Source organism: Poecilia mexicana, unplaced genomic scaffold (genome assembly GCF_051168715.1).
Source record: "Poecilia mexicana isolate PSO_F unplaced genomic scaffold, ASM5116871v1 scaffold_14, whole genome shotgun sequence".
Lineage (NCBI taxonomy): Eukaryota > Metazoa > Chordata > Actinopteri > Cyprinodontiformes > Poeciliidae > Poecilia > Poecilia mexicana.
The window spans coordinates 9,988,683-10,132,861 of NW_028263383.1; the positions used below are offsets into that span (position 1 = coordinate 9,988,683).

The 144,179-nt window shown below is 37.4% G+C and overlaps 3 protein-coding genes and 1 long non-coding RNA gene across 5 annotated transcripts; 3 read left to right on the forward strand and 1 right to left on the reverse strand.

Moving 5' to 3' along the window:
- Positions 1-6,126: 6,126 nt before the first annotated feature.
- On the reverse strand, positions 6,127-93,744 carry kctd16b (potassium channel tetramerization domain containing 16b). The gene is made up of 2 exons (XM_014989501.2): positions 92,919-93,744; positions 6,127-6,590 (listed from the first exon to the last, which is right to left on the reverse strand). Exons 1-2 carry the CDS (start codon positions 93,742-93,744, stop codon positions 6,127-6,129), a joined length of 1,290 nt encoding a protein of 429 aa, XP_014844987.1.
- On the forward strand, positions 25,102-31,525 carry LOC106919268 (uncharacterized). Its single transcript, XM_088012573.1, has 5 exons — positions 25,102-25,179; positions 25,863-25,910; positions 25,978-26,064; positions 26,190-26,365; positions 31,394-31,525. The coding sequence occupies exons 1-5, from the start codon at positions 25,125-25,127 to the stop codon at positions 31,523-31,525; spliced, it is 498 nt and encodes a 165-aa protein (XP_087868699.1). The 5' UTR covers positions 25,102-25,124.
- On the forward strand, positions 37,500-95,306 carry LOC106919269 (uncharacterized). Its single transcript, XR_015765336.1, has 3 exons — positions 37,500-38,374; positions 39,600-39,785; positions 94,372-95,306. It is a non-coding gene; the product is annotated as an uncharacterized LOC106919269 (long non-coding RNA).
- A 14,662-nt stretch (positions 95,307-109,968) lies between these two features.
- On the forward strand, positions 109,969-114,206 carry yipf5 (Yip1 domain family, member 5). Of its 2 annotated transcripts, none has more exons than XM_014989504.2 (6): positions 109,969-110,074; positions 110,734-110,850; positions 111,069-111,241; positions 112,347-112,492; positions 112,608-112,789; positions 112,969-114,206. In XM_014989504.2, exons 2-6 carry the CDS (start codon positions 110,741-110,743, stop codon positions 113,129-113,131), a joined length of 774 nt encoding a protein of 257 aa, XP_014844990.1. In that variant the 5' UTR covers positions 109,969-110,074; positions 110,734-110,740; the 3' UTR covers positions 113,132-114,206. The 2 variants fall into 2 exon arrangements, with proteins under 2 accessions (XP_014844990.1, XP_014844989.1); XM_014989503.2 differs by having other exon boundaries at positions 109,980-110,074; positions 110,731-110,850.
- Positions 114,207-144,179: the final 29,973 nt, after the last annotated feature.

A 144,179-nucleotide genomic window follows, 5' to 3' on the forward strand; every position in this document is an offset into this window, starting at 1 on the left:
AGACAGGGTTATGAAATGCTACAGTTAGCAAATAATGTTTAGAAGTTCTATGATGATTTGCAGTGTATCAAGTTTCTATTAACATCAAGCTTGCCATGAGAGTTGCTTTGTTTTGCAGGAGTTCAATCATGTTGCAGAGTTGTTTTATTAAGAACTTTATACACCAGTGGAGGAACAGCAACAATCGACACATTTGTGCTTATCTTTTTTTAAAATGTTCTCTTTTCTGTCAAATATTCGTTTGTCACATACTCATTTCACAAGAACAGACTAATTTAAATCTGTCATAAGTTTATACCAACATGCTCACAATGTTTTGTTGCTTTTTTTTTTCTTTTTGTAATGTGTGTCACATCAACATACATCAAAACACGCCCTTTTGCTTCAAACACACGACTCCAGGTCTGCCATTGTGATGTTGGAATATTATGACTTGTTTTTGTGGCTGGCAGGGTCGTCAAAGGCAGCATAAAAAAAGCAAGAGGTTCAGTCATGTGCTTGGGTTTCATTTAAAGGCCATGGCCATAACTTTAGGGGAGGAAATCAGTTTGAGACATAAAAAAGTACTGCAAAATAACACAAACTGGCAAACTTTACATTGGTCCAGGTTCTCCTCATTTTCAAACATCACATTTGTCCTAAGACATAAATTGCACACATGATTTACTAATTACATTAATCAGCATAATTTGAAGCAGAAAGAACCTCATATCATATCAACTCATGCGCTCAAAATGTTAGAAGATAAATATGAGTTGGGTCTGTGCTGATGTGCTGGACATGGATGCAACTCTTTGCTTTCAAATACTTCCCTGTTTGTGTGTTGTAGATTATTCTATACATTGTGCAAAAACAGCCGTAGACAACTCTAGAAGGCCACCAGGTGTCAAACGTTTGTCTAAATTTTTAATCATTCGTATGTTTACAAATGACTTTTACTTTCAGCTGCATGGATGACCTTGTTTCTAGAATGTATCAAAGCAAAACAAAAGAAAAGAAGAAGCAGCAGACAGAGTCAAGCAAACAGATTCTGGTAGCAGCTTATATTTTCTGTTAAACATGGACTGAAAATGAACTGTGCAAGAAAACCAAATGCTACTTTACAGTTTTATGGAGCCTTGCAAAACTATCAAAACACCTTGATGTTTTTCCACATTCCATCAGGAGACAACTGCAAAAATTAATACATTTGTATGTAGAAAAGTAGTGTTTAACTTTGACTGAGAAGGAACATAGTACATGACTTTCAAAACTTAAACATTTTTTAACTCTGAACAGTGTGGCATGCACCTGAATTCTGCTAACGCCTTCCTTATTAAACATTTGTTACAATCAGCTTTAAACATTTAGAAACTGAAATAATTATCCATTTTCTTGACAGCTGAAGCTTAGTCACACTGAATGGAAAGTGTTTGTGAGCATTACTTTTAAAGTTTTACCAAACAATTCTCATTTACATTTAGATTTATCCCAAAATTACGCCACCAATTATATGTTAAACATGGTGTGTTCAGAGAATTTTTCTTCCACCACACATAGTGTTTCCCAAAGACCTGGGTTGTGGGTGCCTGCTCCTCCTCCAGAGTTACTACGAGCCTCTTTGCTGCTTCTGTGATCCATACTCTCTTTGCAAGGCGTCTGAGTTGAAATGGATGCCTTGATAGGTTTGCAGATTTGTCATGCTCTCCATTTTTTGATGTTAATTTCAACTTGGCTTCATGTTGAAAGGTTGGGTTATAATTTTATAACCTAACCGTGCTTTAAAATTCTCTATAGCTTATCCCTGACCTATCTGATGTGTCAATTGGTCGTCATAATGTTGTTTGTGCACTAACGACCTACAAAAAACCTTTGAGGCTTTCAAAAAAAAAAAAAAAAAGCTCCATTTATACTGAGACGAAATAACATATCAGACTCTAATCACTAATTAAATAATTTGTGAAGGAGTTTTATCCAGGGATATTGGAGTAGGGTACCGAATACATATTCACACAACACTTTTCAGATTTTTATTTGTCATAGTGTATTATTTTACAACGATACACTATTCTGTGCAAGTAAACATAAATAAATAAGTACATGTAAGTACTTATTTGCAAAAAATCTGAAAAAAATGTATAAGGGGTATTAATATTTTCCAAAACTCCATATGAGCTAAAAGCTGTGCAACCAGACAGTCAGGAGTCTCTCCCTATAATGTAATGTGTGTTTGAACCTTTATGCTTATCAGAAATGTGAATTCAAGCATTAAACAATATTGATTGAAGCTCAGGTAACAGAAGATTGAACTAAAATTAAGTTGTTTTTAATCCCATTATCAAATAATTGATCCTGAATAATTTTTCAGTTGTGCTTCAGAACAAACTAACTAAAATATATGTTCACCCTTTGAATTATTGAAACCACATGTTTAATGTCAGCTGGCATGTGACATAAAATGAGTCATATTGAGCACATGTTTTATTTTATAGTTCTATGAGCTTACAGAGAGTTCCAAAGGTATTCAGAGGAACAATGTCAAAAAAAGTGTTCCTTGACACTGACAATGACAACTCTGGGCCTTAGGAGAAGAAATTTGATCCTTTTTCCTTCCCTTCTGTCTTGTACAAGTACATACTGATCAAAAAAATTAAGCTGTTTTTTCAAAAGGCCCTACATAATATGTACTCTGCTGTGGAAAAAACATGTGGATGCTAACAACATGAAATAGGGTCAACGTATTGAATTTTAGCTTTACATTACTGTTTCATTTCATGCAGAAAGTAGAAACATGATTATTGAGTGTATTGAGTAGTCACAAGAACTCAACAAAATTACTCCTTTTATCCTTGTTGGTTTTGAGCAGACTTGGTTGTTGTTATTCTTTTGTGCAGTCGGTTTTTCATTATTATTTTTCCCTGAAAATGCACTTTTATTGCATTCCAACTTTACTGAAAAGGTTTTTTCATGCAGTTATGGCTGCATAATCCATGGCTGATGCTTTGGACTAAAATATAGAAGACCTACTGATAAATCATTGTAAAACGCGTTCAGCACCATACACTTTCTTGATCTATTCCTGTTCAGCTTGCATTTACAAGTTTCAATTTTAAACAACCTTTTAGCCAATTATCCTTTTTGAACAACTCAACTTACAGAAAATTTGATTGTTGAAATATTTTAGTGATATTTGACTTTTTCTGCAGCATTCGAAGGCAAAAATGCTGACTGCTCCCTTTAATACTGTTGTCCTAAATGAAATTACAAAAAAATTTGTTGAAATTTACATATATGTAATTTATTTTCTTTCACCTGTGATGGCCAAGCATTACATGCCAAAACAAAGAGCGGCATACACATTTTAAGCGGATCACTGAGATAACAGAGCAGCAGCGCGTCACAGATCTACATGTTTTATATACAGAGTATATTACATTGTTCTACTTGAATATGATTTATTGTGCTTATTTACATATGATATGTAGCCCAGATGAAAAGAATTGGTCTTAGAACAAAAAAGATAAAATACATGAAAGTAAAACTGAAATATTCTGGAAACATAGAAAAATAAGCCCTATTATACCTCGCATTTAACATGAGGAGAATGGCTGTTTCTCATTTGGAACCTACTGCAACACGTTTCCTGAGCCCTACTATAAATTACTATAAATCTGAGCTGATAAATGGGCATCTGTGAATAATAGCTCTCTGTAAACTCTCACATTAAATTCATTTTGTGGCCAGTATGAGAACATGTCAGTAATTATATTGAAATAAAAGTTCTTCGGATATAAAAATAACTATAGTAATAAAGCATTTGTAGGGACATTTTTTAAATAAACTTATATATAAACTGATATAGAAGTATTTAGTAAGTTTGTTATATTTGTTTTAATAATGTGTGCTTTGAAATAATAAAAGAATAACTAAAATTTTTAATCATTTCAAAACCCAAATCATTTCAACTTTAAGAATATTCAAGTTCAAATAAAATCCTTTATGTCAGATTTCTATTAGTTCTTTTCCAAATATATTGCTGTTCTTTGAAGATTTTTTCTTTTTACTTACACACAAGGCAGATACCTTAAGGACACCCTGGATATCCTCCAACAGACACAACATTTAGTCCATTTTTATGTCATTATAGGAGCCTTTCTCTGAGTGCTTCATTCTTTTTTCATGCACAGTTAGCTGGGGACCAACAGTATTTCGTTTCATTGTTGTTCTCACTGTTTAATATGAAGTGTATTGCTTTTGTCTAGGGATTTCTTGATTGACATTTTTCGGTCACAGATTTCGATTCTATTTATTTAACATTAAGCATTTGCGGATGTCTGCATTTTCTATAAAGCACAAATTTCCACACTTTCTCTCAGTGTAATAATGCTTAATGATCATGTCATCTGATTGACCAATTCCTCTGGAGTCCTACAGCTGTCTGACGTCTTTTAAAGGACAAACTATCCTCCTCTCAGTAGCTTCTGTTACTATGTTATCCTGTGCAAGATGTTTCTAAATATCATTAAGTTCATGTGTGTGAAAGGGAACGACAAAATACTTCTGAGAAAATAACATATCAAGAGTTAACTGCAGCCAATTACTTTAATGCAATCATTCAAAAATCTGAATATTGAGGCATACCCTCTATGTTCTTTAGATGAAACGTCTCTTCAGATGACCCACCAAGTGAAATGTACTCTGGCAAAAAGAAAATAATTAGTTTGACAAAGACTTTTTTGTTTTTTAAATAAATGCAAAAACTTTTACCAACTGATTGTCATCCATTCTAAAATTCAAATTGGACTTTAGTGTTTTCCATTATAATTCCAATAAAAAGGTGAAGTAACTTTATTTATCTAGTATGGTAGCAGTTTTTTTTAAAGATCACTGCTGTCCTAATTTCTGTAGCTGCTTTGCAATACATTCCCTTGCTTCTACTAACTTAAATACAAGAGTAATGGCTAACCTTTAATGAATCACGAGTTGTATCTTTTTGTTAGAAACCCAAAGACTTCATTAGTAACTGTAAACAAGAACTACATATATCAGCTCTTTCATCAGACCGATCATCAATAACTATTGATTAGCTTGTCAACAGTAAGTGTGGAAAGCCTTGAACCATGTTGGCAGAGTTAGAAAACACCACTAGTACAGCCTTTTCTGTCTGTACAGTACTGTCAAACCAAGTGAGGCTTTAATTATACCATGATTTATTGTTCAGTATGAGTAAGGCGGAAAAAAATTAGATTTTTTTTTTGTTTATGTGAATATACTGTGATGACTGTGATCAAAGTGTTGGAGTTTTACTCAGTTCCAACAAACCTTTGCTTTTTCTCTTTCCCTCACAACTTACTGTTGATCTACATCCAGGCAGCTTTGTAAAAATTAGAGCAATGTGCTGCTGCTTGGTGCTCTTGGGGCACATTTGCAACATAACCTGCCTCTAAGAAGGGGAATTAATTTATATGCTGATGAAATTGTGCGTCCTTCTGGCTCAAGAGTCTCCAAATGTTACCTAAAAGTAAAGTAATCAGCCCAGCTGTTTGTGCCACTGTGGCAGCAGAGATCTCAGGGAGTATTTATGGTGAGAGCTCTGTTGGAACTGCATGAATTATTGATGAGTCCCGATGCAGATTTATCTTTGACCTCCAGGCCACCTGGGTACAAACACACACGTACACACCACCGCACTCATACAATCACGCAGTAAATCAGTGTTTGTCTTTGTTGGATCAGAAATGTTGCTTTGTAATTTTTTCAGTCAAAAGGACGGCTGATTACAGTCCGTGCAATCCATTAGCCATCAGTAACACCAGGTGCAACCAGTAATGATTTCAGCTGTTTGATCAGTTAGCTCTGCTGTTTTGGTCCAACGCTGATGCAGTCTGCAAGTTACTGCACATACATACAGTATATACTTGGTCTAAACTACATATAAACACATACTGTACATACTACATTTACCAAGAGCCTTTGCAACTGCCTTTTTAGATGATTTTTTCTTTCTCTTGACTTTCAACATCCTGTCAGGAAGTGTCCTCCTCAATGTTGATTTTGTTTGAAAAAATCCATGATGGAAAAACACGTAAACTGATCCGTGGCCGTGTGCTTGCTTGCTCCCTCCGTGCTTCCCTCCAAAATTCAGGCTCAAAGGCGGTACTTTCTCAGCAGGTCGGTCTGCCACACGTACTGCCTTCCAGGAAACCTCTCTGGGATCTTGATCTTGTGGAAGTCTTGAATGCATTTTTGCAGCTCCTCCTGAACCGTTGGCTTTTCTTTTACGGGCCGTTTCTTGCAGCCACTGGTGTCTCGCGAGCTGGCTGTCAGAGTGCGCAGCAAGTCACTCTTTCGTCGCTGGTCAGACTGCTGAATCATGCTAACTGGGCCTTTCTTAGGTGGCCTGTCGAGGGTCTGGACCTTGGCATGAGGATGCGACTGACGGCTGACTGGACCTCGAATGACTGTTCCCTGGGGAGAGCTGGTCTCCGACTGGCTCTCCGAGCTGGAGGTTGAAAGCTCGTTGAAAGAAGTGCCACTCTCCCCTTCGCCATCACCCTTGTGGTTCTTGCAGCAGCAGTCACATGGAGGAGAAGACCAGCGTGATGGACCACCTGTGGAGACAAGACAAGCAGAACAGGAGCTAATATTAGATTCCATGGAGAGCTTCTTTCCCCCCCACTTTTTCCTTTCTTTGTAGATCAATCTGCATGAAGAAAAAAACTTAACAATAGGACAAAGGAAGACACAAATTATTCAGAAAGGAATAGAAAGACAAAGTAAGAAGCCATAGGGGAGACAAAGATGAGCAGTCAGCCGGTGCCAAATAGTTATCACCTAGAACAAAGTGACATGGCATCAGGAACCACCGGCTTTCCACCGCTCTAATCCTAAAAGTGAAGAGGGCAAACATGTGACATTCCTGCATTGTTAATCCTGCATTGCACGACCCATCTACACCCACAAAGAGCTAAAAACCTTTTTAAAATTGAAAACAGAAGTTCAAAACTGATACATGTACTTGTGGAAAAGAATATGGTCCCTTAAATATGTCTTCTGTTTTTGCTTGCTTGTTTTACCTAGATGTTTAAGATAATCTCATCAATTTAATATGAGGCACATATAACCAGAATAAATGCAAAAATTTGTTTTCAAATAGAAAATGTTAGTTTGACCGGCAGTGGCTCAGCAAAATGCAGTCAAGGTGGATTCATTCATTCATGCACCGGCACCCATTACACAGTGAGACAGAGAAGCTGGCTTTTATAGCTTGGACATTTCACCACTCATACCAAGTAAAAGGGTTTTCAAAAACAAAACAAGAAAACATTATTTAGACAAACCTAACACAAAACAATAAACGGTACCGTAAATATTTACACGCATGCAAATCATTCGAACTAAACTAATCTACGGTCAACCAAAGAATAAATGTAACTTAGTATAACTCCTCAGAGCATTACTCCTCTTAATTGACATGGCCATGCTCTGGGAGCTTTTCAGTAGCACCTGAAGCATTTGTCTCCCTTTGCTGCTCCTCCCTGCTGAGGAGACACACCAGCAAAGCTAAACACTCAATTAGCAAACTCAAATTAAACCCAAAGAAGTCAGGAACAAACTGACACTTTCCCCCACAAAGTGAATATTTAATTTGTATCAATATGCCTAAAAAGGGTTACAAAGTCATTTCCACAAACACGGAAACATGGAATAGTGGTGAACCGTTTCAGAAGCGGTTTAGATTACTGCCTTCCATCTGTGAGGTCCCAAAAGAGTCCAGGACTCCTGTGAAACAAACCAGGCCTCACCTGCCTCGGTTAAAGACCGCTTCATGAATTATCAGCAAGAAAAAACAAAAACACCTTTATCAGTCTCAAGACTTTTTAAAAGATATTTTGTGGATTAATGTTGTGCATCCCATTACATCTTCCAAAAACATAACTCAGCAGTTCAGAGACAGACAGACTAGAAGCTACTGTAAATAGTCCTTGTGTTGATCTTTGTGGCTGGTAAAGCATTTCATTTGATACTTTTGTGATTTCAGTCACAGTCTTCAACATGGGAGCAGTTTATTTGTCCTCGTTGCTTTCCTAGCAAATGTTTTACGTTTTGAACAAATGCAGCCTGATTTCACTTGTGGTGTAAGGAATTCACTGATGTTCATTTACACATCTCATTTCACGGGATTTGTACACAGATTAGGATCTTGTGACCAGCACAGGTCTCTAGTAAATGTATAAGATCATATGAGGGAGGCAACAGCGAAGCCCACAGTGTTAATCAGAAATAAGCTGGGGTCTCCACAGCCCTGGCTGGGTCATCCAAACATTTCTGATCTTTTTAGAGACCTAAAGCACCCAGTGACCCCAGAAAACATCCTAACAGCAAGTCAGAGTGCCAAGCAAGAAAACATTTGAGTTCCTCTGTTTTGATGAGATTGAGGCATCTGTCCAGCAGCTCTGGTCTCAGTCAGTAATGAAACAAAAGCACCCATCCACATATCACCAAGAGGAAACCGTCGCCTTCACTAAGATCTGCTGTAAAAGCTCTGGTCTGCCTGAAACATTCAGGCACCAGTGCAGCACCACACCTCTCACTACAGGAAGCAGCCATTCATTTTTCATGCTAACCTCCTGAATAATTGAGAATGTATCTGTTGCTGATGGACTCTTTGCTGTTTAGTGAGGGTAGATCAAAACCCTGGAGGCAAACACCCTCCATGCCCCACCCTAACCGATGATTGTAGGAGCTGCTTCACTTCATCTTTATTTCCACACATTTATGGTCTGACAGATTCTGGTTGCCATGCATCTTCTACTCATTGGGTACAATATTGGCTCATTTTTGTTTTCCCTTTATGCTAAGCATTTAAATAACTATGCAAAATAAAACTCTGCCTGCTTTTAATTTTCTTTATTCTCTGAAGCATATTTGGATTGTTAATAGCTGTGGCGCCTGCATAAAAGACAAATATTTGCTCCTCAGAGTCTTACTCAGCCACTATATCTACATTTATGAGTATAAATAGGTGGATTTTGTGGACAGCTTGACACTGGGTCCAGATCCCATATGCACACACACATTCTTACACACTGTGCCTTCTGTGTTCAAAGTAAACCTCACCCATCAAAGCTACTGACAGAAATAGAACACAACCCCCTTTTTCAACCATACCAGCTCTGGATCTCCTTAATTACCATTGGCATTTACACATCTCAGCTCCTGCAGACACAAACACACATTAGTGTGCACCCATTCACACAGAGAGAGTGGTGCTTCCCAGTCTGGGGTCCGTGCCCTCCCCTTAGGGGGCGTCGATGATCACAGGGGGCGCATGAAGCTTTGATAGTTCCGAGGTTAAAACGTCACAGTGAAATTTCAATATTATAATTAAAACCTCTTATAAAATATTTGGTGATTAAATATTAGTTTTTATAAGGATAAAAAGCATTAAAAAGCTAATTTTAGCAAAGTAGAGACTGATAATGACTCCCAAATAAACGTACAAGTATTACAATTTTAAAGCTAAAATTCTAAACATATTTTGAAACCACACCAATAAAAACACAAGTTTCAAACACTTTGTCACAGACTCTTACCAGCAAATACAAGTGGGATTGAGAGAAAATGAAGTTAGCAAAAAACCACACAGTGTTAAATGTAGTTTGGAAAGACTTTAGAAATCTGTGTAACTGCTAAGTTCAAGTCATGGTTAACAACTTTCACCCTTCTTGTGTGATTTACAAACTTTTTTCTCACCACCTCAATTAGCTAAGATAAATGTTGCTCCAAATAAAAAATTTTTCCAGAGATATTTAGCTTATGTTTGACCCATTTCAATTTTAATATAAGCAAAAGCAGAAGTTATCCAATTCAAGTATTCCTGTAATTATTCATAAAATGCCTAAAAACTTTAAAGACGACAGAACCAGCCATCACCGTCTGATTACACTCTTTAAACAGTCTGAACAGAAGCTGATATATAAAACCAACTTCACTAGTAAACTGTGCAAAACATAACAAATAAAGACGGTGAGCTGCTCATGAACTACTTGTCAGTTTTGAGCAGCTACTTAATCAAATATTGATTTTGTGCATATTTTTGATCAATGTGAATCTCTTATCATTTGGTATCTTGTCTTTTGTGTGGCTTCACCAGTAACCAGTTTGGTTATTTTTTACACAACTGCCATTGTTTGAGTCTTTCTAAATTAGTCAATACAGAACTAATGAACTGTGAAAAAACTGCTTGAATGAGCATTTTCTGTCTTCTGTTCTTCAAACAGCAAACTATAAAGCAAATAAAAACCTGAGGTTCTGCTGGTAAAATACAACAGTGTGAATAGTTGCCTGCAACTATGTGTTAGAACTACAGCATGTAAGGAGAGTTATAATGACTGTTAGAAACTCTAAAAACAACTTAAACCTTTGTAATGACATGAGGGATTTTTGACAAACAGCAATTACACAGTTACATAAAATTATATGTACAGCAGTTGTCAAATTGACAATACTTTAACCTGTAGAAATCTTTGCACAAACTAGTTTTGCAATGGTCCCACTCTCACTTTCCTGGGATTACTTTTCCATATGTTTGTATGTTAAATATTATTTTAACGTATGTTTAATTATGTATTACTTTTACCACTATTAAAGATACAATCTCACTTTGGCAATAGTTCATTTATCAAGACCAAACATTTCTCAACAACATATAGAGCACAACAATTTCAATACCTTAATATTGGTCAAAGAAAAACTATCACATGTATTTCATGGAATTGGAAGTAAACAACTAGCATAACTAATCAAAGTAGCACAATATAGAACAGCTAAATAGCATGGTGGGAACAAAAACTGCCTCCCCAGCAAACACTCACCCTCTATCATGAGACCAACAAGTGGATACAAGGGGATTTAGAGTGCTGGAAGCCACTGAGATCAATAATGCAATCGGTTAGTGTAAAATTTGCAGCCCGCGCTCTTCTAAAAATGCATGACCTGTATGAAACAACGCAATCATCCAGGCCCAAGAAACAGAATTATGGCAATGAGAATCTCCTTCAAGGCCGTGTTTAGGAACACGAGTTAATTCATGTTGCTCCGAGGGGACAGTGAGTCCGCTGATCGATGAGATGCAGGCACATAACCAGTGGTTTGAAAAATGGGCCCAGTCTCTGGAGAGTCAGCTTCAAGACAATCAGCTTGTCCACATAAAATGAACCTTGTGGCAAACACTGTTATAACAAATGTCTCAAAGAGCCTTGTTCTGAGCATGAGTCTGTGTCTGTACAGTTGATATATGATTTTGTGATTACACTCTGGCACTTGGTAATTATATCTACCTCCTTCTAGTTCTTCATTTGCAATTCCATTTTAATTCACAGGTTTCCAGTGTTAAAGACTGCTAGGAAGGAGTTAGATTTGTAATTTTGACCACTTTTTATTCCCATAAAATCCTAAAGTCCATAACTAACTTATATGTAAAAAAAAAGGAGGGAAAAAAACATTTTACAGCAAATGGAGAAGCTAAGCACTGATAAATAAGATGTGTGAAATAAGTGAGTGGTGTCTCCGTAATTTCACAGTAATACCCTAATTACGTTCACAAAAAAGGAGAGTTAAGTATGCGGTGTTGATGAGTCAGTCAAAGCACACCGAGTAATGGCAGTGGTGATTTTTTTTTCTTTGCTAAATGAAGTGAAGAATGAAACTGTAAATGTGCAGATGAGCATTTTCTCAATGGGATTAACACCGAATGGTTTTGTGGTCATGCTAATGGAAAGGGAGGATGAGAAACTATAAAGTTTGTTCCTGTTGCTTTCTTTAATGCTCATATTACTTCAAAGACATTATCATTATCTTGCAGAACTAAGTTAAATGGCTGTCTTTGTAAATTAGGTACAAAGGAAACTTACTCACATGTGAAATGATACTGGAATCATATATGAAGTAAAAATATAACATAGATAGCACTAATATGACTTTAAAGTAAACATTTTCAGAAGGTATTATTTTCACCATCACCTTAAGATTTGAAAGCTCACACATCCCCAGTCTAGAATTGTGAAATACAGACACCTTTAGAAAGTGTCAACATTTACCTTGTTAGATGTTCCTTCTGCAAAGGTCAACGTTTCATATTTTATAGCGCAACATAAACTGTTCAAATTTAATTATCCCAGAGAAAACTAGTGCATTTCACATCCAAGTTGGAGGTATTTGTATAAATTGTCACTTGTTTTGCTAAACTTAGTCATTTAAATTGTAGCAAGTCCATACCTCGTTATTCACGCTATTTATACAGTTTGCAATGACCATATGCAGTGCCTCCCTGTTGTTTATTTGGTCATACTGAAGAACTGGAAAAAAAAAAAAAAAAAAAAAAAAAGGGTTATGCAGGTCAGAAACCTGAGGAAATATAATGTACTTTATAGAACATGAAGTCTTTGAAGTGTGCATATGGCTTTTGATGTGCTCCTGTTTTGAATAGTGAGCATCTGGTTCCGGAGTGGGAAACCTACTTTGTCCTGCTGCATCAGAACAAAGTGCTTTACATTTCCACAGTCCAAGTTTTAGTGGCTTTACTGGCTCAGGTTTCAACTGCTCCTTGAAAACCGGAGCAGTAATTTGTGATGAGATTTTACATTCATCTGTTCTCAGCATTAAACTGTGCTAAAAGACAAAATGTATGTTCATAGTAATTTTACAAGTAAACCACGTAAAAATGAATTATTAGTAACCGTGTAATGCCAATAGGTGTATAGAATTCTTTACATTGTGTTTTAGTTAAATTATCAAACACAGAGGCATCTGAACAAAATTACTCCGATATGGGCAATTCAGAGAGATCAATCTAACAGTGATGTTTCTGGACTGTGGAAGGAACCCAGAGTCCCTGTAAATAACCCACAAATGCTCTGGGGGAACATGCAAACCATATATAAAAAGGCCCTGGGCTGTGGACCTTTTATTGTAAAGCAACTGTTCTAACAACTGCACCTATGTGCAGCGTTAAACTAGATGTTTCTACTTTTTTCTGTCAATAAGGGCAAAAACAGGACCTAAAAGGAGAATCTTTAGTTGTTATTCAGTTTAAAGTAGAACCCTCTGGATAAAAGTTAGAATGGAAGTGAATCAAAGACATTTGTTATGAGTCTTTAACAGAGTGCTTAATCATCCAATGTGCAGAAGGAACCCATAAAAATAATAGGAAAGTAAACCTTTTATTGTACAAAAGGGGCTTGCTTTGGGATTGTTTGAACAATACTGAAAGTGGAGAAAATGTCCCTTTTGTCCCTCAAACTGAATGGTGGCTTGGATAAAAATGGGTCATTTCTAAACAACTGCTGCTACACATTTGGTAACAGAATATTTTTCTAAAACAAGAAGGTGAATTATGCAGCTTACATCATTAGAGCCTTTGGGTTTGTGGATTTCTACTTATAGATCTGCCACAGGTCATGTCAATGTGTTGTTGGCATGCTCTAATGTGAGAACATGATCAAGCTTGACTTCAGGGTTGAATACATGCATGTGTGAGTGTTTGTTTAATCATGGATGATAATATTTGTATGTGCACGCAGACACATGCCAAATGGTAGAGTGTTATGGGTCGGTTTGTGCTTTTCTGTAAGTCTGCCTTTTTCCACATATTTTGTGCATTACCAGTGTGTCTGTGTGCAGATGTGTTTGAAAGCAGATTCTGCACCCCTTTTGTTCTGCATCCCAGAGCAAGTGACAACGAGGTTTGGAACTATTATCTGTTATGTTGTGCAGAAAGAGGAATTCTGGTGTCAGGTGGCGTCTCCATTCGTGTCATCAGAGGTGCCAGACTGTCGGCCATGCCTCTGGTATGCATCATTCAGCGTGCACTTTCTTCCTCTGAGCGTGTCTATCCGAGACGCGTGACATGTGCAGAAGTGGAGTTGTGTGGTCTCTGACTTGTCTTTTTCAGGCAGGTGGGCAGAAGGTCTGATTGAAGTCTAATGAGTGTCACATGCTATTAGACACACACATAAACCCACCACAGCTCCCGACAGCAGCTACAGGCACTGATGTATTGATCTCAGCAGGAACCTCTACAACTCTTGTCAGCTCTGGACAGCAAAGCTAATTCACACCACACTCTCAAGATAATGAAATAAATAAACTCAACAACACACAAAGTCAAAGCTAATCGTATGTACTGTAATGAATTTATCATGCTCTCTCATTAGGAATTAGTTGGTCTGCTTGTTTTCTAAAAGGAGCAGCTGCACAGCATAAAACATATCCTTTGAACAGCTTATTTATTTTGGGGATCAAGCTGAATGAAAGCAGTGGAGCAATTATACAAACACTGCATAATCAAAACTAAAGTTTGCAGTACAATAAAAAAAGAATCCACATCTTTCTTGCATTTTGTCACTTTCTCCTCCTGTATGACTTGGGACAAACAGGTTGTACCACTTTGTCTCTGACCTGACTAATGTATCCTTTGGTCTGTCAGGCTGTTTCTTCAATAAAGTTCACAGCAAAACCTCTGATACATAATTTACCAAAAACAATCCCGTCTTTGTCCTTTTCTCTTCTTACTTTGTGTTTGACAGAATGGTTTGTCTGAATATTTGTTTATTTATTCTACACTCCATTGTGCTTTAGCTGGATTTCCTAAACCTGTTAAATTGTTAGCTGTAAAAATAAAACCATGATAAATATTTTAAAAGTATTGAGCAACATCATTCCACATTGTTTCATCATTTTGTAAGACACAGTAAACATCTGGATTAGATTTTCTCATTTCCATTCGTAAAGGGCAGACAGTTTGACAAATTAATGCAACAGATCCAGACGCTGACAGGAACTAAAGGATTTGACAAGCTTCCCCCTGTCTGAGCGCAGCCTCTGTTTAGATGTCAGCAACAAGAACTACAAGAATTTATCCTATTTTTGAGTCAGCCACTTTTCTTACACAATTTGTGGCTTGACTCACAAACCTGTTTATCTGATTTGTGCTTGCCACTGCTTTTATTATCAGCCCTGCATTGATCGGCCTATAGACACCAAGGCAAAATCAAATAATAAATCTTGGCTGCTTACATTCTACAAACGGTTCTGAAGGACCCTCAAGCGCAGTTGAATGGAGAGTTGACCAGACTGGGAACTATGAAGTTACTCATTGAAGCTGTGGGAAACATGAACATTTAAATGTCAGATATCAACAATGTATGAGCTGATGGAGCACATAATTGAGGATAAAGGCTACTTTAAAATGCCTTCACTAACTCAAGTGGAATCATTCAACTTTGCTTGACCCAGAATACTGAACGGTAAATCAAACCAACTCTATCATGTTGGTTTGTTCTAGGAATTTGTTTTTTCCTTTTTACATTGAGTTGCAGGGGAAATAAGGGTTCCACTGGAAATGTTTTCTTACTTAAGGAAAAGCTCAGAAAACCTCGTCTGCTTTTTTCAACCTTTCTCTTCCTCCTGCAGTGCTTCTCCTCTCTGCTCTGCCTGTATTGATAGGTTGGAACATTAGTGCCTCTGTATGGACGATTGCCCTCTGATTGATTGGGGCATGCCATTAGCAATGCATAAGGAGAGCAGTGACTGACCTGCGAAGCAGGTCAGTCACTGCCTCCATGCATTGCATGGCAGGCACCTATTGTTCTACACCCAATAGAACGCCTGGATATTATTATTATTATAACAACTTCTTCCATTACCGTTAATGCGGCTCGTACCGCTGCGTGCCCACCCACAAAAGTGGTATCAAAACGTGTGTCTCGATCCCGGCATTGGAGCTATTACTTTTATTGGGGATCGGAGTTACGACGGCGACGTAAAAAGCGAAAAACGAGCGAAATTTCCAACTGCCAAAACCTTAGAGTGTAACTGAAACCAACTGCCGCTTTTTAGAGTGAGAAAAAGAGTGGAATTTTGACCCCAAAATAATTTTGAAATCGCTCTCATGGGTGCAAAAATTGCTCTATTGGTATGAAAGTCGGTCATGACATTGATACGAATGCCTGCTCCGGTAAAATGTTTTCAAAATTTCCCTAGGGCTTATGGTTTTCGGTCCAGGTGCTTCAGAGCAAAGTTTTGGGACAGGATAACTGACGCTCCTCTCCAGTGTTTTACATACATTTCTGAAAAATCTCTGAGCTCAGCGCACACCATTTTTCTCTCATCACTGCAATTACTGTGATTGAGCTACAGATATGAATCGCGGTAATAGATGAGATGAGAAATAGCCCTCTCATATGCTTCAAACGGTTTTTGGATCGGACTTACGGAACCCGAACGGGAAGCAGTCGTTCGGACTGCTTTTTCCATTAAAACTGACTGGGTGTCTCATAAAGATAGATAAGTCTGACACACACAGGGCACTTTCATCACTATAGCAACAGAATGCAGAGAGGGAGAACTGCTGGGGTTTGGACTACAAAGACTCTGTAGTTCTAAATATGGCGGAACACTTTAATGCAGAGGGCAGAGCAGAAGGTCAGAACTACAACATGGCGGAACACTCAATTATTACAGAGGAGGCCTGAGCTGGCAGTTAGAACTACTTCCTGTTTTGGGCATTATACAGGTGGATTAACCAAACCACTGTTACACATTGGATTAGTGTGGTTATGAAAATTAAGTTTACTGAAAGTTTCAAAATAAAACTCTGAAAATTGCACTGACAAAAGTGCATCGCCGTAGGCGATGCAAAAATGAAAATCTTTTTTTTATGTTTTTTTTCTCAGGATAGTGAACTGCCTTGCGCAGCAAGGCAGTTCATTAACATTAGCATTTCATGGTTGTCTTAAAGATTGCAACAGAATCCAGAGAAAGGCTGCTGGTTTGGACTACAAACCAGCAGCCATAACTGCCATAACTGTAGTTCTATCTATGGCCAAGACTCAGTTAAAATAGAGGCCTGACCAGCATGTCAGAACTACAACATGGCGGAACACTCAATTATTACAGAGGAGGAGTTGGCTGGTATTATAAACAACTTGTGCTTTGAGCATTATATAACTGATTTAACCTGATCACTATTACACATGAAATTAGTGTGGCAATTTCAAATGAAGCTTATTGAAATTTTTCAAAATAAAAGCCTTGACAATTTTTACATCATGTAATTGCTCTTTTTACATACATTTCTGCAAAAAGTTCTGAGCTCAGCGCACACCATTTTTCTCTCATCACTGCAATTACTGTGAATGAGCTACAGATATGAATCGCGGTACTAAATGAGACGACAAATAGCCCTCTCATACGCTTCAAACGGTTTTCGAATACGTATCACGGTTCCCGAATGGAAAGGAGTTGTTCGAACAGCTTTTTGGAGTGAAACTGGCTGGCTCAAACAGATAGAATTGTTTCTCCCCCTGTCTGGAGAAACACAGGGGGAGGCTTGGTCACTATAGCAACAGAACACAGACAAAAGCCAAACTGCTCCTTAGGACTACAAAAACACCATCTTTGTAGTTCTAAACACGATGGAACACTTTACTACAGAGGCCTGAGCAGAAGGTCGGAAGGTCAACATGGTGGAACCCTCAATCATTACAAAGGAGGGCTGAGCTGGCAGTTAAGAAGTAAATAATGGTGGAACTCTGACTTATTACAGAAAGAAGGTGAGCAGAATGTTATAACTACAGACAGGGCAGAATGTTCTGGGCATTATATATAAACTGGTTTAACCCAACCACTGTTAGATATTGGATTAGTGTGGCCATTTAAAATGAAGCTTACTGAAAATTTCAAAATAAAAGCCTGAATATTCCTCTTGGGCCTTTATTATGTTTTTCTCTCAGGTTAGTGCAGAGACAACTACAGATTTAAATCGTGTTTCCATCGGAGACAAGAAATTGCCCTCTTATATGCTTCAAAAAGTTTTCGGATTGCTCTTATGGATGCTGAACAGTAAGCCGCTTTGATCAGAAAAACTAACTGCTTCAAACAGTTAGAATTCTCTCTCCCTGTGTGTCTCACTAACATGATAGTTGAGCTGCTCTTTAGAACTACAATGACTGAAGGTCAGAACTACAACATGGCGGAACTTTCAGATACCACAGATTAGGGCTGAACTGGCATTTAGAACTACTTGCTGTTTTGGGCATTATATAGTTGGATTAACCCAACCACTGTTACACATTTTATTGCTGTGGTCAATTAAAATGAAGCTTAATGAAAATTTCAAAATAAAAGCCTTGATATTTTTCACATCAGCTTTGGGCTTTATGTGAAATGTTTAAACAAACTACTTTTACACATTGAATTGGTGTGGTGGTTAAAATGAAGCCTACTGAAAGTTTCAAAATAAAAGTCTGCATATTCCTCTCATGCTAGTGCAACGCCGTAGGCGTTGCAATAATATTAAGCTTTTTTCGCATTTTTTTTCCTCAGGATAGTGAACTGCCTTGCGCAGCAAGGCAGTTCATTAACATTAGCACAAGTTTAGCATTTTACTGCCCCCACTAGTGCACTGCCTTGCTGCGCAAGGCAGTGCACATCCTAACATCCTACATGAATATTAGTCTTCACGCTAATATTAGCATTTTGGCTTATGCATTAATTTCAACATACTGAATGGTACAGGTGCAGTTTAGTCAACATGTTTCTGACTCACCACAGGTTATTGACTACATTGAAGCTTTCTTTAGCATTAATGCTAATTTTTTGCATTAGAACGCTTGATTAAAAACCGACGGGCACACTTTGGCATGCCCCTTAAAATTTCTGCGGAATTTTCTAGTTTCTGTCATACAGCCTTTCTGCACTCGGAGGCTGTTCAGTGGAGATAAATGATCTTGGCACAACAAAATCTCAACTCTGCCGTCTGGGTCTGTGTCCCTTCTCAGTTTCCTACATCTTTTTTTTCTGTATTTTTTTTCTTCCAAGATATTTCTATTTTAAATGTTTCTGTAGCCTCAGAGAACCTTTTCTGCTTTCAATGGCTATCCAAAGTCACAATGTAATGTCTACTGAGGATTTTAAAAGCAGGTTGGTTATAAAAAATAAAACCTCAGGCAAATTACCAGCAATCACTATGAATGGGTAAATATCATGACTGTCAGATGTCTAAGAATCCCTCCCACACCAACACCCCATACAGACTATTGTTCATAAAATGTATAAATGCATAAGAATCCCATAAAGATGCACATACAAGTTTCAATGAGTAATTTTTGAAAACCTTTAGTTTGTGAGAACAGCAAAAGCTGGAACTTGATGTTTTTTTAATTATTTCATATAAACAATTCAAAGAAAGACAACATTAAATGTGTATTTCAAATTCTAAGACAGCCCTAAGCCACTGCTGTTGAATTATTTTTGAATGTTAATTATCTAAATCACCTGGAGTTATTCCACCAAAGCACCAAGCATTTACAAAGCGCTCCACAATTCAAATTCATCTACACTTTTGACATCAGATGAAGGATTCAGTTAACTGCTAATCAGTCTTTTCAATCTGTTCTGTTCTTATGCAAATATGTTTGACCCCATATGTATTCTACAATACTTAATCAGACTGTGTGGATTTTTAATTTGACGATAAATCTATTTAACAATTATGTGACAAAGTGGAATGAATTAAAAATAAATCTAATTGGACTACGACTGCACATAACTATAAATAAATAAAACAATTTTTCCAATTTTATATAAACACCAGAAATTAATTTAGATATGAACTGGTGCTGCCTGAACAGAATAGCCACATATTGATAATTTATAAACAGCTTTCTGTATTATGTATCAGTGTCTAACGATTCACAACAAATTTACTTGTGCTGAATAAGTTTCATCAAAATAATATTGGGGAATTTTTCAACACAGATTTTATGAACGTGCTCGTGTCAATTCAGCTCCACTGTATGCCAGGCATCTTTGCTTTTGCAATAACGGCTGCACATTTTGAAAGCACACCTATGCCTGTGAGCTTTCTGAATTAAAATCTATGATATTTAAGAAAAAATTGGATCCATAAAACTTGGTTTATGGTTTATGGTAGCTAAAATGTGAGAGCAGCTAAACATTTTGGGTTTGATCAGCATGCTCAATCTTTAGTTACTTTGGACAGCTGTACAGTGTTAAATTAACTATTTTTTAAATTTGAAATGGATATGTGGTAATCTTTAAGATGACAGTGACAGTATGGTCCTCCCAGTGTCACATTGTTCTGTCGCAAAATCATTGGTAAAATAGGAAAATGACACTTTTCCTGTACTCTGATTTCCTAATAGGAAAAAATCTACTTTCTGGGTCAGGATCTGTATGAGCATAACAAAATGGATTCTATTTTAGCTCAGAAACTCAAAAACAGACCGAGGGCACAGGGAAGATCTAAGGTATGTGTCAGCTCTAGTTTTTCACAGAGAAACAAAAAGAGGAATCTCATCTATGTTTGATTTCCTCTCACATTTCCCTGCTACTAAGTCACATAATTTGTACAAAGTTTTTGACAAAATTTTACTCTCAAATGACGTGCCTATGCTTGAAAACTAGTTGAATCACATCAATGAAGTGATTTCTGTCTAGATTTATTTGCTTCCAGAAGAGGTCAAGAGAGCATTAATTAAATCTGGCAGTGATTCAGTATCTTGTCCAAGGACACTTCACCATGACAGATACTGGTCAAATCATGTGTCTGCTTTACATCTCTCCTGTCTACTATTTAGCTTTGAGAAGATTAGCTTGGTTGGTCAGCTATTGATTAAACTGTCTGTGTTCCTGAAATGGAGTTCTGGGCAAAGATGTCAGTTTCCAAATAGAAATGCTCCTTTTTCAGAATGCAACGGGGTGTTTCCTCCTATCGGCATCTTTTTGGTTGGAACAATATTTGCAAGCTTGGCATAATAGATAACAAGAATGAAGAATTACTCCGCCTCCTTCACACTCATTTTTCTTCTCGCCTGTCTTTCTTGCATTGCTAAATTATTAGTCTCTTGCACAGCAGTGTAAAATGATGCATTTGTGTGTTGAGCTTCATAAAACAATCTGTTCTTATCTGCCAGCATTTTCTCTCTTCTGCATGTTTTTGTAGTGTTTTTCATGGCTGTATCACATTGTGTTGTATTGTTATCTGGTTGAATGACATTTTTTTCATCCTCAAATACAGGTGTTGCACATTGTTTCAGAGCAACGCTACATTATAGAAAAGTACCTTACATAGATATTTTTTCCTTCTTTCATTTCTATCCTTCCCTCTGAATATCACTTCCTCCTGTCAATTCGTGCTTTAGAACATCAGCAAACTCCTTCATCAATTAAAGCTTTATGTTTCTGCATATGCACAATCAGTGGCGCAAAAAGGGGGTATGCAGCGCATGCAACACATAGGGGCGCAGCACCGGAGGGGGCGTTAAAACCCCGTCTGGAGGGGGCGGCGCGCCGATTACGTTTTCCCATACACTTCAGGGTGCCTTACGCTCCTTCACCTCGAGCACGTTACGAGGTAAATGTAGAGAGTTTTACCCTTCACGTAACGAGCGTATGATTTCCTCACTCCTTCAACCTTCCTTCTGGGGAGAGGAGGAAGGGGGGGGCACCGACTTATGTTTTCGCATCCACCTGAATAATGTGTAGTTGCGCCACTGCTCACACACATCGTTCAACCAGACAGCTATTTGGGGGAGGGGGGGCGTGGCAGAAATAGTTTGGGAACCACTGGTCTAAGTAATCGTGCAGTGTCTATATTTCAGTGGAATGATTTTTTGTAATAAAATGTTAATTTTTGGGTATTGGAAATATAAATCAGATTAGAGTGTTAGGTTAAAATAAAAGAGGCTTTTTGGGTGAGACATGCTGACCGTTGAGAAGCAGAGTAAAAACATTAAAAAGAAGAAGTGTGCCAAGAGACTAATCTTAAGAGACTGGAGGTCCTCTGTTCCTCCTTCCTTCCACCTGATGATGACGGACATGATGTCCATGATACAGATGGAGAGACTTTGGAAAGGCTCTAAAGACACTTTCTCATGTGACTTGACTGGAATCCCTTTTCGGAACACTTTTCAAAGACTGGTCTCTCCCCTCGATCACCCTCTAGTGCAGTGGTTCTCAAACTTTTTCTCCTGGGCCCCCCAGTGGTTTCCAAACTATTTCTGCCCCCCTCCTATGGATTACAAATAGCTGTCTGGTTGAATGACGTTTGTGTGTGTGTGGGGGGCGGGGGGAAGGTTCGGGGGGGTTCTTAGAGATTCCCTGTCTCTAAGAATGAGCGGGGTGGGGGGAAATCAACTTCTTTTGGGGGCAAAATGAATGACATAGACACCAACATCGGTAGCCTACAAGGTACTTGTTGAGCTTAAGGTTCTGTATTGATATTAGCTAGTCATCTTTTAGCTAACATTAGCTGCATCCAACAGCTTTACTCAACTCAGTCGGTTAGTTTGGGGGGGAAACTGTGAAAAGTTCTTTGCGTTTTGCTGGTTTGCTGCCGTGATTCTAACACACCTGTAGCTCTGCACAGCAGCAGCAGGTCTCCTGCACAGGTGTAAACCCAGCGCGAGCGTCATAGCGCTCAGGTTGCGCTCAAAGGCGGCTCGGAAAAACAGGTTACCACATGTTAACAACGGATTAAACAGTTTTAACTGCTGATAAAAGTGACAGAGGACACAGATATGGGAAGTGTGGAAGTCTCTACTGTATCAAATTGACATAGGAATAATAGAGAGTTGGCCATTCTAAGTAAAACACAGCGCATACAGCGTTCATGTTTTTTTTGTTTTTTTTTCATCCATCCAGACGGCTTCCCGCGCTCCCCCCCTCCGCATTGGCACGGCGCCCCTCCATAGGGTGCACGCCCCACAGTTTGGGAACCTCTGCTCTAGTGTGTGTATGTATACCCTTGTATGTGACTATGTATATGTGCTGTGTGTGTACACCATATGTCAACCGCAATGTTTTATGCTTTTGACCTGTGCATCTGGGCCTTGTTGTTTGTTTAACTGTATGTTCCAAACTTTGAAAACGTAAAATAAAATTTATATATAAAAAAAAAGAACTGTAAACAGAAGTTTGCGGATGAGCGAACAAAGACAAGAGAAGAGAAAGTGGGTAAAGTATCAGGTGGTCTCCAAAGGCGAAGAGGTCACGTAGGAACCACCCATGTGGACGTTTGAGTTGTCACGTAAACCATCCACACACACATGTAAATAAAAGATATATAAACTCTAAGAAGGGGAAGCAAAGCGTTCTTTGTTCCTGGTGTTGGAGTAGAGCTAACATGATGCAGAAGGACCAACAGCAGAGGACGACACCCTGGAATCCACGGACAGGCTAAAGGCTCAGCACCACCTGGAAGGGACAAGACCCGTGTACCCACAGTTTCCAGGATTCCTGATTCGACTACTGCCCTGCTCTGCCCCAAAGACCCCAACTCTGCTGCAACGGACTTGGTGAATGGACAAAGTCTGAAAGATAAAAAAAAGACTAGATCTGCTTTGTTCCATTTCAAGGGGATTTTCGTCTCATTAAGACAAGATTCTGACCAAGAACGTCAAAATTTCTGTTACCAAGGGACAACAGAAATCTACTGGGTATGAGTCTGACTGCTCCCCAAAGCCTCTTAGAAAATCCAGTGATAGGATAAGGAAGGGACAAATAATGTGGTGGTAATTTGATATCTAAAAATTGTTAATTTTATAATTGATAAATCTTTTGAAGTAAGCTGCAGTCACTTAACCCTGCTAAAACTACTAATAAATTTTGTTGATGATTGTGGACATGGAAATTAATTCTGAGTCCGGAATTACTAATGTTGCTTCTGATTATGGTAAAGTCTATGTGAATGGTTCTAGAAAAACAATGGCTCCATAGGTTTCTTTGGCGATGAGTAAATAATCACCCTGGGGTTCAAGCTGAGCCACTAAAATTTATCTAGTCTGCAACAAGTCCTCGTTATTAAAAGGGAGAGAGCTGCCGTTAACAAAAGTCATTATTGAGGTTATATAACTGCGAGAGCTACTCAGTTAGTTGCCTTAATAGTTGAAAAGGGGGATAACTTTTGGACCGTAGGTAGTCAGAGGCTCGACGAGTCCTCCTGCCACCAGCTTAAACAGAACGTCTCCTAGACTATGGAGTAAAAGCCCAAGGATCTAGAGACTTTCCTGACCCATTAACTGGAGAGCTGGTCAATAGTCAGTCTATGAGAGCTGAGAGGGTTTAGGTGGGGCTGGCTATTGTGCAATAACAGACAAAACATATTCCAGAATTTATCAACATAAGCTCATCCAGTGATGAGGATCTTTTAACAAAAGAATATTAAGAATATAAAGTAAACAGAATTACTAAAATTACTAAAATTTAAACCCTGAAAACACAGTTAAGATTTCAGAAGAGAAAATAACTTTTTTTTTTTTATTATTATTTGAGAATAGTTAGACAGTAAAGTGGGTAATGAAAGAGGGGGAAGACATGCAGCAAAGGTCACCAGGCTGGTAATCGAACCTGCAATTAGGTTCCTTGTGCGCCACCACAGCACCTCAGGAGAAAATATCTTATTGGTCAGCAAGGTTTTCACAAACACTGCAACCTTTTTCACTTTGGTGCCTCAAGCTTGATAATGTGAAAAGTTAGCAAAATCTGGTGATATGAATCACAACAGAAAAGGTGATTACTTACACTTAAGGTTTGGAAAACAATATTATAAATTTGCTGTTTGACAAATTATTCAAAATGACGACTCTCAGTTTGTCTCATTGAAGTGAAAATGTCAAAAATACAGGATGAAATAAGAAACTTACAAAAATGATTTTAAGACAAAGTTTCTGTCCATGGTGTAAAAAACATTCAGAGAGATCTAATTTCAAGGCTTTCAATAAGGCCCTTGAAAGAAAAATAGGAATTTTTAAAAAAAGAAATCATAAATAAAGATTGTTCTAGATTTAGTTTATCATTAATCTTCATCTTAGTTTATTATATGTAGACAATGACTAGCTTCAGACCCTAAACCCATTTTTTTAAAATGTAGCTGAATTTGTGCTTGTTTATGCAAGTGTTCTCATGTGAACTCAAGTTACATAACATGACTGTCACACAACGCAAAGACTTTTCAGGAGAGAAACCCAATTACAGTTGATCAACTTCAGCTGTGCCACCTACACATGAAAAGGTTTTTAAGCATCAAATGGTGATTGCATTCTCAGGTAGCAGCAGGAGCCATGGGGTGTGTTGGAATCCTGTTCACTTGTGTGATGGCTGTGTGCCTTTACAAAGGTTTGTCTGCCCTCTGTTTCTTTTCAAATTTTGTATGCAATTGTTAGTGCAATGTGGCTTACTGGTGCTTTAAAAAAACTCAAACCATTTTTTAGAAATGCATCATGCTAAATCCACTTTTTAGTTTTAGTTCTAGTTCATTTTTAAAGTTTTTTTCCTGGCATCGTGTAGCTCTTATATTGGCTTGGATTTTTCAGTCGGTATATCTCTGACGTGTCTCCTGCCACTACATTTGCTGTGCAACTGCTAAAAAGTTGAACAGTAAATGGTTCAGATTTACTGAACCATTTGGTGTCCCCTCCACATTCTACTTTAGGAGAGTGAGGCCACATGGGTTGAGTTTGTTTTGGAACACTTGCTAGCCACTGCTTCACTTTCTGTATCGAGGGATTTTCAAAAATGCTTTCTATGAGGTCGGTTCCTCTTTGCGACTGAGACGGGGGGGACCAGCAAAGCAGTTGGCTATAAATGAAGCTAAACTGACGGCAAAGCTGTGAGACATGAATGATGTCAACCATGGCCTTTGGTTTTTGCTCAGAACGGGTAAATGAAGAGTTGAGGAAGTGAGACCAAAGTATCTCGGTTCTACATTTTACAGTAAAGTGATTTGTGTATAAAGAATTGAAAGCATGATATGTCCAACTTAAGAAGATGTGAACAACATAACTAAGTCTTGTCCATAGGATCCAGTTGGCCGCTTGCTCAAAATGGTGTGCAAAAGATTCAAGATGGTAAGTTGGCAAGTGAAGCCATCTTTGAACTGTCAATCAAGAAAATGACAATGTGGTCTGATTGCAGAATTGTCAGAAAATGATATTTCTCTGAGGAGGAGCATTGCCATTCTACAAACGATGGATTTTATGTTGAAGCAACAAGTTAAAGAAGGTAAGGGCTGCTAACTCTTAAACTGTCAAAGAATATGGCAGGGAGTGGCAACCTATGCTATACAAGTAAGCTGGTGTGTACTACATGCACATTTTTGACAATTTTATGTAAATTTACTCAATCAGTGCAAATGGAAATCAATAAAGTGGATTTGATGAGCGACGCCTCCCACCACAACAACGTGTCAAGCGACGCCTCCCACCACAACAACGTGTCAAGCGACGCCTCCCACCACAACAACGTGTCAAGCGACGCCTCCCACCACAACAACGTGTCAAGCGACGCCTCCCACCACAACAACGTGTCAAGCGACGCCTCCCACCACAACAACGTGTCAAGCGACGCCTCCCACCACAACAACGTGTCAAGCGACGCCTCCCACCACAACAACGTGTCAAGCGACGCCTCCCACCACAACAACGTGTCAAGCGACGCCTCCCACCACAACAACGTGTCAAGCGACGCCTCCCACCACAACAACGTGTCAAGCGACGCCTCCCACCACAACAACGTGTCAAGCGACGCCTCCCACCACAACAACGTGTCAAGCGACGCCTCCCACCACAACAACGTGTCAAGCGACGCCTCCCACCACAACAACGTGTCAAGCGACGCCTCCCACCACAACAACGTGTCAAGCGACGCCTCCCACCACAACAACGTGTCAAGCGACGCCTCCCACCACAACAACGTGTCAAGCGACGCCTCCCACCACAACAACGTGTCAAGCGACGCCTCCCACCACAACAACGTGTCAAGCGACGCCTCCCACCACAACAACGTGTCAAGCGACGCCTCCCACCACAACAACGTGTCAAGCGACGCCTCCCACCACAACAACGTGTCAAGCGACGCCTCCCACCACAACAACGTGTCAAGCGACGCCTCCCACCACAACAACGTGTCAAGCGACGCCTCCCACCACAACAACGTGTCAAGCGACGCCTCCCACCACAACAACGTGTCAAGCGACGCCTCCCACCACAACAACGTGTCAAGCGACGCCTCCCACCACAACAACGTGTCAAGCGACGCCTCCCACCACAACAACGTGTCAAGCGACGCCTCCCACCACAACAACGTGTCAAGCGACGCCTCCCACCACAACAACGTGTCAAGCGACGCCTCCCACCACAACAACGTGTCAAGCGACGCCTCCCACCACAACAACGTGTCAAGCGACGCCTCCCACCACAACAACGTGTCAAGCGACGCCTCCCACCACAACAACGTGTCAAGCGACGCCTCCCACCACAACAACGTGTCAAGCGACGCCTCCCACCACAACAACGTGTCAAGCGACGCCTCCCACCACAACAACGTGTCAAGCGACGCCTCCCACCACAACAACGTGTCAAGCGACGCCTCCCACCACAACAACGTGTCAAGCGACGCCTCCCACCACAACAACGTGTCAAGCGACGCCTCCCACCACAACAACGTGTCAAGCGACGCCTCCCACCACAACAACGTGTCAAGCGACGCCTCCCACCACAACAACGTGTCAAGCGACGCCTCCCACCACAACAACGTGTCAAGCGACGCCTCCCACCACAACAACGTGTCAAGCGACGCCTCCCACCACAACAACGTGTCAAGCGACGCCTCCCACCACAACAACGTGTCAAGCGACGCCTCCCACCACAACAACGTGTCAAGCGACGCCTCCCACCACAACAACGTGTCAAGCGACGCCTCCCACCACAACAACGTGTCAAGCGACGCCTCCCACCACAACAACGTGTCAAGCGACGCCTCCCACCACAACAACGTGTCAAGCGACGCCTCCCACCACAACAACGTGTCAAGCGACGCCTCCCACCACAACAACGTGTCAAGCGACGCCTCCCACCACAACAACGTGTCAAGCGACGCCTCCCACCACAACAACGTGTCAAGCGACGCCTCCCACCACAACAACGTGTCAAGCGACGCCTCCCACCACAACAACGTGTCAAGCGACGCCTCCCACCACAACAACGTGTCAAGCGACGCCTCCCACCACAACAACGTGTCAAGCGACGCCTCCCACCACAACAACGTGTCAAGCGACGCCTCCCACCACAACAACGTGTCAAGCGACGCCTCCCACCACAACAACGTGTCAAGCGACGCCTCCCACCACAACAACGTGTCAAGCGACGCCTCCCACCACAACAACGTGTCAAGCGACGCCTCCCACCACAACAACGTGTCAAGCGACGCCTCCCACCACAACAACGTGTCAAGCGACGCCTCCCACCACAACAACGTGTCAAGCGACGCCTCCCACCACAACAACGTGTCAAGCGACGCCTCCCACCACAACAACGTGTCAAGCGACGCCTCCCACCACAACAACGTGTCAAGCGACGCCTCCCACCACAACAACGTGTCAAGCGACGCCTCCCACCACAACAACGTGTCAAGCGACGCCTCCCACCACAACAACGTGTCAAGCGACGCCTCCCACCACAACAACGTGTCAAGCGACGCCTCCCACCACAACAACGTGTCAAGCGACGCCTCCCACCACAACAACGTGTCAAGCGACGCCTCCCACCACAACAACGTGTCAAGCGACGCCTCCCACCACAACAACGTGTCAAGCGACGCCTCCCACCACAACAACGTGTCAAGCGACGCCTCCCACCACAACAACGTGTCAAGCGACGCCTCCCACCACAACAACGTGTCAAGCGACGCCTCCCACCACAACAACGTGTCAAGCGACGCCTCCCACCACAACAACGTGTCAAGCGACGCCTCCCACCACAACAACGTGTCAAGCGACGCCTCCCACCACAACAACGTGTCAAGCGACGCCTCCCACCACAACAACGTGTCAAGCGACGCCTCCCACCACAACAACGTGTCAAGCGACGCCTCCCACCACAACAACGTGTCAAGCGACGCCTCCCACCACAACAACGTGTCAAGCGACGCCTCCCACCACAACAACGTGTCAAGCGACGCCTCCCACCACAACAACGTGTCAAGCGACGCCTCCCACCACAACAACGTGTCAAGCGACGCCTCCCACCACAACAACGTGTCAAGCGACGCCTCCCACCACAACAACGTGTCAAGCGACGCCTCCCACCACAACAACGTGTCAAGCGACGCCTCCCACCACAACAACGTGTCAAGCGACGCCTCCCACCACAACAACGTGTCAAGCGACGCCTCCCACCACAACAACGTGTCAAGCGACGCCTCCCACCACAACAACGTGTCAAGCGACGCCTCCCACCACAACAACGTGTCAAGCGACGCCTCCCACCACAACAACGTGTCAAGCGACGCCTCCCACCACAACAACGTGTCAAGCGACGCCTCCCACCACAACAACGTGTCAAGCGACGCCTCCCACCACAACAACGTGTCAAGCGACGCCTCCCACCACAACAACGTGTCAAGCGACGCCTCCCACCACAACAACGTGTCAAGCGACGCCTCCCACCACAACAACGTGTCAAGCGACGCCTCCCACCACAACAACGTGTCAAGCGACGCCTCCCACCACAACAACGTGTCAAGCGACGCCTCCCACCACAACAACGTGTCAAGCGACGCCTCCCACCACAACAACGTGTCAAGCGACGCCTCCCACCACAACAACGTGTCAAGCGACGCCTCCCACCACAACAACGTGTCAAGCGACGCCTCCCACCACAACAACGTGTCAAGCGACGCCTCCCACCACAACAACGTGTCAAGCGACGCCTCCCACCACAACAACGTGTCAAGCGACGCCTCCCACCACAACAACGTGTCAAGCGACGCCTCCCACCACAACAACGTGTCAAGCGACGCCTCCCACCACAACAACGTGTCAAGCGACGCCTCCCACCACAACAACGTGTCAAAATGTGGTCAGTAATTGAATCTGGACAGAAGTGATGTCAAATAAAATGGTCAATTGTAAACAAGGTTTCATTAGTTTTTAAAGGCCTATTCCAAAGATATGTGGAAATTTGTACATTACAATCTAAACCTCACATTGAAAACCAACATTGCAAAAGTTGAATGGATTTTAAGTTTTTGAAATATTTCACTGGGGCCTCACCCCCCCAAAAAAGAGAAACAAGTTTAAAAATTTGGCTGCTCAGGACTCGGCACGCTTGCAAACATAATGAAACATGCTGATGGTACCAGACTGTGCAAGCGTGCCACTGACTGCAGCTGTCTCTGTTTACTATGAATCCCAGGAGGTTAGGCACTCTGCTAGAGGAACATCCCAGAACACTGGCTGTTATCAGCAATGACACCAGTGTTGAGTCAATTAAATTGCACAACTTGCATGCCAAGGTGCTACAGAAAATCTTAATGAACCTTGTGGAAATATTTAAAATAAATTTAAACTTGTCCTTTCATCTGAAATATATTTTTTGGAGTAAGAAAATGGTCAATCTTTCATGCAAGAACAATTTAAATCAGTCTGTGCAGTGATTTCCTGACGAGTGTGCAAGCAAAGTTCTCAAATGCTTGTGCAGCAGTTGTGTTCATCTTGTGGCTGGTATGTATGTGGATGAAGTGACTGGAGAGCTGAACTATCAAAAACAATCACTACTGGCACATTCCAGATACAATACATAATTGATTCAGTTGGCAGATTTTGATGAGTTGCACACATCCATAAATGACCAAAGTTCAATGATGAAGCACGTGTAACAAATATGAACTCTTCTGCATTACAGATTATTAGAGGACTTAAAGGTTGGATAGGTATGAGAGAAGTGCTCAGTGTCATGAAGAATAATTGTGAGCAGGAGCACATGCTTCAAGTTTTGGAATGATTGTAATTGTGACAAGCAACACGTCTCTCCAAAGAATGGAGAAGTGAGAAAAGATGTTTTGGTCAATGTTCTGTTGGAGTTTCAGATTTTTGTCCAGCCAGAAGGAAACACCAGAGTTACATAACATCAGTTTGACATGATGTGCATTTTATTCTGTTTTGATTTTTCTTTTCAATAAATTCATGTGTGGCTAATGGTTTACATCATTTCACTGATTTACCCAAATCCAAAGGTTGAACATGTTTAAAAAATAAAGCGTCACAATATAAATTGATTTTTACGTATAAATTTTACAAACAAATCAGCTAATCTAAATTGTTTTCATTATATTTGGGCCAGCAACAACTTTTCATATGACAAAATTAAATAATTGGGTTTATTTGCCTTAACACCCAAATGGAGGATGAGATGTAACATCATTTTAGCCTTTAAACTGAACTATGTGACATTTCTAGCAGTTTGTCATTAAGGCAGAAACACATTTCTGAGTTTATATGAGTCCATCAAAACCACAGTCGAGGTTCTCCATTACTGAGTGTTGCTGCAAACAGCATCATCAGATTGTTGACCACAGCTCATGGCTGCCCATATTTCTGCCCATGTTCACCCCCATAACGGTAAAGAACAGACTGCAAGTTGATGTTCCCAACTTGGATGGTACCAAACCAGACATCATTGCTTAGAGTAAGACTGGAGAATGAAAATGGGCTGTAAGGCTATAATTTACAACAAGAAGCATTGTCATGATACTATAAAGATGGGGAAAAAAAAAAACAAAAAAAAACAGAATGACAAAGGTAGTAAATTTCTTTGCCGTTATTCTGCAAATAAAATCACAATTTACCATCTCATTTCCATGAGCTTTTTCTGGAAACAAAAGAAGCTGAGAGTTGTTTTTCCTCTTACAGTTCACTCGAAGTATCTCCTCTATGTTAAGAGCAAGAGTCTGAATATTACCGGTGAAGAATGTTTCATTGCTGTTGTCCCATTTCTCCTGAAGTATTCTCAGTAGGGAGGATTTCAGGAAAACAGCTCAAAGTGGGATATGGAAGACAAGCAAGGTCAGTGAACTGGAAGGAATCCGACTTTTCCTTCAGGGAAGGAGGCATTCTTCATTGCTGTAAATCTCTGCATGTTTGTGCTTTCTCCATCAAGGCGATCATTGTATTGCTGAATTGCATGTATTTGTTGAATGTGAAGCAATATCTTCACTCTTTATGGGACCTCTTTGTTTTAAGTAATCACTAAATCTCCCTGAGAGCACTTGTGATGAGACAGAGAAACTGGTGAGAGGAGAGACTAAATTAAATCAGCTCACATAAAGCAATGGCTTGTAACCAGATGGGTGTGTGTCAGCTTGTTTGTCAGGGAAGTTTGTCAGTTTGTGCAAACACGTGTGAACAAATGGATGTAGAGCGTTATTTCAAATATCCTGGCATCCATGCCAAATCTGCTGTTGTTAGCATTTGTAAGAATGGTGACAAAATCGGACGGCTGGTTACCAAACCTGGCAGTTCATAGGCTGTGCAGCCTTAAAGGCAAAAGCTTTGAAATCGACTTGGAAGCAGAGCTGTTTGGGAGAAGCACAAGCTCTTGACAGCTTCCCAGGGGCCTCATTAGGGACTCTGTATGACGGGTAGGTGGAGGAAGTAGGACACAGCAACCAAACACAGAGAGACAGCAATATCGCATGTTTATCTCTCTCCATGCACATTCATACATAAAGACAGGAGTAGCAAGAGAACCCATTCACAGAGTACAAATGTCTAAGTGGCAGTAAAGTGATGTGTCATTGCTAATGTGTCCACTAAGGACCATCCATTTGGCAAAAGAAACCTTGGGCAGATTGTAAGTAAAAAAAAAATAAGAGAATGTCACTTTAAATTTCTGTGCAGTAAAAACTAGAGGAGTGAACCTCAGCCAAAGTGTTCAAAGAGTTTTGCTGCTGTTTTTGAAGTTAGTTGATTCATGGGCTTGCATCATGTGAATGAATTTCAAGGTTTGCTGGGTCATTAACTTTTAACAGCTTTTGGCATAGTCAGACTTTCACTTGGTCTGAAGAGTCAGTGTAAGGCTAAGTGTCATTAAGACACTTGTCTTTTTTTTTCAAAGTTCTAGAGTGCATGTAGGTCTCTATTTGAGCGTGCTTTTAGTTTTTCATGCATGAACGCACTTATGTATCTACTTGAATATACTGGAGGCAGGCTGTCTTCTGACACCCTACATTTAACTCTTCCACAGCCTTCTGACGCAGCCTCAAGTGCATATTCATATCCAAATGCTTGTTTATTTTCCACATAAATAACCATGACAATGTGCGGTTTATGCTTTTGGACTTGCAGACACATGAACCCACAGACAGGAAACCTGCATCCTGCTGTAAAATTAAAAGAAATGTCTTCCTGGGAACAATTTGAAACCATTTTAAAAAGATTTAGAAATGACTCACTGCAAGTTGTCATACGTTCTGATAAAGCAATCCAATGAATGTAATGTAGGGACAGTCATGTAGGGGAAGGTGCCCTGGTCAAATGAGAGTGTATGTTAAAGTTAAAAAATAACCAAAAATTAAATATACTTAAAACTAAAATATACAGATCTAAATTTAGATTGGAAATGCACAAATATTCATCCTCTAATTTTTTCTTGATTATGTTTCTGTAGCATTTCTAGTAAATCTACCACTTTATCTCAGTGTTGCTGCTCCTCCAGTCATCTACTCATTGTCCCTTTTCCTTATGACTTCAGGCATCATATTAAGCCTGTTCAACAAAAATGTAAGACTTTGTTCAACTCAAATAGGTTTTATGTGTCCTTGAGCCGCCTACTCATCCCATGATTTCCTGGTTTTCTTTAGCAGACTGACTCATCAGGTCTATCTTAAAACAGGAGTTGTTCTCTTTTAGGTTCTTTGCATTGTTAAGCTTATGACTGAGGCTCCTGCTGGCAAATTATTCAATTTCCATAATAAATACCATAAATATTTGCTATAAAAATATGGCAAAAATAAAACTTACTCTTATTCATTGTGATGTTGGTAGTTTTATGGGCCCTTATGGGACATTAAATTGTGAAGGTATAATTGAAGGAGGAAGAGGAGAGAACAATATATAAAATAGATAGCATACAGTACATTAAAACTTAGTATCTATTTTTATGATCTATTTATAGACTAAACAGGACTTCAGGTTTTAAACGATAAAAAAAGACTAACATACTACTGATTTTTTAGAAGAAAATTGTGTGTTAGCTCAAGGAACAAAGAAAAAAAAAGTGAACTTTTAAACATTAAAAATGACTGTTAGATAAATGTCAGTTTCTTCTTCAGTTGTTTCCTCTTTCACAGTGTGTACCATTCATTCTGGTGTATCACATAGCAAAAGGTTTGAGGCTGTAATGTGACAATGGATGAAACAAATAATAGTGTATGAAGACTTTTGCAAGGCTCGGCAAGTGTATGGACAGAAGGATCGTAAATAAGGAAACAGGATTCCCACTGCAATAAAAAAAAACATCTCTTCCACAGTTTTTTCAGTTTTTACAAACATTTTGTGAGAAAAAGAAAATATAGTATGAATGTTGAAGTTATTAGTGAACTTATTTGCATGTCCTTAAAGAATTATGTTGTGTGAGATTTACATCCCTGCAGCAAGAAAACATATCTCTGTTTTGCTGCTCTTTTTGTTGTATGAATTTGTAATATATCGCTACATTTTGAAGGCTCTCCATGAACTACTTCATCATCATCAACTTGGCTGTCCTTGTGAGATATAGGCCTACTACAAGCCTAATCTTCTAATGGCTAAGTGGTCTCCTCAATGATGACAGGGTGGAATCGATAAGAGGCACAAAGCTAAACGTTACGTCCTGCTGTTTCTGTCTATCTCTCTTTGACTCCTTCTCATTCTCAGCCTATTTTGCTTCTCCCCCTCCCTCCTCTGTGTTTAAATTCACAGTATCCTAGGCAACAGTTATTCAATCTCAAGCAGTAGTGAAATGAACGCCGCTTTAATTTGTCTTTATTACTGCTTCGTTGGTCTTTTTTTTCTCCCTCTCTTTCACAATATTTTGCACAAGCTCAATATGAAATAGCAGTCAAGGTTTACAAAATGTCTTTCCACGCTCCAACGGCTTAGAGGTAATCAATGTAAACCGGGGTTCTCAATCAGTGCCACTAATTTACCCCCACCAGCTCCCATCAAGCCGAAATGATGCATTATTCGCCTAATGTCATAGAGTGGCCTCTCAGATGAACGGCTCTTTAATGGACCTTGATGACTGATGGAAATGGGGGGAACATTATGCTTGAGAATGGAATAGATGAGAAAATGTATGAGAGGCGCATCAGACACATCTTGCCTATTTGGCAAAATGAGGCCAGTTGGATTAATTGTTTTCCTCACTTGAAATAAAGAAATGAAAGATAATCTAAATGTCTCCAGTAGTGCTTATTTCTTCTTCCTCCCCTTTGCTCTTGTTTTAGTATAAACAAATGAGCATTGTCATGAGCACCAGTTGTCATAATCACATGCTTTAGTGGCATGCATTTGGAAGCATATGAAAAACCCTCTCACAGTAGACCTTCACTGTTGGTGAGCAGTTCTCTGACAACCCACACAGCACTTTGATAAATGCATGTTCATTCGAAGTGTTTAAATGAAATGCACCTTTTACTTCTGAGCTCCAAGAATATATGCATACACTCATGCAAAACAGCAAATGAGTACATTCCCCTGGGAGAATTATGCAGAGTTGAAAACCTAATGTGAAGCTTGCAGCTAGTGGTTGCACCAGATTATCCCCCAAAACAGGGCTAGAAAATTGTAGCAATCACTGATTTCTAGCACAGAGCAGAGTTTTGTAACGCTCTGTCACAACTGACCAAATGCCAGTAAACCCACCCCCCAAAAAAAAACAGGAAACAGGAGAGTGGGGAGAGGAGGTGATGGATGTTCTTTCCCATGACACAAACAGTAAACAGTAAAAGAAGTTCAAGAAAAGAAAAAAAAATACAGAATGAGAATTTGAGTTCTCGAGAAACTTTTATCACATGAACTATATCAGTCGATGCCAAGAAAACACTGTGGGATCTAAAGCTTCTGATGCGTAATACATAAAATCCTTTGATTTGCTGTTTGATGGGTGATGCTTCACATTTAGTCTGGAAAACAAGCCAATAACATGTCAGGAGTAGCATTAAAATAATGGTGGACAAACCTCTGAGTACATATAACAGAAATCAATAAAGCTCAATGAAGTAGTCTATTTGTGATCATGTGTAAAAATAAAGCATTTTTACTAAATGTTTAAACATTTGTATATTTAATTTATTTTCTGCACATTGCCAGTTAATGCTTATACTATTATTTTCTTGATTTGCTGTAGATTTATTATTTATTTATAGTATTAGTCAGCCAGTTAACCAACACCAGTACATTAGTGTCACTTTTAAACATAATGCACTGTTTCCCGTCACTCAGCCACCGCACATTGTCCACACTGACACCATAAGAGCAGAGGGTTGCTTGATTGATGACAACCCTCATTTGAACACGGATGGGTTTTTGCTAAGTGGTTCTTTTTGGTCTCAAGTCTATGCTCAGCAGTGAAGGAGAAAAGAATGCGCTGATTAAACATAAGTCAGTGAAGCGTTTTCCTTCGCTGCATACAAAAATGATAACTTTAGTGCCCAAAGCTCTTTAGGATCATGTAATACATTAGGAATACAATTGTTTTTACAAAGAAATGACTTTTACAGAAACTAAACTTTAAAACAGTAGGAAGTAAGCTAATGATGAAATGATAGTAAATAACTCAAATGTGAATATTACACAGTAAATGTACTATAGTTTTCTGTAAGCCAGTGTGTTTTGAAATGATATTACATCCATTTGTTGCTGATGTTTTACCACGTGGTCCAGGTTGTAAAATTGTGTACATGCATTTTTACATCAATATTCAGGTTTGATTCAACAGAGGTCTATTCTGAAAGCAGATATAGCACACACACTTTTTGCTGCTATGATGTAGAATAAGTAAACAGGCCATCCAGACACAATCTGAGCTTCCAGGCTGATGAATGAAATGACTTACAGAGGACACAAGCTCTGTGACACTGATGGACAGTCTGATATCGCCTCCCTAATCTTGCCCCCACTCAGCCTCTCTCTCTCTTTCTCTCACACACACACTGATTTCTCTTTCACTTCCATTCTTCACTCTTTCCTTACAGTTTTTTACTCTCACTATGTGACACACTTTTTGTCTGAGCTTCTTTTTTTTCATTTCTCTTTTCTTCCCTTGGTACTCTTTCTCTCAATTGTTTATCTCTTATTTTCTCCTGTCCCTTTGGCCTTTTCTGTCATCTCACTGGAGTTTTTTTCTGACTGCATCTCCATCACCCTCTCCTGCTCTGTCTGTCCCTGTCACACTGTTGTTCCACTCCCTGTCCTTTCTGTCGACACGAATGCACAAAAACTGCAACCACTACTACTTTGTGTGGAGAGCACAAGGTAAAAACAGGCATTCAGCAACAGTCAGATGAACATGAATAAAACATAGTTGTCTCAATCTCCTTCAGTGACTCCAGGAACACACAATCTGAAGACAGGTGCTTTCATTTTCTGCAGAATCTTATGTCTCATTTCACTGTATTTCATTTAAGCCTTTCCTTTGTCAAGTACATTTTGCCACTGAACATCTAAGGAAATTTAAGAGCTTCCCTAAAGCTATGATGACAGCCCATCATATTCTGCTTAATAATTCTGGCAGAACGTTTCACCTGTCTTCTTGGCATAATTAGTAGAGTTAATTTAAACTGTTTGGTTTTAAGCGTAGTCCTCATATTTTCCATGTCTGGATAATTTCAGTGTTAGCCTGCTTTATCCATTTAATAAGTAAATAAATAAAAAATAGGTGTGATTTGGGGATCATTGTCCTGGAAGCCACCACATCAAGTGATCAAGTTGATTATAATCTGGGAACTGTTGAAACACCACCATTTCTGTCAAACAAGGTCAACATCAAATTGAACTGTGACTGTGCCAACCTAGAAAGACAAACCTGTAATCTGGAGCTACCCTCATAGATAAGCCGGATGCAATTTGGATACATATTTGCTAAATATACCAAAGACTGAGCAAAAAAAAATGTTTGAAGGCATCAAAATACAAAACCTGAAAACACTTTAAAAACAACCAAGTATCAAACAGCATCATTGTGAAGTCAAATCAGAAGAGGACGAGAAGGAAAAAGAGAAGGAAAGAGAAACGAAATAAAGTGAAAAGAAAAAAGGAACAAAAAGTAAAGAAAAGACTTGCCCTACCTGAAGAATTGACAGTCAGAAGGAAACATGGCGGACCAGTGGTTGTAGTACACGGACCATAAAGAGGGACGGACAATAATGGAAACATTAGAAGCGGCAGACAAAGCAATGCAAAGCAGAAAAAAAAACAAAAAACGGGAGTTTGGTGTCACCTTTGAAGATTTATTTGCTCGTGTGATACATCTACAAACAAGCAGAGAGACAGTCGGTAAGGCAGAAACTGTATTATAATTATTGTCAGATCACCAAGCTTGTCTGTTTACATTCTGGATTAGCATTAGCCTAGCCACCGGCTCGTTAACACCTGTGTTGTCAAATCAGATCTTGATTATATTGTAGTTGTGAAATCTAGCGTATTATTAATGGTTGATGTAGATGGTTGGAAAGATTGTTGGGTTTTGTTTTTTAACTCTTCTTATTTAGTTGTCGGTCACCTAGTACAATACAGAATAAAAAGTCTTTACAATGTGGCTTTGACTGCAGACCAGCGCTCCTCAGAATTCTTTATTATTATTATTATTATTATTATTATTATTATTATTATTATTATTATTTTATTATTTTTTATTTTAGATTTGATCGTATAGTTTAAACAATAAATATAACAGTTAACAAATTTCCAAAAACAAAATAAAAACTCTTCACAATGTGGCTTTGACTGCAGGCAAGTGGTCCGACAGGCTGAAAAATAAAAGACACGGTTAGCGTCGTGACTGAGTGGTCAGCCACGAACACCAACCGGCGCAGCTCCCACTCATAGGGTCACATATTTTCAGCCCAACCACGAGAAAAACTTTACAAATTATATTTGTAGATGTTAAATATTCTTACAGTACTTCGTTAATTGTTGAACTAGAAAAATATGACCCTAAGTAAAAAAAAGAAGTGAAGCGCTGCCTCTCTCGCACCTGCCTCCACCAGCACTCAGGATTCTGGTGGGGGAAGCCGCGAGAGTGCCCGACGGACCCGTTTCATGCAGTCACTCTTCACACCACTAGGTGGCTCCAAACAAACGCATTGATCAAAAATCTCATAAACACATACAACCCTACAATCATTCTGATCAAAACTCACACAGACACACAAGCCTTTCTCTGTTACACTGGATTTTGATTTGACTACTAATTTATTAAACATATGGGTAATTTAAGTAGGTAAAATAACTTGACAATATTTATACATAAACATTCATAATTAATATCAAATAGTAAACATTTGAAGTGTAAATATTAATTTGAAATGTCCAAAGTTAAAGAACTTAAGTTAGTTAATTTGTTCACTTCACTTAGCACTTTGTGGGTTGATGCACAGTGGTTTATTTTTGTAGTTTGCTTAGTATTTTCTTTGCAGACTGTTTAAAATTAATTTATGTACACCCAAAAAATACAAGTTAATAATGTTTCTTTTTTCTTTTTTTTTGGAATTGCTTAAAGGCTTTTATCTGCTTCTGGACCATTTGTAAGAGCAGTGTCCTGACACTGATAAATAGATGGAGGATAAACAAAGACAAATACTTGGTCCTTTGAGTGGAATCCAGTTGATAAAAAAATCTGCATTGAATCCGTGCCTTTTCAAGTGGAGAAACTGCACAAAGTAAAGGAGAACTTGACCATCATGCGGTAAGATTTGTATGTGTCGATTGCACAATATGAACTGAATGACTAAGAATGAGTACTTCCAAATTTTTGTCTTTACATCAACACTTAGATTTGATATTTATTTACAGTTGCGTGTCCCAGTGATAAAGCATCCCAAACTCACATTGTAGCTGCTTTTGGGAAGAATTGGGAAGCTTAATATTAAGCTATCTGAACTCCATTAAAAATGTATGAATATTGCTTAGAAGCAGGGTTCATGCCAGCACACAAAACAATGTTAAATAAGCTCTGTCATTTTTGCTAAACAGAATGATCAGATATGTTTGGTGACAGCTACAAAAACAGTTAGGGTGAAATGTTTTCGACAGGAAAATAATATATATTAGTAAAATTGTCTGCCCCATGACTTTCATACTTAGTGATAGTAGACCTCTGCAAGGAACTGTTGGACACAATTTTTGCATTGTATGCACATTTCGTAGTTTTTTTTATTCCTTTGCTGGCACACCAGTAAGGTCACATTTTGAGTCTTGATTATGTTCCAACTTCATCAGGCGTAAGCCTAAATTTGAACTGGTTTCTGGTGTACTTGGAGCATTTGTCTATGCCGGCTGTAAAGCAGCTTGTTCACCCTGACTTCTTACCTGCCAGCTTTTCTCTCTGCCAGCAGATTAACCTGTTTGCTCTTTAGCAGAACTCCTCTTATGCAAGAAAATAAGAAGATTTACATCCTTTCTGAAAATATGTAACACTCAATTGAATCTACTGAGATGAAATAATTGTCAATTTTGTCTGCCTCCCACATAAACTCAAATTATGCATCTCACTGTTTCTTTAAAGAAAAGTCTTTTTTTCCATGAAGATGCTTCCTATTTTCTCTTTCTTTTTTTTTTTTTTTTACCTGTGACTTGTTTTCCATCTGACCTGGTTGAGCTGAAATTGGGAGTATTCCTCCCCTTCATGGGTTAGTAAAGTGGAAAATAACGTGGCACTCTCACAGAGCTTGACTGCATCCCACTGATTAGAGCAATCAATCGAGAGATAAAGAGAGGAGGAGGGAGTGCGTGCATCCACGTGTTGACAGGAGGCTATTGTGACTAAGCAAAATAGACAACCTCAGAAGACTCTTCAACACTCTCCACCTTTCTCTTGTACTTGTGAAGTAAAGAAAACAACATTGCATCAGATTCCAGCAAAAGCCCCAATCTGTTCCCCAGACTTTTTGTAGTGTATGCTTTTCACAGGTCAGTCAATAGGAAGATTTGATTTGACATCCATAGGTCTCTGCTCTCTGTTGACATACCTGTGATTACCTGTAATGCATTACTGTTCTACTACACTAAGATGTGTGGCGCACGGGTCAGGGCTATAGACCAGTATAGCACATTATTTGATGGATGGAGCAATGAAATGTTAGTTGTTGTTTTTTTTTAACAGTCATACTTTGTATGGTCTCAGAATAAAATATCAGACAACATTATAACATTATATAACACTAGGAGTTGCAAAGTCCAGCTAACGGGTCACATTTCATCTTGAATATTACACAAAACTATTTAGAAACTCATCCTCTGATGTCTGTTGAATCATATGGAAGTAAGTCTACTGATCCCGTTTTAAATGCTCTCATTCAACCGAATGACTTTGGGGAGTGCAATGATGCAATCCGAGTTTTTAAAGAGAGATGCGTTGCAAGTCAATTTGAAAAAAGCCATAGAAACCCAAAGACCCAGAGACAGACAGATGCCTCTTCACTTTCATTACTGTAGCTTGAGTTTATCAGACAGACTCAATTTTTTGACTGGTCTCCCTAAAGCACTGGGAGGCAAAACAGAAACATTCAGAGTTTTGAAGCTCTGGTGCGTGTTGTGACTTGACAGTCAAGCGCTGGCATGAATTCTGTGCGTCTTCTGAGAGTGATACAGTTGCTGGCAAGGGAAGAGATTAGGTTTTGAAGTCAAACACTTGGACTGACAACAACATATTCAGTCTGTAATAAATCACTAAGGTGACCTTTAAAAGACAACTCAACAACTCCTAATACTATAAGTTCAGACTTAATGCAAATACTAATATGATAAGGAGCAGATAATTTAAAAAAGAAGCTGTCAGTTTCCTCGCTGATATCTAGTGCTTTTAAGAAAATTGTAATAGAGTCAAAAGTTGGCTTGTAACAAAACATTTTCTACCATAAAGAAGTTTCAAGCACCAAGGCCAGAAGTTTATAACTCAGCAGTCATATTACAGTCGTTTTTTGAGTAAATCATTCTACAGAAGCAGTGTTCAGAAAGATGTTGAATTATTTATTCTTGGTAGTAGACTCTGCGTTAGCTACTGTTTTATTGCTGCTGATTCTGAGCAAAGTTTTTGACACTGAAGACCAGACTGGATAGACCTCTGAATAGTTTAGCTACTCAGGTCAGGTTTAAGGCTTTTTGTTCTTTAAATGGGGAGGGACACCTGAACCAAATGGATGAATTGCCTAATCAGCATGACAAAGTGACCTTCAAGGACTGGAGGTGAACAACCATTTTTTTAAAGTGATCATTAACTGTAAAAAATATTAAACCCGCCACTGTATTTTTCCAAGCTGGTGATGCCCCATACATGTGCACTGAGTTCCCATAGGTTTCATTCTTTCTTTCTTTTCCATTGACCCTCAATCTACCACTATACAGAACAGTTCAGCCGAAATTGTTTAATAACCTCGTCAGATGTTTAAATCTAAAGTAGTATTTAAATATTTCGAACATATTTCTAACATGTTTTTTTTTTTTTTTTCCCAACTGGAGCTAATATTAACAATTTGAAGTGTCCCAACTATTGAGTCCTGACTTGAATTTAAGAAAAAACTTGTAAAGAGAACCAAGACATTTGTTTTAAGTAAAATGTTGATACACAGATAAGTTTTTCATTTTTAAAAATTAATACTCCTTTTCAATGCTGAATTATCTTTTGAAGGACTCTTACTTCCGATCTGAAATAAGCTTCTTATTGAATAATTTTACATTAACATGATAAGGGGTCTGAATACTTTTGGAATTAAATCTATACAAGACAAGAAAATGGTCAGATAATAAGCTAAGTCAAAATTAAAGATGGGAGATGGGCATGTCAGTATTTATTTGTAGTGTTTCATAATTATGTTGTATTTCAAAACATTGTTTTTAGCCTTATTTTAACCCTTTTTTGTTAGAATTGTTATTTTTTTTATATATTGCATTTTGAACAAAGTTATTATTGTTGTTTAATTTGCACAACCATTTAACACCACACTGCAATATTCTGTTCAATCTTGGACTCATTACAATATAAAATGCTTTCTTCTTTTTTTTCATAATGTTGCATTTATTTGCAATGCAGATTACTTCAAAGTTCAAGAGCTAAATCTGACATCAAAGGGAAGAGCGAGATGAATGAGCAGTACGCCACTCTGTAATATCTATTAACTAAACAGCATCAGGAATAACAAACATCCTTATTTTCTTGTAGCTTATATTCCCTATTGTTCCATCACATATTATTACCTTTGTTTTAGTCTGGCCAAAAAATATGGAAGGCTATCTGGGTTAGGTTTTACATCAGCTTTTGATGATAATCCAAGCACTAACCAGCACAGCACAGTAAAAATAATCAACATTCTCCCATTCATGTGGAAGATTATTTTAATACATGTTTTATTGTATTGTGATTATTTTTTTTTTCCAATTTTTGGCCCAGATCAGGCACATAATGATTTGTACCACTATTATTAAACCACTATATTTATTTGTCCCTGTGTTTGGTCAGTCATTAGCTGAAAAATGAGAAAAAAAATAGCAAATCAAAATGTTATGATTCAGATAAGTTTCTGTGCTTCTAATTAATAGTGCCTCATCTGTTCAGCAATTATAAACACAAAGTTAAAGCTTAATCATCTGAAACTTGGATTTTTTTTCTGCATGCTCTGCAGTTGTTCAGACTTTCCATTTTAGCTATGATTAGTGCCCTAAATATGCCCTCATTGCTCAGAATTTAATTTGAGCGTATAAACATGAACTAATTTTGTGCATATTTAAAGAGACACTTTAAAGCTCTTTCACAATTCTTTAATTCATTACTCTGTCCATCTAATGATTTTGTTCACTGATCTCTGCTTGAAATGCTGAATCTTCCCTTCTTTCCTCTTGATCTCTCCTCTGAGTTAAAAATGGATCACTCTGGAGGCATCCTGAAGACGTTTCAGGCATAACCCTAAACCATCTGAGCTTAAGGATTAAGAGCATTAGTTCTACTAATTTTAACTGTGTAGGACAGGATGAAAAAAAATAAATCCATAGAGAAGCACGATAGTACCTTTTTTTTAAGATTGCTGCTTGCTGCTGCCAGTCTAAATACCAATGCTTTTCTCTAGAACCTGGACATTAATGACAAAGTTTCAAAAATACATTTTAAATTGCATTATGATGTTTTTGGTACATAGCTTTTTTTCTTGGGCCGTTCTTTAGTTTTTTACAACCGTTTCTGTTTTTGTTTCATTGGTTGAAGAACTTGATAAACACCAGAAGATTAAGACCGTGAAAGATCGTGAAACCTGATAATTGTTAAAAAAAAAAAAGTTGTCTTTTCATGACCGTTTTCTGTTTCTAAATTATTTCTATCTTGCCCATTGTCCTATTAATCAAATTATTAGTTACTCAGTTGAAATTTTGTAAATAACTTCAAGTCAAGCACCTCTGTGCCTCCAAATGACATACATAATATAGTGGTACAAGCCATGTGAAAATCCACCTCCCTACAACACTCTGACACATCAGATATTAACTTAGTTTTACGGTGTTGAAATGCTGAATAAAACGAGAAGACCAACATTAAAGATCTATTGTCTGCAGAGTACCTGCAAATGAAATTAGTCTGAAATGTGGCACATTAATACTCTTATGAACAGTAATGAGTGTAGATGGTTAATATATGTGTAAAGATGTGATATCTCTGCTGTAATAAATAGAACAATTGAAAAGGGAGAACGAGAAGATGAGAAAAATTTACATTTTTACTCCGGTTGAGTTAGGGAGAAATGTTTTGGTATGAATTGGAGTTCACTGATGCAAGCATCTTATAATAAAAAGATTTCGAGTAAAAGCAGAGCAACAACAGTTCACTGGATAAAATGTTCTCTAACATTCATATCTAAATAAAAAAAATCTAATCAATTTATTCAGTGAACACACAAGATTTCAACTTAGATTGTTTTTACAGTCTATTTTTAATATATTGTGTACTGTAGTCTTTAAAATAATCAGACTTTTCTAGACTTTTCTAGTGTTCTTATTTCAAAACATGAACATCTGGAGCATTTGCACGATGCATCTTTTATGTTTGGGACTGGTAGATAAAATCTATCAGTCAGTGAGGAGGTGAGCTGCGTCAAAGTAACTCCAGCTGTCACGAGATGATCATAACTGAGATGACAGAGTCCAAAGTGGATATACATCATTTAGCAGAGATGATATAACAAAGAACCTGTAATGACAGATGTGCTAAAGGCCAAGCAGACTTATCAGAGGAATATAGAAAAAGAAAAGAAAATGGAAAAAGGGAGTTGAGGTGGAGATAATAAGACAACATCACAGGCGCTCCTTCTTAATAGTTGCTTAAGTTCAGCAAACAAGGCAGCTTTTTGAGTTATTACTATGGTTTAAGCAGTGGATTCTCAGACACCAGAGAGGCCTTGGGTGATCCCCTCCTTTTGCACCTCAAAGGGCCAGAATGGGGTGAAAAACGGGATGCAGCTTTAATTAGAAGTAGCTAATCAAATACCACTTTCATTTATTACACTAACATTTTCTTCCCACATTTGCTTATAAATTCCTAAACACAGTGGGGCACCCAGTCATCATTGACTGGAAATGCAAACAAATATACTCAGTTGGATCTTGTCCTTCCAACTGTAAAACTGCCTCTGATGTGTGACTTCTGTGTGTGCTGCCCTGGGCTGTGAGGCATATGGTCAGTGCCAAAAAACTGGACCTCAAAAGCCTTTATAGTTTTTTCTAATCAAAAATGTCCATTCGGAACATTAGCCTGCACGAAACCTCTATTATTCATATTAAGATCTCATATAGGCTCTGTTCATCAACCTTGCTGTTGGCAAGTTCAAGCATAGGTGACTATTTAAGCTGCCTTTTTCCGATAGTACAAGTAGATACTCAAATTTTCATTTATATCAGATTGAATTTGCATGAAATGACCTGGGAAGTGTTTTTGCTCGTGCATTTTGCTGCTGTACATAAAGTATTATTTCATTCCATATGTCTAGTTGGCTTCAGCAAATTGGAGAGCTATAACAGACTGGATCAATGGTCTATTTTAATATAAATCACATCACAAGTGCAGCTGCTAAGCTTCCATTTTACGTGCAACTACTGAAGTGATCAGATAATGACATGATAATACATCCATAAACTATATCTACACATGCTGATGCATTAAAAACTGGCACTAAATACATTGACCTGGACTTAAAGGAGATGCCAAGGGGTGTTTGTTTATTTCGGATCCTTTAGCCTCAGCAGATCCATTACAGTTGAGCATTAAATTAATATAATGATGTTATGACCATTTTGTTTTCTAATATTTCTATATATATGATGAACATAAAAATGTACATTAAAGACTTTATTCATATTCATTTATATTTTTAAGATGAGCTAAACTGACATTTCAGAGTGTTGTTTACCACTCAGTGGTTGCGTATGACTCATACAGTTGTCTTTGCGGGGGGTTTTCCTCAGGACAGTGAATATTTTTGAAATTGTATCTTATAACTTCTTTTTTAATAGCTCCAAAAGAAAGATTTTGTTTTTATGTGAGACATTTGCTGCAATTCTGACAGGTTATGCAAAAAGAAAAAAAAAAATCTTAAATTAAATGCAAATTTTCAAAAAGTATTTGAATTATTAATTGAAAATAAACATCTTAAAGGCGCTCTTCTATCCAACAACTCAGTAAGCTATTCCATATTTATTCTTTAAAAAGAACAGACCAAGAATGATTTTGTTTACATTATATTTCTATGAACTGAAACTGCACTAGCTACAGAGTGCCTTTTAAGGAGGACTTATAAGGAATGCAAATGCTGTAAGATTCATTTTAGCAGGATTCAAGTCCTAAAACCAGAGTGAGGAAGAAGTTCTGTTATTGACGTCAAACAGAACATATGGTGCTTCAAGAGACTGAACCACAGAGTTGAAGTGAAAATCTTCAGAGTTGGATATTGCAAATAGACTTTACTGTTTACTTAAAAGACAATTAGCCTGAAGGTAAAAGTTCAGTTGTTTTATTGCACTGCTGTCATATTTTCTACAGTAATTTTGAATAATTTAGAATACTGGTTCTGCTGATGCTTGTTGTTCAGATTAAAGTACTTTTTAGTGTCAATCCGTAAGCAGGTATTAAATATATGTTTAGCCCATATTTCTGCATGGAAATGTTTTTTAATGGTCTTCTCTCATCTTGTTATCTTAGATGCAATGTTTTTGTGTGGAAATTCATAATAAGAAAATAAAGTCTTGAAAACATAAACTACTGTAGTTAATCTACACAATACTTTGCCTAGTTACTAAAATAAGTTAACTTTTCAATATTTGAATTTATAGACTGACTGTATATAGATTGTATTTTCATTACTTTGTAATGCAGTTGTCCACTCTGAAATGTTTATGTAAGATTCATTTCTGTAGTTATATCGCTAATTTATTCTCTTCAAATGGATTACCTATTGCTAGTCATTCTGTCTTATAATGCGATGAATAAACAGTTGCATAGCTCAAAAGCACAGCAATTCACAAAGAGCAGAATAATTTCAGTAGTTCATGCAGGGTCAGTTAGAAGAACACATGCACTCATTGATATATTCATTTTGGGGTTTTAGGATGAATTTCAATGGGATTTTTTAGGGTGGTATTTGCTAAAAAAGAATCAAATATGTGTTGAATCCACCATTTCCAAAGGCAGTGAAACACACTCTGAGCATGATGCTGCTCACCTCATGCTTGAAACATTTTAATTAGTTTCAAGAAAACTTCAGATTCCAAGTTTGTGCTACAAAATGCCCTCGTTCTGCATTTTTATTAGCTTTTCAGCAAGCTAATATCTTTCTTTTTGTTATTTCTTTTTATCTCTTCACTTCAACTATTTATTGTTCAAAGTACAGCATTTACCTGTTTCTATTGAAAGAGTGTGCTGCGACTATGATGTAGTTCAACACATCTCTAAATATGCAGCCATCTGCAAAGCTTTCTACCTCTTCCATTCTCACATGTTATGTTTCATCTTTCACTCATTTATCACTACTAGGAACCTAAATGCCGACAAACAGATGATTAAAGAGTAGTTCAAATGATTTAAGAGTAATTATCTGGGCATCATCAAATGAAGTCATGTTGACAGTATAAACTGTTGCACCTGCTTTAATTCATAGTGTGTACTCATGAGTCTGAGAGCATTATTACCAGATTTACCACATGCATTCTAAAAGACATTGTCATTTAGTGACAATAAGGAATTATTATTGCTTTCTTTTTTGTCTTGTCTCGACTTCTGAGTGCTGCATTCAACTTCACAGTTATATTGTTGCTTTCTTTGCTTTAAATAAGGTCTATCAATCTCTGAGATGCGTTTGATGGATTTACATGTAGATATATTTGAACTGCTGACTCAAGAGTGGAAAGAAAAGATGAAAGCTATTTTTCAAACAGATTCTTGGATAAGTAGGTATGGCATTTTTGCTGACCTTGCAGTTCATCTGCTGTTTAGTAAATCATCTGAATTGGCTGCTCGTGATGTTTAACTGTACATGGTAGTTTCATTCAACAAAGTGGCATACACATTTTAAATATTTTAAGTAAGATTTTAATTCAAAATTGACCAATGAGGGAATTGTATTTTAATCTTTGTTGCGGGTGAAGGTAAAGATCTAAGTTCAAATTAATAATTTCAACTGCTTTAAGTTTCAATTCAACGCTGAACACACTGCTGTGCTCTTGGTGCCCTACAGAATTTTATTATATGGTTGTATACTTCACATTTCTCAGTCCTTGTAATTTATTTCCAAAGTAGAATGAGTGAGACTGGTCTGCAGCCTCGCTATAATGGAATAGTGTGGTGGTTAATGGAGATGCATTGTAGGCCAAGATTTTATGCTGAAAGCACTTTATGACAACATAGAGAGATGTAGTGCTGGGCGATAGTCATTAAGCTCTCATTCAGTCCTCTTTATGCTCAGGGGCCGACTGACGTGACAGGGGAAATATTAAAGATCTTTGATGACACATGGCAAGTAGAGAGGAAAGTATAGGATTCTTAAAAGGTCCATGGATTTGCCTTGTGTTTACGTTTTAAAAATGTCATACTTCTTTTATATTTAAGTGCATGAAAGAGCAGCTGTCTTTAAGGAACTCTGATTTAGTGTACGTGAGGCATTTTTGTCTCTTGCATAAATAGCATTCATCTTTTTAGTTTTTTTTTATTATTATTTTGAGTGGTGCTCTACAGTTATTAGAAATCCCTTTCAGACCAGTCGTAGGTTACAGTTTGAATAATCTGTTCAGAGAAATTTGGAAAAAGTTTCCATGAACAACTTGAGATGTTTTTAGAAATGCACGAGTGGACCATGTGATCCACTGATCCTCCCTGACCATGGGAGGATCAGTAAGTGGTAGCTTTGTGCTTGTGCCATTTATTTGGAGAAGGGATGAGGGGGAATTGATCTGGTTCCAGCCAGGATGGGCAAAGGGCCCATGGCAACAGCTGCTATTCACAGAACATGAGTAAGAACAATACCTGCTTCCAAGTATCTCCAGTAACACCAGAAAAAGCTGCTGGAATTGTCTCTAATTAGTTTTTTTTGTTTTGTTTTGTTTTTTTACACCGAGTTGCTAAAGGGATCTTAAGAGTCACTTAATAAATCAGAATATGCCAAAAATACTGCTGTTAAAAGAAATAATCTCATGTTGTTTTATGATTATGTTGTGTTCATTAGCTTTTGGGGCCAAACTACAAATTAAATATTTAGTAACAAGCAAGTTGTCCATAAACTGTATCTAGTATATCTATAGCTAGTTTTTTTCAGTTTAGAAGTAGAATAACTTGAATGTGACATCATTCTCAGATCAAAGCTCCACATTTATTTAAAAAAATGCAGTGCAACTGCCATGGATTTGCTTCAGGCCTTTTATAGCTTTGTGCCAGGCCTGACCAGTGTCTCTGTAATCACACCGCTCTGCTTAGTTGGGAGACACTGCCTGGACATTGAATGCAGTGTACAGTGTTCCAGTGTTTCATGCGTTCTCTTCCTGGAAACTCCAAGCGGTATTCCGTGGAGTACTGACCTTAACTGTATCTAGACACAGTGTCTAGATAGTCATTAAGCTCTCATTCAGTCCTCTTTATGCTCAGACACCTGAAGTGTCTGTGTCTGGGTACAGACACCTCAGGTCTTAAGTTTACCTATGATGATGTTTGAGTGTTTGGTTGGTGAACTTAGCAAGTCATCAAATCTTTTCTATTTAGCTTCTAGTTTCAGCAGGATAGTTCAGATCCAATTTGCTGAGAGTTGGTTGAGGATGAAATTTGCTCGTTAGGATTCAGGACAAAAATACGACTTAAGATTTTATGGCATTGTACACAGCATTGCTATTTTATGATTATATTTCTTCTTAATAAATTGTCCTGCAAAATAATTCAAACATGGACCATTTATCAAAAAGTAAAGATTACATGATTTAAATGTTTAGAACACTGATATTTATTCTAACTCCTCGTTATAGAAATGCTTTCTCTTGAGGCAGCTCTGCTGTTTAAAGTGCTTTACCCAAAGAAACTCAGCATCTCTCTCTTTGTTTGTTTGCATTTAGGTGTATGTGTGTGTGAGATAGAGCAAGGCCACTGTTTAAGACTGCCACTGTGAGTTTGTCTTTCTTCCTTACCACTCCTCTCTCTATGCCAGGCGTTGGGCCCTGAGCTCATCTGTAATTCGGAGGATCTGGAGTGTGGCCAGAAATGCAGCCTCCACTGCCAGCACAACACTCGCCTTGACCTCAATATGCTAGCCGCAAGAAGATATCAGCAGGGCTTAGGGAAGCAAGTTGCAGTGATAATAGCGAGTCTTTAGATGTCTCACCTGCAGGTGTTCTTCTGGCTATTCAATGAGGCAGTCAGCCTCATTGAATAGCCTCATTGTGATTCCCTCTGTTTTCTCTTTATTCTCAATTTTTCCATTCCATGGCTTTACTGTTGTTTTCTTCATTCTTTATGTTTACCTCAGTTATTTCTTTAATTGGTAGTGACTTTTTTATTTTTATTTTCCTCTTAGTCTTGAATGAACATAGTTCCCTGCGAATAAATTACCAGTGTGGAAGACTGAACCGTAAGATTCATTTTAGGAGGCACTTGACCCCCTTAATTTTAAGCTTTCTTTAGATGCAATTAGTGGGAAAACAAATTAGGCCATGTCTAAGCACAGCAAGGGTCCTATTCAGCTAGTTGACACTGCCAAGCTAGATACCAGGGTTTATGTAATTGGAGCTGCACTTCTTTGTAATTGGCTTACTTTTTTCTAAAATTTTCATGTGTAATAGGAAAAATGTGACATAAAATAATTAGAAAGTGATCAGATTATTTATATTTTTTTTTTCAATTTTTATGGTCTAAGGAACAAATTGATTTTTTTCTATGTGTCATATTAATGGAAAATATGGATAAATTGCAGTTTAGGGATTGAAAAGAGAGATCTACCAATTTTTCCGTCTTGGTTTGGTATCTGAACATATTCAGCTAGTTTATTGTCTTCATGACTGTAGTTCTATGTACCACTTTCACACATTAGTGGTCACTGCAGTGAAAAACTGTTTTCCTGTATAGGTGTGAGTGTTAATAGTATATCTTGGATATGAGGTTTTCCATGCCTACTGGAGAGAAAATCTGAGTTTACAAGACTGTTACAAATTTAATGACTCAATGCAACTGAATGGTCGCTCTGGCAACATGCTTGTTCAGGAGGAGGGATTGATGCAAAGTCTGTGACTTCATGCAGTCAGTTGTGATTCTTATATATATACTTATATATATATAGGCAAGTTCTCCACAATGTGTCCTGCTATGGTCATTCCCTCACATCTCACAGAAAAAGACTTTGCCCTATGGGAAGTAAAAAAAAAAAAAAAAATTCTGGAAGCAATATGCACTTCTTCATAGATGGCACCTTCAAGCACATTGAAGTTACCCATTTCATGAATACTGATGCACCCCCTTACTACGAATGCTGTACTTTTACAGCCTTCATAAAATATTAAACAGAGCTTTATCGTTGTCTTTTCTAGGTAGAATTGTATTCCTGCTTTTCTTAAAGTCTTACAAAAATACATACTCATTCATCCATCAAACAAATCCAACTGTTTTCTTGTCTGGTTAGGATGAGATTATGAAAACTTGGCTCAGATATTGGTCCTTGTCGTGTAACACAGCCTAAGGTTGCATTTCCATATGAAGTGACACTCTTGAGTGACAACGTTTCTCTGAGGCTCTATTGACATCCTCTTCCTGCTGCCAGTCCACTTCATCAGCAGCTGACTTTTTGACCTTTAAGGAGTAAAATGCCCCCCACATTCTGGAGTGTTTTCACTGTATTTTTCACTATGCAACTATGCCTACGAATTCACAATCAAAGAACTGTTGTTAGGGGAGATTTTTCATATAACACAAAACAAAACAATGCAAACAAAGTCAAAATGATTCAGATTTAAACAAAGGTTCAAACAACTGAAAAAGTTAGAAAAGCTAACCTCTGACAAACACCAACACTGAAACCCAAAGCCTTACCTGACACATTTGGTGATGCATTTTTGCCTTATCAGCCAAGAATCAAGGCGATGATAATCTTCATATTCCTTTGCCATCATCAGGAAGTGCATTCCAAGTGGCAAAATATATTATTGACAAGCAATTTAAAATATTGCATAAAAGCAGTTAGTGTAACTGTAATATGGCACAAACTGACACTGTGGTGGCATGTATAGTTTGATAAACTGTGAACCTGTAGTTGTTACACTATTGACCCAAGCTGCAAAAAATGCCATCAGCACAAAATCCCCTAACTTATTTTCTTCCAGTCTTTAAAAGTCCACCTAGAATAAAACGATAAGAAAAAGCTCAGTCACGTATGTCTCCATTTTGTACATGTTGAGATCACACGTGAGTGACAATCTTTCCTATCAAAGGCATAAACAAGCTGGGCAAACATCAAATTCACAGCCAGTGGGAGATGCATAAAAAAGGAGAATTGGATATTTGCCTCTTCAGAGAACGTGATAAACATAGAAGGGGAGAGCTGCGAGTGTGTCTGACATTTCCAGTGCTGGTATTTTGCTGCGTGAGACCTAGAGGGAGTGGAATTGAAGAAGCCTACCATCGCTCTTTAACATTTGTTTGGGTTATGTTTGCACTGACTGTCTGCACCAATATAGCTTGTAGGGGTTGAAAACTTGTCATAAAGTTACTTGGAAAACCACAGGGAATACAAAACACAGAACAAGTGATTGGAGAATAAGTTCAAAGGTCCAAGGACTTGATAGAAAAAATGACATTTTTGTGTCATTGTGAAGCTGCTAAAAGATATGCATCTAACATCGTAGACAGTATCACAGTACATTATGCGACTACAAGCCCTTAGAGCTTTTACACAAGAGCCAGAGATGTGCCTCTATGCTTTTAGAATGCAGATTGCCTGTTTGTTCGCGAACATTGTAGTTTTACTGCAAGTTTTACACCCAAACACACCAAATATGTGATCATGCTGCAACTGGAAAACAAACAGCATGCTTAATGTGATGGTACACTTGCTTTTTGTTGACTTGTGGTTTGGCACTGGGTTAAATAGTGCTTTGCAAAAGCATCAATCCCTCTTTAATAACCCACTTAATACATAAAAATATTATTTAAAAAGTTCATGATTTTTGACAAGTGAATGGAACATCTCTTAAAATTCTTGATTTGCACTTTATTTTGTATTATTTGCAGTGTGAATCATAATTACTAGCAAACAAGTTTTTGTGGTACTGGAACTCCTGCAGTGCTGCAGATGCTGCTGTGGTGATCATGCAGATTAGCCAGGATGAAGGTAAAATTTTGCCAGTTAATTCAAACTCCAGCTCTTGCCTCTGGTCAGAAAGCTATAGGAAATGATGAAAGAATCAGATTTTGAATGCAAGTAGCTGAGATGAGCTTTATCTGTGAGAGGGAGGGGTGAAGCACTTGGATTTTTTTAATATACCTCTTTGTAAAAGCTCAAAGTAATGTCACTGGATCCCTACATCAAAATGAACTATGAAGTGGCTTGTGCATTTTTTATGTTGATTTGTGGACATTTTCATTGAAAGATGTTTTGAACCTCTTAATTAAATTGTTGAGATATTAAGAATTTATCAATCAAGTTTATATCACAGTATTTTTATTCAGTGTTTTTTTTCCAACTAATAATAACATTAAAGATATACTGTAAAGTTACAAAAATAATAAAATCCTGTAAATTCACTTAGGAAGGTAACAGCTGTTTTATTAAATTGTTCACAGATTTAGACACATTGCTTGTAAATGATAAAATCTAAATCAAATTGTAAATTGAAATGTTTTCTTCTGGGTGAGTTATTGATTTGTAAGTATGCGGTGTAGGATTTGTTGAAATATGACACAGCTGCAAATGCCTAATTGAAATGCCATCAATACTGTTCTGAATCCCGTTTTGCTCCTTGCTGTGTATTCTCTCCACGTAAGCTTTCATTTCTAAGCAACATGACTTTTCCAGCTGCTTCAGTAGTTTAGTGGGTGGACTGTTGAACAATGGCGGCTAGCCCATAAGAGCTTCTACTTTTCAGTTAAAAAGAGAATAGAGGCTGAGCTTCCAAATACACTCATAAATGGAAATCATTTCTAAAAAAACATTTTAATATAACAAATAAGCTTTTTAATGTATAACTTAAATATAATCATTTGTTGTAGATATATTGTTACCAGAACATAAATATAAAAAAGCGTAGTTCAGGTATATAAATGACTTTATTTTGGTAGTATGTCATATTCCTGTTTGAAACACATAACAGTAATGTATACTGATGTCTGCTGCATGACTGATGACTATTTACATGAAGCATACAAGCATATTAAGTCATCTATATTTATGTAGAATGAGTCAGTGGGAGGTGCATCTGCTTCCTAAAGGAGCGCTTCACTTCAAAGACGAATATTTTAACCACTATCATAGGGTGGAGAGTTGGGAGTATGGATAACCATAAGAAATGAGATTCAGATTACATGCACACATCTTACTATAACATCAATGAATAAAGTTATCTAGAAATATTTTTATGGAGGTTGGGTTTATTCTTCTTCATGCATAGAAGACAATTTCTCCGTCATATTGCAATCTAGTATCAGTAATAGGTTCACACAGTGTTTTATTCCACTCAGTTACAAACCATTGCCAGTTCATGTTCTGTTCATTTCTGCTCTCTCCTCTGTCTGTGTCTCTCTATATGTTGTATCAGCAGAGTAAATATGCCAGTTGGACTCAGAGTTTAAAGGTCCGGCATGGACCTCACAGAGACAGGGTGGGGAGCTGTGGGCTAAATGTCATTTTCAGTCTGGCCAACGCAGTTCACGGCTAGAGGGGAGGTCACAAGGTCTGATGAAAACAAATCCATCATTTTGCTGCTCAGGTAACAGACCAGAGAGCTGAGGAGGAGACAGGGTAACAGCAGAGCCATTGAGGTAGATGGAAAGATGGATGGGACTCATCAGGAGTTATGCTTCTCTTGTGGAGGGATTATTCTTAGCAATGCTTAGCTGGTCACAGATGGGAGTGGGCTCATGATGATTAAAGGTGGGGGTCAAAAAAGAGGGAGATTCAGTCTCAAGTCCATATGATCATAATTCCATCTGATCCCCAATCTGCCAAACACCTCAAAATCACATCTTACACTGATCTTTTTGTAAAAATGCATCGTCTTCCATAGGCCACAGTCAGACAACTTTACCTTAATGAATAATGATAGTGCGTCATGTTTCATATTTGAATTTTTCCAAGATATTACTATATACAATGCATATTCTTGTACCCCTGGCTGGACCTAATTACTAAAAAAGTTTAATAGGCTAGTGTCTAAATATGATTTTCATTGTACTTCTTGTTACGAGCAGATTGCTCTTCCCTACTTTTAATCCTTATTCAGAAACTCAAAATGTTCATAAACGGCAAACTGCAAAATCTAATCGTGTGCATACCATTTAAATTGTATAGCACAATGACATCAAATATTTATTTATTCTGAGAGAAAAACATCTTCATTCTCCTGTCTGATTGGAAGAGAGTGCTGACTCCATCAAGTCCTCCTAAAGTTTAGCCAGACAGGGTAATTGCTAATCGTTCAAGCCTGAGACACACCTAACAAAGCGTGCTGGAGCACTCGCCTTCAGTACGCGCCTTCTTCTGTGGCTCTCTGACTGTGTGAAAGTGATAGGATGTCCCCTGGGAGCAGAATAATGTACATCTAGCTGCAGCTTCTAATGGGCTAATGGGGTGAGCGTGGAAAAGAACAGGAGAACAGCTTTCACTCTGGCTGTTGTGGATAAAGAAAATAACTAGACACAAGTGGCGATGACAAAAAGTAAAGGAAATGGATGGGGAAAATGTGAAAGAAAGAGAGTGAGAATCAGATGAAGTGACACTAAATTGAAAGCACAAAATAAAGAGAGACGTAGAGCAGTTTTAAGGAAATTACGGCTGTAGTTAGGAGTAAGATGGATAAGCGGAGGAAGTGAAGAAGATAGAATGGCATGCAGTAATTATAAAGATAGAAAACGAATGAGGCAGACAGGGGAAAAAGAAAGATGGTGAAAGGAACAAAAATATGGTGCTGGGAGAGAGAAACTGCTAAAGCACTAAGAGGTTCAGCGGAAAGGCAATTTAGTGCTCTAATCAGATTGCTATTGAATGTGAAGGAATTATACTATGGCCCTAAAGCAGGCTGGGCAACAACAAGACACTCAGCATCCAGGGCAGTTGGGCCTTTGTCAGTTATACAAGCCACTGACAAAGAACAGAAGAGTATTTTTAATCTTTTTTTTCTGTGCGTCCCCTTAATGTTTTGTGCTCTGTGTTATGAGATTACTGAGTTGTTATGGAGACTAGTGAATTAGAATATACAGCTGAGTTTGGGAAAAATACAAGATGCTGTATGTTGGTTATAACATTCATGAATATACAGTGAAAAACTATAATATCATGGGACCAAATTTATTACAGTTTTAATTCATGTTATAAATATTGCATTCCTTTTGAAAAAAGCGTTCAGGGAAAGAGCTGAATTGCTGCAAAAGGTAGATCTGTAGAGTTTCACTTTGCAAATTGTTTAATTTAAATTTTCTTTTAAAAGAAACAATGTTTTTTTTCTGTTCAGCTCACAGTTAAGCAGTATGTTCTAAGTTTATCATAAGAGAATAAAATATGTTGAAGTTTGTGGTCGCACTGTTACAAAAGGTGGAAAATTCAAGGATGATAAATACTTATGTAAGGCATCATAAAGTAACAGTTTAACAATGGATGCTTTGACTCTGTTGCATCTAGCTTTTTCACAAAGATAATTTTTTTATTCTCTTTAATAAGTGAATTCAGTAAGTCTGCCAAGAATAACTGTGTTATTTAAAAATAAAAATAAAACACCATTTAGCTTTTAGCACTTGGTGCAGATTTTAAAAAGATTATGATACAACTCTAGGTTCTGTAGGTCTTTCTTAGATCTTTTCATCACTTTTTAAAGACTCATTTCCAGATAGAATTAATTTCACGTTGACACGTCTTCCTTTTCACTTTAATTTTCTTCATCTTATTTTCTGAAGCACACAACATCCCATGTGTTGCCATGGTTAGGTACAGGGACACAACCAAAAGTGAAAAGGCAGCCAGAAAAAGCCTGAAGAAAAGACAATTAAAAAGTCCAGAGTACTAGAGATGAAAACTATGCAAAATATTTACAAGAAAGTCTGGCTCACTGGAAACTCCTTGAAGGTTTAACAAATTAAAACCTTTGCAAAAAGTGTCAAATTTTGTTTTGCATATTTGATGACATTTATTTTAGGGTAAATTTGTTAGACATAAAAAAACTTCTCTTTTACTTACATTTTCCAGATTTTTATTAAAAATGACTGATACCTGAAAGACATGACAAACATCAAATGATGAGTGTCAGCCTTTGAAGCTGTCTTTTATCTCTCTTTGCTGGTCCATCTTCTTTCTTTTTCAAAGGCTCCTTGATCGGTTCGAAATAAGCTGATTAACTTGTTACAGACTAATCTCATTCCTGTTGCCTGAGCAAAATCTTGAGCTCCTTTTGTTATGTGTTCTGAGTCATTGTCCATTTTACTGTATTCTAATTAGCTCTGCTGTTTTTGTCTGAATGTGAGCCTCACAATTCCTCCCGCTGATTCACGTCATTAACAAACACTGAGAGCTGTGGAGCATTTTTGTTTTGCAAAACAAACAAAAAAAAGCATTTGGCTTGCAACTAAACTTAATTACCCACCTGTTGAGTGTTCTTACCTTCAAAATGCAAATCCCAGTTTCAAGAAAATTCATTAAACTGTTTCCAGGTGCTAAATGTGTGCACACCTGAGGTTGTCTGTTCTTCAAATTTTGTGACTGAGACCAAAAGGAAGAAATCCTAATATAGCATCACAAAATACGTTTTACAATATTATGCATGTATTTAGGGGAAAGTCCACTCATTATAATGTACATTCATGTAAACTACAAGACAATTGGAGCATGTCAGACTGGAGTTACCCTACAGTCAGACGCTATTCTTAAAGTTTTGAAGAATAATCAAATAAATTAGGTCAGGACTTGGAGTTTTCTTTTAAAAAATCAACAGATAAAACATTTTCCCTCTCTGTTACTTTACTTTATTCTTAGCTAAAATAATCAAAGTGTTTTTGCCTTCCAACACAACACTATCAGCTTCCTATTTGTAATTGTTTTGCTGGACCTTCTTCTACCTCCTCTACGATTTCAAATGACTGCACAGTTTCTGGGCTTAAAACCCTTCTCATCATGTCCTATCAGCCTGAACGTCCAGAACAGGTTGCTTGGCAAAGGGAAAACTTTTCAACACAATTTTCTGTCCGGGCAAATTGGTGCAGTGGGAAGAACTCAAGTATCATAGGTGATGGAGCATGGAAAAGTTTAATGAGAAAGGGGATGCAGAGGGGCGGACAGAAGTAGATGGATGGATGAAACACATAGGAAGGTAGACAAAAGATAAGAAAACTGGGTTGGATCAGATATAGGAGGATACAGAGCAAAAAGAGAGAGAAAGAAAACAGTGAAAATAAACATATCCACAAGTGATCATATAGCTGCACTGAGTCTTGTCTGCAGGATCAACTTGTTAGCCCAATTTCCTTTAAGCTATTGAAGTCATCTCCACTCAGACTCTGCAATCTGTACATAGTCCTGCTGTTTAACTGGCTTTCTTCTATGCAATTGTACTATTCTGCATGGACATGTGCACGGAGGAGTGAATGGTGTGGAATGACGAGGCGGTGTGTCGTGCCTCACAATATGAGAGAAAGTCAAAGCAGAAATCGATGTGCCTGCTAACTTGCGAGCCCTCACTTTCTTTCCATCACTGCAGTCCCTTTCTCTTAGTCTGGTTCTATCTCTGTGTAACCAGACTACTTTGATGTGGATAAGACTTTGAGGAAGAAAGACTTATGTTTCCTCCCAAGGCCTCAAAAAGAGGAGGAAATGTTTGAAGATATAATGAAATCCAGTCTAATTGTGTGTGGGTGGGCAGAAAGCACAGTTTTATTCTATAAAATAAATACAACAAAATCTGTGATTAAATCATACAGCTCATTTCAAAATGTTTTTATATGTTATCGTGAAAACAAAAGTTTTCACGATAACATATAGTGCATCTGTGTATGTTCAAATCACATGCATATTTTGAATCTCCAAAACATAGAAAATAACTCCCCAGTTTGAAATCTCCATGTGTGAAAAAGAGGCAGCATTTAAATGTTTCAGTGGCTCTGAGACGAGGTGCTTAAATATTTCAGCACCGCAGAGAAACGCATAAGCAGAGATGAAGGAGCTGTGTCCCAATTCCAGAGTAATTTCAAAGGAAATTTTAGGATCTGTGTTCACTCAGGAAAACAATGTAGTCATGGATGTTACGTCATCGGATCGTAACCCACTTTCTAGCAGAGTCACAGCGAGACAATTTTAGAATCACAGAAACTGAACAAGGGAAAATAGAGAATGGATTTTCAAAATCAATTCATTGAAGTTTTACAAATATAGCTCCGGTTAGAGTGATAATATGGCTGAGACCTACCTTCTTATCTAGTAATGGATAATGAGGGCTAACACCAAAACATCAAGGAAAATCTATCCCTTCATGTATTCAATGAGCTTTCAAGCAACAACATCCACACCATGTGAGGATACGATCAGAACAGTGAGATGAAAGGTGAAATGTATTAATCTTTAAGTCACAGTAATAAGAAACAAACCCTTAAGTTTCTGTTAGAAGATAAAAAGCTCACTTTAGTTTATCGGAAAATCACACTCATACGATTTGGATCAGTGTTCCCCAATGCTAGTCCTCAGGGCTAAATGTCCTAGATGTTTTGGTTGTGTCCCTGCTCCAAGTACACCAGGTTAAAAAGATTGCAGCACCTCTGCAGCATTCCATGAAGTGCTGCAAAAACGTATTAATCACCTAATCATTTTAGTGAGTTATGTGGCAACAGGGAATTACTAAGATGTTCAGTGGGCCCCAATGACCAGATTTAAAGACCATTGATTCAGATCATCAAAATAATGGATGGGTAGAGATATCGAGGGATGGAGGAATGGAACCAACATATTTCTATGTTATAGAAAAGGCACATCTGTGAGTGGAATCCTTATGTTTGCAACCATTTTAGTATAGTTTGTCTTTGTCATGCCAATTTTGACTCTTTAATCTGGTAAATGGTGATGCCACCAAATAAAAAAAAAAAGAAATTTTATGAAACTTGCAGATATTTTACATACACATCAATGTATACTCCACTAAAACAGACGATGACATGAGCTTTTGTAGATAATTATAGTCATAACTTCAACAAACAATGACTGATTACTATGAGCCAAGTAAACTGAATGTCAACAAAACATGGGCGTATAATTGATGTTCTTAGAACTGTTAAAACACAGACTTTTGTTCTACTTCAGCAAAATGAATCATAACATTATTAGTCATTCAATGAGTTACTGAAGCTCTATGTAGTTTTTGCACTGCTGTGCTTATTTGGGACTAAAAACAGAAATAAATATACAGAATGTGTCATGGTAAAGCCACTCACTCTGAGTGCATTCCTTTCAAAGGAGTGACTCCACATCCGCTTTCCAATTTATCAGTGCTGAACAGTCTTCTTTATTTACTTAGGATGATACATGTCTTTAATTATCCTTCACTCTGTGCATGTGTTTATTTTGTCCCTTTGGGGAATGGATGTACTGTCTTCATGTTTGGGTCAGCTCTGTACTTTATGTGTCATCGTCTAGTCCTCTATTCATTTACAGACTTATGCTTAGAGGCAGCATCCAAGAATGCACTGAACTATCACAGTAGAATGCTTTGCATAATTTGCATCCGTGTCGATCAACATGAGGCTCTAAACCTCTGAAACTCATAGCCACTGAAATCCCTCCCAGCAACTCTCCATGGCAACTTACTCTGGAAACTAAATTGCCCCTAAGACAGACTGAAATCTATCAACATCAGAGTGACATAAGATCCATAGGCGTAACACACTGAGCATTACAGAGAACCTTCAAAGGAATGTTTAGTTGTTCAGTGAAGAAAACCAGTCAAAAAGGGACAGCAAAGATGTTGTGGAGCAAATTAAAACATCAAATTACATAAAGTGGGTTGTTATTAGTGCTGTCAATTGATTAAAATGTTAAATCAGATTAATTACACTCTAGAGCTTATGATTAATTACTGTGCTTAACTTTCTAAGCTTAAAATACAAAAATGCACATTTTCAGAAAATGCTTAAGGAATATTTTGCTTTTTCAAATGAAGCATCTCAGTTTTCCTGGTTTTCATATTCAGGAAGACTTAAACTTTGTTTCCAACTTAAAATTAGAAGTGCTAATTATTAGAATGTCTACTGGACGTCCTCATGGTGAGGTGATCCAGGCACATTCGTCTCTGTCATGTGAATATGTAGAGAGCCTCAACCAAAGACCACCCATCCATTATTTGCTTTTATTCTGCTTATATGAGCTTGAGTCAAAGGGGAAACAGGTCCAGAAGGGAATCCCAGACAATCCTCCAGCTCAATTTTGGGAATCTCAAGGCATTCCAAGGTCAGATGAGATATATATTTCCTCCAGCGAGTTCTGGATCTTCCGTTGGGTCTCCTTGTCCTATTGGCAGGACATGCTTGTCCTCCAAATAGAGGCGAATAGTTGGCAACCTGACCAAATGCCCAAAACACCTCATCTGACTCCTTTTGTCGATGTGAAAAAGGAGTGACTGTACTGTTAATTAACCTGGAAAACATGGGGTAATTAATATAACAAACACCACTGTAGTACAAGCTATCTGTCAGTTCAAGTTTTTGTCAAGGAACGAGAAGGAACCCTTTTATGATGAACTGTTGTGTAGTACACTGGAAAGATATGGAAATGATATTTTCACAAGTACGTCTCTCGCCACTTATTGAAGCACATTTTGTAGGTGAAGCTTCTCAAAGCATCATTCTCTGTCTGTTGACACAAGAAATTCTCAGAAAAGACAGCAAAGAAATGTACAACTTCATTCATTCAGAGTCTAATATAAAAATCAGACTGTAAGTCCAGAGCAAACATTTTAAAATTTTAGTATCAAATTAAAGTTCAAAGCATCAGACTGTCTTTTATATCTGTATCTCTGAAGATTCATAACTCAGAGTTTGTGATGTTGTAAAGTTGAACTAAAAATATTTTTATATCTTCCTTGTGAAATATAAGTTCCTGCTCATAGTCTGCAGGATGCAAACTCGGTGATTAAAACATCTATTCCGTGAAATTCGTCCTTAGCTTCTTAACATATTGTAATTTTGTTTAATCTTCTCCATGACCACACTGACACTCATCCAAGTGGCATTTATAAAACAATTTCCTTGACCTGTAGGTTTATCCCAAAGGTTAGATGGATGGCTATAAGTGCTGTGCTCTTGAGTGCAACCCAGAGCTTGTGATTGTTCCGGCTGAAGCTGCTCAGGAGTGATTTGTTGTGTGGAAAACCTCCCCCAGGTGGTGACATGAATATAAATCGTGTTTCTTTAAAGAGCATGCATGAGGAGGAAAATTAAGATAAATTTACTGGACAAATGCCGGTTACTGATTATAGAAGGGTGCCAACCTCACTTCTGGAGAGAGAATTTATCCTCAGGCACCAAATCTATTAGTAAAATTTTCCTTTAAAAAACAAGATTCACAGACTCTTTGTCACTATGTGTTTGTCTTCTGCTCTGTCTAATTAATTAACAGTATGCAGCTGTAAAATTGCCTGAATTTAGAGAACCATAATACCTACAAAGTTAAGGGAATATTCTAGTGTTTTCAAAGACATAAGTAAGTCTCTTTCAGATGTCTGTATTCTTTTTACAGTAAGCAAGTTTTTTAAAAATGTCTCTTTTTAAATGCTTTGTTGTACAAGATTTACTATTTATTTAAATATCTGTGTTTTCCAAAGCTGTGGGGCTTGATAAAGTTAACAGGCCAAATATTTTCACTGTTTACATAACCAGTTTCTCTTAAAGTGCACATATCATGATTTATCCATCTTTTCCTTTGCAGTTATGTTGAGGCAAGTGACTCTCAAAGGTTATATTTATTTCAAGGTCCGAAGTTAGAAAATATGTAAAATAGATGAGAGAAGTTGAGCAAAAGATTGACGGCCTTAGGCATCAGTTTATAACACAATGGTCAGCAAAAATTAAGTATTGGAATGTCCCACCAGCAACTGCAGCTCTTAAGATAGAAAAAGTCACTTGGTTTATACAGGGAATAATAATAATAGTACGTCAAGAAATCTTGTTTTGAAATATCAACTTGGAACAAGTTATTTGTTTCAAGCACTATAGAAAGTTCTTTTAGTTATCACTTTCTATAATACAAATTCCAACTGTTTTTTAAAAAGTGTTTACAATATGGAGACTGTTGTTGGTGTCTGAAATCAATCTGCCTGTATTTAAGCTTCATATCAAGATTTTATCTTGATTAAAAAATGCCTAAATTGATTGATCAACTATTGTTAAGAAATAAACTAAAACATCTCTCTTGCAGTGCCACCTTGCCACATGCTCAGGTTTTAGAAATGTATGGGACTGCTAAGATCACTTATTGATGCAGAAAGCTGCACCAAAACAGTTTGTCTGTGAGCAGAAAAGCATTATGTCAAGCTGAAAGATATAGTCACAGGACAAAGGAGTACATCCTCTTTCGATTATTCTGTTTTACCAATCAGAGATAATAAATCACTTAGTTCTTAGCAGGACTTAAATTTTAGTAAAGATAAACTTTAGGTAAAAAAAAAAAACAACAACATAAAGCATGTTACACCATATTATTTTAAACGAACAAAGACAGAATAGTTGCCAGTCTGTTCACAGGTTGGTGGATTACAAACTGATGACACTGCTGATTAAAATGTTAATTTAAAATCTTTTGAAGGTAAATGAATGCACTATTGACTTTATTCTTGGGAAAAGGTCTTACTCAAACACCCTTTTTTTGTTTTTATTAACATTGTGCTCTGAACATCTCATACCTGTGTGGAGCTGAAGTATAAAGTAGTAATGAAGCCTTCAATAAAAATTCTTAATCAACTAAAATAGCAGATTGTTCAGTTTGCTGTTGGGCAACAAAAAAATCGCAAGCTTTTTCCTGCAAAGCTTCGTACAGTATGAGTTTGCTGTTGTGGAGCACAAGAGCCAGGCTTCTCTGATTGGCAGGCTTGCATGTTAGCACATTTATTCTAAGCACAGTGGCTGTTTTAATATGTCTTTGTTTATGTCAGTGTTTCAAAACCCTGGTCCTCAAGGCACACTGACCTGCATGATGATCCCCTGTTTCAACACACCCCATTCAGCTGATTGCAATTCAGCAAAACCCTGTTAATCAACCATTAATTGAAATCATGTGTGCTGAAGCAGGGCAACATCTAAAACATGCAGGTCAGTGAGCCTTGAGGACCAGGGTTGGGAAACACTGGTTTATGTCACTGTACAGAAACTATATTTGAAGTGAAATCTCTTTATCGTCCAAAATGCAAGACGGTCTGGAAAATGAAGATCTGCTCTCTGTATCAAAACGTTCGTTTGATCAATGTGGCAAAACTCCATCCGCCCCGCCCCCATGACCCTGCACAGATAAGCAGATATAGATAATAGATGGATGGATCCTCTCTTCTCTTACGCAGTACTTTTGTGTATTAGGTATCTAAATAAGCTCCTAGGTATGAGTGTGTGTGTGCAAGACTGTTTGTCCTGTGTGCCTCTGTTGCCCTTGGATGTACTGGCGACCTGCCCACTGTGTAACCTGCCTCTGTCCCCATGGCCGCTGAAGAGAGACACCAGCCCCTCTGCAAGGATAAGCTGGAATAGACAATGATGGATGGATGGTTGGTCTCTAAATAAGGAGACACCTATTGATTAAGCGTCTTATAGATGATTTCAGGACATTGTTACAAGGAATTTCCCATAAATTATGACTGATGGTTGTAATCTTATGTGACCTTTGGCTCTCAGCCACCAGATATTTCCAAAACAGATTGCTTAATCGAAGGATTTTGCACATCTGTCAACATTGAGGGTAAACAAAAAGTGTCCATATCAATCTAAGATCTATACCAGAAGTTATTATTTTTATTAATGCCATTTTGTGCCGTCTTGTCTTTACTCCACAAATATATTACTAAACTGTAGAATTAATTTATTCTGCCTTTATGTGAGAAAAACACACAAAGCGGATCACATTATATAACTATTTGTTTCTTCAAGTTTGTTGCAGACTCTTCATGGCACAAGTACAAAAGAAATTAAATCCTAAAGTCATAATGGGGTCGACTATCATTTTACCACAAGTAGCATAAAAAAATTAACTATGACAGGGTAGGCTTTTTTATTTATTAGGTCTTGATTATTCTTTTTCATGGGAAGGATGGAAAAAATATATATGTAATTTCACAGGGATATGACATAAAAAGAATGTGTAGTTGTTCAAATACTGACTGCACTCAGGTGTTGTTTTTTTCCCATCTCTGTCCTCTTTCTATTAGTGGGGCATCTGTTCCCAGAGGAGCTCAGCTTTGAAATCAGCTCATTCACCTATCCTGCTGCAGATTTTTAGGAAACAAATATTTAGTACTTTAGAGAGGAAGGTTTGTGCCTGAAAAGGTTCCTTGGGTAGTGGTAGTGTTTTAGTTTTTTTTCTTAAAGACAGTTAAAATAACTGATTTATGTTAATTGTTAAGAAAATGAAAATAAATGAAAGGAAAGGAAGAGAAAAGTGGACAAAACAACATAAAACACAAACTCAAAATCCAACTGACAGAGTGTATGTTTGTCAGAGTTTGAGAGGCTGCTGTCACTCTTTTTCCAGAATCACAGTGACACTTAGACAGGCAGCAATTTGAGAGATGCCCTCAGCTTAAATCCTCCTTCTCTGGATGTTGCTAAAACATCTTGATTCACCTCAACAAAGATGGCTTTATAGTTTCACTGAAAACTTTGGTCATTCTTTATAATTCTGGTATACATTGTTGAAAAACCTGCATGGGAAAAACCTGCTCCTGCAACCTTCCCTGCAGGTGTTTGTTGGCATCATGGATTTTTTGGTGATGAACCAACTGTAAAGTGATCATGAATTGTCAAGGTTTTATTAATAATAAATATAAAAAATGTGGAGCTGCATTTTTCTGCAGTTGTCTAATGTGTAAGTTAATTTGCATTTGAATGGCAGTAGTCTTTGGATCTATGTATACAAACCCATTTGCATAGATGTCCCAAAGTGAAACAAAATCTTTTATGCTACATGGTTTTATTATTTGATTGTTTTTTATTTTTATTATTGCTTACAGCAGATGGTGGTATACATTGTTTAATTTAGTTTTTAATACAGTTAAGAACAGTTTTTACATTTGTGAAAATCTACAATGATTGTCTACTTATTCTGTTTTAAAGAAATATAGAAAATACTGAGTCATAAAATGTATCTATTTAGACTTACTGCTTTAGGCTTCCTGGATAAAGTTGCACTTCTTCTATTGGAAGCTTCAATTCAATATCCTCTCCTTGTTCAATATCTTCCTTTTCTTCTAACTTCCCTTACAGAGCAACCTTCCCTGCAGAGATTTGATCAAACAAAACTGCAGGTCAAAACACTTTAATGTATTAATGGAAACAGTGCAGTCTTTCCTGAACTAATAAATGATGAGCATCCTGGAATGACATAAACGGTGCTTTTAGACTGGTTGCTGAAATGTTTTGCGGAACTGAAAAATACCAACACTTATGCAAATCTTAACACTGATATTTTTGGTTTCTTTAAAAAAATAATTATTATTTAGCCAACAATAAGTGCAGTTTGTGAGAGAACCACTCATTATCTCTGCTGTTTGTTTAAATGGTTTAAAGTCATTGTCTAAAAAAACAGACACACATGATTTATCAACTCCCAGCTGGAAACCCAGCTGTTAAACTCCTGCAGCAGATTTTTTTTAACACATAAACATCATTCTAAGCCTAGGAATTGGACAGCTACGAGCCTGCACCCACTTTGATTTTGCAACACTTTGATGTCTGTAGCAGATGTTGCCTATTCTTATCTCATCTGTCAAGAAGCCGTTTTTATTGGTGATGGTCGGCTTCAAAAGTCTCTTCTGTGAAATGTACCGACAAAAAAGATTTGCAGAACAGCTGGGGAAGTGGTGGAACACAGGCAAGCAGCTGTACTGTGTTCACCAGACCAACCAGCAAGTTAAAGTTGAAGTTTCATGTGTGCATGAATTTTATGATTTAGTAATATTATTTATGAACTGGACATTTTGTAAATTAGGTGCAACAGAATAAAGTGGGATGACACATAAAATTAAGTTTAAATGCATTAGGTTTGTGGCTGAAATGAGACAAAATGACCAAAAGTTTAAGGTGTATACACCTGGAGTTTATTTCCAGTGTATGTCTAAAACATTTTAATACAGTTTCACAGTTTTTTATTGGACAATTTGTAAGTTTGAGGGTTTAAAGTAAAGTAGTTGGTTTTAAGTTGATTTATTTTAAACAAGGCAGTATTTCTGATGATGTGAATAAAACACCCTCTGAGCAAAGACATAAGTATTGCATTAAGCTGTCGTGGCGCAAAGACAAAACACTAAGCAGATGCTGAAACTGCCACTGTTCATCATCAAAGATAAATATCTGGTATTTAGAAAAACTAATCTCTCAACTCCTTTTCTTACAGTGTGATAACTAGCTACCACCATGTACCTCATTTCCTGAGCTCCACGATGAACATTTGTGAAATAAGGATGGCACCTCAGTGAATATTTTATTTTTCACTGCATGCTATGAAGCTAGAAGTCCCCAGAGCACACTCAGACACATAGAAATGGAATTCAATAGTGAATTCAATTTGGGATCAGACATTTCCTGAAGCCATCAGCACCAGAATTGTAATATACAAAAAGGCACCAAGTACGTTTCAGCCCAAACAATCGAAACCTCAAAGACCTCAACGCTGGAAATTACTGTGAAAAATCGTTTTCAGGCAGACCTCAAAGCAGCGTCTCTCTGAAAGGTTCACCACCAAACCCTTTTCTTTGTATTTTTCTTCCACAGCCATAAATTGAAGACTTGTTGTAGTAAGATTAAATGATTTCTCTTTCATCTTGTCTTTCCATGATGTCCCGCCAGATTTTGAATCATGTGGTGCATCATCTTAAGAGTCACAAAATAAACTTTAGATTTCAAAGATGCCTTCATGGGCAGCGGATGGTGTGTTAGATAAAGCAGTCGGTTTAAACATTAAAGAGCTTCCTTTCCTTATATATAAACCTGATGCTTTCAAAAAAGATTGGAGAAAAAGTTCAGAAAGGTTATGCCAGTCTTCTTACCATCTACCAAAAATTGCCCATGTTTCCCTTCACTGCTGCAAACTAGACAATTTTTCACAATAATTCACAATTCATCCAATGTGTCGGTTTATTATCTACATATTTCGAAATTAAATATCAAAATCATTAAGTTGTGAATGCATTTTAAAATAAAATCAAACAAATTAATTAATAATTTAACTACTTTATACTTACTGAAGTTAAAGTCAATCAGGAACAAACTTGCTCTTTGAATTCGTCTTATCAAAAAGATTCAAACATCTACATTATCAATGTTTAACTCGTCTGAAATCTCATTAAACAATAACTATCTACATATTTTATGCTTACAGGGAAATAATCCTTAGTTCCCCTTTTAGATTTACCTGAGCAAATCCAATTACATCTGTTGTCAGATAAACATCCTGACAACAGATGTTGTGAGGATGGTTGAAACAGAGCAGCTTATATGTCTCAGACTGGAGAAGTAGGTGACCAGTTTTGGATAAAAATACAAAGTGGAGCGTATGAAGAACCTTCCCAATGATGTACTACATTGATTTAAAGGTTGTGCTATGTGTCAAAAACTGTGCATGTTGTGTCTATTTCATGTGAATTTGTGTTTTAGCATCTTTAAGTGTGGCGTTGCACTGTTTGATGGATTTTTAAAAACATGCACACCATTGCTGCTGCCATCACGAACTGAGGGGAGCCTCTGAAGGCTCTGCCAACCAATAACTTCCCTGTCAGACTGCTGCTTTATCTGATGATCCAGGAGCAAGTGAAGCAGCGCTGAAAGTCAGCCCACTGAGTAGAAATATCACTTGATAATAACGGATCAGACCCCCTATTCTATCAGACATGACCTTACAATTTATGGTGCAGAAAATGCATGGGATGCACCTGAGAAACGTCCTAGTCAGACAAAGATTATAGCCTTGCTTTGCTGCCAGCTATAAAAGCAAATGAAGGGGTAGGAGTGAATGTGTAATTCTTCCTGCCACAGTTGAGGTGCCTTTGAGAAATACTGAAACTAAATAGTAATTGTCCTAATGGAGTTGTTTAGATGCAAACGGCAGAAGATTGTTTACTCCCAAGAGGCCATGTGAGAAGCAATCCAGAAAAAAATATTATCTCAGCAGAAACAGGATAAGATACCATGGAGCCAACACATGAATTTATATTATCTAAACAAATGCCATTCTGAGCAACTCTAGGTAAAAATGTTAGTCACATCGTCTATTCTATCATATAGTTTCAACAGCCTGGGGGACAATGCAAAGGGGTAACTAAATGATACTAACATTCATAAAATAATACATTAGATGACTGAAACTAAAATGTGGGAAAAGCTCTGATTAAATGCAGGGGTCACAGCATATGTGAGTAAACATGTTATTGTCCAAAAATAAAGTGAACTACTTGCAGACAAATATGAAGTCTTAATTAAGGAATCATGTGCTGTACTTTTTAAATTAACAAATTAAAAATAGAGAAATAATTGCCAAATTTTGATTCCACTCTCCCTCCACCTCACTTCCTGTGCCACAGTCTGATTTGGAAACGAAGGTCGCCTCGTCTCAGCCTGATCTTTCAGTCAGACCAGCAGTAGATAGTTATTCTGCTTTACCAGCACAGAAAACTGTGTGCTGCCTGGATTGCACTCTTATTGTGGAGGATGTTTGGACTTTCCTGTGTGAGGAAGAAAAATGTGAGAGAAGTCAGGTGTCACACATCCGTACAAGCAGCATCCAGGAGATGGTTTTCTAACTAATCCAAGCTAAAACCTGCAGGTCTATGAAAGCAGAAGATAAGTGAAACAACATAAACTGGAGAAAAATAAATTGTGATGAAAGTTTGTTACATGAGACAACATGAGTTGAAGAGCAAAGATAACCCTAGCACCTTAGAGAGACTAGCATTGAATAGTTGTACATTTCTACAATTTTAGTACCAATGGCTATTATATATTTAAATGTTTATATTGAGGTGATTCTTCCACTATTTCCCATGTGCAAAGTCAGTCTAGTCATAAACCTAAAAGAAAAACCTTTCCTTTCCTAAAATTTTGTTTAGTGTGAATTATATTTACAGACAGGTACAGCGACTAAATTCAATTCCGACATGATAGGTTTTCTTGATTTCACTCAGATTTACTTTGATATTTGGATCATCAAGGTCATAAAATCTCCAAGACATCTGAGGAGGAATGTTCACCAACATTAAGAAACTGTCTGAAATACAGAGAGCTGAAACCAATCCTTTACCTACATGAGAACCTGCAGCCTCTCCATCAGTCAGAGAGCTGCTCTCAACTAAATTCAGAAACCAACTCATCACGTCTAGGCGCACCTAGTCTCCCCAAAATGAAGTCGTTGTGGCTCACATTCATCACACCCTAACAAAGTTGATCACAAGAAGTCCTCCGTTCAATGTGAATGCACAAAGTCATCACTTCAGCTGACTGGTAGCTGCATGAAATATATGAGAGGCATCCATTCATATTAGCATCCCACCCACTGATATGACATCCCTCACTTTTTCTACTACACCAATGGATTCCTGACTTTCCTCAGAGTGCATCTGTGCCTGCATGAATAGTAGGGAAGTGTATTTAAAGTTATTGCTTTAAAATTTAGAATTAGTCATCCTTTAATTGATACTTATGACATTTTCATCAAATACAAATGAACTCCCACATGATTGCAATGATCAACAGATGCGATCAGAATACTACATAAGGAACAAATGTAAATAAAGTGAAACATACCCAAAGCAGTCTGCTTTCACTTCATGTGACATAAAATGAAGAGATGCAATAAAGGCATTTAAATAGCATTTGGAAAAATGCGAATGGGACAGACATGCAAGAGGGGCAATTCAGATCCTCAAAATCCAAATGAACAAAAAATGCATTTCATAATAACTTGCAAAAAATAAAAAAAAAATAAAACAAACAGGGATGTATTATATAAGAATTTTAATGGATAGACCAACACCAGGTTTTGCGTAACTGTGAAATAGAAGGAAAAGATACACAGATAGATATATGGTTTTAATATCTTTACAAATATAAGTATGAAACATTTGGCATGCATTTGTATTCAGCCCAAGTTATTCTACTGATTCTAAATAAATCTGAGCTCCCTTTAAAGGCCACCTGATTATCATACAGAGACCATCTATGTGTGAAAGCCTCATAAGTTTGTTGGAGAATATTAATGAACAAATGGCATCATGAAAGTCAAGAAACACACCAGATACACCTGACCGATTAAGAATAAAGTTGTGGAGAATCTTAAACCAGGAAAGAAGCTGTTCTTGTCAGATGAGAGCAAAACTGAACCTTTGTTGCCTAAAGGGAGTGCAAATTCGTGTTGTGGAAAGATAACCTTGCACATCACTGTGAACATGCTGTCTCTGCTGTGCAACATGGGTTTGGTTGAATCCTGCTGCAGAATTTTTTTTTTTTTTTTTTTTTTTTTTAGGCAACTAGTGGGAAGCTTATCAGAGTATGAAGATGGGTAGAGTGAACTGGAAATGCAAATTGAAAAGGAGAGAATTGATAAGTTGTGTCTACATTGCTTCTTATGAACAAAATGTATCTTTGGTTTATAATAAATTTTACCAAGACTGTTTTCCGTTTCCGCTTTTAAAGTATTTCAGTACGTCACATATTTATTATTTTATTGATTTACGTACAAGGAAGCATAGAAATATGAATACTTGAAAACAACTGGCATTTTAAACTAAAAGAAGAATAAAAATGAAATGTAGAGAATAAGATATTCTTTTATAACTCATGTCCTTGCTTTTGTTATGCCAATACAAGCATACCCAGAGGAGGACGAAGCAAAGTTATGCTCTACCTTTTTATATGCGTGTTTTGTTCACATATTTCTGAAATCAGACAGTCATTATTACAATACACAATAGTAAGTTAAAAGGTCAATTCAGACAATAATAAACATAAGAAGAGAAATGTAATTTTAAACATAAGTTTCTGAACTATTTGAAACTTGGTACTGACTTTGTCTAAAAGTTTGTTCTTTCAGACAAACTTCTCATCTATGAAACAAATTCAACCCCATTGTCAAAAACCATACAGTCAGTTACTAGACTATATGCCAGTGCAACAAAGTTGGACACCATATCCAAGCTTCACCCTGGAGCCAAAAACCCATCTACTGTCGATTTCACTTTATTTTTATATTAGATTCACAACAGAAACTCAAGTGAAAATATCACCTTAATAGACATCGGTCTGTAAATTCATCAAACTTTCTTGTTAGCACTAACATGGTTTTGATGAAGACTATATAAAATTAATTCTAAATTACATCTTGTGAGAGTGTTGTACTTTAATTTGATAGTTTGTATATAATTGTAGGTTTTATATTAGGCAGGTTTGAACATTATGAACTTCAAGCTCTTCAATTTATCTGTAAAATATTGAAAATAACCTGCTTATACAACTCAAAGTTATTGATGTAATTCATCCTTCTGTGTTGCATGATTTTGTGAAGGGACTCAGTCATGAAGGGAACTCGCTACATGGTTGCAATAACAAGCTTGTATATTTTACGGGGTGTCTAGTTTTACCTTTCTAAGACAGACTGAGTAGATTTCTGACCAAGATAAGATGATTTACTGGTCTTTTGCATTACAAGGATGCTGTAGCTATCAAGGTATTCTGAGCACGTAAACCTAATAGAAGACCCTGAGGCGGACTCAAAACATGATGGAAGGATTAAATATTTCATCTGGCCTGGAAATACCCCAGAATCTGCCAGAAGATCGCTAGAGGATTTGAGTTTGACAAAAGGGCATGAAGCCTAGAGGTTTGTTTTAGCTGGACAACATGGATAAATCAGACTTTTAAAAATTTTATTTCTTGGATTATCTTGTTCAATCCTGCAAGGAAATCTAAACTATTTGAAACTTGGTACTGATCAGGAACTTGTTGGAGGTTCTGCACGAGAAGCAGCAGGAAGAATTAACTGAAGGTCAGGCAGGCTCTAAAGAAATTACCATTAAGGGAGCGATATTAATTTGGATCTTTTCTCTTTTTTATTTTTTACCTTGTTATAAGGAGACTTACTTAGCATTATAAAATCTGAAATTACTTTTTTATCCCTAATTATAAGTTTAAAATGCTGACAACCAAAATGACTTATAGGTATGAATTATTTATGCTGTAATGCAGTATTTTTAGACTTTAAATTTATTAGTTTGTATTATTTGACATGTTTTGTCCAGAATGTTCTTAGATTACCATATTTTGTTTATTAGATCCAATAGCTTTAATTTAGGAGCGGCAGATGGCCAAAAAATGCCTCTTTTGTGCCAGAGTGTACCTTGACAGTGAGCGAGGAGGTGATTGGAAAACAAAAGAAAAGTATGAAAATACTTTGGCTGTGACTGATTTAGTCCTGGGGCCTTTGGAAAGAAAAGAAAAGAGAAACTTAGATGAATACAAAGCTTCGAAATCAAACGCCCTCACAAAAAACTATAGCCAAATAACAGCTAAACCAGACTCTTGCAGGACAAAGAATGGTCAAGTGAGGCAAAAACTGAGGGAGAAGGAAAGTCAGGAAGAGATAAAAGAGTGAGCAGTAAAGACACAAACTAATTTCAGCTGACAGTCAAGGACACAGTAACAGGAAACAGGAAGGTAGAAAAGGATTATTAAGAGACCTAACTATATTACCAGAAAATCTCAGCACTGTAAGCCCAGTAAGAGAAACGGCAATAAAAAATGTAGCACGCTATAAGCTTTACTCCTTGAAATGTAGTCTGACTCAGTAAACCACCAGCCAGGTATTTTTCATGGAAAACAAAGGCTTGGGCTCTTATTATAATGCTTTTGTGCTTCAAACGCTCCAAAGGAAACTATCTGATCTGCTCATCTGGCTGAGAATCAAATGCTTAAGGCAGCAGATACAGAACAGAAAGGCGTGACCCTGAAAGAAAAAAAAAACAAACAAATGGAAACAAAAAACTGCTTTTGGCATTTTTTTTATTCAACGCCCACTTATACATTTCAGCCCAAAAAAACTATCAGTGTGCTATGACTCAATCTGGGTGTATGGTGATATTTTTGTAGAGCCGTTTGTCGGCTTTAAGGATGGTAAAAGGAAACTGCACAGGGTTCATTCAGTGTTCAGACTCAGAAACTATTCTCTGAATATGGTCAGGTATCAAATGGAAAATGTTTTAAAAAGCAACAAAGGTACAAATAACAACTTAATTTACAGTAATGTCTGAATATTTGACTGCAAAAAAAATTGTACAGGAATATTCACGCATTACATTTTAGGGAAACAAATTGTTCATCTTGTTCACTCTTAATATTATTCCTTTATTTCTGCTCTAATGTTCTTTGACCTCTTCTGCTACATAAATATGTAAGATAATGTTAAACATACTTAATATTGCACTCTACATTATTAAGATTCTTTAAGGTAGCAACCAATAATAACAATATAATAGTAGTACAAATACAAAATAAAAATAAAATAACCTTTAGTCATCTAGAGGACCAATGGATTTGTATTCTAAATTGATTTTATTTATGAAGTAATCTGCATCTGAGAAACATCTTGAATATTTATTGAGTCTTTGGTTGACTAACCCTCATTTGCTTTTGCTTTGTCTATTTTAAACCTATTTTTTCATATTGTTTGTTTGTGCAATCTGGCACATCTCTCCAATTGTAAAATTGTCTGCTGAATAAAAAAAAAAACAAAGCTGGGCCATTAGTGTAACCAAGCGTGACTGAGAGGCGATCCTGGGCGAAGTTACAAGGAGGAACTGGGGGAAGAGCGATCTCTGAGAGGGCTGTTTTTTTCTTAGGTGTTGCATGAAAACATCAGAATTAAATCTGAAAAGGCCACCGATCCAGCGCTCACAGGAGCACACAGAAAGCACAAAGAGTGAACCGGGTTGAATGAGGTTTGCTCTTCAATGAGTAGGTGTCATTATTCTCTGTCACAGTTACGTTACGGCTCTAATCCCACCATTTTACCAGTGATGGGAGATTTTTAGTGATTACAGGGGATCACTGTATCTAAATGTCAGCCAGTAATGATTTTAATTCGCTAAACAAGTTTCTGATCCGATGGATGTGCGTAATTGCTTTGCTCCATTTGCCTGTTTCCCACCCCAGCACACCCGAGTATGTTCACGGCCAAATGAGCATTACCACGCTCCAGAGATCAGATCTAGACTTTCAATCTATGGTATGGCTGGTGTTTACAGAATCGACTGTTGGTCTGCGCTGGTGTGTTGATTTAGGAGGACATGTGCTGCTTACTAATCCCTCTAAAGCTTCAGCCAGGTTAATCTTGCAGTAAACAATGTGTCTCTAAGCTGGACTGCAGTCTGATCTTATCTGTATATTGTGTGCAAGTGTGTACCTGTGTGCATTTGTGTTATCAGATGTTTACACCCTGATAAACTCGCTGTTGTCCTGCAAAACAAATTTACAAACAGGAGACCTTAATCACACATGGTCACAGCTGGCGAATCATTATCCACACTCTGCAAATAATATTGTGGATGCTTTGGGGATCATTGTAGAAGTGGTATGGATGCATAGGGTCAAACTTTGCAACCCATTATTTTCGCCAACAGCCATGGCATCTTTTGGGCTGCCACAGATGATGCAGTCCTCTGCATTGCTCAATAATTTATTTCAGCGTGAATAATAAACAGCGGCGCAGGCTTGGTGTGATACTGAAATCTTTTGTTTGATTGTTTTTGTATTGTTCGTTTTTGCTGTTGAGACAGAAAATATAAAAAATCTTAAACTCTTAAAATCTACCGAATGTTAACCAAGCAAAGCCACAAATAAAGTAAATGAGTCCTTTATGAGTTATCTTTGAAGTGGCCATTTGTTAAAAGAAACCAAACTGTGTTTAATAAAAAACGTTTAATAGTAGCTTTCTTTGGTCGGACCGGTGGTGTAATGTAGCTCTATTCATGGCAACATTGCAATGATTCTTCCAAAATGATTTCATCTCATCCTTCTCTATATGCAGGCTATCTGACAGAGATCTACTTCATGTTTTCCAAGTTTCCAAGGAAGTGGCTTTAGTTTCTGCCATTTGGGGTCAATCAATTCTCTGTACCTGGAAATGATTGACCCTGTCATGTATGGCTGCATATTTTACAAAGATTGGCTGTTTCTTCACACAAAAGCATTTTGTTTAACTTTGCCTGTGATTAATTGATTGGTTGACTGACTGACTGATTATCTGAGTGACTGATCTATATGTTACTGCACTTGGGGTGTAGATAACAATCTTTGTCACAACATTTTGTTTAATGTCATGTCTAAAGTGAGTTAATATGTCAAACTGCATGGAAAGTGTTCAAATCTATTTGAAAGTGTTCTGTTTCATTTATCTTTGGATTTTTGTGAAATTTTTGCAATTATATAGGGTGTGGTTGTTCTTGACTCACTTAATAATCAAATTCCACTAAAACTCCACTCTGCACTCGAGATGGGCATTAGACTATGGAACATATATTCTTCAGCCAGGTGCATTCAAAGCTTTCTAGAGACCAGAGAACTGAACTCACTGGTTCAGGTGGGAGCTTTGATTTGTAAATCCAGCTTTGTCTTTTAAGCCGCTTGAGATGAAAGCCAAGGAAACATACTGAAGCCGAAATTTTAGGCCATCAGGGACGCTTCTGGCCCAGCTCAATATGGGTCATTGTGTGGGTAACATTTTGTGTCTTTTGTAATGAATCCTGGGGCATTAATCAAAATCAACCCTGCTTCACATAAATCAACAGAGGGGACACAACCGAACAGTGAAGTGTGTTCAAGTGAGCAGTGTGAATTATAATCATCCCTCTAATGAGAACCATTTTTCATCTGTGAGCAGTTTGTGTAAGGCAACCTCTATGTGTACATTTGGGTAAGAGAAGGGTTATGCATGCATGGTGTGAACATAAGCCCATCATATATGAGAGTATTTTTAATGAACAGTGTGCTTCACAGTTACTTAGGGTTGAAGAAGCAATAATAGAATGCTCTTGCAAGCAGCTGAGTAGACTAAGATGACTCGGAGGGATTACTAATGAGACACAGAATTAAAATTTAGAGTTATGACTTCTGCTGTCTCATAACTTTAAAGTATTGTCACCTTATAAGTGAATTGCTGTTTTAATACGGCAGAGCTCTAAATATTAATCCTTAATTTATGCAATTTACAGGCAGTAAATTTGTAAGTGGTAATAATTGACAGTTTAACTTTTTTTGTGAAAACTGCACTTTTTTTGTTGTTGTACTTTTCATAAACCAACCAATGTTTTTGAACAATCTGTGATCAATGCAGAATAATTCAGTGAATGTTTATAACGTGGATTTCCTGCTTCTCTAAGTCTAAAGTTATCCTGAACCCTAAACAGCAGCAAAAATATTTCTCCTTTTGTTTTTAGCAAAAAGAAAAATGGAGATATAAATAAATCTAAAATGGTGTTATGAATAGTTACTTTGCAGTGATACGGTTCTAATTGTACATTCATTTTCAAATTCAGTCGAGAGGCTTTTAAAAAACAATTAAGCACTGATGTAGAAACTTGACTCAGATACCAACTTTCACTTCCAGTTTGGATGTAAGCAATAGACACACTGGAGGTCCCATCGCTCTCTCTCAATTAATTTCTCATGTGCATTAAGGTGTCAATCGTTTGCCTTCCTTCAGTCAAGCAACCTCCAGACTTTGTGCATGGGAAATTTTTGAGCTCATACACCCACACCTGCACATGTGGGCCTGTGATATTACACAATAAAGTTGAAAAATGTTTCAAATTTGCCACCATTGCAGCCATCGCTCTTGCATCCTGTGTGTTGGGTTTCAGAACGGGTGACAGAGACGTTCAGCTTCTGTTTTTTGTCACTCCTCATGTTTTGAGCCCATAATCAGTTCTGCTATGTGCAACACCAGAGAGTACCCATACCCCCACCTTTCATGCCTCTTTTGTTTTTTAGCTTAGACATGCTAACAAGCAGTAGAAAGTTTCTTCAAATTACATTTTAGCTTTTTGTTAGCACAGCTCAGACAATGGCACCTGGACAAAGAGCTACAGAACTCATGTCGGAAACTGCCACTGTTTATTAGTTTTTAAAAATCTATTTAAGAAGCAGATGCCTTAGCATGTTCCTCTCTTTGTATGAACATATCACGTTTTCTCACAGTAATGATAAAAACAGATTTGAAACAAATGTTATTTATGTCATCAGACTCAATATTCTGCTTTCAGAACCAGAAAGGACACAGTGGGCATGTATCACAAGCTAGTATTGTAATTTCTGTCTGAGTTAATTTCCCTGGAGTTTCTGCATTAGTGCCACTGGCTTTCTTAATGGACATTAAGACTTCACTGCCGCTTCCAAATGAAATGCCACTGACATTCTGCCCTAGGAAGCTACAAGACACTGTGGAATGGAATTAAAGCAGTATGACCATATGCTCCATCAAGCTGTGGACCTCTGCTGGGAAAGTGACAACGTGTGACTCTAATGAGGCACAAAGAAGCAAGAAATGATCCGAAAACAATCAAACTGTGAAGTTTTGCTCTGAAGTTTTAAGGACATGTCTCTGAGGAATTAGTATCTGTTTAATCAGACACTTATCTCTGGAAAATAAGATCAAACATGCAAGTACATGAGGAGATAAGGTGAACCTGCAGGGCTTTGCAAGCATCAGAAAAACCTGTTGAACCTTTGTCACATTAGAATGCAGAGCAGATGCTCAGGTGGAAGGAAAAGGATATGGTTTCAAAGGGTTTTGCAAAAAAAAAAAAAAATCCAAAGTCTGCCATTAGCATTCATTTTCAAATTCAATTGGCTCAACCTGAAAAGTGACTTTAAATAAGAGGTCATTGATGAGATAGTTTCACAACAGCACCCACAAAGTCATGGTGAGGAAAATGTTCGTTAAAAGCTTTCACACTGATAAAAACAGGGCATCATGTGAAATTAGTCTTTGATCCCAATGTGAGGGGGACCAGATCAAAAACTGGTCCCCCTCACATTGATCTGATCAATAATTTGCTCGATGGGAGAGAAGTTTGTCAGCAGATTGTGAAACAGCATGGGACCTGCATGAAATGGGTAAAACAAGAAGTGGATGATGGCTCCTTCAGACAAGTCAATTAATATAATGTTAACAAAAATCACTGTAGTCCACATTAAAATTGCATAATTAAATGTTAATTTTGTAGACAAAGTTTGATGCAGAGAAGTTTTGTCTTACTGTTGGCATTTCCCCAACATCAAAAAGCAAAGATAAGCAGAATCATGGTAGAAATATCTCAAGATTCAGTATATCCAGCCAATAAAAAGGTACCACTGTACAGGGAATAGCTCTATATATTAATATGCCAGGGGCAGAGTGCATCAGAAATAATAATAAAAAAAGGCTGAGCTGCCCCAGATTTTCCATCCAGCAGGTGATCAGATCAGCAGGTTTGGGTGTTAATTTAAAAGATCTCTTGGGTCCAGTTATGATCTTTGTTACTCCCCTTTACTACGTATTATTACATTTAATTTACAAAAGGTCAGTAACTAAAAAATCAGCTTGCCACTGACTGCCACACTTAACTTGAGCTTCAAATGTTCATTTGACATCACATTTTATTCATTAAGTGGCAATTTATCATGGAAACTAAAACCAACAATCAACTTTCTTTTTTTCTGATTGAACTATAACTTTTTTAGTTTGAAAAGGCTTTTGTGAAACAAAAGATTTGATTTTAAAAAAAATCTCAAACTGCAGTATTTTTTCTACATTTGTATTTATTTTTTACCCAGGCTTGAATAAAGGTGAAAAAAGGTAGAATAAATTCCTTCTTACTCTTTTTCCTCAATATTTATTTTCTAATTTTTGTGTACAAATTATTTTGAAAACATGGACTTTTTTACACCACACTTGGTGAGACTCTTCTTAAGTTGTAGTGAGTACATAATCAAGTTTAGTCAATAGATAATTTATAAGAAAATGTCCTTAAATGTCTTTGCCAGGACACACACTTTTAGTGAAGTTGGTTTCATGACAGAATAGATTAAACTTGAAGTATAACAGGTTTTGTTTCTGTAAAAGAGACAAATGCACCTTAACTGTTTTGTTTGAAAATGTGTATTTTGCATGAACTGTAACCTGGTCACTGTGAATTTGTTTTTCTATGGTTCTTCCTAGTAACGCTCAACAGTCTCCTCCTGTCCCTTTACATTTCATTCAGAAAGTGCTTAACATTATTCACTGATGTGATATGTTCCTTCCAGGCCTTATCATTTATTCTTATTTTTTTTCACCCCACTGTCTTCAATCCTGCTTTATTTTTCCTAAATCTGGAGATTAAATTGGCCAGGTCAGTTACCCACTGAGTCAGAAGTCCCACACTCATTCTCCTCTTCTTCTTATCCTGTATCTCTTTGCTGTTATAAACCAGTGAACTCAGCATGCTTGGGGAAAAAGCCTGGATGAAATTTTCCATGCAGGACAGTGAACCTCCACTGTCTAAGGCACACTGGGGAATTAGGCTTGGGAGTTAGATATGCATGAGGAGAGCCATGTAATTATGAGGAGCCATGGTTGCTATGAATTAGGTTTACAGAGACAGTTTAGAAGAAAAAGAAAAGAGCTCAAATATGCAATAATATATATGACCATTTACAAGCTGGAAGCCCAGAAATCCTTTAAGTAACACTGTTGCTAGAGATGCAACGGTCAATCAGCCAGAGACTAGAGCCAGACAAGTTATACTGATTACCATTTCAAATATATGTTGTTGTTTTTTTACTCAATGAATGCATCAAATCTAATAATTTCCACAGTTTTTGGTCTACAGTTGATCAACTCCAACCAGGATCTGAGGAGAGCATTTCTATTCATTGTAAGAAAACTTTCAATTTGTCTTACATTTCCCAGTTTTAAACAATAACAGACTTCAAGTGACCTTCTCAGTGACTCGCATTTTAAACTTAAACCCACTCTCACAGAGCCATGTTACATAACAACAAATTAAAGAGAATTTATTGAACTTTGTTTGTTATCTATATCTGCTCACCGTGGATGCAGATCCAAACGGCAGGAGAACTGCAACAAGCAATCCCAGACAGAAAACAGATGCTGCTGTAATTAAGCAAGGCAACCTCAAATCCAGCGGAACTTCTGTGAGCCATTCAAATTGTGTCTATGGCATTTCCAGCCAATCAGGACGTGTGAAAATACAGGGCCATTAAAGCATTGATGCATTGCAGCAGCCAGCCGCTGAGCTGGGCCTGTGAAGAGTCTCTCCAGCTGCAGCTTCTGTCATTATAGCAACGCTCCACACCTCATCGCACCATGGAACACTTATTCCAACACAACAGGGGAAGAGCATCAGCATTGTGTCAGCTGTGAGCACCAACTGGGAGAGAACAGAAAGTCAAGAGTCACAGAGGAGGAGAAAATGGACTGATAGATGGGAGCGAGGGGCGGCTGTCCTACAGGACTGTGGGAAACTTGTTTTTTTTTTGTGTTTTGCTCACTTTGTTTTCCTTTTCATTTCTTCCTGGCTCGGTCTCTTTCTGTCAGAGCGCTGTAGTCCTGCAGAGTCTCCAGGGGTTGGGATTATAGGAGTCTACGTTACACAGCTACGCTAAGCCTGCATAGGAGAAGGTCAAGGGGAGGCGAGACAAACAAGAAAGTCTGTAATTTCTCCATGTCTGACCCACTTTTTCTGTTCTTTTGTCTCAGTTGTTGTCTCTTTATTGCAACCCGGGTCCCACGTCTCTCTGTGGTGTCTCACAAAAAAATATGTATAAAACATTGTTCCAATCAGGTGACATTTGTCATTCTAAACTCTTGGGTAGTCTTTATAACATTAAGGTTCAAGTAAACTCGATTTGGAAAGTAAATATTGAATTCACTTTTCTTTTCATCCTCAATATTTCTTTGCTTCCTCTGCTATTTCTTTACAGATCATTTGTCTTTTCACCTTCTTCTCTTACCCATTATTGCTGCAGCACAGTTATTATAATAAAATGCTGACATTTTATGTTTCTGTAAACTAATGACAAGCGTATAATATCAGATTTGACTGTGTGGAGTATGAAAGGCTGTTTTTCAACCCTTACATTTCTAAGCCTATTTGGGATGCCTCAAGCCAACAAAACAATAAGAGTCTAATGGGAAACTTGAAAGAATCTCAAGCTGTTTTATAAAGTAAAATTTAACAGTCTGACATTAACAACCAGGCTGCTACCAACTGCTTCACCATGCAGTCTTACTACATTAGACAACATAAGTCATCACACAGGTGTAACAATAATGGTGTTGGAAGAGCCAGCCCAAGTCATAAACCAAACTAATCACTGCTGAGGGTCCTTAATGTCAACACAGACTACAACAGATACAGATTTGATTTATAACAAATATGACAACCTATTCTGAAGATTTCTAAATATGCAATAAAAAAAAATTGTGTTCAATTGAAAATTTAGATGAGCCATGTCATTTAATTCTGCTACGTTACTCATTTTTGCTGCTTGACTCGCATCTTGTCCAACTTGTATGCAATCCCTTTATACGCAAATGCAAATAAACGTTTTTTCTCCTTCCAATCTCTGCTGAGTTTGGACTGAAAAGCTACATGACTGCCACACCAAATGAGCGAGTTAGAGAAATAAGCATATTTCCACATTTTATTTACGGCTATCAATTTCATGATGGACATAATATTGCTTATCTTGAAGCCAAGAAAGACTGTGGAACATGGTTAGTTTAATTGCTGACTTTGGGGTGTGGGTGCCAGGAGGGGGATGAGCTTAACTGGAAGTGGGCCCTCAAATTAAATTCTGCTTTGGGCCTGACATGATCTTGAGCCAGCTCAGTGCATTAGACAAAGCTCCAGGACAGTCAAACCACATAACAGCTGTCTTTGCTAAAGACCAAACCGTGTTTTCCTCCCATCTTCATTCTTTCCCAGTCCAACCATTGCAGATTTGAGGTATAGGCTGATGCTCTCTCTCTGATGCTCTCTCTTGCTGAGGCTGTTTCAGCAGCTGTTCCCATCAAGACTCTCCATTGCGCGGTGAAGGCCTGTCTTGGCCTCGACTAATCGCTTTCCACACGCTTGCAGAATGGAGCTCTTGCACCTAATGTCATCACTGACAGGTCTGGGAGAATCTCGCAGGGATGAACACCATGCAGCTTAAGTTGCTGATGAGTGAGGTTTGTCGGCTGTATGTGAGTATAAACGCATGTCTGCAGCTGGTGGAGTCCAGGTGTGTTTTGCTGATGGCTCAACGGGTGTGCGAATGCCTCAAGTAGCGCAGCGTGGGTCATGCATTAAAGCAAGCACTCGCCCATAACCACTTCCACCTGCCAAAACGCATTTGCCCCACGAGGAGTTACTCATCTGTGTGTAACAAGCTAATGGTGCAGAGTGGCACACAGTGGCGTACATGAAAGCCCCCTTTGTGATGACACTCATTTCACCTGATGGCATTCTGTTGTGTTAAAGCTAAAGCTGGGGAAAATACATCCTAAGCCAGAAAAATGGATTTTCCTATCTACATACCAAATTTTAAGAATGTTTCCATGATGCCATATCCACTATTTCATGTTTATCTTTAAATGATTCTGCTGAGAGCTTCGCTGTTATACCCTCAAGTGGATTCAATAAAGTGCTGTCTGCAGAGATGATTAATTATCATTCACTGCAGACATGCAGCAAATTGGTAAATACATTTAGCCTTTTACGCCCCCAGACATGATCCAGAATTTGAGTAGTCATAAGCAAAAACAAAACAAACAAAAAATACATAGAAAGAAAGAAAGAGGCTGATATCTGCAGTCAGCGGAGTGAATCTGGGTATTGAATAACAAGTTGAAACTGACCTAAGAGGCTGAGGCTTTTGGCATGAAAAAATTGAATCTTTCAAGTGGGCAATTTCAGAGTTCTTTCGGTGAACCTGGAAATTAAATGTCAGCTACTGAACACAAACAACCAGGATAAAAAATACGAGATACAGAGTCATATAAAGGTGTTTGTACCTGTTGAATCTGTCTGAATGTCCACAAACTTTTAGGTCTTTTATTGAGATTTTATAAACATAATTGTGATATGGAAGGCAGATGATAAACAGTTTTAAACATATTTTTACAAATAAAACTCTAAAAATGTCTTTTTACTACAGCTCGATTAGCTTTGAGCAGCAGTAGACTGAACACTAAATTCAAGGACACAGATTTCATTTGATAGTTTTTTGCAGACAAAATTAGAAAAAAACACCCCATTTTCACAGCGTAAAGAGAGCGTACTCTGCATTTATCTTCCTTACAGATCTGTCATATTAAGTAAGTAATCTCATCAAAGTGTTGTGGATGCTTTTAGAGAGTAATTCAAAAATATCTCCTATATTTCAAATTAATCACCATTAGCAAGAAATGATAAGCTGCATAGTTTTTAAGTAATTAGTCCAGGGTGCTTCAGGAAATCAAGTTTAGGATCTGATCTGATATAATTAAAAAAGTTTTTATAAAAACGTTTAGAGAAGAAAAGTTTGTTTTGATATCCATGCTGTAGAAATGACAAAAACAGTTTTGTATTTGCATTGCATAATTATTATAAGGGCAGAACTATATCATAAACTGCTGATGACCATACTGACACAGATCAGCGTCCATGTCTGCTAACAGTTTTTACTTGGGCAGCTTGCCCCTCTTCATTCAACAATAATTTCAGCATCAAAACATAAAGTGTTATTGCTTTGATGAATTAGCATCTCCACTATTTAGTCAGCAAAAGACAAATGAGTTTGTGTTTCGTGCTAAAGAATGTATTGTTTATCTTCAGATCACATTGTCCTCAAACAAAGCTATTTCAAACACAGGTCCTGCTTCTCTCTAAGAGCTGTTTCATCCATTCTAGAAATACAAATACAAATTTGGAGCTTTTATTGTTGTATTCCAACCATCTGCTTTTAGCAGTGAACTGACATTGCAACAAACAATTTAAACACATTTCAAACACAAAACTGCAAAATTTTGAATGAATTGTGGGTTATCTGTCTACTTCACATGGGATCAGAATTACTCATACTGGTTAAACAATAACATTCGGATGATTGTCCCTTGCTAAGCTGGAAAGTAGTCAAACATTTTTCATAGTCATCAACACTGTGCTGTATGAGTATTTGTCCAATGATTTCAGAACTGGGGAAGCTTGCAGTGAAGTGGGCGTGTGTAATTCCAGTGGTGTTGAAGTGTTCTTTTGATCACTGCGACCAATTTATTTTCATCTGGTATTTTGAGTAAGATGAGGGAAACCTGGACACAACTGTGTGTTCCAGTGAAACCCACATCAAAACTAGTCTATTCAAAACTAGAACGGATATTGGAGGCTGACATTAGGCTTTGGGAATGACTCTGACCTCAGCCCTAATGAAAATGTATGGACGTGGCTTAAAAGCCGAGTCAGTGCCAGGAAGCCATCTAATTAAAATGAGCTCTTCTATTTCTATTTCTGATCAGAAGAGTGGTCCGGTCAGAATGATCCAGGAAGCTGGTTGATAGCTGTGGTTCATGTCCAAAACAATGAGGCACATTTCACCAATTATTAGTCAAATCAAAATTGTGTTTCATCCAATGAGTCCACAATACAGTTAAGAAATATAACTAAAAGCCCAGAATTAAATGAAAATTAACATTATAAATGTATGTAAACTTCTGATTTAATTGTCTAATCTTAATTGCTAGAAGCTACTCAACTGTCAAGTGGGTAACTAATCAGTTACAGTTTAAAATAACAGTAGATGGCATTCAACTATCACTTCCAGTGTTAAGACATCATAGATAACAATATAAGCTCATCTACTGTTTGTGAACATGGATCATACAAACCATGTTTTTGTTACAGATACAATAAATTATAATATAAACTAGATTCCTCTGTTCTGACAAGAGTCCAGCTGTGAGGGTTTGCAGCCATTCAGCAGCATCAGCATGTCTGAGGTGAAATTAGGAAGATCTAGATCAGAGCTGATGCCGCAATTTATCCCGTAGCTGATCGATAAGGTTAAGGGCAGAACTGTACCGGGTAGTCAGATTCTTCTACTCTGAGCTGAGAAATGTGCTTCATTGTGTAGAAGTCGAATGGAAGACCTCTCAACAATTGTATTTTAATTTTAAAAGCACACAGTTGAGTAAAGCCTGGTCAAAATGTAAAAATCAGACCAGATATCACACAAATCTGAAATGAAGTTGATGCTTGATGCAAAATTGGTGGCGGTGGGCAGACAGACAGAGATATGAATAAGAAGTGAGACAGGAGGTGTGACGGTGCAGTCAGGCATGTAAAGGCAACTGGTGCCGCCACTGTGCTCCCTGCCCCTGCAGCGCAGCAAAATGAAGAGTGGGGAGAGGGGAAGGTGGGAACCAAGACAGGAGAGAAAAGACAGCTGTGATTGACTGGAGCAAAATGACAATACATGAAAGGAGAAGACAAGGGGAAAAGAGAAGGAAGAGAATGAAAACAGAGGATGGGGTGGGGTAGAGAAGAGCTAGTCAAATAAACGAGACTGTCGGATGATGCATTTAATTCACTGTGTGACTACAGCATTAAACAAGCTCCCTGCATGCTTCTCAGGGAGCATGTATGCTTTCACATAACTACTTGGTTGCTTTTGTGTGTCCTGCATTCTTGATGAGTGTGCCTCTTATTGTGTGTACAGTTTGCATTGAAGTATAGACCCTCACCTCCAAGTGAGTTGCTCCTAATGAGCAACTGTTGGCAAAATCCAGAAGCTGTTACTTTTGTCAGTAAGCAAGAAGATGCAGCAGCAGCCCACAGATATGCTGCCAGGTATTACATTAACAAGCTGTGTTTGCTTCTTCTTTTAGCAACTCTCACCACTACTTGATTTACCTTGTTAGAGCTACTTTTGGGAGTTATGAGAGCCAAGAGTCATTGTCATTGTGATTCAATGCAGAGCTCAGTTATCCTGAATCCACCCCACTAGATTATTCTGATGTGCTTCCTTAGCAGCTGGTAGCTGTGTGGACATGTGATGATATCAAAACTGTGACTTAGAAGAATGGAAGTCAGCATTCTCTTTACTAGATAAATAAATAATTACATAAATAAATAAATACACATTACAATCAATTAACTGAAAGAAAATCAAATCAAAAATAGGCAGACATTAAACCTACGAAAAATGAGCAAATTGTATTTTTATGAGGTACTTTGCAACATGTTTATAAACTACCACTTTTTCTTAGTTTTGTCACATGACATGCGAGAAAATTGCCTACTCACTTGTTTTTATTGTCAGCCACCTGAAGGGTTTGTATGTTTTTTCTTTTTTTTTTTCTTTTTTTTTTAGAATATTGTAAATCTAAAGTTTTTACAAATCATCCATCCAATCATTGTCCATACTTTCTGAATACTTGCAGGGTTGTGAGAGAAGGCTGCTATACACCTAACACCTAAGGGCACCTAAAGGCAATTTACCGTGCCAGAATAATGCATGTCTTTTTTTACTGTGGGAGAAAGCCTGAGTACCCACAGAGAACCTACGGATGCATGAGGAGAATTTACAAACCAGTGGTAACTACTAAATAAACTTACTGGCTAATGTGTTTGGCACACTAATTAAATTGCTTGTTAACTCATAGACATGTATTATAGAAACTGCTGATCTTTTGGGATTTTCAACATCAACCGTCTTTCAGGATTTCATAGAATGTTTCCAAAAAGAGCGAATACCCACAGAGCAGCAGCTGTGTGGATGAAAATGCCTTGTTGCTATTAGAGATCAGAGGAAAATGGGCAGATTAGTTTGAGTTTGGGAGGAAGCTGGAGTACCCAGTGAGAACCTATGCATGCACTGGAAGAACATTCAAACTACATGCAGAGAGACACCAGGCCGGCATTTATAACCAGGAGCCTCATGCTGCAAGACAACAGTACTAGTAACTGCTCCACTGTGCAGCCATGACATCACACGTCAAACCTTTAACAGATGGGTTATAGCAGTAGAAGATGGTGAAGTTCTGTTAACTAAAAACTGCAAATTGAGTATACTATTCTCACAGGCTACCAAAACCTGCTAAATACATACTGGATAAGCATTGGAGGGTCAATTCAGCTTTGAAATCTAGATGGAAGGGTCAGAATTTGGTGTGACTACTATAAAAGCATAAATTAATACTGTCTTGTATCAGCTGTTTGGGCAGGTGATGGTGAAGGTGCAGTGGTGTGAGGGACATTTTGAGTCTGTCAATACGATTTGAGCACTGTGTAAATATCACATCACTGTTTATGTTCATTATGTCAGTTTTGAAGACAAGAAAGTGGTCCAACCCTTTAGTAACCAGTTAAAGGGCCTTTACTTGTTTAGCACTTTATCAAGTCCAAACAACCATAAAGCACTTTACACTACATTCAGGCATTCACCCATTTTTAAAATGAAGCTTAGCAATGGCAGCTGAGGAAGTAAACAAAGCCATTCAGTATGTGTTGGCCACACTTCCAAGTATTGAGCAATTAAAGTCGGAGGACAAAGAGACATTTTACTGCTGGCAAAGATGGCGCTACTCCCTCTGGAGTCGTTAACAGTCCACGCAATTTCCGGGAAGCTTCATTAAGCTGGCGCATTACATATGTTGCAACCAAACATGAGTGATTGGGTAAAATTTAAAACTTCAACAGAGTCTGCCATTTCAGGAAGTAATCATTTCTCATTAGTTGAGTGTCCAGATCCTCTGCATGAAGCAAAACTTGGAACAAGTTGTTGGTTTTTACCAGGCTAAAGTCAACCCAAAAAATATTTTAAAATATTTTCATATTTTCAGTGTAAGCCTTTAGATAACCACAACTAAAATAGCTTCTGTGCACTTTTAATATTGATCTTGAAAAACTCCAGGATTTATGTCTCCCACTTCCAACAGATTCTCACTCTGTGTATTGATGATGGCAGCTTAGCAAGCTGTCTACTACTGTTTAACTGAAACTGCGAGTGACCTCCTGTGACTCGAAAAAGGAAACATTTTCTTCCTTGAGTACACACTCAAATCAGGAGAAAACTGTTTGCTCTGACTCATTCCCAAAGGAAACAAATGGACTGAGACAGAAACAGCAAAATTGTCTCCCTTAATATAATTGAGACACTGAGATCCTAAGTTCAGTTAAGTCTGAGATTCATGAATTTTCTTTGAATTATTTAACCATTGCAGGAACTAATTTATTACCAGATTGTAACCAACATTTACATATTAGTGACTGAGATAAAATCATCAAGTGAGGTTTCTCCCACAGGAAGGAGGGACTTTAAGCTCAGGAGAATCACTGATATACCACCTTACAGTAGAAACACACAGCACAACAGAAAGGCTTCTCAGCACTCGCTTAGTATAGGACTGTTGTTCCAACTTGTCCTTGATACAGAATGCATGGATCAATTTTATAGAAGAAAACGACCGAAATCTGTTACAAGAAGATGTGGGGTAACAATATGCTTGAGGAGATGTGTTACTTGCTATTCCTAATGCTATAGTGTAAATATGAAGAAAAGCTTTTTTTCTTCCTTCAATTCAGAACAAATTCAAGGATTAATACTGTCTGCAATAAATTCTACATAACACATGTGAAAAATATACTTATTAATTTTGACAGCGGACAAATTCACCACACGCTGAGGACTGAGATGTGAAAGATTGCATTTGTCACATTAAGAAAATAAACTTTAACATATTTTATTAGGATTTTATGCCACCAACCAACACAAAGTTGTGCATAATTGAGAAACAGAGTGAAAATGACACATGGCATGTAATGTAAACTCTGTTTAAATACAATGCTCCTGTGGAGGCCTCAAAGCTTTATTTGAGAATATGACGGCACAAATAGCATCATGAAAGCTGCACTTGTGTGTGTATGTGTGTTCAGTGCAAGGTGTTTTTTAAGTGATTTGAAAAAAATAATATTTTCAGCTTTTAATTATCTTCAGGATAAAATAATCACCCACTTGCCCATTTTATGACACCATCCAATTCTTTTTGATGTCGTTTTCAGCACTTCAGCATTATTTTATTTATTTAATTTTTCTCTTTCTCTTTTGTGTCCTCTCAAGCCTGCTTAGAGCTAAAAGCTCTTTGGATTAAAGAGAAAACTTTATCTTTGTTTTTGGTAATTGTGCAAAGAATTCAGGCACAGGTTTGAGATAAATCATGCACTGTTGTATGAAAGAATATGGATAATTTTGTGGCTTCATAAAATCTTACAACAGCCACAATAAAACACATGATGAGCTCTTTCCTACACCCTCCCCCTCAGGAATCCTAAATAGCAGCTAGCGAGCCGCACAGATGGAGAACTGGAAGGATAGCAATAGCAAAGCCAGAAGGAAGTGCAAGAAGTTGAAAGAAAGTGCTGGCTGGATGAAAGAGAGAGGAGGTGGAGAAGCAAATTGCACCGTGATGAGAAATGGCAGACCCCCTGACAGATCGTTGCTCTGACAGCTTCCACAGCGCTGAGGGGAAATGATTAAAATCTGGTTAAATCTTCTGAAATATAAGCTCTTGCAGGAGATCCAGTCGAATGCTGCAACATGCTGTAATAGGTTTGAGCACAGTGAGATTAAAACACAAATTAGCTTGTCAGTTAAGTGTTTGTTGCTTCCACTGAATGATAACAACGCCTTGACTTAACCCCAATTATGAGAGGTGATCTCTAATTGGTTTTGTTCCACACGGTTCAGAAAAAACCTTCAGACTCCAACCAAGCGTGGAAATATTTTGTGCATGCCTGCAGCTTTGAAGACGTACCCTGAGGTTCCAGAGAGATAAACGTGAGGCATTAATTTACCTAAGTCTCTCATAAAATCAGCAAGCTCTTGATTAAAATGTTTTGCATTGTGTCAAAGGAAATTAGACTGACTGTATGAGTTTTAGCACTCTGATACAAAAAAGTTGCTCTCTACCAATCAGATTTTTTAGATGTTTTTACATAGTCACCAGGCAAATCAGATGCGCCTCCTAGTGGTCATTTGTAGAGCTGGCCAAAGGATGCATGAAGTCCATACTTCCAATTGAGTCCCACCAGCTAACATTAAATGTGTTTTATTACAGTAAAACTGTGGTAGAGTTTGCACTCTTGCTTTGTAGCAAGAGGGTCTTGGTTCATACCCTTCTCAAGACCTTCCTGTGTGGGTTTTCATGGTCTTCCTGTCGAGTCATGGTTTCTCTTTGAGTTCTTTGGCATCCTCCCACAGCACAAAGACGTGCATGTTGGTTAACTGGTCAGTTCAAATGTTACTTCACCATGGCTGTGTGTGTGTATCAGCACCAAACTGTAGTGAAACTGTAAGGATTAACTGGGTATAGAAAACAAATTGATGTTTATTTTTCTGACTCTTTTGGTTATAGCAGTCGTGTCGTAAAGGCAGTATGGTAAGTATGGAGGGAAGAGGCATCCAGTTTAATTAGTTTAAGAAATGAACACACATAGAACTTTGTCTTTTAGGGAGTGAATAATTCTCAATCACGCTGTACATGAAGTGGGATCCCAGTACATGGAGAAGACATGATTAATCAGATACATTTAACATAACTGTCAAACTGTTAATGTTTCCTGAATGATGAATCCATTGTTCATTTTAAACCGTAAAAAAAGTTTCATAAAATGCTATAAAGGTACACTGTTAACTATAAAATAACTATCTGTGTATTTGCCATTCATTAAAAAGTGAATTTCACAAGTTTCTGTGTGACCGGTTGATTAAAGAGCAGTATAGTTAAGACTTGAGCGGTCTAGTTCTGGACTTAACTGGGAGTACCAACCCCACGATCAAAGTCCCAGGACACCATCCAATCGTGCACCGCCACTGCCCTCTGCAGAACACAATGACAAAGACTTTCACACTTACGGTAGAAGACGTATTCAGTGTAGCTGGACCAGATCTTGTCCTCTGTGTGCTGGTTGACAAACGAGGCTGTGACTGAGGAGTTGCAGGCCACCATCTGGAAGCCGCACTCCGACAGCATATCAAACGCTCTCTCCAGATGCTTGAACTTGAGATAAAACCGGGAGGTGTATCGCTCCGGGGTCCTGTCCGGATCCCGGCTCTCGTTTAGAGTCTCCCCGAACACCTCTTTAGCCAGAGCCACCCTGCCGCAGATCAGTATCCGAGGTACTCTCCTGAACTTGGCGTCGCTCTGGCTCTCCCGCCCCATGGTGCACGACCCCCGGTATCCCACCGTGATGAAACCGCTCTTCCTGTCCGCGGGGACCAGAGAGGGCGGTGGGCACTGTCGGTGGTCGCTACCCTGAGAGCCATCTTCATGGTCGCTGTGAAAGAAGTCGTCCGGACTGTGCTTGATGTCCTCTGGGGTCAAAAGCTTCACCAGGTCGGGCAGCTGGAAGTACTCTGCCTCTTTCCGGAGCCTCCCTTTCTCGGGGAAGTGGTCCGGGAGGACGACTTGCTTGTCCCGGAGGTAGTCCAGAACATATCGGAATAAAAACCCGTCCCTGTCGATGAAGTACCTGCCCTTGGGGTCTCTCGCCAAATCGTTAGATGCGTCTTTTTTGGAGAACAGCTTACCGAGCAACGAATTCGGGGTCCCCACCAAAGTTGAGTGGCGGGTGTAATAAACCTGCCCCCCTACGTTTAACTCAACAACATCTGGGAAACTGTTCTGAACTGAAGCCTGCAGGTCTTTGGGAATAGTTCTGCAGTTTCCACTCAGCGCCATTCTTTTCCTCTCCCTGCAGGAGCTCTCAAAATAATGAAAAATGGAAATAAAGGCTGTCAAAAGGTGCGTCCTCCTGTATTTGGTGACAGAGTCTCCAACTTCATCTCAAAACCATCCCCTTTTGCGTTTTCCTTCCATCGACGTTAATTCAGTGACATTAAAACCCACTGCTGTAGGCTTATTCATCCGTTGCTGGGCATGCAGCGCGCCTCTTGGGTGACTTTGGTGGAGGAAGAAAAGAATCAGTGCTGCGCGAGAGTGGAAAACTGAATTAGAGGCTCACATTAGTGGCTGTAGGACTCTACTGCCTCTGGGGAAAACAGCATTATATGTAGGCTGAAAGAAACCTTCATGCATTGAGTGAAGAAAACTTGCCTTGCATGCGTATGTTTTTGTTCCTGGTAGTATTTCCCAACAAAGAAAAAAAAAAAGCTTCCCAGAAGAAAGTGGATCAACTTATTTTTAGGATATAGTCCAAACAGGGGGGAGAGAAAACGCCTTGGAGTGATTAACTTCACTGCTGATTCTGTGTTCTGTCTTTACAGTCATAAAAATAGTTATTCTTTGCTTTTCCTAAATTGTATAAAAATCGAAATCCATGTGTTCTTTTTTTTTCTTTCAAAGCAGAAAAGTCCGCGCCGCCGCTGCTGCTGCTACAGGGAGCTGTCCGTGGTGCTGCTCTCCTCCTCAGCCTCTTCTGCGCGCACCTCCTCCCTTTCCCGACAGAGTTGGGTGGTGTCTTCTTTTCTCTCCTCTGCTGTGCTGTCCCCCCTCCTCTTCCTCTAGTTCACACACTCATACTAACACACATGCAGAATCTGTTAAAAAAACAACAATTTTACATTTTCTCCGATATTTATCACACTTGTATTCCTATATGTATAATGCATGAAGGCCGTGCCGTTGCAATAAAACGAGCAAACTTGTTTATGTGTCAAATGTAAAGTTTTCGGGATTTCACTGCTAGTACTGCATCCATCTTTGTGCCATTATTTCTACATAAATATGGTCTGCAGCTTGATTCGATTTGCTATAAGCTTCTTTCAATAAATCAAATATGGATTTTCCAATTTAAATATTACCAGATTTGCCTTTTCCAGAAATGTATTTGGATATTTACTTTCCTAGAGATAAAATATTTACAGCCCAGATGAGCGATTCTCTGTGTAACTGAGTGGGAACAACGTGTGGGGTTTCTCTCCTCGGTTCAAAATACGCCCAACAGCGCCCTCTTCTGTTTCACTCCTTCCCAGACTGTGGAGGGACCCCACACAGTTACAGCTGTTAAGTTGACGTGAAAGATAAACCTCATCAACATTTTAAACAATACTTTGATAATTTTGCTTGATTAAACTGTTGTCATATGTAATTGGACTAATTTCAGTTTTGTTTGTATTTGTGAATATGTTTTTGGTGACCTTCAATGTTTATGTGTAAATCTAATGGTTTGCTCTATTTTAGTGCTAATCGACAGAGTGCCCTTGTAAATGAGATTCTAGGTTCCTTTTCTGGTTGGATAAAATTCAAATAAAATAAACACTTAAACTGTTCAGACATTCAAACTATTACTTTTCGAAATATTTCTACATAAGTATTTTTTCTTTATCTGCACATATAACCCTCACACCAAAAGACCTATAGGCAAACAAGGCATTGAAGTGAAAACAAAGCACTTTATTGCAGAAATTACAGTCACTCTGCAAAGCAAGATGTAAATATAAGTACTGTAGAGATAAAAAAAAAATCCAAATATCTTTTGAATTTATCAATGTGCAGAAAAAAATAAAAACAATCCTTAAATATTTTCATATTTTCTCAGGTAACAACCACAAACTTCAAAATATTTTACAGGTAGCTTGTGAGACATTAGATAGATCAATGACCAGTGGTGCATAATTATGAATTGGAATGAAAAGCATACAGTGGTTTTCAAAATGGCTTTTAACTGACTATTCTGAACAATATTAACTCGTCATTTAATGAAAACAAGTTCATGTAGATTCGACAAAAATAGATTAAATGCTATGGTAATAAATGCTGAATTTAAATGATGTGCAATAGAATTATCAGATTAGATTTCATTGGAGTCCTATTAATATTCTTGCATATTGTAACTTTAATGTTGCGATATTCAACATGAAAGTGATTTATTTTGCTGCATTTTTAAAGTAGCATTAACATAAGTTCAATCTGTAATCATTTGTTCAGGAAGTACAATTATATGGCAAGAAAAACAAAATGTCAGCTTACATCCATCAAGACAGCATGGTAAATTAATTATATTTTAAATCTATTTTCAGCATAGCTGTCAGGTAACTAAAACCCAGAAGAATGTATACTCATTCATCATTAAATATTGCATAATTTACATTTTATCTCCCTAAATCAATTAATAAGATGGGGGGAAAAATGGAAAAGAGAGAAGACAATACAACAAGTCAGCAAGATCAAACACATTAAAATGAAAATGACACACAGAGGCAGAGAGAGAGATGCTGGAGAGGTGTGCCACGCTGGGACCTGAGCGGTCACCCAGAATTAGGCCACGTTGGCAGCTTCATCTTAAATACATATGCACATTACAGGCTCCCTGCTGCGCTACTATTTAAAAATCAGATGATTGACCATCTGTAAGGAGTTAAACCTTCTTCCTCTCTCTTCCAAAATATTTGATAATATAAAATGACAACCACAAAGACAACAGAGCATTATTGTTTGATCCATGATAAATTATACAAACATACAGTGAAATAATGAAAATACTGCCTTGCAAAAGAATTTCTACCCCTTTAACTTTTTTTCATTTTTCAATGACAAAAAATTCATTTTATGTGATAGACCAACAGAAAGCAGCACATCATTGAGAAATGAAAGGAAATAATATATTATCTTTTTTATAATAATATAGTATTGGATATTTGAAGCTAGCCTCCTTGAGTGATTACTTTGTGCACCCACCTAGCTCAAATGAAGTCAGATTAAACAGGCAGCAGGAGTGAACAGCAGTTTCCAGATCTGACTTTTCCTGAGCCAGATTCTGTAAAAAGACATTTTCAGAACCACATATGGGTTTTCTTCTACTTTACAGTTATATTCTACTTTGAGTTGGTCTATCTCATGAGGTCCCAAACAAATAATGGACGTTTGTGATTGTGATGTGAAGAAATGTGAAAAAGTTCAAAGGACATGAAAACCTCTTTCAATGCACTGTATCTCCAAACTTCTTGGTAAAACCTCATTCACAGGCGATCACACCCACTACAGTTTCCCTCTGACATTTTTTTTTTACATCTCAAAATTTGTTTAATCAGTTTTGCATTCGCTCCTACAAAATGTATGATAAAATATTCAGTCCCCAAGCACAGCAGTGACATTCATAATTTATTATTTTTCCATGAGGCCCACCACCATATCAGAGATATTTTTAATTTTTCACTTGAAAAAGAAATCGACTTATTGCTCTTACAACTAATTCATGGGTGCTTCTCTTCCTTGACACAGATCTGCTTGCAAGCACAGTCACTTTCTTCCTGTGCGTTGCACAAAAAAATCTATTAAAGGGAATTTTCAGTCCAGTCACAGATGGTTGAAATAAACAGCATACTTCTCCCACTTCCATCTCTCATTACCGGCGCTCACTGAATGATGCCAGGCGATGAGAAATCTACAAGTACAGCAAGCGGACATTCAATGCATAAATCCCCTTCTATGGGAGAGGGGCGGTATTTACTAAAGTGACTCCCTGTGCTCTCAGAAAGGGATGATTATGTATTTATTCATTCATTTCTCAGGTCCAGATAATGAACATTTGCATTGCCTGAGAATGGAAATGATGTTAGTTGTAAACAGTCTATGAGTTAAAAGCTTGATGGTAGATAAGTTGTTTGTCCATACCGCTCCTGAAAGTCTGCTCTCATTCAGAAAAAGCTGGACGTGCAAAACAAACAAAAGCAGCTCTCCTTTTTCACCTAAGAGGCACTGCATTAACCATTAGAAAGACATTATGCAAATTTTTTAGGTTGTGTAATTGGGGAACACTAAGAACGCCATTATTAAAGAAACCAGGAGCAGTACATGTTGATTATAGAAATAACTATTCATAGTTGGAGTTGTTCAATTCTGCAAACTTTTACAAACATAAAAGCTGTTATATGCATAATACAAAAGTTTTGGAACAGCCTTGCTAAAGTCCAAATCTGAGGGGTCACCTGAAGAGAGCGGAGGTCAGGAAGTGTCTTCATAAGTTCAAAGATCCAAAAAGCCTCTGCAAACTGCAGTGAGCAAAGTCAAGATATGTGGTGCTTTGACTAGCAAAAAATTCTGAATGTGAAACCGAGTTGAAACATATTTCCACAAACGTATAGCTAAAGGGTGTACACACTTATGCAACTGGGTTATCGCTCCATTTTTATTTAGTTGTACAAAATAAATGTCAATATTTGTGAAAAAGTCATTTTGAACTTAATTTCTAAAAGAAAGTAGAAAGATATATCACTCTCATAATTCACAGTTATAAGCTCTTCTGCTAAAGGTGTGTAGGAATACATTAAACAAATTTTTGTTAAAAAAATAATAATTTGTTTAATGTCCCAGCCCCAGACTTATCTATCTATGAACAATAGCAAATAGATAGCAATAGATATCTATTGCTATAAAAAATCATTTTTCTCTCTCTTAGCCATCTGAATGTGAAAGAAGGCCAGATAAACTTGGGCCCTTGTCTATTTTCATCTCAGGTGTTTTGCTCTCATCAAAGATGTTTGGGTGAGTAGCTGTTTTCTTGATGCTCTTTCTTGACTTAATGTCACTTCCCAGCCCGTTAACCTTTGCCAAATGTCTTCCCTCATTCCAAAGACCCACCTTCCAGGCAATTCACTGTCAAATAAAGACCACTAGAGCTGAAAATCCTTAAAAAAGAAAAGGATTGAAAAAACATTATTCTATTTTTTTTTTTTACATATGTTGTGACTGAATAAATACACTCAAATTAAATAAATATTTTTTTTAAATTGTCCATTGAGAGGTAGCCCATGCTTTCCTCTGACTGATTCTATATGTGTGTAACTTGGGACAAAGGCTTGAATACTGATACAAACACACTATGTAAAAATGCAGCTGGATAAATAATTTGAACTGTCTAAAAGAAAAGGAGGAACCCACCTCTGAGGAAAAATGTCTTCACTCCCTGCTGAACCTGCAACCATGATCAGAGTGCTGCTAAAAATGAAACACTGCCATTCCTTTTAAAAAAGGAAAACTATTTTCAACCACAATTCTATATTTACTTATTTATTACTGCCAAAAAAATTCTCTTTGAATCATAAAGCAGCAGTGAGGGGAGGTGACTGCTGTTCAAATTCACCAGGCTTTTCAGCTTTTTGGTAGCGATACGTGAACAAACTTCATTATGGCATGTTTGCTCCATGCAGCATTGATCTTCAAACGTAAACTCCACGAAGTCGTCGTGGGAATCAGTAACAAACCCAAGTGCCCCAGATTTCTTTTTCTTCATCAAATAAACTATTTTTAGCTGATCACATCTAAGAGAACAGATAGTTTTAGATGCATAAAATAATCAACAAATATGCACATGGAGATTTAACAGTTAAAAGGACAAACATGTTCTTCCAGAGAGCAGAGCCTAAACTGGCCCAAGATGCTGTGAAATTAAGACACATTCCTCCGTTTTCTTAGCTGTGTAATGTTTACAACAGAGCAATTAAGTGAACTTGTCTCAGTATTTTTATTTGTTCAGGAAGAAATTTCAGTTTGTTTTCTTGTGACACTCTTTACCTCTCTTTATCCAGTTCGTGCACAAGCCTCTGCAGTTTTCTCTACACTGTTCTCCCACGAGACAAGTTTATTTAACTGCAGGTCCGAACATTGCAGGAGTTTTGGCAGCTGGAGCAGAGCAGGTTGACCAAAGGCACAATAAGTGGAAAGCTTTTCTGCTCAAACACAGCACTTGGGGCAGAAAAGTTAAAAATCTGAACTCTTTTCTTGGCTGCAGCAGTTGTTACCTCACTAACTGACCCACTGCAGTTAAAGGTGGGAGTAAACAGTGATTTCAAATCTACTTTGGATTAAACTACCTTAGTTGTAGTTCATACGGATGCAATGCAAGGATGTTTGCATGATTATGGAGATTGGACATAATTTGTTATTCCAGCCAATAAAATGTGGTCAGACAACCAATGCAGTCAACATATTTTATCAGGCCTTTTTTAAATGAAAGATTGACACAATCTTAAAAGTCTAGCAAGTACGTATAGCTTTATTACTTAATACCTTGAAAAGACATGTCTTGTTGCTGTTACACCTGGCTTTAATAGGTCAGGTTCAGTCAGACTGGATGAAGAATGAAGACATGGATTTGCATGAGTTCCCAAGAAATTCTAATTACATTTACAGCTAGACAATTCCAACTTTAAGTACTGTTTCATTGTGAAGGCTTTATACTGACTGATGGTCCATGTACTGGATGCATTTTTTTTCCAGCAAATTGATTTATAAACTGACTTTCACTTACACAGAAAATGCCAAATGTGCCTGATCCACAAATGCACAAAATTATACTTTACATTGATCTTAAGGATAATTTAACCAATTGATTATTGACTGAATAATATTAGTCTATTTAACCAATAGACAAGATACCTGTTGCCTAAAAATGTTCTGAGAAGTAATGTGTTGGTTTTTAGAATTTTTTGCACAACAGGTTTTGACCAATTACTAATGTTTCTAATGGAAGGCATTATCTATGTCTGCTATATACAAACAAGAGCAAAATCATGATTGTGGATGTCAAACTTAAAGGCAACATCTTGCTTCAGCCTTACAATAGTGGGAGATTGATTCAGTTTGCACCATGTGGCACTTGGAGAGCAGTTGGCCACAATGAAGTTGTGGGTGTTGTGAAAGGATGGCAGGATGTGATAGCTCCGGAGAGAAGGAAGAAATTATTATTCATTTCTTCGTGTAAAAAAAAGGAAGCATCCAGTGATTCAGACTGTGTGCCAGTCCTGATTCATTGTTTTATGCAGAGACGCAGATGAGCTGCGATGAGATGTACATAACACCCAGGATGGAACCGGATCCAAGCCAAGTTCAACATACTCAGATTCTGAATGTTGAACTCTTGCAAATGATATATCCAGTGCCTTTTTGTCACGACAGCAACAGTTCCATGTAACCTACTGGTATTTAATGTGACAAATCAAGAAAATCTACTAAGTAAAAATGAAGTGGAAAGATAATAAAAAAAATTTACAACAAGAAAAGCATGCCAGATGAGCATATATAGTCCAACTTTAGGTAATTTAACCTAAATTTGGCCAGTAACTGGTCATTAGCAAAGAGAGGACTTATCAGAGAAGCAGACTAGAGGTCAGTTGTAACTCTGAACGTGAGTTCTGGTCCAGTCAAAGACCAGAACTCATCTAGACAGCAATGTGGCAAGACTTGGTGATTGATATTCAGATTCAAAACATCTAATTGGACCTAATTTGAGATATCATGTAAAACCAAAAATTTTTCTACCAGGTGCAAAACTGGTAGAAACATATGTTAAACCAATGTTTAGCTATGATGATAAAATTACATTTTAAAATGTTGTTCATTTAAATAGAGATATATTTGATTTATTAAAGTTTTTTAAATTCCTCCTCATCCCCCATGTCCAACCATTATTGTTCCACAAGCTTGACAAATAAACTTTCTTTGTTGTCGGTGGACTTCTATTTCTCAAAGTATTTGCGTCTGTGGTGCAGACCCAAGCAGAGATCATGGAGCCTAAAGGGATGCTCCCCCTGTTGACATGGAGAACCATGTAGGCTAGATGTTGCTAAGCAGCCACTCTCCCTCGGCCCCTCGGCCTCGGCTTACGGTTCACAAGGGAACTCTGCAAAGGAGCAGATAGCCGTGCTCGTTTACTTTCACAGTCAGCTTTCCTGCAGTGTGCAGATTCTGTCCGTGTGTAGGAGTGTGTCCTTGTCACAGTACAACATATCTCTTTCTTGCCAGGTTTTCCTGTGGAGTTCTCACAGACTCTTGGGATTAAAGAATAGTTTCCGCAGGTCCTCAGTGTGACAAATCACTTGATGGAACCAAATCTCTAGAAGTATTTTAAACTGTAAAGCCATTTTAAAGGCATAACATCCAGTTTTACTTTTCATCTAATACCAGTAAAATCTATTTGGCAAATTCTGAAAAGATGTTCAGTATGCTATATTTTTGAGTGTTGTGTGTAACTAAACATATTGCATTAATCCACCTGCTTTAAGACTTTCAGACATATTTACAATGCAGAGTAGGAAAAAATAAGTGGTGAAAAACCAGAGTGTCTTAAAGGTTTACACATTCCTGTTAAAATGTTAAGTTTTTGTGATGTAAGAAATGAAACCATTATAGTTTCCAATCTTTGTTCTGCCTCAACTCAACACACACAAATTTATTTGAGAGAAATATGTGAAAAATAAAAACAAAATGAAGCTGGTTGCATGAGTTTGCACAACCTCAAACGAATATGTTGTCAAACTACCTTTTGATTCAGTCTCAACATTCATAGGAGTCTATCACAACATTCTGACTTGGTAATATTTGCCTGCTCTCTCTTGCCAAAGCTCTCCAGATCCATTGGATTGTGATGAATTGAAGCCATGTTTCCCTGTGGGTATGGCGTTCTTTTGGTAATGTGAAGTGTACTTTTTTGTGCCAAATTCACCCTTTGGAATTGAAGCCAAAAGATCTGTTTGGCTGCCTTAGACCGTAACACATTTTTCCACAAGGTCATGGGAGAGTTTAGCCAGGCCTGAATCCATTCTTTCAAATAGAGGGCTTCTGTCTTTGCCATTTGCCCATCAATTATGACAGAATTCAAAGTATTGTTTTCACATTCAGAACAAAACCTGCAGCACCTAAAGCATTACTCTTATGACAGTAATGATATGTTATTGTGTATGTATACTGTGAATCAATTGACTTTGAGTTTGGTTTTGTCTGTTCCATATGCCAGGTATTTATTTTGAGTTATGCATGTGCTTTTGATATTTACCTCTGTTTTAGGTCTGTTCATTGGTGTTAAGTTGGAGTTGTTATTCCACATTTATCACTTTTACCCTCATGTTTCCTTGTATTGCCTCCAAACTTCTGTCATCAGTCAGTTTCATTCAGTTTGCTCCCCTTGTAGCTTCATTGCATTCTGCCGATTAGAGTGACCTAAGCACTGGTTTCACTAATCACCTCCCCTGCATTTCTGAGCTTGCCAATTTTAGTTACGCCTTGTCAGATCCACCTGCTCCCAAGTCGTCCCTTTGCTGCATCACTCATGTTGTTCCATCTTTTTTCTAGAGTTGTTCTTCAACTAATCTCTGTTCTTATCAGAGTGCCATCTACCAATCTGTTTTTAGGTCCAACTCCACCTCAACACATGAGTTATTTATTATACCATAGCTTTTTCTGTAGCTAATAGCAGCTGATAGTTTTATACAATGAGAGCCTATATTTGTATCCCATAGCTAAAAGATACAAATGTTAAGAAAATCCCACAAAGACAATTGATTTGAATAGAACAAATTGCATCTTAATTGTGGAAACAGTCTTGAAAGTATTTTTCTTGGCTTGATGTTTTACAACCCAGAAGCCTGACCTTTCAAAAAGGGTGTGACTTTTCATTTTCACTGTAGTTGCCTCCCTCTGAGTATGCAGCATCTAGCAGAGTGAGAAAGAGAATGTGACAGTTGGTGAGTAGACGATGTAAAACTGAACATGCAGCAGGTCTCTGTTCACTCCTGCCATCACTGATTTCCTCAGGAAAGCTGAGCATCCATTGGGAAATTACTGCACACCAAGAACCTCAGTTGACAGGAAGTACACATTTTGCAGATGTTGGCAGATGCAACTGAATGAAAACACAAACATGACAATGTTTAGATTTCAGGTGTGTGTGTGTGTGCGTGTGCGTGTGTGTGTGTGTGGGGGGGTGCGTGTGTGTGTGTGTGTGTGGGGGGGGGGGGTGTGTGTGTGTGTGTGTGCGTGTGTAGGTGTGTGTGCGTGTGGATGCGTGTCTGTGTGTAAACTCAGAGGTAGAACCCTCCATAGATGTTCTAAAAATATGCATCACCCTTCACATTTATTAGTATGCACTGTAAAAATATTTGGTGGTGCTATGCATTTTCTAGACACAAAGTGTCATTTTGTAGCACAATCAAGGAGCTACTTGAGTTGCTACAAAGATGCTGTATACAGTATATATTATCAAACATAACTTAAATGAAGTTTGACTTCACAATTACAGGCCTTGAAACTGGCCTCTGTCTCTTTAAGAAGCTTTTACTCTTTAGTCTGCCTTCATCACATCACATCAACCTCCTACTCCTGGCTACTCCGGGAAAGGTTCACCACTGAACTCAAAGATAATTCAAAGGGGCAATTACTTTTTGTCATTGTTCAAGTTTGCTTGGAGTGCTTTTTATCTTTAATAACTGAAATAATAATTAGAAAATTTATTTTTTATTTACTTCCCTTGTCTTTTTCTGATTGTAAAGTTTGATTGACGATCTGAAACATTCAAATAGAAGTAATGAACAAATCCCAAAAAGACAAATATCTTTCCAAGGCACTGTGCCCTGCTAGCAGTCAAACACATTGATGTGAGTCTCATCACTGAGGCCTATTTTTACCTAAATTGAATAATGTTGGACTTGACAAAGCTTGACAAACCTTTGCTGAAATTTTAATCCGTGTGACACATGTCACAAAAAATGGGATCTCTTTCTTCACTTGGTGAGAAAAATTAAGGAAACAATAAAACCTTCCAGCAGCCCAGGAAGAATGGGAAGCGGGAGAGTGGTGTAACATTTTGTGATAAGAGACTTATTTTAGAAGTTTCTGAATCTGTTTTGACATGTGGGACACTGGTGGGTTGGCTACAGCTGTCCCTGATGCCAAACAGAAACAAGTCAGAACCAAAGCATTACAAAATCCAGAACAGTCCATCTGCAAAAAGTTGAGTAAGTTTGTTTGTTTTTTAGTGACAGTTAAGGATCAACTGACAAATATTGCAGTTGAACTGTGTTGTTTGTGTGGCTGAGTCACAAACTGAGAAATTGTGTATCAACATCTCACCAGAAAATATTTAGTCTCATGTATTAGTTTGCTATGTTTTGTTAGTGATATACTTTTTAGTTTTTCACTTATAGAAATTCTCACTCCCTATTCTCCTTCATTTCTATCACAACTGTCCATCAGCTCTGAAATGATGACTAATGTCAGTGACTAAGTGCATGATCCTTGAAAAATAAAAACCTACTAAATATGGCTTCAGAACTATAGTAGCCATTTCTTTGTGTTATGATTCTTTTTCATAGATTGTATTTCATTTTTGGCAAGTGGATGACTGGACGGTTTTTATCATTTGCCTCACCATGACAGAAAAAATTTACCTTTGATTATCTTTTAGATGTCTCACACAATACACTCTAAAAAGAAAAAAGTTGAACCAACTTAATTGAATTGCTTCTGTAGGTAACAAGCAATTCAATTAAGTTTATCCAACTAAATTTATTAAGTTTAACCAATTCAATATATTATAATCACCCAACTCAATTTGTTAAGTCAGTCTTACTCAAATCATTTAGTTTACTTCAAAAATGGTAAATAAACTTAAATAGCACTTTTGACCACTGAAAGCACATATTAACACATTTATTTAATGCTCAGATTGGTTGGCAACTTGGGATTAAGTACCCAGGGGACACATTAACATATGGCAGGAGGAAGCTGGAATCAAACTGACAACCTTCCGATTACAAGGCGACTATCCACAGAGCCACAGTCGCTTACTGGGAATGTGTCCCTGTAAGCGTAAGAGTCATGGTGTCAGACGTGGGACACTGAATTATTTCAAGTAAAGTCAAAGTGAAAAAGGTTATTTAAGGAAAAGATTTGTGTATTTAGATGACACTGTAAAAAGATTATTTAAATTTAGTTTGGAACTTCTTAAGAGTTTGAGTTGACTTTCTGTAGAATTAAATCAAAGAGATTTTAAATGTTTATTAGAACAAAATAAATGATTTGAGTAAGAATGACTTAAATTTGTCATGTTAAACCCCCTTATGAATTAAGTTATAAAAACTTAGCAAATTGACTTGGAAGAACTTAGTGAATTGAGTTGGATGATCATAATAAATTGAGTTGGTCAGACTTAGGATACAAAACTGGCGTTGAACTCAATTGTTTTAAGTAAAGTCAAAGTGAAAAGTTCCTTCAGGTTAAAGATTTGTAAGTTTTGAGTTAAATGAACACAAAAAAGTAAGTTGTCATAGCAAAAGCAAAAGAATTAAGTTAAATTAATGTAAATAAGTCCATAAGATGAACTACAGCCCAAAAACACTTTTTAGAGTGTATCAGCATTTGTGCAAAGGCAATCAGTTGAACTTAAGATAATTTTAAGATAAAATAAAAGGGGTTCTCATCCAAATGAGAAGACAGTAGGATAATTAATAGAAGAAAACACTTCTCTGAGTTCACACAGCTGAGTAGCAACAAATAAAAGTCACTACAGAAGCAATACATAGTAGGCAACATTGCAATATATTTGCAATTGTGGTTCACTGGAATAGCTTATGTGGAACATTTACACAAAAGAAAAAGGCTTTTAAAAAGCTGCTCATCATATTGATCACTGTGTGTGGAAAGAAGAGGATTGGTCAGATATAAACTGTATGCTATCAGTTTATAGATACCGGAGTCATATTGCCTTGTTGACTGCTTCCATGGATCGGTATCTCATGTTGCCATAAAAAATTAGCGTTATTTTCAGAGCTTTGTGTAAGCCATTCATATCTGCTTTTGATAAAGGAGACTTCCACAGAATGGAATAGACTCATACCAGGAGGCACAGCCAAAGTATTCCTACCAAGTCACCATTCAGACATTATAAAAAAGACACAAACACAAAGTAACAAAGAGATACCAGAAAATAAAAAAGAGATTCTTCCCATACTTGCAATGTAGGAAAGGGTACAAAAAATGTATTCGTAAATCATTTAAAAAGTCTGTCCTCTTATCCATACCAGACATCTTCTAATTTGTGATGTGCTCATTATGGAGGGTGGAAATTGAATTTGATGACGATTTATCAGAGAGGTTAATCTGATAAAGGTTTTAAAAATATATGCCCAATTAATTCAGCCAAACCTACAAGTATCACTTACATAAAGTTCACTCATATTTATTTTATTAAGCTGCCTGTTACTTTCTGTATTTTTGCAACAAAGCAGGAATCTTGATGTTCCTGTCTCCTTAAGTGGGGGCAGTGAGAGAAATCCTGATGGAGGAGACGGTAGGTGGCTGTCAACGAGGGTTTACTTTAGCAGACCAAATTCACTGCTTTTAATCCTCTCATTCACCCAGACAGCGACAGCAGGATTACAGCAGAGGCTATATTAAAGAAGGCAATTATGACAGTATGTGGCAATACACTGCCCTAAATTCAATTACCCTTTCAGGCACGTTTTAATTTTCTTTAATTAAGTGGATTAGGTAGAAAGACATGTTCTTCATAAACCAGAGTGATTAAGAGTCTAAATATGATGGAAAGCAATGAATGGAAAATGACCCATTTCAATTCCTGATTAGTCACAGACTCTTTCAGTTAAGTATTTTTGTTTCATGTGTCAAAGCAATTTTGTTAAAGGATCCATTTGTTGATCCAGTTGAGAGTCTTACAGATGTCTTTGGTTTTTTGGTACTGATGTACCTTCTGCAGGGTATTTAAATGATGGTTCTGATCAATGATCAAACAGTGGAGTCAAGAAGAGTGTGGCTTTCTTCCTGGTTGTGGAAAAATGGACCACATCTTTATTTTTCAGGAGTTACTGGAGTTTTTCGCTAGTTGAATTGGATAGTTCAGGTATTTTTATGAGTGATGGCGAAATGGAGCAGAAGGTGCATAGATAGACTGGTTGCTCTGTAGAAATGAGAAGAATCAGTAACTGAAGTCATAATTAATGTTGCTGTAGATAAAATGTTGAATTAGTTCAAATAAATTTAGAAATTGAATTTTCAGAAGCGTTGTCAAAAAACTAATTAATATAATTAAATCAGTTCTTATGTAGAAGAATCTCTAAAATAGATTCATCAAGGTTAACACCACACAGTCTGAAATGGAAACCATTATTAAACCATTCAAAAAGTGCCGGTTTTACAGTTTTACTTGCACATGTTGAGATGTTAACCTCATCTTGGCATAAGACAGTGAATGATGGGTCTTTTAATTTGATTGTTTTTCCAGAGCAGCTTATAGCTCTTTTTATAACAGTTGCAATGTGCAAAAAATACTTTTATCTTTAAAGCAATACGGTAGTTAATCATTGCATAAACATATTTGTTTTTTCCAAGACGATTCAGAAACCAGCCAATTAGTTTTTGATCATCTAACTTTTAAAAAGCTGAGTACTGTGTATCATTTCCCCTCAACAGAAAATGAATACACATTTTGAACAAACTCAATATGTCTCAGGTGAAAAGTGGGTACTCTTTCTGAATGTGTTATTTTCCCACCCGTCATTTTGAAAGAAATTCTCTGTGTCTTGAGGCCAGGACAGAGCAATCGCTGTATAATTTATTTCCCTTCCACACCGTTGAAATTAATTTATGTCTAATGTATTTTTCTGTCATGATGGCTGAGAGTGTGGCTGTTTCACCTCTGAGACAGGAAATATTTAAATTTAATAAGTTCTGGGTAAGAGATCCAGTCAGTGGGTGTTACAGATATTTTGAAGGTCTGCTGCTAATGTGAACTGTCACCAAAATTAATCTATTTTTTCTTGTTTACTTTTCTCTCTTTATTCTCTTGCCCTTCAAAAGCAATGAAATGAGTCCTTATATTTGTGTCTTTCACTCACGTTTCCCTATTTCCTATCTCACAGTTCAAAATGACATCTGTTATTCTCATTTCCTGCAGTCCCACCTTCCTCTCAGCATAGGTCATGAGCCCCATTATTTTGCATAATGCACATCATCAAAGAGCCAGTATCCGCCTGCATTATGGAAGTGGTGCAGTTCTCCTGCTCATGCCGGGTGATTGATCTCCTCCCCTGCTTCCTGTTGAAAGAGAGTACCTTTGTTCTTTCCAGGAGACCAGTACATGTCCTCTTGCATTATCGTTGTTATCATCTACCCTGTGTATCTATTTACAGTTGTTAGACCTGTGGTTTCTCTAGCTATATATCAATCAGCTGATGTGGTGTCATAGGGGACAAATCAGAAACTGTTTTATTTATTTTTATTACTATTTATTAAAGCACAGATATTGTATGGGATGTATTTCTATAGTCTCTTTTTAGTGCGTTTCATTATACTATAAAAAAATATTACCCTTTTTCAAAGGAAAGGTTTTTCTCTGATCTTTTAGTGATTGTTGGTGCTTGAATTTAAAATTTAATGCAATATATTTTTGGTCAGTTGCAGCAAACTTTCATCTTCAGTCAAGAGCTTGCAGAATGATGGCCACATTTATTGGACCCTGGTAAAGATGCATTAAAGGACACCTAAAAAAATTATGTTTTTTCAAAGCAGCATAATCCAGCTGTAAAAAAAGACTTAAAGTCTAACTTTTAATATGCATGAGGGAACATCACATTTAAAAAATACTTTTTCCCTTATATCACCAGCGTTGTTTTCAATGCTTTGTGTAAAATCTAATTTTAACAATAGGATATGACTTCTTTGACATTTCACAAGGTTCCAGGGTGACCACTGTTGTTTTAAAAAATATTACGTCTGGAATAATTTATATATATATATGTGTGTTGGGTCATTATGCTGCAAAAGGTAATCCATTTGATTTTTTTTATATAATTCACATCAATTCCATACAAAAACTTCTGCTATTTCAAAAATTACACAATTTACTCTAACTATTCTCTCACTGCCTTAGAAGAAGAATAAACAATGTAACACCATCATAGATCTTCCATCATCTTTAATAGTGGGCATGGGGTGCTGTATCACAAATCTATAGTTTCATGATAAACCCAGTTGGATAGTTTGTTGCTGGAAAGCTTAATATTAGTCTTTGTATCCATTCGCCGTCTTCCGCAATCCTTATTGTGTCTGTTAGTATGCATTCATCACATACTCATACTCTTTAGTCTCATCCTGACTTTTAACACAGTTGAAATACCAAAATATGCCAGCAGGAGGCAACTCTTTTTCTTCAGCGAATAATTTGCTGTGTCCCTAACGGCTTTCCGTCTTTCTCCTGACACGTAGCAACCACAGTGGAGTTGGCAGGGCTCAACTAAGTGTTGTCCAGTTGACATCACAAGTAAGAATCATCTTTATTGCTGTTAATATCATAATTATGTCTGTTTAATTAAATTGGGAACGTAAGTTGATTTTGGCTTTACGTGTACGGATTCTAACAAATGTTTCAGCATCTGTTAGAGTTAGCAGAAGCTAACAAACTAGCCACAGAGTAAACGGGAAGATTAGCCTACTAAAGATGAAAGGCTATGTTTGCAGTTTTTCTAATGTTTTCCTTTCATTTTGAAGTCGTCTGATGTTCTGTGTACTTAATTGAATATTGTTGTGTACTGTGTTGTGAAAGAACGTGTTTTAGATGCGTTTTACATTCTGTTTAAAGAAGCGTGGTTAGCATTTTGGGAATGCTAACGGTTTGTTAAATTAAGCTAATCAACGTAGTTGTTGCCAAAATACACGTAACATGCATTTGTCCATTCTTTGTAAAAGGAAGCCGTCATTATTTCTTTACCTTGAAATCAAATCCTTTCTAGATTTATGTGTGTGTTTTGCCTTGTGTCAACCTCACTCTCAAATAATCCCAGGATAATATATTGTTGACATAATTCTATGAAACAAACAATTACAGGTGTGTGAGCTTGATGTTGTAATGTTATTGTAGGTATTATAGTGTCACAATATTAAATGTAAATAAAACCATTTTTATCTCTTTGGTTTTAGCAGAGTAAGAATGTCGGGGTTTGATAACTTCAACACTGACTTCTACCAGTCAAGCTACAGCGTAGACGACCAAAACCAGGGTGGATATGGCTACGGTAACTCTGAAAACCCTTACAACAAGTAAGAGAATCAAATTTCTTTCTTTTTTCTTCAGTTGTGATTTTTCTGGCTTCTGAAGACTCATGAAAGTTGAAACTTCCCTGAACAGCCTAGCTCATGTCTACAGCTTTCATTTAGTCCTTTATTTGTTTTCAAGCTCCAATTAAAGATCACAAACTACCTCCTTTTTGATCATTTCCGTCACAAACTTCTGTTTATTGTTAATAAATTGTCCGCAGGCCGTACGGTCAGTATGATTACTCGCAGCCGATGGGCTACCCATCCCCAGGAATGATGCAACCCCAGCAGCCGTATACAGGACAGATCTTCCAGCCCACACAGACCTACACCCCAAATGCATCACAGTCCATGTACAGTAACAGCTTTGATGACGAGCCGCCACTGTTAGAAGGTAAGTGAGCCACAACCTGACCTTAACAGAAAGTAAAAAATAAAATATATTTTTTTGGAATTCCCTTTTGATTCATTTTTAAAAATTTGGAACAGAAGCACCAATTGAATTCTAAGCCCAAAATGGTATTGCTAAGATTGGTGTGCTTTGTTATTCAGGACTAAAAGCTACAACTGAGGAGCTGTTTCCAAATACGTTGCATTAAAAAGTCAGAATAACCATTTTATACAATTAAAATTCTACCAAAGTTGAACCAACAAGTATTTCCTAAAGTTTTGTTTTCCTGTTTCTTATGTGCTTAATGTGACCTTTTGCTGATACGTAAAGATGTTCTCACACCGATGTGTTGTTTCTTGGTACTCTTTCTAGAGTACCCAAGTATCAAAGTGGGAAGGACATTCTCATCATAAAAATGCTGAGATTATTTTTAATATAATAATAATCTAACCTTAGATTATCTTTTGTGACTATGTGACTAAATTTCACATTTTATCTTGATCACACATTTGTTCTCCAAAAAATTAAACTAAATTGAGTTTCTCAAACATATTGATTAGTTTTATTCTGAAACTTTAAAATTATGACGGTTTACATACACCTTCACCATGATCACTGACATTTCTTAATTAGTTTTCTTAATTATTTTGAGTGGATATTAGCTTTATTTTTTTATTAGAATTGATTAAAACTAAGGTTTTAGCATCCTAAAAGATCTGACTCTACTACTTTTTTTAGTGACTGTATCACTAAAACTAAGGTTTTAGTTTTACAGTCACAACTTAAATAGATTACTGGGCTGCTGTAAATCAAGTTCAGGCAAATATTGATCAATGACATCTTTAAACTGAGATGTCGAGAGGAAATGCACCTTACAAATCCTCTAGAAAACAAGTATATAAGTGCTTTTTAATAATATTCTAAGTAAAAAGTCAGAAAAAAATGTGCAGAAACTAAATAATGTTCCACAAATACTGGTTATATTAATCCTTTCATGGTGTTATTCCATGGAGAATTCATATGCAGTAATTTTTGGCATTAGATATGTTTGATCATACTTGACCAAGACATCCTTAATGTAGGAGTTTTTGTTCCTTTTTGTTTACAGAATTAGGGATCAATTTTGACCATATCTGGCAGAAGACTCTCACAGTTCTCCATCCACTGAAAGTAGCAGATGGGAGCATCATGAATGAGACAGACCTGGCTGGTCCGATGGTCTTTTGTTTGGCCTTTGGGGCAACTCTTCTCCTGGTAAATAATGGACTTAATTATATTCTTCAGTCTTCACAGTCAGAGTAGCCTTCAGTCAATAAATCCATATTCTCTGTCTGTTTGGCACTTTTTCCCCCCCACTTCCCTATTACAGTCGGGTAAGATTCAGTTTGGTTACGTGTATGGCATCAGTGCGATTGGTTGCCTCGCCATGTACTGCCTCCTCAACCTCATGAGTATGACGGGCGTGTCCTTCGGCTGCGTGGCCAGTGTGTTGGGATACTGCCTCCTTCCTATGATCATCCTCTCCAGCTTTGGAGTTGTGTTCTCATTACAGTAAGTACACAGTCAAACTGTCTAATATGGGCGACCTGGTCAGGTTTATTTATCCAAAATACCAGAATTATTAGCAGTCATGGATTTTAGCTCAAAATAAAACTACTGCATGTTGTTCAGGTTTGTGAATGTTTATTCAAGCATTGGTGACTAACTTACTGCTGTCTTGCTCTCTCTAGGGGCATGATGGGGATTATACTAACAGCAACAATTATCGGCTGGTGCAGTTTCTCTGCCTCAAAGATCTTCATATCAGCGTTGGCTATGGATGGGCAGCAGTCGTTGGTTGCTTATCCATGTGCTTTGCTATACGGGGTCTTTGCACTCATCTCTGTCTTCTAAAAAAAATCTTTGCACAACAGTTTAAAATAACTGCTCCCCACTTTCTGTATTTTCAGTCCAATTAGCGTCAATGTAATTAGTGTAATTATTGGCTAATTACACAGTTGCTACAGAAAAATTGGAGCCTCCTCGTCTAAATGGCATCTAGGATTTTCTTCTTTGTAAAAGCCGCCTCCTCTCGCCACATTCCGACCTGAAGCCATGAGGGCTCAAGTGATTCGTATCATCTAGGAATCCTCTGCAACTTGTTCCCTTCATGCATCTTAAAGAATAGGACTGTTAAATAAATCTGATGGAAAAACAACCTGCTGTGGACCATTTTCTACCCTTATATGGTATCATACAACCCAGTGAGGACGTGAATGAAGTCAGGAAGTATATTCAATTTACACACATGGGTACAGATTCTCAGTTTTTATAAAAACCCAGTAAGAAATGCCATAAATTATGATTTGTATGAAAAGAAAAGTTTATTTCAGGCAAACACCCACAGGATCTAAAACAGCAACTGTAAGGGAAGCAGTCCACTTCCTGTCTGCATTGGTCCACAGCTGTTTATGCTGCTTTTCCTCAGTGGATGTTTTATTGCTCAAATCTTTTTAATCCATGGAGCCATGGGTCTTCTTCATCAGAAAGACATCAGCTATGCTGCATCTTCTGACCTATTTTATTTGATCGTAAGATATTCGTTTGAGCGTCATTGCCATTCAGAAAAACACAACAACAGTTTGCACAGGATTAACTATTGAGAATAAGTAGTCTGGATGAAACTCCCTTTTGTCCTGACATACTTGTTTCTGTCTACAGTTCTTTTCTAATTTTAGAGACTCTTCTCTTTGTATGCTTTGTGTATTCTGTACATGTCTGCTCATCCACATTAAAGTTGGTTTTGAAAGTTTTTGTGATTACATAATGCTTTGATCATCATTCTTGTGGAAGTTGCACATATTACAGAATAATGAGGGGATAAATGGACTGAAGATGTGGACCCTTTTGTTTCATGACAGAAGACATTCTCAACCACCTTTTGTAAAAAGCAACTTACTCGAACAAAATAAATCATTTACAAGCTTTGTCCATGCCTTTGTTTTGTTGTCTTATAAATTTAAAGTGGCACTTAATGAAAGGTTTTGCAAAAGTACTTGTCAAACTTTATCATAATTCTAACTTTGAAACTACAAAATTTAATCTTATTTATTGTTTTGTTTGTAGTAGTGCAATACATATTTATTGGATGTATTACAAGCAATATGATACACAGGTTACGGGCTGAGCATTAATCAGAAGCAGCCAGTAAGTCGGCAGTAATGCTGGAGGATCTGCAGGGAAGCACAGGTAGACATTCTGTTGACAGGAACAGTTTCAATGGTAAACAAATCTGACCTTTAAGGGAGAGTGGAAAGAAGAGAGTCATTAAGAAGACCTAACAGTTATCTTTTATGACCACCATGCAAGATGCATTGTTTGGTGGAAAACTAAGCTTGCTCTTAAAAATTGACATTTACAAATTCCTTCCATACTCTCATTAAGTTTGAGCTGTTTTGCAATCAAAAATTGGGAAATATTTGTATCCAGAGCCACACAGATGGTAAAGACATACGAGTTAACAACTGTAACTTGAATGTAAGGTGGTTACATTAATACACTATTGAGATAAAAGAAGTCACATTTGCAGTTTTCATGCTGTTTGAAGTGTGATGCTGCTCGTTGTCTTGAACACACAAACACTGCAACCTCTGTTTACCCAGAGTCATTCTTGTATGGGTAGAGGTAACAGGATGTTGGCAGTGATGTCACCATGTTTGCACATTGTTTGGTCTCTGCAAATTTGCATCATGTTTCAGTTCCAGAATCATACATCTGGATTCACTCAGGAGATTGGATGCTACATGAAGTCTTTAATGAAGTCTTATTACTGGCATCTGATTTAACTTTAACTAACATTCCCTGTTTGTTTATGTATTAAGTGTCCCGCCCCAACAGTTAAGGCTTATTTACTTTGTGAATCTGCTTGCCACAGATTTTGTGGGGCGCTTACACTGTCTGGAAAAGTTTGGTATGCGTTTTTACTATTAAATGATACATGTGGAAAATTTGAGAGTTTTGATTATTTCTAATGTCTTTTTTCAGATGAAACATATTCAATTTTTGACATTTATTTATATTTTAATAAATGTAATTGCAATTGCCAAACCATAACTTTCATCCAAATACTTCTGGGTTTTAATTACTGACTGATGCAAATTTAATTAGATGACATTGTTTAAATCTTGGAGAAGTGGTAAACACTTTAGAGGTCAGCTGAAGCCACACGTTTTAAACAATGCAAAATTAACGTTTAGGTATTAAGCGAAACTGAAGAACAGATTAGAACAGTTTTCATCGGAAATTTCATTTACACAAATCTGCCACTGGGTGTCAGTGTTTGGTTGCTTCTTAGATTATTGCTTTGTGTTCTACTGTATCACCTACTTCAGACTGATATTTTCCCCAGGGCAATGGCTGAATCGTGACTTATTTTTACATTAAGTCACCAGAAGAAATTTACAACCCACTGTAGACAAGTTTAGCATGCATGAGAAAGTTAAACCAAACCGACCCACCTTGGTACTCATACTAGACTGTGTTATTTCTCGTATTTATGTTATTTGCTTTTCTGTGTCTTACTGTTTTCAGCTTTTTAAAGTGATTATGAAAAAATTTGTTTGTATTTAGAAACTTTATTTATTTAAATGAGACAATTATAGAGACAATTTGTTGTTTTCAATAGAAATAATGCTTTTGGGACAAACAGAACCTGACTCTAAAAGCGGTAACACTTTATTTGAAGGGGGCTGAATAAGACTGTACTTTCATATACATGACATAACACCTGTCATGAACATCAATAAGTCTTCATGAATATTTATGACTGTTGTCATAAAGTGTCATAAAGTGTCATAAAGTGTCATTCGGTGTCATTCGGTAAATCATGACACTTTTAATACAAAGTTGACATTATTCAAAATGTCTTTGTTATGACAACTTGACATTAACCAAGAAATCATTACTGTTTAAACTTTACCTTTAATAACATAAAGTTACCTAATTTTTAAAGTGCAATCAATAATACTTTTATAACCAATTTATATCAGTAATGATTTCTTGGTTAATGTCAAGTTGTCATAAAGACATTTTGAATAATGTCAACTTTGTATTAAAAGTGTCATAATTTACCGAATGACACTTTATGACAACAGTCATAAATATTCATGAAGGCTTATTCATGTTCATGACAGGTTTTTATGACAGTGTCATGTCAGTCTTATTCAACCCCCTTCAAATAAAGTGTTACCCTAATAGCAGTGTTTTGTGGCATAAAAGCGTAATATTAATAGACATATTGTTACTGTTTCCTTTTTTATTTTTATTACATTGTATTTACAGGACCTGCATCCTGATTTAGAACCAACAGGCTGCTTTGTTTGGGTCTGGGAAAAGAAGACCACCATAGCATTATGTCATCTAATGGAGGATAATCTGACTTCCATCTGGCCGGTGTGACTCACAGTCTGTCCCGCCTTCAGCCTGGCTGACCAGTGGCCAGCAGCTCAGGATAGATGGGGAACAGTTCTAAAACAGTTAGATAAAAATACTGAAAAGGAAGGAAACACTTCATTAAAACAGATTATCCGCATTTGCAATATAATTTGTGGACAATAATGTAGGAATTAGGAAAATGGGCTGCAGACTTAAAAGCTTAAAACCAGATTAATTACAATATTGCATGGGCAACAGTTCATGTAATATTTATCTAGTCTAAAAGACAGCTCTATTAAAGTGACAGGTAAATGTATCCTTTTTCTCAAAAAAAAAAAGAATTGAAAGGGTATTTGGGACTGAATGATATTTTCTTTAGAGACTAGCAAACCCTTTTGGTCCCATTTTTAGTCTGGACTTTACAAATTATGTGACTTCTGAAGGCAGTCAGTTTGTTCTTGAATCCACATAGAAAGAATAATTCTCCATAAAGGATCATAGAGAGCATGATTAATGTTTGAATTAATCAAAAAGAAAACTCTTTGAAATTATTTTGGAGAATTGTGCACAACAATTCTCCCATTGTTTTGGAGAAGATTTGGATGCTTCTGAGCATCCAAATCTGTCATCTGTTAAAAATTACAGAATAAAGTTTCAATCCCTTCACAAAAAACAACTTCATAAACTATTTACAGAAAGTTATAGCACATTGTTCAAAGAGTGAGGTAAAACTTGCCAAATAGTGTATAAAACCCTGCTGCTTATGTCTTTTAAATAAATTAACAGCTTAGGAAATAACTTTTTAAATTATTAATAAGTCTTTTATAGTTGTAGTTTTCTTGTTAAGGGGTACTGTTACAGAAAATTTGATTTATAAAAATGTTTCATTTCAGAAAAACATTATTTATCTTCCGAGAAGATTGAAGAAAATTCTAAGAAAAAATGATTATCTGCTCTGGAAATATTACCTGCCATAAAAGCAGTTTATTCTACATTTGCTCAAAATGTCCTGCACAAGACACTTTCAACTGCATTCTGGATACACCCAAAAAGAAAAATAAATCCTCACAGCAGTGAGGCTGATCAGGATGTTACCTTTGCTGAGACAAGCGACAGGCTGAAATATGATGATTGGTATTCAGCAACACTGCGCCGCCTTTTAGTACATCTGCAAAACCGACAATGCATGAATATTCACTGAGCAACTGTTAACACAGCACTGAGTGTGATTTTCTCCTGCACTTCATTAGGCTAATTGTCAGCCCTCATTGCACTGTGGACTCATCTAACAGTGGATTCAGAACTCAATGAACTAATGCAAACATTGCAGAATCTGGCAGAGGGAAGATGAGGGATATGTTCATGAGCGTGTGCATCAGTGAATTTGCATTCATGGATGGATGTGAAGGTAATGTGTGCTTCAAGGACTTCTGTGTACATATTTGTTTGTGTTAGGGATTTCATCATAGAAATCCATCTCCAAAGATAAAAGATAAGAAATTTTATTTTTAAAAACTAACTTAAGTTTAAGTTGAATAAAGCACAAAGAAAACACACACCATCATGCGAAAGCAAAGTGGGTTATTTTAATGGTATTTTATAGACTGACACAAATTAGCACGTAGTTTTTAAAAAAAAGGAAAACATAAGGATAATTTGTAGGTGTGAATGTGTAGTTTCACCACACAAATCATTTTGCATCCAGGCCAAAACTTATTTTTTTCTACTGTAGAGTGCTTTTAGCCTACATTTACTGTGTAAAGCCATCGCAAACTGGAAGCAGGAACTCTAATGGCTTCATAAAAGAAGATTTGTGTTGTGCATCACTAATAGTTATTCTGTCAACTTCCTGACAGGATAAAAAATGTTGCTTTTTAATTTGATCAAGCACATTTGCTCAAAACATTCAAACCTGGTTAGACATTGCAAAGATTGTACCTTGGCTGATCACAAAACACTTCATCATTGTTGAGTGAGAAGTAAGTTACAGTTAGTCAGAAAACATACATCAAATCATTTCTTCATTTTCTTGATTTGAGAGTGTGTTATTTTACAGTCCTACAAAATGAAACCGAAAGTGAATGAATTATGAAGGTTTTGTTTGTACTGTTTGCTTCACGTGGATTCAGCTTCGGCATGGAGCATCTGGACAGGACTGGGATCCATCTGGTCCTGCTGGGCAATTCTTATTCAGAATGCATAACATAAGTGTGATAATTCAAAGCAGGAGCATTCAGTTACAGCTCAGACACAAGCTTCAATATTGCTGACATCACTGGGGCTTTTATTAGCAGAGCTGTGACTCATCGCTTGTATTTGTCTTTTCCTTAAACTTCTTTCCTCAGATGTTTATTTGCAACGGTTCTGATAGCTCCACGCAGAAATGCACTCCAGGTCGGATAAAATGGAGTCACTTTCTGCACAGGATATACGTTTAAAATCATACTGTCAATATTATAAAACAGCATTTTTAAAATTAGATTTTGACTACTCTTTGTTGTAAACTTGGATTTACTTTGTGTTTGGTGGAAGTCACCCAGAGACATAATGAAGGATGTTAGTTTACAAAATGGAGAAGTGCTAAGCAGCTAATACTCAAGGACAACCAGAGTATTTGGAGAGAACCTCACTGTGCTACATGCACAAAAGCTTCAAACCCAAAAACTTTCTTACTCCATGTTTACAATTCCTTTCTGTGAAAATAATCTCATAGTTTGTTTTTCTTTTTTTTGCTAATATTATATAGTAGGACTGCAGTAAAAAAAGAAATGCCCTGGCTTTCTGTTCCAATATAAGATCCTCTTTGTAAACCAGCCTGCGTTTGTTCAGTTTAAACCACCAAACTGCAGGTGTTCAGAACCCTGTTGTTTCTTTTTCTTGCAGTAGTTAGTCTAATAAAATATAAATTTGCCTCATTACCCTGCCTTTTTATTTATTAATGATAACTTATTTCTCCATTTGTAAACATAATTTCTTCTGCCCTGATCGTTATACAATCCCTTCATACAGTTACAGTCATCAAAGCCTTTGACATATCCTTAATGAAAACACTGAGCAAATTACTGATCACTAGTCCCACAGCTCTGAAGTTACTAAAGCTTCCAACATGGATCACAGAGATATGATACATAATACTCAGTCAACAATTGACTTATTAGGACCCTGTTCTCAACAACGTCCATAATAAAGACTCAGAGCATGTAGACTAACAATTGCCACACGTGCAGTAGATTACAAATATACTGCAAGTTTAATCTGAAATTATTTCTTCTCTGCTTTAGAACAACATAAATAAAATGGCTTGGGTGGGGAGGGACATCATAGACAGGTCATAGAAATATCTGCGGTCTAGACCTCTTAAAGCTCCCTCCAGAACCGGGCAGCAATTTAATGAGATGCAAAGAAAAGTCTGCTATGTATAACTCAAACAGAAGAGCGCAAGCAGAAAAAACGGTCTTGATAGAACCTTGCATAACCTCAAAGCTTAAATTATTCATTAAATGGCCCAGCAGACAGGGTTTGGAGTTTGATATTCTGGACCGAAACACAGACAGAACATGGACATCTGGGAGGGAAACAACACTGAAAGACTTAGGATGACAGATGGTAATTCAACCATATAAACAATCATGAGGAATCAAGTAACCCAGCAGTTTGGATAAACTACCATAGCTCTAACGCCTGAAACCAACTCTTGCAAACATTTCCTGTCTGTCACCTTGCACACATCCGATAGTTATTTTAGACAAACAGGAAGAAGATAGAGAAAAAACCCATGAAGTAATCGCCAATTAAATCTTATCTCAAAGCTTTCATGTTCAGTTTTTCAGGAGCTGCCATTTCTACATGGAATAACGAGCAACATGGCATTAAGCTCCCCGCAGGTGTCATATCTCACCGACGTTATCTACTGTTACAGCTGGCAGCAAATGTCCATGTCAAATGCAGTTTGGTTGCAAAACAGATACATATTTGTCAATTCACATCTCAATACAGCACAGTCACAATTGTTGCCTAAATCTTTATTGACTTGTTATTCATGCCTTGTTTAAGTTTAATGTCTCTATCCTTAACCAAAGAAAGTAATCAAAAGGGGTGTAACCCTAGCAAATCCAGGTTATGGCAAATATGTTTGAGTTATCAGTCATCCCACTATTCTCTATGTAGATCAAAAGAGTGCATACTGAGCAGATTAATAGTAGCTATGCAAATGTGCCTTATCTGTACGATCCAGGTTCATGGAGGAGCTTAAAATGTAGACTTTACACAGAAAGACCTGGGTAAGATTTGAAATCAGTACCTTATTTCCTGCTTGTTGGCAAGGATTAAACTGAGGGGCTTCAGATTTCTAACCTGGGAAAACCTTATGATGGAGAGTGTGGATAGGGAGTAAATTGTACAGTTGTCTCTCTCAGATTGGTCACCCCTTTGGTCTGTATCAGATAAGCAGAAAAACATGAACAAGTAAATTTTTTTATATTTGTAAAATGGTAAAAAATTGCAAAGTATGAAGAAGGAAACATTGGTTTGAAGAATGTACCAATATATGGAGAATCAATGTAAAATGAGTACAAGATAATTATAATAGTCTTATGTCTTAATATGCACCACTGCTGCCTCACTCCTTACCTTCTTTTGTACTGTACATCTAGGGCCCTCCTATGTTCATCCATGCATGACGCACAGCTTGACAACAAATTAGATCATTGTGCTCTGATTGTTAGACCACTAATGAGTCTCGTAAAGCTACAGGAAGCTATAGCACATGTCAGGACACCAGCGACTGGACAGTTGGCTGAATGGACTACTGACAGTGTGACGCCAAATTTAAATACATGATACACACAACTCAGCAGAAAAACTCCTGCTCTACACGTGATGAATTCATTGGGTAAGACTGGCTTTAACATAATGAATGTCATAGTGTATAAAAATAGTTTCCTTTGTAGTGTTGTGTGAAAGTTCTGTTTCTACTCCAACTACGTGCAATGTGATGAAGTGTTTTGCAATCTCTTCTTTAGCTTTCACAAGGTTCCCTGTTTTTTTTCTCCATGTGAATTTTGCACACAAATGTAATGTGTACAAATTGAACAAGCTGTTTATCAGATTGTTTCTGTAGAAAACCTTCAATCTTTTGTTACCACTTTTGTAAAAATTTTGACCTTCAGATGACACTTTTGTCTGGTGCCAATTTTTTTTTCAAGAGGTATAATAGTAGAAGGCAAGAACAACAGTTGTTATATTTTTTCTAGCCTTTCTTCAGAGAGAAGCAATTTCATTATCTCTCAGACAATGTAGATTCTTACTGTAAACTCTGGGATTTCCAAAAGGCAGTAACAGTTCCACATCTCAGTTTATGCTCAATTCAGACATATTGGACTAATAATATGTTCTTCAGGCCGATTCTATGACATGTACCTTTTTTTATAGCTTGACATCTTCTTTTAGTTGTGTTTTTAAACACTTTCTTGCAGCTTTTGTGGTTCTTCTGTCCTTATGTTTAAGCACCTCACTGATTTTGGAAATATCTAAGACTTTGAGTCTTCTTCATATAGTCACAACTTTTACATGGAAAAGAGCTGTTTTCTGTACAACTTGGTTTTGTTTACATATGGTGCATCGACTGGTCAACAAACAATCTGAATTTTGAGTTTCAAACAGGACCCATCAAAATATATTGGCCTATCTCTAGTTTATTTTGTTTTTAAAAACTACCCAGTAGAGATTCTGTGGAGGATGACGATGTGTATGGCGAGTATTCCCTATCACACTCTTAGGAATCCCAATGTATATTACCTCTCCTCTTATCCTTAAGAATAGAAGCACTCACCAGTCTATCCTGTTTGGGGAAATTGTGTAATAAGTCCTTCATAATCGATGTGTCCAAGCTGGAGTAGGCATGGGAACATTATCTCTGTCTGCATCCTAATATCACATTAAACACCATGGGCCTAATTGATGCTACATGACACATCTAATTACTCCTGCTAGATAAACAAGCCTCTTATTAGTGCAACAATTAGCAAGTAAATGAAACCTCTGGTTTGGGATGACTTTTCAGTTACATAAACGACTGAATAGAAAGAACAGACAAAGATAAAATATTTAGAAAAGAAAGGACATATAAGCAAACAAAAATAATTTATATTTTTAAGAGGTGTTGTGTGTGCATGTGAAGATCTTTGTAAACAAGATTTTAAAAACCTCCAAACCCTGATTTAGGCCACTATAATCAAAAAATCTGCACTTTAATACTGTGTTTATTGGATGCTTTTGAAGGTGAATATTTAACAAAATTTCAATAATATCACATTGATACATTCCAGAAATATTTTTTAATAGACCTAAATGTCAAATTCAAAATCTATTTTCTATTCATAATTAAGTTCTAATTGGTTTTATTTTGGTATGTAACATAAAATTTGCATCAAGAAATTGATCAATAATTTCCCTGTATAAAATACACCTAATGTATACCTAATATACATGTTTGCAATTTTTAAAAAAGTATCTAAACATTTGCTCATGCTTAGATTATTTGCTGATTGTTATTTTTGTCATTATTTAGTTAAATGTAGTTGTAGTTGTGTTCTGTTCATAACACTGTTGGGTTTGAATCCCAGCCTGGGGTCTTTTGTCATGGAGTTTGCATGTTCTCCCTGTGCATCCTTCCACAGTCCAAAAACTCTGTTAGACATAGACAATAGATGGTAGGACGGAACCCTTGAGAACTCTTTTCTTTATTTTTTTAGGAGTCATTTTTGACCTTTAGATTACATTGCCACCTGCCACCTGTAATTGGATCTTCCATCAGAGTCAGTGCTTTACTGTATTTGCATAATCCCAAATAAATTTGCTGCACCTCTCTAACAGTGAGGTTTGGATATATGTTTTTACCATGCTTGCCAGTGTACTCTGCTTTCATGGTGGCAAAATAACTAAAAGTCCTGGTCTGGCCTTGTTTGTAGCAGACTGAGTTGTCATTATTGCTCTGACTGTAGATATGTGTGTGAATAGGTGAGCAGCTATTTTTCATGGCTAGACACATCTGCTTTACTTTAAGAAAATGTTCTCCCATTTTTCCCATTTTGAAAAGTTAAAAATGGGCCTGTGTCACACTACATGATTCTCCGGGGAGACGAGAAGTTCATGATTCCTGATCTAGTGTCCCTAAACATTGTGATCAAGTCTAAAAAGCAAAATAAAGTTAGTTAAAAAATGTCACATTTATTTAAAAGGTATTGTCAGGAGCGGGACTAATTTAACTGACAGGAATCTTTACATGCACCTTTCCCCTCTGAAATGAGGTATTTAAATTATAAGTTGGATTTTGCAACATTTATTAGCAAGAGATTGAGGTATTGCCATAGAAAAACTATGGTATTGCAATAGCTTCTCAATTCATTCTAAAGCTTTTTATGCATATTATCTACTTTATGTGCTGCTTTAGATTTATGCCGTTGTTCCAGCTAAGACAGCCCTCAACATTCCTCTACTTTCAGGCATTTCTTCAAATTGAATTACCAATGTCCTGAGTGCTTAATTTATCTGTACAGCCAGATTGTTTCTGTACTCATTACTAATTATTGATCAGTAATTAAGAAACCATTCCTCACTGTGCAACAGATATTTGTTCATGATGCATTTGTGCACAGGTTTTTTTAAAAAACTAGATGGTAAGAAATGATATAATGAAAATATTACCATAAATACAGTGTATTTAAGATAAATGGATTGGAGGGGGTTAAGCTGTCTATAACGTGACTGTATGGCAAAGCAGTAAAACTCTTATGTCCCTACAGATAAAAATGTAAACTCTGGGAATTTCCTCATCAGGACTGCATCAAGAAAAATATCAGCATACAAAAAATGCCATAATCTTTAGGCTGGTTGCGCTTGCAGGTCACAGAAAGCATTTTGTCACTATAAATAAAGCAGTTTCTGATCTGTAATGACAAAAACACAGATAAAACACATTACTTCTGGCTCCAGGTTTATTTGGAATGGACTGAGCTGAACTAGAACGCTGTGCGACGGTCTGAAAATATCATTTAAATGGTTACTGGTAACATATGAACAATGTGTCCTCTTGGTTAAATCAGAAAAATAGCTTCCAACATGTTTCCAGCACAAAGCGTAAACGTCAGCAGCAGTGATGGTGTCAGGGTGGACATGTCCTGGGCGACCTTTACATCTGAAAAGTCATTATAGTAATTCTAGTCACACAGAAACTGAAAGGGGAAATCTTGGCATTTAATTCTGATCAAAAAATAAATAAACGAGGAAAATGTGATTCTATGTTGTAAGCCAAAATGTTTTCTATTTACTCAAGTTCAAGAACTGAATAAAAAGCCACACAACAATTCTCTGTTATGGTCTCGTATTAAATTAGACTAAACTTTTCATATTTGAGGATATTTGGAATTATCAAAATTATTTTTTTATCAAATATCATATTATTGAGAAGGATTGTTAAGATTACTATGCCTTTAAAAAGGTGATAATATAATGTCTTTGTAGGTTTATGTTATTACTTCCCAACATTTTAATTAAATGAAGACACATATGTGGATGTATCTCAAGGCAACCACTGTTTACTTGTGTGACATCACAGAAAAATCTAAATAAGTCAAGAAAGATTTTAGGAAGAGAATTGTTGACCTCCACAGTTCTGATTTCCAAATGCCTCAAGGTGCAAAAGACATCTGTTTAAATACTTACATAGAATATAAAAATCAATTGAATCTCCAGCCATCATAACATCATGCATGTGGGCTGAAGTTGACAGGTTAGTGTTTTTATCCACAGTGGAATATATTTCTGCGCTACCATGGACTGAAAGGCCACACAAAGATGAAACAGTTGTTTCTAAAAAAACAAGCAACATAAAAAAGTGTTATATTTAGAGAAAAAAAAGGTTTGCTATTTGCAAGTGTTGGAAAGTCACTATAAAGTACAGATCAACCAGTGTGATGCATGATTGTAAAATGAAGTGAATTTTATAAAGAGAGGGACTTTAAAATTAGAAAAAGACATCAGTCAAGAAGTCAAATTGATCACAGCTTGGTCTTCAGAATGATCAATGACCCTAAGCAGAGTGCCAAATTAGATAAATGTTTTTGAGTGGCCATCACAAAGCTCTGCTTCCAGTACCATAGGCAATTTGTAGGTAAAGCTGAAAATGTGTGCAGACAACATGGTCTTGAAACCTAACATAGCTGCTCCACTTCTGTCAGGAAGAATGGATAAAAGTCCCAACAGATAAACATAGTGATTAACCAGAGAATAAGAGGCATTTCTAACAGACACTAAGAAAAAGTATGTATGTAAATTTCTGAATTTGAAGAATGGAATAAAATATTCTACAACATTTCAAGTTATTCTGGTATTTAAGAAATTAAAAAAGCTTGCTAATCTTTACTGACCTCTTGAGAAATATTAGTTGAATTTTAATGTCAGTAATAAAAAGGGGTAACTGCTCTCTTATGCACTGCATGTAAAACTTGTTTTCAACTGTACAAGGAGCATGTGAACTCTCATCTATATTTATCTGAGTGCAGTCGTTCGTTTCAGATTCACTTCAGAACGTCTATTATAGAATCGCTGCCAAAGAGCTCCTTGACTTTTAGCCATGATAACTCATCAAGAATAGGCTTCCATACTGACTGCAGTGTATGTAGTAGTGCAAGAAACTAAAGATGTGCATTTCAAGAACAAAATACACAATGAATTATCTCACAGCTACACTAAACATAAAATTACACGCTCAAAATAATAACAAACTTATTTCCACATGTTTATTTCAGTCTTTACAAATACAATAGCAACTATTTTAAGTGGAAATGCAGCAGTGTAAGAACAAAAACAAAGGGTTTTGTTCTACATTGGAAAGTCATGCCCACTCAAGCTCCTTCACTGGATTTGTGTGCTGTTAATTTCCCATTACTATGTTGTTTGTAAATGATTTAATTTAATCAGAATTTAAAATTACTATAATTTAATCACAAGTGAAAAACACAATGTACCACAAATTCAAACAGGCCATTATTTAGTAAGTACAGAGGCAGCCGAAATTACTGACGTTTTAAAATACCCAGAAACGTCGACAAAATGTATTAAATTTGCTAAATTTGACAAAGATACAGCACATTAGTGGAGGCTACAAGCTCAACCTAACCTATCCTGTTGGTTTTATACCATGCTACTACTTCGAAATGGTTTAATTATTCATTAATTTGTGCTTTGATAGTGTACTACTAACTCAAGATTGAGTGAATCAGGTAAGAGGTCTGCAAGGAAAAGCCTGGTATTTTCTTTCTCAAGTGACATTCTTCAGCTTGCTCTGTGGGACCCTCCTAATGAGAGGTGGTTGGAAAACATCCAGAGAAGGTGAACAGGAGGAATCCTCAGACCTCAGCCATACTGACAGACTCCTATCGATACGCAGGAAGTTCAGCTCCTCTCCAAGCTCCCTCCAAGGGTCCAGAGTTTCTCACCAAACACAAAGACAAAGCCTGTCTACCTTATAGAGAACACTTATTTCAGTTTCTTGTATCTGAATGATGACAGTAGTGTATTATTTCATTCATGATCCATATTTCATGAGCATGGGTTAGAGTTGGAGTTTGGACAATAGGGTAAACTGAGAGCTTTGCTTCTTTTTGCTTAGCTCTTCTTTACCATGACAGATTAGCCTCCGATTCATTTGTCTTTCCGCTGAGCCATCTGACCCTGAGCAGAAAGGAGAAACCCAGACTTGGAGGACCTGGCTGTTATCCAGGCTGCTTCAGACTCAGCTGCAAACTATGAGTGTTACGGCTTGAAGATGCCGGTACAACCACATAACTGTCAAAAAGTTAAATTGTGACCTTCAGGCCACCAATCTTCGTGACAGCTGTACTTTGAGATCCTGGCAGTCCGAAAAAACCACAAGCAAGATCAGGAACTAGAAGTAGCACTGGCAGAGTCCAACCCCCACTGGGGGAAAGACTGACTTTGTATTGAGAGTGTGAACACAGATCTTGCTTTGAGTTTACGAGGGCATGAAAACTATCAAAGGGAATCTCTGGCACTCCAGACTCCCTGGATACAGCCTGGAATCTGCTTCAGGGACATAGGATTCTCCAGATTCACAAAACACATGTGTGCTGAACAACCAGACTCCAACCAATCCCCTTAGCATCTCTAGGAGGGTAGACATCTGGCCCACAGCTCCATGGACAAAAAAACCCCACAGGTCATCTTGAATCTAAGATTCACCAATTCATCAGGATCTGCTTTCCAACAACATAGAGAAACTGGGTTTTACTGGAAGACTGGGAAGTGTGATCCCCAGCCCTTGCTGGAAAGTATTCTCTTGTCCTCTTCCTTCAAAATGGAAAAAGGTTTGACATTTTGTAAAGAGTCTGACTTTAAATTGGACTTAAAATCCAAGAAATCATCTCAGATTAGGGGGTGGTAAACAGGGCTCTGCAGTCCACTAATGTAGGCAGCTCCCTCTGAAAGGTAACGCAGTGCCCTTTATAAAACATTGTTGTGTGTGCCATCCCTTCTAGGGTTGCCTTGAGCAACTGCCCATGTTGGTAATTTCAAAAAACAGCCAGACTCCACCAGTCTGGAGCAGTATTTGACACACTGCTTTAAAAATGCTCCTGTAATTGCCTTTTCAAAAAGCACAAAGTGCTCTGGTCATTATTAAATTAATTAAGCTATTGTTTGTGCCACTTTGAAAGTACATATTGCAAAAATATTATACAGATGCATATTCATTCACTAATGACTTCTTCAGTGGAAATTTGTGTCTGCTGGTCTTCTTCATATGGTACCAAATTGCATTATAAAGAACAAAAGGGCTAGCTTCGCACTCCATCTATGTTTTTTCTCTGCATCAACAGAGCAATTGAGTCAAAACCCCTCCAGGTAAAAGTATTGACTTCTGTCTTTTTCTGCTTTTCCTAGCATCAAATCCTTCGTGCATGCAGACACTTTTATTTCCCTCTAACACAGTTTCTGCTTTCTTTCTTTTTTCTTTTTTTTAACGTTCTTTGCAAATGAAAAACAGCCTGGAGAGGAGCCCAATATTCAGAGCATCACAGAAAGCACCCCTAGCAGAATATGTTTTAGTTAGCTTGAACAATTACAACAAAAAACTAATTTTTCGTGCCATCTCAACAGTCTCAGATTTGTGTTTTTAATGCAACATTTTCTTGCCTTTCATCCTTATTTGTTTGTTGCAGATGATATGACTTAAAGAATTTAAATGTACAGGATGGCAGCAGCTTGATGAGGTTGAAGTCCGGCCCGTTTTTAAATGTTGGTGTTTTGCATAGACTGTGTGAGCAGGCATATATGCTTGTGGATCTGCTCCTTTTGTGCTAGCACAGTCATGCACTAAGCCGTATCCTCAGCGTTCCGTGTACACCGAGCACTTAGCACATCACAGGTTGACCTCGAAAGGTCACAACACAGTATGTAACTATGGTGACAGCTTTACTGGTAGAAAAATGAGCTGGGATGAAAGCTGCAAACTCATCTAAATGAGCACAAAAAAACTATGCTTGGGGCTGAATGAACAAATAGAATGAACCAAAGGGAAGGATGTCTCGAATGAGAGAATGGTTGACATTTAGTGTAAATTAAGAAGCTGCTGATATCCCCTATTGATTATTTCCCATTTTCAATCTGCAGAGGGTACAATGACCAGCTCAATGTTCTTTTTTATGTCTTCAGTGCTGTGAAAAGGTATTTGACTCAAACTGATTTTTTTTAGCCTTCTCATTTTTTGACATACTTAAATGCCTCAGGTCATCAAGTACATTTTAAAATCAGACAAATATAATCTGACAAAATAATTTCAGAAAACAATGCCTCAACAGATAGCATGGCAATGGTAGTGTATCTAGGGCTGTGTAATTGCTTCAAGAACTTGTCGTAATTTGTTAATTCTGCTCTCTACCAAAAAACTACATGAGTAATTTTGAGCAGCCTAGTCCAAATCCATCAAAGATGCTATTGCCTTAATTCTGCCTTTGGTGATTAAAAACCCACTGAATTTGCACAATTGTTTCTAATTCTGCAAAGAAAAGTTGACAAATAAAAGACTAAATGTCAGTTGTCACAAATGGGATTTTAAGGCAAAAGTGGCACAACCAGTAATTACATTTAAGGGAAACTAGTTTTCACATAGGGCCGAGTTATTATAAATAGCTTTTGTCATTTGATAAATTAAAACATTTGCAATACATTTTATGTTTGTAATTTGTACAGAAGAAAAATATTTTTGTCAGATGCTGTGTTTGTAATCCTTGATAATTGAATATTAAAGTGAGTTTCAATCGTGTAGTTTTGAAAGGATTTCATGTCTGTTTGTTTTTGATGTTAGACTGATTGCAGCTGAAACACCAGAGAGAAATTACTCTCATATTTCCTTGTTGTGAACAATTATTATGTTGTCATGGCTGCAACGTACTTTTTGGTTTTTAAAGTCTCACAGTTAATTTGAAGATGTTTTAAAGCAAGTACAACTACAGTAGAAGCAAAAAAGTCTTTGAAAGGCAACATTCCCTTAAAATTATCATTATGCTTTAATACATTGTATGATTTAACTTACTTCACTTTCTTCTAAATTAATGACATTCCTATTTAGTTCACCTGAACAAAGGCTCTTGCCCTTGGCTCCATAAAACTGTGCATTTACTCTTTGTGTTAAAAAATACTGAAATCCTCCAGCTAAGAAAAGTGTTGTAATTCCTGTTTCAGAAAACATGAAACGCAGAGGATTCTGTTTTTTTTTTTTTTGTAATAATATTTTGACTAAGTTATTTCGAAATGTTCTTTCCAAACACTGTACCTTCTGACAAATCTGTCCTTTTTCATGATCTGCCTGTTGTGAGTGATTGCCTTTTTTGGATGCAGTGGCTGTGAAACCTCTATAATCCATTTACATAAATCTGAGGATTTGCTATCCGATCCCCTTTCACTCTCTTTTACTCTTCCATAAAAGAGCCAGAGAGCGAGTTCTCCCTCTCTCCTTCTGCCTCCCTTATTGCCATGTTAGTGAGTCAGGCTGTTAAACAGAACATCTGTTTGCCACATATCACCTGTGAAAACAACAGCTGGCTAAACACTGGAAAAACAAAATAGACTAATAGCTACTGAGGGCTGCAGAGGACCATTAAACTGAAAAGGAGTGATTTAAAAACACTGAGTTGTGTTTTTGTATGTGCATGTAACCTTTTCACATTGTTGCTAAACAACAATAAGAATAATTTTGTAATGACAAATTATTCAATACAAAATCACTGACATTTGTTTTATTGAGTCCAAGTTGTCACCCAACCAGGGAGAGTACAGAGTTTTAGGTGATATTGCTAATTTTGCCTTCAGTTCAGCCACAGTACATGAATGCTGCTGATTCTGTTTTCTCAGTTCATTTACAAATGGACTCAAGCTTCTTGGTAAAAAACATAGAAACCCAAGGACCATCATTTCGACTAACATTGGAAAACTGTGAAACAACAAAACTTGAACCTTCTAAATCTGCTTTGTTTGGAAATTTCAAGTAGAAAAAGCTAGTGGTTTGCTACCAATCACAACTTAAATGATTTAATATATCTGCTGCATGCTGGTGTATATTTCCAATCATCCATGACAATGTATAAGTGCCTAGATAGAAGCCAACTGGACTTTTTCTTTTGTATCTTGAAGACGTTTCAATTCATCACCAAACACGTGTTGAATTCTGAGCATGGCTTTAACAGGCGTTGAGTTTTAATTAGAATCATTACAGTAATAGGATGACAGGTCGTAGGTGAATCAGTGGCACTTCACCCTCTATTGGCCTCTGACTTCATCTGTCAATTTACACCTTGGGACATGTGACCAAAGTAACTCACATGGCACTATTAGACACATGTCTGGATCATACAGCAACAGTAATGCAAACATTTAGCTGAATAAAGGCTATGGCAGCAGTGACTCACCTCTCCTAATTTATACCTTCAGTGTCTTCTATTGCCTTACTGGTGTAATTTTTCTAGTAACTATAAGACTATTACTTCCTACCATGTTTGGAATTGAAGAAGCATTTTGGATGAGAGGTGACGCCACAAAACAAGCCATTATCTAAGAGACTTGCCTACTTTTCTCCCTCACAAGTTTAAATCTTACTATGTTATGACAAAGTTTACATTCATCTCCGTTCCATTAACCTCTGTACAGAAAGAAAAAGAAAACTTGCAAACCCTAAAAAGGTAGTAATTCAACATGCAACACAAGTAATTGTGCATCCATCACTATGATGTTTGCCGAATGGGTTTTATCTGACTCATCAAAAATGCATTGTATTGACATTATGTTGCAAATAACATTGAGATGTGATTTATGTGCAGGAAGAAGCATGAGCACAAACCTCAGAACGTTCACCTGGACAAAGCAAATTAATATCTTTGCAGTTTGCAGAGTTAAAGTTGCTTTCCTCTAGATTTTCCTTTGCAGCAAATGGGTCTGACATAAATTTTTCATAGAAAACAAATATGCATTATTGACGATTCCCTTTCTGTGTATCTGATACTGTATGTGTAACATGATCTCAGACTAAGTCGGGGTCCCACCAATTTTTGGGACTTGTTGAAAAATTGTTGGCATTTTTAAAACAGATATCCACCATTATTAAGAAATTGTTATTATGCTCTATGCAAATGTTAATGATGTGATAATAATGTTACTTAATCTCATGCTACGCTATGCAGACACTCTGTCTGAACAGTTCAAGACTGAAAATCCTCAAAGGGCAATAGAGTTATCTGAATAATTGTATTAATTACCACTAGTTATATAAATGATGTGACCTGTGGGGGGCAGTGTTAGATAATGCATGGAGCATAAGGCGCCCTGTTAAATTCAACATTGAATTTAAGAATCTCCTTCTCACTTATAAAGCCTTTAAAACTCCCTCATCCATCAGAGATCTAATTGTTCCATAAGTTCAGAGTACTTTGCTCTCAGTCGGCAGTTTTACTGCTGGTTCCCAGAATTTCTAAAAGTAGAAGGAGAAGCAGATCTTAATCAGGCTCCACTCCTGTGGAACCATCTCATAGTTTTGGTCCCTGACTAAATGTCTGCTATTGCTACAACAGGAGTGAATGCTACAGGTCAGTGACTCAATGCAATCTGCTGGGATTCCTCACATAGAAAACTTTTATTTTAATGATGACTAGGATCAATTGGATTGCATACATAATTGAATAGAAATTACTTTTTTTGTAATGTGTGAATTGGTTCTGTATAAATTAACTGAATTTTTACATTCAATTATTGCCCTTGCATTGTTCAAGATGCTAAGAACTGTCTTGCCTGATGTAGCTGAGTATAGACAAGTCTGTTTTATTTTCTTGATACCAAAGCATTGAAGTCAGGACTTGCAGTAAACCTCTCGTGACTGCAGATCTAACACGTGTCAGCTCTTTGCACGGTTTGGTACAGAGCTGTGGTTCCTTTTTCTTTTTTTAGCTTTTGAAAAAACTACCATCAGGTATCTCTTTTTTCCAGATTTAGTTGTTGTTTTTCTTTAAATGTATTTTATCTTGGGACTTATATTTGATTAAATTAGCAGAGAAGGCTTCCCAAAGAGCTGACTTGTCGCACTGACTTTACCACAAGCACATCCTTTGGGGAAACACCCGTAACAGTCCCTGTCTAACTGTCTCAACTGTCTCTGCATTGGAGGCAGCTGACTGTTTTCCCTCTGCGGATGTTTATTATGGAACCGTAATTATACAAGACTCAATCAGATATGTAGCAGTTTTGCATACATAATTGCTTGGTGGTATGCCCTAATTTCTTCCACCTGTGAGTGAAGTACATAAAGTCTTGTGTCAGATCTGGGAAAAAATGTAATATTCAAAAAGCTGGTTTTTGTCTTCAACATTTCTGCCAACAGTGATAGATTTATAACTACCACAATAAACTGTGCCTGGTCTCACTCAGCCATGAGGTGCAGGGCACGCCGAAAGTGAAACCTATTCCTCTTCCTGTCAAAGATGCTGTGTCTCTGCTCCTTTGAACTGTCGGCTGCTCTGGCAGTGCAATGCGTCTGATAAAAGGTTTCAGCACCAGTGAAATTTGTCACTTGCTCAAAGACAATGTAAACAGACCTATTCTCAGGTTGCACCGGATACAACAGCTGGGCAGACAGCGAAAAGTAGAGGTTCAGTTTAAGTTGTTTGTTTACAAAAAGATCTGATGAACACAGAAATCTAAAACTGTCATGAGGTTGAATATCATCTCAGAAATTTCTACATGCCTAATGTATTTAACTGTCACTCCAGGACCGTGCGTCAGCACTCAAATGACTACAATTTTTTTCTTCAGGCGTTTAACTCCTCTTTTACATTGGATTAGAACATAAAGTATTTTTCAGAGTGTTTGTGTTATTGATTGAAAACAATGCACAAGAAAATTATTTCTATGTACTTTGTAATTCCATTTTCATGGAGTTTAGGTGAATTGTACTTTCTAAATTACGCTCAGATGTGACTGTGTGTGTGTGTGTGTGTGTGTGTGTGTGTGCGTGCGTGCGTGCGTGCGTGCGTGCGTGTGTGTGTGTATGTGCATGGTTGGTTTGTCCTGTTTGTCTTCGTGATGAACGAAGACCAGTCCCGGATCTGCATCTTTTCTATTGACTTTTCATTGTCAGGCTCTGCTTATCTGTCCATCCTTCAGTTGCCTGACTTAGTCTGAATACCCTTTAGCCAAAGTCATTTGAATTCACTGTGTACTGACTACATGCTATACATACATAAAAAGAATTATTTGGAAAATGTATTAGTTCTCTTGCATGAAAGAGTCAAAATGAGAGGAAATAATGTCATAATTTCTTCTCTAAATTTGGAAAAGTGAAAACGAAAACCCCTGGGTAGTAAGCCTGTATGTTATGCAGCTACTTTGTAGTCAGCTAATTGCTTTTTGAAAGGCTGATTTATTCTAAAGCCTTGTCTTGCAGCTAATAGATCATATTGCCTTGTCAGCTGTTCAATCCAAAGGTCAGTCTGTTCAGTTCACTTAACTGCTTGGCTCATTCCTTTCTGTACGCAAAACTGATCTAAATTAGAGAACAAAATCTGTTTTGCTTAGATTTTTTTTTAACTCATTAAGAAAATTTGTGCTCAGTGTGGAGATTTGCACTTTGACATTTTTGCTACAAAGGAAATGGGAGTGTATAAAATAAAGAGAGCACACAAGACAGAAACATTTGTTACAGTTTAGTTTATTTTGTTATAGTCAAGTAAGACATCAAAACCTTCTCTATGTGCAACTCATCTTAAAAATCATTTTCGTGTGAGGGGGCGGAAAATAAATGATTGCACTGTGCTAAACTGAATCTTTTTAAACACTTGAGGATTTAAAGAGTTCAACAAACATGCATGACTTCAGGTCAGATGAAATAATTTTGCATATTTATAAACCCAATGAAAAAAAAACAAAAAAACAAAGGATTAACATTGCTGAAAACAAAACAAGCAGATTAAAATAGAACTAATCAAACAGCCTTACACAAGACGTTGTGGGTAATTATGCAATGTTGCATCATTTTTAATATTTAGTCATATCCTCCATCAGGAAGCTTCTTTCTTTATCTTCCCCTTCAGACAATAAACTGAACAGGTTTCGAATGGCAACCATAAATATGTTTACAAGTAAAAGTTGTAAATATTCATTTTGGATTATTTTGACAGCACTTTTGCATTCACTCAAATAAGTATGCAAATTTGTGCACAAATATTTTTCCTTTTTTTAAATATTCTTTTTGAACTAGTGGATTTAATTGACAATAACCAGACAGAAAAGGGACAGAGAGAAGAGGGAAGTTGTATTTCATTCACAAAGTAGATATGACTGAAATTACCAAATTACCAAAGCTCCTTAAGCTTTTTATATTTTGCTACATTTAACTATAAAACTTTGATGTTTCTTTTGGGATCCACATCAACACCACATATTGTTGAAAAATAATTATGTCTATGTAAATATTTATTAGAACAACCTTTAATTGCATGAACAGCTGCCAAGTCTTTTGGTGTATGTCCACTACAGTTACACATCCAGGTTCTTAAATATATGCCCATTTATAATTGAGAAATATCTCGACATCAGTCAGATTGAATGTGAAAACAAATTTAGTTTTCCTCAGATTATTAATTGGGTCTCTGTCTGGACTTTGACTTTGGCCATTTTAACACATGGATTTTAAGAAATTCAAACCTTTCCATTGTAGCTCTGTTTGAATTTTGTCCTTCTGGGAAGTAAAACTCTGTTCCAGTGTTAAGTGAAAAGGAAATTGCTCTGTGATTTTCAATGGTTAGGATATTGCTTTGTAACTTAATCCTGCTATAAATTTCTTGATCTCCCTGATCTATCTGCTGTGTTTCTTCATGATTCTGTTTGTTGACTAATGTTCTCTTACAAACTTCTGAGGACTTCACTGAACAGTAGGCCTTATAATGGCAATAAAGTAAAAACATGAATTATCCTAATATATATATATATATATATATATATATATATATATATATATATATATATATATATATATATATATATATATATATATATATATATATATAAAATTGGAATAAAATTGTAACATGTGTTGAATAGATGCTACTCTTTTCGCTTTTCACCTTACTAAACATTTTGAAACATGCTTAACTCTATCTGACCTCTTTACAGTTATCTGTTACTTTGTGCTTGCCAGTAAATTAAATTAAATTTGTGGTTTTTACATTCAAAATATGAAAAAGTTCAAGTGAATTAATGCTTTTGGATGGCTCCAGTCAATGAATTTTCCACACAAATTTCCTCCCACTTTCTCACAGTTGCACTGTGTAAAACATAATAGTGAAAAACCTACTAAATTTTGCATTTGCAAAGTGAAGCCTTGCTTTGATGTCTCAATAAACCTATTGACACCATTATTGTGATTAATGTTAAGTTAAGCTTTGCAGCTCATGTAGCAACGTTAAAAACATTCACTCCTGTGAGATTTGTAACATGTGATTACAATCTCACTGGAGGCCTTTGCCATGAACCACCATCCCTGCTGTTCATGAATAAATCACATATACACCAAAGCCACACACAGACTCCATAAAATCTGTTCCAGTTACAGGTTTGTAAAAATTAAACATAAACTGAATATGTTTGCCATCTATCAAATCTCTTGGTAATTCAAATCTTACATTAAAGCTGTGGTACGTGTCTTTTATTAAAAAATATGGTCTTTTTCATATTTTTGATGTCGTGACAGTATAATATGAGATAGATAATCTGTGAAAAGCTCAAGCTCCACCACCTCCTCCCTATGCTGCTATTGGTATCTGAAGAAGAAACACACCTCCCCTGGTCAGAAACAACCAGTCAGAACCAGGAAGAGCATCTTAGCGATGACAATCAAAGTCATGGCGGAGAAGCAACTCACCGTTACAAGATAACCATTTATCCACCATGATCTATGGCCGCGCTAACCAGCCTTAGTATTCACTTCAGGCCTGGTTGACTGGAAGAATCTGTATGACAGCAGAGAGCGATGGCAGGAGGGGTCAAATTAACACACGGGCCTAATTAACAGTGCAAAGATCCTCCTCATGGCTCTGATTGGTTGTTTCTAGCTGGTACCGGTAGAACTGGGAGAAGCCAGAGGAGCTCAATTTTTTTTCCATGTATCATCTGTCTCATACTAAAATGTCATTACATAGTGACAGTTTCAACAAATATGTCAAGAAGTATTTTTATAAAAGTTATTTACTGTAGCTTTAAGCTTTGGTGATTATGTCTAGCTAACTAAATATAGCATACATATACACAATGCAACAATTACGCCTGATTAAAAAAATCCCTAAGACAAAGAACATGTTCCTGACATCAAAACTCAACTCCAGCAGATTTGCTGAACCACTTTCAGCAGCATTACATTGCTGAAAATAGATTTCCTATATTTTAAATAGACTTCCTTCCATTGTTTACATTATCTATATTAAACACGCAAGAAAAATCAAACGTCAAAAAAGTCTAACTTTAGACTTTTTTGAGAATGTTTCCATTCTGTGGAAACATGGATAGATGTGACTGATTACATATTTTAGAATACAAGTTTAATCTGTTTGTCTTATAAAATGTTTTGATATGAAATTTGTTGTGAAATTAGTTGCCTAGTCAAAGCCCAGACCTAAATGCAAGAGTAGGTCTGTAAGACTTCCATTCACAGACACACTTCACTCCAGCTTACTGAGCCTCCTTTCTTAAAATTAAAATGTACAAACATTTTAGTTTGTAAATGTGCAAAGCTAGTAGAGATGTACCTCAAATGACTTGCAGCTTTAGTTGCAGGTGTTCTACAAAATATTCAATCAGGGGTACTGAACATAAATGCACCCAGCATTTTTTTTAGATTTTTATTTGTGAAACCTTTGCCAACCAGTAATCATTTTCCTTTTCCTTCAGTTGGACAATCAAATAAAACTGCATTAAGTTTATTAAAGTTTGCAGTTGTAGCGTGACTGCATGCTAGCACGCTTAAGACTTTTGTAATCACTTTACGTTACACAATGCCATGTAAAAGAGGAAATGTTTTCAAAAGAATCTCTGACTGCTGCTGCCTTTGCGCTTTTTGATGCAAACAAAAACCTCACACAAAAAAAAAAAAAAAATCACTGGTTTGTGGTCTGTCTGGCAAAAATAAAAGTGTCACAAAATAAAACACCATTATGGAATAAATCAAAAATAAAATAAATTAAAAAAATTGAATATAAATAAATACATAAAACGATGAATGACAAAATAAGTTCTCCATTAGAAATATTCTTTTAAGTTTTTATTTTGTTTTATTTCATGGGCACATTTACTTATTTGATGGAGTACTTATGAAATACTTATCAATAACAATATTTATTTATTTAATTTTAAAGAAAAAATCTCTCTCCATAGTTTCCAAACCCATGTTGAGAAGAGTTTCCCCTCTCACAGTCACGATAACTCTTTAAGTTTGAACTACCTGGTCAACTTTAAGCACTCATTGTTTCCTTTTGGTTCTTCCGTCTTAAAAGAAATTCTTCCTTCCTCGCTGCCCTTCCTGTCCAACATTACTGTGTTAAATAAGACCTGAATGAATGTCGGTGAAGGGCTTTTGGGGAAAAGTATGAAGGATTTACTGTTGATATTGTTGATGAAGATCCTTACTAAACCTTTGCTAATCATTTGTAACTTCAGATAGAATTTATTTTGATATCATATCAATGTTTTCAGTGGAAACAGTCCTGCTAGCAGAGCAGCAGACTGCTCTGTAAAAATGACAAAAGTTCCAAGAAAACAACACAGATCCTGAGGGTCCCTTTAAAATGCCAGTCTGATTTAGCCTCAAGGTATCTGGGAAGCAATGTCTATCCTCAGGTTTCCTGCAGCAGAATCCCTAAGACCAAATAAATCAGTACCAGGTCCTTGCTTGTTCTTTACTCCATGTCCTGAAAGGAATCATCCAAACAGTATTCACATTTTGTTCTTTACCCATCCTTATCCAGCCTTACCAAGCAGCATGGTTCATTTTGGTTCTATCTCTTGTAAAATGAAGTTCTGTCACTGTGTCCAGTTACAAACTCTCAGCTGCATCTTTGTGGTTTATGAGCTTGACAACTTGCAAACAAAACTAAATGAAAAGGAGGAACTCTGGTATCAGTGGGACGTAGAAAAACAATCTTTGTGGTCTCGAGTGGTCCAAACAATCTACTGGCTTAAATCCATTTAAGACAAAATAGACACTAAAGTACATCCCAATATTTTCTATTTTTACATGGGAATCTTAAAAACCTAGTTGGACAAATCCAACCATGGCTGGCAGAAACACCTGCCATCAAGTGTTTGAGATACCTGGTAAATAGTCATTTACATCATAGTTGAGGAATTTTGGCAGACACTTTTTAGAATTGTCTTATTTGGCCATATTACAGGTATCCAAGCATGTGCAGCTAGTTTAAGGTCACACCACACCATGTTACAGCTCTAACACCACCATGCTGCACAGCAAGTGTTCATCGTTTTTTCTGTTCTTTTTTCTATAATGTTTTGTTAGATTTATGTATGTAATGGACACTCGCTTTCCTAATATGTCCACTTTTTTTAACCAGTATTTAACAGAATATTTTCCCCTGGCATTCCTTCAAAAGAGCTGTCACCTTGGAACTCTTTCATGGATCCTCAACTTGCTATTGACTGTTGAATCATGGACACTAGATGGCCTGCAGTGCTTTAGATGTCGTATTGGGTTCTTTTGTGAATTCCAGGAAGAGTCTTTATTTTGCTCTTGGAGTAATTCTGCTGGGCCAGCTACTCCTGAAAGGTTCCCTAGTGTTCTATAGTTTCTCCATTTAGTCATCACTCACCTCTAAAGACTAGAGCTTCTAATGGGCCATTAGAAGCTTATATTCTAATTTTTCACCTACAGATAAATGTCCAGGTCACTTTGGTCAGGCTCAAATATCAGCTCTGAAAACAGTTGCATACCTAAACCCAGCTTCTTGGACTCAAAGATTGAGTATGGATATATTTAAGAATGTCTCCAGGTTTGTTTGTTTTTTTTTTTCCATTTCTTTCTTTCTTGTGGTATGAGCCAAATTCTCAAAATTTCTATAAAAATATTTGGTTACTTCTTTTATAAAAACATGTTTGTAAGCTGTATGGAAGCAAGCCTATGGGTTACCTTGAGATATCCAAGTAGTTTCATTCTTGTCTCCAACACCTAATGTCACTTCTTTGATATGACATTTTGAAACTCAGTCAAAGTTTAACCACAGTTCCTAATCATTCATTGAATATCATTCAATAGATGCATTCCCACTCTAATCATCTATGCCAGTTCTCTTTTCCACCCAAATATGATCTCCTGTCTAGCATTTAGGCCTTTGAGTCAACAGAAAATACATCACAGGCTTCAAGCAGATTCAAGATTTCTATTTCCTACAACCTGATGCTCACTTTCTTGCCTCAGGTGGAACCAGTGGTGGATGGGGTAGTGCTGGGAAGGACACTGCTTTGTAGCAAGTCTTGCTTTTTCTTCTCCTTCCTGTTTGTGCCTGGTTACAGACAACTGCGTGTCAGGTGTGTGAGGCTCGAGTCACAGCTGCCGCTCCTATCCACCTCCTCCATAAATATCTGGTTACTGCATTGAAGCATCAACAGGTCCTAGAGCCACTTCCACAAACACAACCAGCTGCTCTGGGCACATGCAAGTAATGTTGTTTTGCATGTTGTTATATTTACTTTCTTAACTTTATGTGGAGTCTCTGCCTCATTCACCTGCAATATTCTCTAACCTTGGGAAAAATACAAGGTTAGAGAATAACCTTGTATAGCCCAAACTGCTTTTGCGTTGCAGTTTGGGCTGTTTCAAAGTCTTGCACCTTTTTCAACAACTCAGTGCTTCTTCTCTTTTATAATTCTTTTGTGATTAATATTGTCAAACCTAAGCATACAATGCCACTGACCTACAGCCCCATAACCATAAACTTTTGTTATGTGTTGAGACTTTTATGTACTTTTCCTAAAAGAAGAACATTTTAGACCAAATGTTCAAAGTTTCAACATTGATTTGGTGCCAGCACACCCAACGGTTGTATGTAAATATTCACAACGATCCGTCTTCATAGGATCACGTTCAACCTATTGAGTTCTGCTGAGCATTCAGAAGCAAGCTGTGTTATAAAACCAAATCAGCATAATTCCCCATGAATTTACAGTTGCACACACATGCACATGGAGCACGGCATGTCCAGTGTTTTCAGTATTTTATTGGTAAATAGGATCGCCCATTGTTACCGGGCATTAAAAACTCACAGTGTTCTCTGTGATGTTTTGAGAACAGCATGGTTTTCTCAAGCCCTTGGGAGCTCCTCTCTCTCTCCAGCTCCATTGGCATTTAATGAGACATCTGCATGCCCAGGACACATTTTGTTCCTTCTAATCAGATGACTTGGATGGAGGACCATACCTGCAGACCCCTGCCACCCCCTCCTCCCGCCTGCTTCTTTACCTTTCTGCTCCTGGCTGTTGGTGCCAGTCAACTCATCCGTTTATTTTGGTTGTCTGCACAGACTGGACTATTCACTTTCCCTCCAATCACTCCTTCAAACTGAACAGATATAATTTACATATTTAATTTCTTACATCCATGGATTGTCTTCAGGAATAAAGGACCTTCTACAGAATGGCTAAGAGAAGAGGCATCTTTGTCAGGGATACAGGAAGCTGCGGATGACTCATTAAAACTTGAAACTTTCATCGAGTTAAAAGGAAAGAAGATGGTAAAATTATTTTTCACTAACAGTCCTTAGCAATAGTATTACATTTTCTCAACTTTTTCTAAACTTTTGTCACCGTAGAATCATTAACTCTAATGTATTTTGGTGGAATCACATTTAATAACCCCAAACCATAGTAGTGCAAAATTCCAAGTTGAAGAGTAAACAATACCTAGTTCCACAAATTCTTCAATGGATTTAAGTTTGGTTTTTAACTAGCCAATAAATATGTTTTGATCTAAACCATGTGTGAAACTCAAGGCCCAGCGGCCATATCCGGCCCGCCGCAGCTTTATATGTGGCCATTTAGACTCTAATGGGACACATAATTAGGACCTTCAATATGCTTAAAGAATATTTTAGCATATCAATCAAATCAAAGCAAAGCAGTTTTAATCTGAATACTGCCAAGATATGAAAGGATCTTCAGTAATAATTAACTTTAACAAGTACTTATCAAATGGAGAGACAGCTATTCTTATTTTAATGGTTTGTTAATAGGTTTTATCAATACATTCTGTCACAACCAGCTTTTTGAGGACATTCTTAACCTTGATATGTCCTAAAATGAAAATGAGTTTGACACCCCTCATCTAAACTATTTCATTGGTCTTAACTCTTATCACACTCCAACTTTTGCTATAGTATCAATCTCTACATGGTTCCATTCAACATCTCAACTTCAACCTGATTCTCAGTTTTTGCTGAAGAAAAAAATCCCACAGCATGATTCTGCCACTGCCATGTTTCATTGTAACAGTGTGTGCAGGGTGAGAAGAATGTTAGTTTTTTTAACCAAACAAGTTTTTCCATACTTGCAGACTGTGATTACTGGCCAGGTGACTTCTGAAGGCTTCTGTTTGTGTTTGTACTGTCTGGTCAGACACTGATCCAGGTTTGCTTCTCTCTATTAAAGGGGAGATTTCCTCTCCACTCTCACTACATGCATCTCAATATGAAGTATTACAGCAAAGTTAACGTCTCAAAGGCTGCCCACTCCCTACATGCATGTTCAGAACTGAGTTCCCTTAGATGGACAGTTTTATCAATTTGAACAATAAATTGAACTTGACTACATTGTTTAAAAACTTCAATCTAAGAGTGATGCATGTCATTGACTTTGAATCTGTGTGACTGAATTGAATTGAATGTGTTTCTGTATACAAATTAGATGTTTTTGTAAAGTACCTTGAGATGACTTTTGTTGTGAATTAGTGCAATATAAATAAATGAATTAAAGGCCAGTTACTATGGCATTGGATTTTATTTAGGGATAGAGGAGCATAAATACACAGGCATGTCACATGTTTCACTTTTTTTCTTTCATAAATATTCAAGGAACCGTATATATTTTCATCCCACTTGACAGCTGTGTTTTACTTTGTGTTAAACTATTACAATTTGTGGTTGTAATTTAACAGAATGTCAAAACGTTTAAAGGTATGAATAATTTTGCAAGCCATTGTATATAAGACAAATCAAAACTCACTGATAACTTTCTAAAAACTGTTTTCATAACAATGCCAGCAATACAATATCTCTGATTGGAAAATAAGCAACAGTAATATATACTGTGGATTGGTATATATTACCAATATTGTGGAGTGGCTCCCTTACCTGTCTTAGCCAAGTAATTTATATGTTTTCAAAGAAGATGCCTTCAGTAAGAAACAATATCTGTCAGCTGGTTATCTGTGTAGGGAGTTTCCCTGAGTAGCTGTAGAGAAGGGGCTTCAGGTTTCCAGAATGGAGCTTGCTGGTATCCCCTTTGACCCTGCACTATAGACTCCAGCAAAAAACAAAACAAAAAAAAAACAAACTTAAGATTCACTAATAGGTTACAGGAAAGTAAGTTTAATAACTAATTCACAACTTTGAGCACAAACTGAAAGGTCATCTGGTGCATTAAGAAAGGATTTCAGTCCAGAGGTTTCAAAGTTCTTTACAAACACTACCTGTGTTTAGAAATGCAGAAGAGATGATTAAGCTTCGAAAATGTTTGTCACAAAGCGATAGGTGGATAAGCAGTTGATATCTTACTGTAGTTGATTGCTTTATTGGTATCATAATTTTGCATAAATCCAGATTAGCTATGCCATAAGGCAGGAGCTTGTCTGGAACAGGCAAAGACCAAAGTGCACTTCTACCATTTTCAAATAAACCAACTCCACTGTCAATTATGAAGA

Excerpts from the sequence above, each read along its gene's own strand:
- LOC106919268 (XM_088012573.1), top strand. The coding sequence starts at position 25,125 with ATGGGGTGTGTTGGAATCCTGTTCACTTGTGTGATGGCTGTGTGCCTT. Across the intron at positions 26,065-26,189 it reads GAAGCAACAAGTTAAAGAAG|TGCAAATGGAAATCAATAAA; the intron begins GTAAGGGCTGCT and ends TTACTCAATCAG. Across the intron at positions 26,366-31,393 it reads ACGCCTCCCACCACAACAAC|CATCATCAGATTGTTGACCA; the intron begins GTGTCAAGCGAC and ends TGCTGCAAACAG.
- kctd16b (XM_014989501.2), bottom strand. The coding sequence starts at position 93,744 with ATGGCGCTGAGTGGAAACTGCAGAACTATTCCCAAAGACCTGCAGGCT. Across the intron at positions 6,591-92,918 it reads CACTGAATACGTCTTCTACC|GTGGTCCATCACGCTGGTCT; the intron begins GTAAGTGTGAAA and ends TTGTCTCCACAG.
- yipf5 (XM_014989504.2), top strand. The coding sequence starts at position 110,741 with ATGTCGGGGTTTGATAACTTCAACACTGACTTCTACCAGTCAAGCTAC. Across the intron at positions 111,242-112,346 it reads CGAGCCGCCACTGTTAGAAG|AATTAGGGATCAATTTTGAC; the intron begins GTAAGTGAGCCA and ends TTTTGTTTACAG. Across the intron at positions 112,493-112,607 it reads TTGGGGCAACTCTTCTCCTG|TCGGGTAAGATTCAGTTTGG; the intron begins GTAAATAATGGA and ends TCCCTATTACAG.